Raw genomic sequence first — 143,486 nt, 5'->3', positions numbered from 1 at the left:
AGAGGGCTGTAATTATTGAGGGCCTCTCCCAACATGGGGACCGCCTCTATGTGTTGTCCAGCAAGTGTTGTTGCTCAGGTCGTTTGTAGCGATGTGGTTTTAGCTGCTCTCCAGCTGACCTGTGCAAGTTTGGTGCAAAGTTACCCCTGCTTTATAAAGGGTAACTTTCCGCTGCAAACCAGAGTTACACGCACCGGGAGTAGCCTGCGCCGGCAATTCGTAATTTGCTGAATCGGACCAACTCCCTCATTTGCATATTTAAAATAGAAAAACCAGGGCCGCGCTAGTTCAGACCAGCGTAAATGGGCGCCCACGCCGCACCGGCGTGGAAAGGTCCAAACGAAAAAAAAAAAATCTACGTTACGGCGTAATATTGTTTGCTGAATACGGCGCGGAGATACGCCGGCGCAAATTGGCATTTACGCCGCGCATCTCAGTCTACACCGGCGGAAATTGTTCCTGAATCTACCCCACTGTGTTCATTCAGAAAGGGAAGGGGCCAGTAAATTACATTATTCCTTCCCCCCCCCCCCCCCACTCATCCTGAAATATCATCTATGAGTGCCCACTGCAGTAGCCAATGGGAGAGGAGGGAAGCCAGCCGTGCTGTGGGAGAGCAGGGGGAATCTGCACTGCGGGGGGGTGATTAGGGTGTGCCTGGGCACACCTGGCACACCCTGTGCGCACACCTATGCAGCCTCTGTATTCTAATATGACATGCAGGTTTGGGTCCCAAAAGAAATGGCACAGAGATGCACACAATGCACAAGAGAGCCCTGCACAGGGCACACGTGTCTGAATGGGCCTAAACAACTCATGTACATGGAGGCTAATGCCACGTACACAGGGCCGCCATCAGGGGTGTACCCAGGGCCCCCGGATGGCAACCACCCCTTTTTTTATAATTTAAAAAATAAATAAAAATGATATATATATTTTTTTGTTTGTTTTTATTAAAGGGCCCGGAGGTTCCTAGAGCCCCGGATGGCAAACCCCCCCCCCTTTTTTTTATATATATATTTATTTATTCTTTATTAAAGGGCCCGGAGGTCCCCAGAGCCCCGGATGGCAAACCCCCCCCTTTTTTTTATATATATATTTATTTATTCTTTATTAAAGGGCCCGGAGGTCCCCAGAGCCCCGGATGGCAAACCCCCCCCCCTTTTTTTTATATATATATTTATTTATTCTTTATTAAAGGGCCCAGAGGTCCCCAGGGCCCCGGGTGGCAAACCCCCCCCCCTTTTTTTTATATATATATTTATTTATTCTTTATTAAAGGGCCCGGAGGTCCCCAGAGCCCCGGATGGCAACCCTCCCCTTTTTTATATATATATTTATTTATTCTTTATTAAAGGGCCCGGAGGTCCCCAGAGCCCCGGATGGCAACCCCCCTTTTTTTTTTTTTTTTTAATATATATATATTTATTTATTCTTTATTAAAGGGCTCGGAGGTCCCCAGAGCCCCGGATGGCTACCCCCCTTTTTTATTTATTTTTTTATATATATATATATATATTTATTTATTCTTTATTAAAGGGCCCGGAGGTCCCCAGAGCCCCAGATGGCAACCCCCCCCTTTTTTTTTCTTTTTATATATATATTTATTTATTCTTTATTAAAGGGCCCAGAGGTCCCCAGGGCCCCGGGTGGCAACCCCCCCCTTTTTTTTATATATATATTTATTTATTCTTTATTAAAGGGCCCAGAGGTCCCCAGGGCCCCGAGTGGCAACCCCCCCTTTTTTATTTATTTTTTTATATATATATTTATTTATTCTTTATTAAAGGGCCCGGAGGTCCCCAGGGCCCCGAGTGGCAACCCCTCTTTTAAAAAAAAAAATTATAAAAAAAATGTAACATTATTTCTTTTTTTGGTAAGGGGCTCAGAGGTCCCATGGGCAACTTCCCCTTTTTTTTGTTCGTCAGCCCCCTGACCTCAGGCTAAATTCCGAAACGCAATGGCCCAGATTCAGGTAGGGGCACGCACTGATACGGCGGCGCAGCGTATCGTAAATTACTGGAGCTACGCTGCATTCACGAAGCATTTGCTCCGTAATTTGCTGCGGCGTTTCGTAAAATGGGCCGGCGTAAGCGCGCGTAATTTAAATGATCCCGTAGGGGCGTGGATCATTTAAATTAGGCGCGTTCCCGCGCCGAACGTACTGCGCATGCTCCGTCGAGAAAATTTCCCGACGTGCATTGTGGTAAATGACGTCGCAAGGACGTCATTGGCTTCGACGTGAACGTAAATGGCATCCAGCGCCATTCACGAACGAGTTACGCAAACGACGCAAAATTTGAAAATCGCGACGCGGGAACGTAGTCCATACTTACCATTGGCTGCGCCTCCTAATAACAGGAGCAGCCTTACGGCGAAAACGACGTACGCAAACGACGTAAAAAACGAGCGCCCGCCGTGCGTACGTTTGTGAATCGGTGTTAGTATGCAATTTGCATACTCTACGCTGACAACTACGGGAGCGGCACCTAGCGGCCAGCGTCAGAATGCAGCCTAAGATACGACGGCATAAGAGCCTTTTGCCAGTGGTATCTTAGGCTACAGTCGGCGTATCTAGCTTTCTGAATACAGAAAGTAGATACGCCGGCGCTACTTAGCAATTACGCTGCGTATCTATGGATACGCCGGCGTAATTGCTTCCTGAATCTACCCCAGTGACGTTAAACACTACAACGAGCCGAGAAAAAATGAAGTTCTATCCTTCCGAGCATTCAGATAGAGAAACGCCGTCGTATCTCCGCCTAGCGCCGTCGTATCTATGCGACTGATTCTTAGAATCAGTTACGCATAGATATCCCTAAGATCCGACGACGTAAGTCTTTTATGTCGTCGGATCTTAACTGCAATTTTTTTTTTGCCCGCTAGGTGGCGCTTCCGTCGATTTCCCCGTCGAGTATGCAAATTAGCTAGATACACAAATTCTCAAACGTACGCGCCGACGCAGTAAAGTTACGACGTTTAAGTTTTTTTTTTTTTTTTATTTATGTTTATTGAAAGTTTTGAGCATAACAAAAAATACAGTCCTTGGCACAACACCAAGCTTACCATGTACATAGAACCGTGCCATCACAGATGGCAGACTAAAGTTGCCCCTGGGTCTATGAGGCGCAGTCAATGTTAAGTATGGCCGTCGTTCCCGCGTCGAAAATTTAAAAAGTTACGTCGTTTGCGTAAGTCGTCCGTGAATGGGGCTGGACGCCATTTACGTCAAAACCAATGACATCCTTGCGACGTCATTTAGAGCAATGCACGCCGGGATTTTTTAGGGACGGAGCATGCGCAGTTCGTTCGGCGCGGGGACGCGCTTCATTTAAATGATACACGCCCCCTACCCGCCGAATTTGAATTCCGCCGGGTGATTTACGTTACGCCGCCGCAACTTTACACGCAAGTGCTTTGTGAATAAAGCACTTGCCTGAAAAACTTGCGGTGGCGTAAAGTAAATCAGATACGTTACGCCCGCCCAAATTTACGCCCATCTACGAGAATCTGGGCCTTAGTGCTCTGATTGGCAAACTTTTGCTAAGAGACTTCCCAGACCTCCATTCTGTTCTGATACTGCTCTTCTGGACGTCCCCTAGAAACCCTTTAAAGCTTATAGACCCTCTTAGGATTTTTGTTACACCTTTGAAGCTCACGGACCCTTTGATTAATGATGTACACCTTTGAAGCTGGGCTGTTTGGTAATAGACCAGGAGGCCTGTTCAGTGAATGTGACCTTATTTTAAATGGTATATAGTGCACTCAGGACAACTCCCCCCCCCCCCATTTGCTACTCAGTTTTGGGGGTCTTCAGCCCTCATTTTCATCACAATGTGTACATCTGCACAGTTGAGTGGTGACCATTGACTTCAATGTCTTTTCTGCCAAAGTCAGACAAAAAACAATAAAATCAAGCGCTCACCAAAATGAGATGTAAAGGATAAAAATACACGCTTAAGAATGGGGGGGGGGGGGGAGGGGATTCATGTGATAGCTGAAAAATGAAAAAATGGATATAGGGAGTGGGGAAGTAGTCAATTTCAGCTGTCCATGAAAGAATTATTAAAAATGTAATGTAAAAATTAAAATTATTCTTGTGATACAAGTTCAGTCCATAGGAAGTTCATGGAGCAGTAGCACAAATTAATATGTGTATATTCTATATACTCTTGCTTGGAGGGGTGCCAGCTGCCAAGAAGAAGCAATTCTGAAACAACAACAAAAGAACAAAAAGCGGCGCCCTCTAAGCGTAGTATGGAGTTTAATAGAAAAGACAAACAACAATAATTCTTATGAGGGGTTACTCACAAGACTGCGGGGGGTACAGGTAATAAAAATACTGATGTCATCTGTGGCTGGCGTCCGGAGTACATGAACTCTGCTATGTTGGTCTTATCACAGGCTTCAGGCAATCAGCGTGATGGATTATCCACAGGGTAGGGGCCGAGTGCGGCGTCTCTGAATGTCCCTGGATGGTGACACAGCGCCAGCGCTCTAGAGCCTGACGAAGAGGCACGCATGCCTCGAACGCGTGCATCGCCCTGAGACTGAATCCGGAAGTGACGCTCTGCTGCTTGCGCTCCACGGCTGCGTTCCACCACGCCGAATGTGGCGTTCCTGCTGCTTCTCCCCTCGTACCAGCGCTGTGTCACCATCTAGGGACATTCAGAGACGCCGCACTCGGCCCCTACCCTGTGGATAATCCATCACGCTGATTGCCTGAAGCCTGTGATAAGACCAACATAGCAGAGTTCATGTACTCCGGACGCCAGCCACAGATGACATCAGTATTTGTATTACCTGTACCCCCCGCAGTCTTGTGAGTAACCCCTCATAAGAATTATTGTTGTTTGTCTTTTCTATTAAACTCCATACTACGCTTAGAGGGCGCCGCTTTTTGTTCTTTTGTTTTTTTTTTTTTTCTGCCAAAGTGGTTATGATGAGTCACGTACAGACATCTATTAAGGCCACTAGATGGAGCCAACGATCATGGGAAATAAATACTTATTTAATATGAAGGAAAGAGGGGATGAGACCCATCCTAGCCTAAAAGCATACCAGAATACCTCCATCCCTAAATATATATATATTTGACCTGGAGAGAAAAATGGGCTAAAAATTTGTTTTTGCCATTTGCCATTTTTGCCATTTGCTCAAAAAAAAAAAAGAAGGTAAACACAGTTTCACAGGATTAGCAGCTCTGCAAATATTTTATAAATGCACCCCTTTCTTTTTTAAAACATCAGTCATACCAAATCAAGGTATATATTTTCTATTTTCTTCTGTGCTTTTGTCTTACAGTATATACATAAAAACTGATCTTTGTAGGACAATCCTGACCATAGGAAGCCTTGTGTGTCCCAATAAAATTATGGACGTGTTCCATCGGTATTACAAAGTTCTTGTGGAATGTGATGAGGAAATAACAACCTCTGACCCCGGGGAAGGTTCTGGAAGTTTATTTAGGAGAGAAGAGTTACAAAGTAAAGATTAGAAAGTAGAGAGATGAAGGTGTGCGGAGATCCTTAGACATGGCAGGTGGACCAAGGACCCGACCTCTTCATCCAACGGGAGGCTTTTACCCTCCAATCCTGGACAGTTGTCATGGAGGACCGTCCCAAACATCAACATTTTACAGATGGAATCATTCACTGAAGAATTTGTACAAGCAGCACATCATTCATTACAAGAGACATTCATTTCTGTTATCTCTGAACACCTTATCAGCTTGTCCCACCTCCAGACTCCCAAATCCCTCATTGTAGAAGAAGGAGACCAACTGTCTCTATGTTCCCCAACAAGACCTTTCAAGGATCCGGAGATCAACAATTTCCTCTAATGACATCTTTCTGTGAAGTCATTCTAGACAGAGAACCTGTTATTATATAAAGAACCTCACATTAGCATATAAGCACTTAGTCATGTGATTTCATCATTAGGAAATCATATAATATTTTTTTTATAAGTAATAGTAATTTTAATGTTTATTTTTAATAATTATAATATGTTTTATAATAATTGTAATTAATAATTATTTATCTTTATCAGATGAATAGGGCCATAGAGGAAATGGAACAATTGCTCGGCTCCATAAGGATCATAGAGGTGTCTAAACAAAACCTATTGTTCTAGTTTTTGATGGAGTGGGGGAGGGTTAGAACCCCGGTCAGGTTTACTGCTATCTGGGGCTCCATTAGAGAGATTCCCCCCTCACTTCCTGTCCTGGTGACAACATTTTATCAGGCAGGAAATGAAGGAAGATCTACAACAGGGAAACAGACCGAAATAAAACTCTGACAGGGGTTCTAGCCTTCCCCTAATCTACTAAAGAAAAGGATTTTTTTGTTCTGTCCGTGTTGCTGTTAGAGAGTTCCCCTTACTTCCTGTCTAGTAAAATGTTGTCACCAGGACAGGAAGTGAGGGGGAATCTCTCTAATGGAGCCCCAGAAATCAGTAAAAACCTGTCAGGGGTACTAATCCTCCCCCACACCATGCAAAACTGAAAATAAACACATTTTATCTATAGATACACTATAAAGGTGAAGGCTCCAGAGCTGTCATCCCAATCCTCATACACTACCTAGTGTGTGACTGACCCAGAACAAGCATGCAGCCAATGATGTCTGAACACTCTGCCCTCCTGCATGCTTGTTCCTGGTCAGTGACACACTAGGAGGTGAAGTGAGGTTTAGGATGAAGATGACGGCCCCGGAACCTGCAGCTTTATAAATAAATCAGTCATGAGTATTGCACCAATCAGATTCTCCACCCTGTGATGTCACCAGTCTCTGGGCAGATTTCTCACATCTGATTTCCCCCACATATCTTTATACAGGAACCAAACCCTACCCATAATACAGCATGGAGGGGCTCAGTGAAGGTAGTGGTGAAGGTGTGGAGATATCGGATCGGGTCACACAGATCATAAAAGGAGATCCGCCCGGCCTCATAATCCAGATCTATCCCGACTCTTTTACTGGAGCCTTCACCAGGTATTGGGATCTTATTACTGTCATGTCTCACTAAGTATTGATTTTTCTCCATCTCCAATCCCCAGGACTTGGTATTATATCCAATCCGTGACTGATCTCCTTTCCTTCTTTCTATACTTCGGTAACACATCCCGACTCTCCAGTACCCTGACTCCTCAATATCAACTTCCCAGTAATGTCTCCCTGAGGAGAAACTCTGACTGCTCATCACCTGAGAACAACCAAATCTCTCTGGTGTTTCTGGGCGATTCTGGCTATGAAATCTAAAGAATACAGTTCTCCTGTTATCTGATATATATAGATTATTACCAGCTGTACTCACATCCAGTAATATGTCTGTAACCCCCGACACCCCCAATGTTTTGCAGGCATGTGTGCCTGTACATTCTTTTACATCATTTACTCCAAACATGATATCAGATAAACCTGTGTGTAATGTGTGTGAGATCCCCGCCACATCCAGATCCCCTCCATCATGGAGGAGTTTATCACGTCTCTCTCTGTCCTCCTCATCCTCAGTATAACACAAGTCACCTGTTTCTGATTCCTGGAGGACAGTCAGTGGATCAGTCATGTTACACAGCTCCTCAATGTCCCCCATCTTCCTGGACAGCTCCTCCTTCTTTATTTCCAGATCCTGGAGCAGATCATTGATTAACATGGAGATCCGCTCTGCCTGCCCGGAGATGTCCCTCAGAACTCTCTTCTCCAGGTCTTCCAGACGTCTCCGGAGGTCTCTGAACAGGACAGTGACTCTCTCTGTTTCATCATCTGCTTTTCCTTGTACTTTCCTCCTGTGCTCCTCCAGACTCTGGACTCTTTTCTCCATCTCCTCTCTCTCTGTCATCAGTTTCTGCAGAACATTCCTCAGTTTCTTCTTCTTCATCTCAGAGGCCTCATCCAGAGTCTCCACCTGGTGTCCCCGATGTTCTCCATCCAGCCTGCAGGACATACAGATACAGGTGGAGTCCTCAGTGCAGTAATACTCCAGGATCTTCTTATGGACGGAGCATTTCCTGTTCTCCGGGGAAGTGGTGGGGTCACATAAGACGTGTTCTGGTGCCTTGCTGTGGACTCTCAGGTGATTGTCACACAGAGAAGCTTCACACAGCAGACAGGATTTCACAGCAGGTACAGGAGTGTGAATACAGTAAGTACAGGAGATCCCGGTTTTGTCCCGATCACCTTGTGTAGTCTGGAGGGTCTCCAATATCTTACACAGAGTAATGTTCTTCTGAAGGACGGGACGTTTCTTGAGTTGTTCTCTACATTCAGGACAGGAATATCCTCCAGACCGATCCTGTGTATCCAACACACGACTAATACAGTCCCGGCAGAAGTTGTGTCCACATCTCAGGGTCACAGGATCCGTATAAAAGTCCAGACAGACGGAACATTCCAGATCGTCTTTCAGATGAGAAGACTCCATCGCTGAGGACAGAAGAGTAAAGTGAGAAGATTAAACTCTGTCAGATATATTTATTAGGATATAAAACAACGTACAAAGTCCAGTAATTGATAACAGTCATGTGATTATATTCAGACTTACAGCACTGTGATTGGTTGATGGGTTTACTGCAGGTTGCGTATCTTTGGTCTTTGGACTTCCTTATGGAATAATCCTGAGTGATAAGAGAGAAGAAAGGGCGTGTTCCATGTTTATCTACACAGAGATGGTGTAACCATATAATCATCAGAGACCGCAACACTTCTCTCTGCAGAAATATTTTATATTGTTATCAAATCACGTAATACGAACTGTCTGCGTTACCCCAGAGTAGGGATGAGCTGAACCCCCCCTCGCTTCGGTTCGCAGCAGAACATGCAAACAGGCAAAAGATTTGTTTGAACATGCGAACACCGTTAAGGTCTATGGGACACGAACATGAAAAAACAAAAGTGCTAATTTTAAAGGTTAATATGCAAATTATTGCCATAAAAAGGGTCTGGGGACCTGGGTCCTGCCCCAGGGGAGTGTTTGGGGACCCGGGTCCTCCCCCAGGGGACATGTATCAATGCAAAAAAAGATTTAAAAACTGAAGTTTTTTCGGGAGCAGTGATTTTAAGAATGCTTAAAGTGAAACAATAAAAGTGAAATATTCCTTTACATTTCGTACCTAGGGGGGTGTCTATAGTATGCCTGTAAAGTAGCGCATGTTTGGTATGGATTTTGATAGGGAACCTTACACCATTTTTTTTCTTAAAATTTGGCACAGGGTTTCCCATTAATCTCCATACCAGACCTGAATGGCCTGATATGGAATTTAGGGGGACCCCCACGCTTGTTTTTTTGGTTCGGGTTCCCCTTAATATTCATACCAGACCCAAAGGGCCTGGCAATGGACGGGGGGGGGGGCATGCCATTTTTTTTAATAACTTTTTTCTGTATTGCCGGGACCCGACAATTCATTATCCCTTTCATGCCTAAGCCTATTTCTGACATTTGGTGTTTACAAGTTAAAATCCATATTGTTTGCTAGAAAATTACTTAGAACACCCAAACATTATATAATCTAGAGAATAAAATGGCGATTGTTGCAATATTTTATGTCGGACGGTATTTGTGCGGCGGTGTTTTAAACGCAACTTTTTTTGAAAAATGTACTTAAAAAAAAAATGAAAAAGTAAAGTTAGCCCAATTTTTTTGCATAATGTGAAAGATGATGTTACGCCGAGTAAATAGATACCAAACATGTCAGGCTTTATAATTGCACACACTTGTGGAATGGCGACAAACTACGGTACCTAAAAATCCCCATAGGCGGCGCTTTAAACTTTTTTTACGGCTACCTGGTTATAGTTACAGAGGAGGTCTAGTACTAGAAGAATTATTGCTCTCGCTCTGACGATCGCGGCGATACCTCACATGTGTGATTTGAACTCCGTTTTCATATGCGGGCGCGACTTCCGTATGCGTTTTCTTTGTTGCGCAAGCTCGCGGGGAGGGAAGTGCTTTAAAAAAAAAAAAATCTTATTTATTTTTATAATATTAAAATTGTGTTTTTTTTTTGTTTTTTTTTACATTTTGATCACTTTTATTGCTGTCACAAGGAATCCTTTGTGACAGTTATAGGTGGTGACAGGTAATCTTTATGAAGTATTCAGATCGCCGAAAACAGTGATTCTGAATACTGTGTATTTTTTTTATTTCCGGCGCCATTGGCAGCCGAGAAACCCGGAAGCGACGTCATGCCATCGCTTCCGTGTTTACATTGCGGAGACTGGATCAAAGCCATTTACGGCTTAGTGTCAGTCTGCGACTGAACACTGGAGCTGCAGGATCGAGGATCAGGTCTCCTGGTGGGACGGGAGGCCCGGTCAGAGTGGCGAGAGGTGGCGGGAGGGGGGATATCCCCTCCTGTTCCTCCGGCATAACAACCGAGCGGCTTTTAGCCACATCGGTTGTTATGCCTGGATAGCCAATCGCCGGCTCTAAACAACGGTACCGGGATGATGCCTGCAGCTGCGGGCATCATCCCAGTATAACCCCCGGAAGCCGAGGACGCATATATGCGTACGCTCGGCGTGAAAGGGTAATAGCCGCGAGTAGTTTTAAATAACTTTTTTCCTTTAGAAATGACATTTTGTGCAGGGACTGTTCTAAACACGGGAAACATGCGCTACTTTACAGACATACTATAGACACCCCCCAGGTACGAAATTTAAGGAATATTTCATTTTCATTCTTTGACTTATTAAAACCACTGCTCCCGAAAAAACGTCAGTTTTTAAATCTTTTTTTGCATTGATACATGTCCCCTGGGGCAGGACCCGGGGCCCCAAACACTTTTGATGACAATAACTTGCATATTAACCTTTAAAATTATGATTTTTCATGTTTGTGTCCCATAGACTTTAACGGGGTTCGCATGTTTTCGAAAAAAAAATTGGCCTGTTCGCATGTTCTGCTGTGAACCGAACCGGGGGTGTTCGGCTCATCCCTAATGGGGGACAAGGTGCTTTGTCAGGTATGGGGCCCTGGTAAGGTACTCTCCCCATTAGGGAAGAGCTTAAGGTTTGGGACGAACACAAGTTCGGGGTGATCCTTGGCTCTTCAGACATTTGGAAGAACCCCCAAACAATTACCAGTTGGGCAGGAGATGAATGTCATGTATAATAATTCAGGTTTCTCATCAAGGAAACTGCCCAAAATCTCGACGAGAAAAAAAGAGAACCTGCTCTCTTCCCATCGTGATTCTCAGCAGTGTTTTCCTGCCGAGAAACCCGAGAGTGTGTATACTTACCTGTCGCCGTGGAAACCCGCGCATGCTCAAAATGACTTTGACGCATGCGCGGTAGCTCGTCAGGAAAAAACAATGTTTTTTTCCTGACGAGATTCTGGGCCCTGTGTACAGGGCTTGACTCTCTAGAATAGTCTCTGCTATCTCCCTTACATGGACATTTCCTCCTTCATAAGGTTTCTCTCTGGAGTTCTTTATCCCCGGGGGTTACACAACCTTGGAGAGATGAAGATCTCTATCAACAATATTGTAACGGCTACCCAAGTAGTGTGAGGGTCTCAGCCGTTGGAGACGTCCTTTTCCCTGGCAAGCTGCGATATGCAGGTACCGCCAGTATATCCCATCGAACGCCCTTCCAAGAAACGAGACGGGCTACGTTTGCAGAGTGAAGCAGGACTGACTTTTAATGCCACATTTTTCTTCCTTATATCTGGTTACAAACTGTACAGAAACAAATGACACTCCCCCCCACCCCAGGGGGGACTTCAATACACACACTTTGAAACAATGACATTTCCTTGAGCCAATCAGCCGCTAGACGTTTTGGCTCCTACTTAGCTCGATCAGACAATAGAATTCGATTAACCTTTAAAACAATTATCACTCACACATAATCCCCATCAGCATACACCTCACAGGGGGCTGTTACCTACACAAAAGAGAGTTCATTAGCTATGCAAAGGGTACATTAGCAATTAGCAGTGAAAGAGACCATTGTCCAATTAACCCTTTGAGCTCAGAATACAATGTGGTACATCCAATTGTGACAAGCCAAGCAGTTCCTTGTAGTCCTCCCTGCATGAAGATTATCGATGTTCCGGCAGCATGCATATGTCCGTTACAAATATGAAGGAGATGAAAGATCACCAGGGAGCGGCGCGGTCTTCTCATGGAGATAAGATAATGAGGAGCCGATACAAGGAAGGAAGATAAAATATAATAATACAAAGGTCACTGGAATATAAACCTTTCCATCCTCAGGAGGAACTTACCATTCACTTCCAATCACATTTTTTAAAATATTTTGAAATGTCCTGGTTTGTATATATTGCATTATATGTTCAGGATGACCAACTGCAAAGTGATCCCTTTCTGACCAATCCCTACTCTATTGTGCAAAATGCCAAATTCCTACATGCATACATTTATGGACACACAGGGGCAGATCCACAGAGATCTGCACCGGCGCAGCGTATGGGAGATACGCTACGCCGCTGTAACTTACTTTGCCAGACTTCGAATCCTCAAAGATTTCGCACCGTAAGTTACGGCGGCGTAGTCTATCTCTGGCGGCGTAACGGCCCATATTTCAAATCGGCGATTAGGGGGCGTGTTTTATTTAAATGAAGCGCGTCCCCGCGCCGAATGAACTGCGCATGCGCCGTCCCTAAATTTCCCGCCGTGCATTGCACTAAATGACGTCGCTAGGACGTCATTTTTTTAACATAGACGTGAATTACGTCCATCCCGATTCACGGACGACTTGCGCAAAAAAAAAAAAAATTCGAATTAAACGCGGGAACGACGGCCATACTTAACATGGCAAGTCTAACTATACGCCGCAAAAAAGCAGCTTTAACTATACGCCAGAAAAAGCCGACTAGAGACGACGTAAGAGAATGCGACGGCCGCGCGTACGTTCGTGGATCGTCGGAAATAGCTAATTTGCATACTCGACGCGTAAAACGACGAGAACTCCACCCAAGTACCACCGAAGTATTGCACCTAAGATCCGAAGGCGTACGAAGCCATACGCCTGTCGGATCTAACCCAGATGCCGTCGTATCTTGGTTTGAGGATTCAAACTAAAGATACGACGCGGGTAATTTGAAAGTACGCCGGCGTATCAGTAGATACGCCGGCGTACTCGCTCTGTGGATCTGCCCCACAATGTGCACATACGTGTGTGCATGCGCGGGCAGAGAACTGGCAGATGTGCACAGATGCGCGCGGAAAATGTTTTTGTCTTTTGATGTATAAGAAGACAGGGAAGGTGCCACCATAGTGCAGATGGAGTTCTGAGGTGCACATGTGCCGCAACAAGCTGCAGCACCAAGCCCTGTCCTGCATTTTTTCGAGTGTGCTGTGAACAAAATATATTGTCCCTGCCCATGCTTGCTGGACTACGTGTCAAAAGTAAGGTGTATTTTACGGCTGACTGCCTTGCCCAGCGATGCCAGAACATTCCCTTCCACGTGATGGTAGAGAGATGGAACGGCTCTACGTGAAAAGGAGTAGCGACTGGGAACCTGCCATTGTGGTACAGCACATTGTGCAAATTCACGGAAGGGGGCACAATCCACCAGGCTGAAAGGCAGAAGTTGGAGCGCCAACAGCTTTGACAAGCTTGTATTCGGGCGCTGGGCATTTGGGTGGCAGGGACTGTATTTTTTTTCACTGCAGCAGATGGGGCAGAGAAATTTGACGGCTGCAGTCTACAGCTGGTGGTGTGCTGCTGGCAGATGAGCTGCTAGGACCTTGGACACCCTGTGCTATACCATCATCCCTGTCAGTGGAGGCTGCTGAAAGGTAAGGACTAGTGTTGAGCAGAATACGCCATATTCGATTTCGCGATATATCTCGAATATATAGTCGAATATTCGAGATATATTCGCTAAATTCGAATATTCGTGATATTTTATCGAAATGAAATGATTGAGAATTTTCGCTATTGCGAATGCGAAAATAATTGCGAATTTTCGATAACTGCGGTAGGAGCGCTCTGATTGGCTCAGAATATTCTTGATATTTTTTCGAAATTTCGCAAAATGCGAATGCGATATTTACTGCGCAATTTCGACAAATGCTGTAGGAGCACTCTGATTGGCTCAGAATATTCGTGATATTTTACAATACAAAATAATTGCGAATATTCGGCAAATGCGGAAGGAGCACTCTGATTGGCTCAGAATATTCGTGATATTTTACAATACAAAATAATTGCGAATATTCGGCAAATGCGGAAGGAGCACTCTGATTGGCTCAGAATATTCTTGATATTTTACAATACAAAATAATTGCGAATATTCGGCAAATGCGGAAGGAGCACTCTGATTGGCTCAGAATATTCTTGATATTTTACAATAGAAAATAAAAAGTGTTTTGCATTGGTGGTGATTCTTTACTCTATCCATCTGTCACAGCCATTTGTCAATCAAACACCTTGAAGATTGAACACGTTCATGCTGCATGCTTTGGACTTTTTTTCACTTCACATATCAAAGACATTTTTATGAAAGATTATTTTTCTATTATTGGGACTATATTTCTTTATATATTTGTTTCACTGTGTATTTCACAAGTTATTTGCGCTTGCTTATTTTATAATTTGCCCACATGTCTTGTCACTAGACATATTTTTTATTCTTGTAGAGCGACTCCATTTTCTGTCTTGTATTAATTTATGTTGTATAACATTTTTGAGTTGCTGCTGTATTCTCCCCTTTTTTTAAGGTATGCGCAATTTTTTCCTTCTTACAAAAATAATAATATCAAACATACAAATATTCATAACAGAAACATACACAAAGCCCCCCCCCCCTTTTGCATCAGAGACAATCAGAGTTCTCCTACCACAGTTATCGAAAATTCGCAATCATTTTCGCATTCGCATTAGCGAAAATTCGCAATTTTTTTTTTTTCAATTCAGCAACATAAAAGGATCGCCTCAGCTTAGCTACTCGGCCCAGGGTCTCTAATCATACCAGCAATGCTTTTAGACGTCGATAGGATGTGATCTGTTTTAAAAATAAAATTGAAAAAATGCGAATATTCGGAATTGCGAATATTCATTGCGAAATTCGAAATATATCGCGAATACTCGAATATGCCATATTCGAGCCGAATATTCGCAATACGAATATTCGTGAGCAACACTAGTAAGGACTCGGTATCACAGGTCAGAATGAAGTGGGTAAGGAGGAGGGACAGATTTGTGCCCCTTTTGTGTGGCTTTTAGGTGCTCTTGCCAACAGGCTGAGTGGTTGTACATTAAATGCCTTGTTAGGCATGTGGTACCCAAATGGTTGGTGTTTTTGCCACGTTTGATGTGCCTGAGACCAGTGGCGGCTGGTGCTCAACATTTTTGGGGGGGCGCAAACAAAAAAAAATTGCACCCTTACTGTGCCCATCAAATGCAGCCACTGTGCCATCAATTGTCACCACTATGCCATGCCATCAATTCGCACCACTGTGCCATGCCATCAAACGCAGCCACGGTGGCATCAATTGTCACCACTGTGCCATGCCATCAAACGCAGCCACTGCGCCATCAATTATCACCACTGTGCCATGCCATCAAACGCAGTCACTGTGCCATCAATTATCACCACTGTGCCATGCCATCAAATGCAGTCACTATGCCATCAATTCGCACCACTGTGCCATGCCATCAAACGCAGTCACTGTGCCATGCCATCAAACGCAGCCACTGTGCCATGCCATCAAACGCAGTCACTGTGCCATGCCATCAAACACAGCCACTGTGCCATCAATTGTCACCACTGTGCCATGCCATCAAACGCAGCCACTGTGCCCCTCAATTGTCGCCACTGTGCCAATTGTCACCACTGTGCCCTTTAATTGTCACCACTGTGCCCATTGTTGCCACTGTGCATGTCACTGTGCCCTTTAATTGTTGCCACTGTGCCAATTGTCACCACTGTGCCCATTGTTGCCACTGTGCATGTCACTGTGCCCTTTAATTGATGCCACTGTGCCCTTTGTCGCCTCTGTGCCCATTGTCGCCGCTGTGCCCTGTAAAATGCACTTACCTTTCTGCTTCCATGTCCCTCGATGTCCTCTCCCGCCCTCGATGACGCTTCAGCCAATCAGGTTTCCGATAACCAGAATCGGGGAACCTGATTGGCTGAGACGGCCGTCAGTCTTATCCAAGGGACGCAGCCCCCTGTACGTTCCGAGGATAAGGCCCCGTACACACGAGGGGATTCCTCCTCCGGATTTGGATCCGATGGCTTGTACTCACCATCGGATCAAAATCCGCGCGGAATTCATCTGCGGTGACGTGTCGCGCCGTCGCCGCGATGATGACGTGGCAACGTGCGTGACGCTGGAAGGTAAGTACTTCCACGCATGCGTCAAATCATTACGACCCATGCGAGGGAGGGGAGCGGACGGATTGATCCGGTGAGTCTGTACAGACCACCGGATCAATCCGCTGGACCCGATTCAAGCGGATAGATTTCTTAGCATGCTAAGAAATTTATATCCGCTTGAAATCGATCGGCCTGAGAAATCTCCGCGGATAAATATCCGCTAGGCCGTACAGACGACCGGATTTATCCGCTGGAACTGATCCGCGGATCAATCCCAGCTGATAGATCCGGTCGTGTGTACGGGGCCTAAGACATCCGGGAGCCGAGGGGCTGTACTCGGAAAGCCTATCAGAGCCGCTGGCTCTGATAGGCACTTCCGCACAGCCAACAAGCTGCCATTATTCAGGTATCCGGCGCCCAATGTCCGACTATCTGAATAGACCAGTGGCAGCTGGCCACAATAACATACATTCGTGCAATGCAATGAATGTATGTTATTTGCGAGAGTCGGTGGCGCTGCAGAAAGACATTCTGAATGTCTTAAAGGGCCCATGTTTTTTTTTTATGACTACAGGAGGGGGGGGCAGCGCCCGGGCGCCCCCTATGGACGGGCCGCCACTGCCTGAGACACAGTTTGCAGATAGCAACGGTGCGATCCGCTGAAGATTTTCTGAAAAAGGCCCAGACAGCTGAGCTTTGGGGAGTGGGCCGGGAGATAACAGCTGCAGAATGTGATGGAATAGAGTGGCTGCTCTCTACTCTTTCTTGATGTCGGCCTCCTTGGGGTTGTGCCGCCTCACCTTCAGTTTCCTCCTCTGCTCTATCTAGCAACCAAGTCGCATCCGTGACCTCATCATCATCATCTCCATCTTCATCATTACCACTGGAGATAAACTTGGAAATACGATGCGGCTTGGGGAACATGAATGCCAATTTGTGTACCAGTGTTCCTCCTTCTCTCTAGGCTCGTGTTCCTGTCATCCTCAACCTTAGAACCAACATCTGAATCCAGTAATGGCCCGGCATCATCAAGGAGCAAGTGGCTGACACTGTGGTCAATTAACTCAGCTGACTCCTCCATGGCTGATGTTTGAGCTATGGCAGGAATAGATGTGGACAAGCAGGCAGGTTTCTCCACTCTGGCAACTGCAGAGGACAGCGCACTTGTCTCTGCTTGTGTGAGAGAGGACGAGGAGGATGAGGAAGGTTTAGTAAGCCTGTCCACCACCTTCTCTACATGCTGTGTTGAGGACTGACCACCACATCCACCTTTGCCTCTGGACACATTTGTTGTTGAGCCCCCCTACAGTGCCAAGGGAAGATCTGCCTCTCCTTGTTGTGCTCCCAGACAAAGGAGAAGTTGAAATCTGTACGTAGTCGCACTTTAATCAATGTAAAGAGGTGTTTGGTGCACTTTAATTTGAGTACTCACACTACACAGACACACTCCATGGATACACTATAATATACTGCGATTCAGTTCGCATGTGCCGCGCTATATAAGTTTTTCATTCATTCATTCATTCAATATAATGCGCCAAACGTAAAACTGGCAGTAACGCACACAAGACGATATGGCGTTAAACTGGCAGTAACGCACACAAGATGATATGGCGTTAAACTGGCAGTAACGCACACAAGACGATATGGCGTTAAACTGGCAGTAATGCACACAAGATGATATGGCGTTAAACTGGCAGTAACGCACACAAGACGATATGGCGTTAAACTGGCAGTAACAGACACAAGACGATATGGTGTTAAACTGGCAGTAACGCACACAAGACGATATGGCGTTAAACTGGCAGTAACGCACACAAGACGATATGGTGTTAAACTGGCAGTAACGCACACAAGACGATATGGCGTTAAACTGGCAGTAACACACACAAGACGATATGGCGTTAAACTGGCAGTAACGCACACAAGACGATATGGCGTTAAACTGGCAGTAACGCACACAAGACGATATGGCGTTAAACTGGCAGTAACGCACACAAGACGATATGGCGTTAAACTGGCAGTAACACACACAAGACGATATGGCGTTAAACTGGCAGTAACGCACACAAGATGATATGGTGTTAAACTGGCAGTAACGCACACAAGACGATATGGCGTTAAACTGGCAGTAACACACACAAGACGATATGGCGTTAAACTGGCAGTAACGCACACAAGATGATATGGTGTTAAACTGGCAGTAACACACACAAGACGATATGGCGTTAAACTGGCAGTAACGCACACAAGACGATATGGCGTTAAACTGGCACTAACGCACACAAGACGATATGGCGTTAAACTGGCAGTAACGCACACAAGATGATATGGCGTTAAACTGGCAGTAACAGACACAAGATGATATGGCGTTAAACTGGCAGTAACGCACACAAGACGATATGGCGTTAAACTGGCAGTAACGCACACAAGACGATATGGCGTTAAACTGGCAGTAACGCACACAAGATGATATGGCGTTAAACTGGCAGTAACGGACACAAGACGATATGGCATTAAACTGGCAGTAACTAAAAATAGTCGCCTCCTGGCGTATCTCTCCAGACCGGACTACCAGCCTTGTAGTATACCTAGGATTAAGGATTCCGGGGGAATTGTAGTAGAACAGAATAAGGAGATCATGGAGGCCTTTGTCACATTTTATTCTTCCCTTTATGCTACTAGAGCATGTCACACAATTGTGGAATTGGATGACTATCTTTCTGAAATCTCACTGCCTAGGCTTCAGGCCCAACAGGCGACACTCCTTGACGCTCCTCTGACGGCTGAGGAAATTGGGGAGGCTATCCAATCCTTTGCCAGAAACAAAACACCGGGATTGGATGGTTTCCCCATCGAGTGGTATATGCAGTACAGGGATCTGCTTGTGCCTCATCTGGGCAGGGTGTATGATTTTGCTATCAGGACGGGGCAGCTGCCGCCTTCTATGTCAGAGGCACTAATTGTCCTTATTCCTAAGCCACACAAGGATCACCTCCTCTGTGAATCTTACAGGCCGATCTCACTCATTAATTCGGATGTAAAAATTCTAGCAAAGGTACTTGCCCGGCGACTGAACACGGTCATTACTACCATTATTGGTGCAGACCAAACTGGGTTCATCCCGGGGCGATCGACCACCATCAACCTACGTAGATTATTCACTAATCTGCAGGCAACCCATGAAGAGATGGGCTCTAGGGCCGTTCTGTCCTTAGATGCACATAAGGCATTTGACTCGGTCGAATGGCCTTACCTGCTGGAGGTCCTGGCGAAGTTTGGATTCGGCAATACCTTTATCAGGTGGGTGCAACTACTGTACTCGAAGCCCACTGCTAGACTAAGAGTGAACGCAGCCATATCTGATCCCTTTCCAATAAAGAGAGGCACCAGACAGGGGTGCCCTCTGTCGCCGCTGCTCTTTGCGCTGGCAATAGAGCCTCTGGCGGCGTTGGTGAGGTCCTGTGGGGCAGTCGCGGGGCTGACGATCGGGGGTCTAGAAGAGAAGGTATCTCTCTACGCTGATGACATGTTAATATACTTGTCGGACCCCCAGTCGTCCCTCCCGGCCCTGCTGGATCTCATTGGGAGGTTTGGCCACTTTTCGGGATTCCAGGTTAATTGGGACAAGTCCATTCTGTTTATGATGGACCAGGCGACGTCGGTCCGGCTACCACCATCTTGTCCACTACAGATAGTCAGCTCCTTCCGGTACTTGGGAGTCATAATACAACATCCCATGGCCTCCTATGTCAAGACTAATTTAGACCCCCTCATAGGGCGCATGAAAACTACTTTCAAAACCTGGGCTAATCTTCCATTAACATTACTGGGTAGAATTAATATTTTTAAGATGATTTTCTTGCCACGATTTCTGTATGTTTTGGGTAATTCGCCAGTGTATGTCACAAAAAATAAATTCAAAGAGATAGATTCCATCCTCACCTCCTTTTTGTGGGGAGGGGGGGCGGTCAGGATTGCCAAGGATACCCTTCAGTTACCAGTACTGGAGGGCGGATTGGCCCTCCCCTGCCTTCAAATGTATTATATTGCCTCTCAATTGGCCCACGTACACTGGTGGTTTTACCCCGAAGCCAACAATGCAGCCACTGCATTGGAGGCAGCCATCCTCACCTCCTATGAATCCCTGCAAAATTTGATTCATCGTATGTCCCTTGGGGGGCGGGAGGGAACGAGTATTATAGCTATGACTCTACGGATTATTAAACTCACTAAATTGCAAGTCCCCTCCAGCAGTAATACATACTCACCGAACACTCCACTGTGGGGGAATCCGAACCTTCCGGAATTTTTCCGTAGATCGGATGGGGGATACTGGTCGAAAAGGGGGGTAAAAACTATTTTACATCTGTTCTCAGGCAATGTGTTTCGTACTTTTGAGGAATTTCGTAGAGACTATAATCTGCCACGCACGGCTTACTTCCTTTACCTACAGATACGCCACACTGCAGCAACGCAGTTTGGCCTTCGTAACATAGTCATCCAGCTTTCTCGGCTGGAGCGACTACTAACTGACCCCTCGCACACCAAGTTAGTCTCCACATATTATGGGTCTCTCCTGCACACTACGACTCAAAGGCTGAGCAAAGCGGCTGCTAGCTGGAGAGCCGACATCCCTGAACTGACGGAGGAGATCTGGCAGGAGGTATTGCCCCTCCAGGTCCCCTCTGTCATTTCATCCCGTGACAAGGTAATACAGACCAAACTGTTATACAGATCCTACTTCACACCATGCTTACTGTTCAAACTGAGCAGAATCCCCTCAGCGCTATGCTCCCGATGCGGCGCGGCTGATGGCACGTTCTTTCATATGATGTGGGAGTGTGCTCCGATTAGGAAGTTCTGGTCGGAGGTCACGGCCTTCATTAGCTCGCTGACTGAGATACCCAATATATGTAATCCTCTGAGGTGTTTACTGGGCCACATTGATGACGAGACTATATCTAAGAATATGCAAACCTTCCTACGGATAGTACTGTTCTATGCTAAGAAGTCTATAACCTTCCACTGGAAGTCTCCATCCTTACCTACCATTACCTTTTGGCTCACCACCATCAATCGTGCTATACCGCTGTATAAGATGACATATGAGGCCAGAGGGTGTCCAAAAAAATTCTTGAAGGTCTGGGGCTCTTGGGTTGATTCCGAGAGCACCATACCTCCTGCTCCTTGAACTTTGACTGATACCTCTGCCCGTTGAATAGAACTAAGTGAGTAAATTAACGATTCTGTTGTTTTTCTCCCACCTTTCTCTGTGCGTTTTTATGAAAATGCTCAATGTGTACCAGCTACCAAAGTTTTGTAAAATGATGTACCGGGCGATGTTCGCCTAGGATGTGTGTTTGTTGTATTGTCTGTTTTGTATGTACAAAAATTTCAAAATAAAAATGTACCTTTAAAAAAAAAAAACTGGCAGTAACGCACACAAGATGATATGGCGTTAAACTGGCAGTAACGCACACAAGACGATATGGCGTTAAACTGGCAGTAACGCAATCAAATAGACGGGGTTCAACTGTCACTACACTGGCGCTATGTGAACTGTCCCTTCTCTAGCTATACACTAATGTCAAGATTACTGACACGGTCTCACTACGCTACAGTGAAACTATCTGAGCTGTCCCTACTCTAGCTGCACACTATGCAAAGCTGAATGATGGTCCTCCTCACTACACTCACACTATCCCTAGACTGACACTAAACTAAGATTCTAATAGCACAGTGTAGCACACTAACTAACTAATAGCCCTGACCGGATCCCTGTTCTATCTCTCTCCATGCTAAAATCACACTGAAAATGGCTGCCATTGAAAGAATACTTTTATACTGTGGGACGGGAATGAGTCATGATTGGATAAAGTCATGATGACAGTGTCCAATCATGACTCTGAGGCCTCGTACAAACGACAGAGTTTCTCGGCAGAATTCAGCGAGAAACTCGGTCAGAGCCGGATTCTGCCGAGAAACTCTGTCGTGTGTACACTTTTGGCCCGATGGAGCTGCCGAGGAACTCGTCGAGAAAATAGAGAACATGTTCTCTATTTTCTCGTTGTTCTATGGGAGAAGGCGGCCCGCCGAGCTCCTCGGCGGCTTCATCCCTGAACTCGACGAGGAACTCGACGTGTTTGGCACGTCGAGTTCCTCGGCCGTGTGTACGGGGCCTCACAGTGCTCTGTGCCCTGATTGGCTAAAGCTTTCACTGCTTCAGCCAATCAGGGCTTGCAATGCACTGTTCAGCGCCGAAATGTATTGTGGTCGATTCGGGGGGCCGAACAAACGGTCGAACAAACTGTTTGTTCGGCTGTTTACCCAACAACAAAAGTTCGGCCCGAACTTATGCTCAACCGTTCGCTCATCCCTAGTGAGGTATTGTTGGGAACGTCAGAGTGAGAGCGATAATTCTATCACCAGACCTCCTGCGTGACTCTAAACTGGTAACCTGTGAAGGCGTTTAAAGCCTTGCTTATGGAGAATTTTAAGCACGGTAGTTTTTTTGCCATTCCATGGGCGTGCGCAATTTTAAAGCGTGACATGTTAGGTATCTACTTACTGGTATTATATTGTGTTTTTGTGCAATATAATAATTAAGGGTCTCTGCCAAAAATATATATTTATAAAGTTTGGGGGTTGTAAGTAATTTTCTGGCAAACAAAAGTAGATTTTGTACATTCAGGCCCAGATTCACAGAGAGCGGGCGCACATTACGCCGCCGTAGAGTAACCCATGTACGCTACGCCAACGCAGCGCGGAGAGGCAAGCATGGAATTCAGCAAGCCAGTGCTCCCAATGCTGCGCCAGCGTGGCATGGGATTCGAAGGCGTTGGCCGGCGTAGGTGGAAGTGGGCGTGACCCATGCAAATGAGGCGTGACCCCATGCAAATGATGGGCCGAGCGCCAGCCAGATACGTATCACGAACTGCGCATGCGCCGTGACGTGGACGCATCCCCCTGCGCCTGCTCACAACCACGTCGGAACAACTGCCTAAACTACGCCGGATCACTGCGTACGGCGTGAACGTAACCTACGCCCAGCCAGACACACGTCCAACGTAAAATACGCCGGCTTGTGTTCCCTGGTGCAGACCTTTGCAAGTCTGCTGCCGGGTTGTACCTCCTTTATGGGGAATAACTTTACGCCGGACGTACAACTTACATGCACCTCGCGTAGCCTGCATCGGGCGCACGTACGTTCGTGAATCGCCGTATTTCCCTCATTTGCATATTTGAATGGCTGATCAATGGGAGCGGCACCATGCGCCCAGCCCATATGTGCGCCCACTCTACGCCGGCTTAGGCAAGTTACGTCGGTGGGGTGAAGCCTGTTTGTGGGTCTTGCGCACAGCTATGACGGCGCACATTTGCACTTACGTCGGCGTATCTTATTATAAGTCGGCGTAAGTGCTTTGTGAATCCGGGCCGTGGTGTCAGAATTGGGCCTAAATATCCACAAAAAATATATAAAAACTATTTTTTTTCCTCAATTTAGGCCGATACGTATTCTTCTACATATTTTTGGTAAAAAAATCCCAATAAGCGTTTATTGATTGGTTTGCACAAAAGTTAAGCGTCTACAAAATAGGGGATAGATTTATGGAATTTTTATTATATACTGTATATATTTTTTTTACTAGTAATGAGTGAGTGAGTGAAAAACTTATATAGCGCAACGCATGCAAACTGAATCGCCTCTGGGCAGTAATGGCGGCGATCTGCGATTTTTATCCTGACTGCCACATTATGGCGGACACATCGGACACTTTTGAAGCCATTTGGACCATTGTCATTGATGCAGTGATCAGAGCTTTAAAAATGCACTGATTACTGTGTAAATGACACTTGCAGTGAAGGGGTTAACCAGTAGGGGGCACTTAAGGGGTTAAATGTGTCCTAGGGATGTGTTCTAACTGTGGTGGGTGGGCTACGTGTGATACGACACTGATCACCGCTCACGATGACAGGGAGCTGTGATCAGTGTCCTGTCACTAGGAAGAATGGGGAAATGCCTTATTTACATCGGCATCTCGCCGTTCTTCCTCTCCGTGCGACGATCGCGGGACTCCCGGCGGAAATCGAGTACGCGGGACCCGCGGTCACACTCACGGAGCTTGCGGCGTGGGCCCACAATGCCGCGTCTTAAAGGCGACGTACCTGTACGTTGATCTGCCCAGCCATGCCATTCTGCCGACGTAAATCGGCGTGACACGGTCTGTAACGGAACCCCAAATGGGACAGGGGTTAAAGCCGTTTAGGATATTCCATTCCCGAACACAGGGCAGCTACCGACACTCCACAATCCGGCAAACACGACCCCTAAGAATTCCCCCATTAACGAGACACAGCTCTGTTCTCTGGTTCAACAGGAATAGACCCTTTATTGAGAAATACAGGCTCTTATATACACTTTAGGATACTGCAGTAATCAAATGAACAATGACCCAACTGTAGTAATCTAATTTGTCCAATAAATGTAGTGATCATGTATAGTGTCCAACACAGAACCATAAGATCCAATGTACTGAAGTCAGAGAGTAAATTACGTTGTTCCGCAGCAACTCACACCAGGTTCTCCAGAGAATGCATTTAATGGATCTTCCAATAACATACAAAGTCCACAGACGATACAAGAATCCAACAGAGTATAATTCAGAATCCCATCTTCTCCTAGACCTGTGCAATGTTCATCATAGAGTGACAAGACAAGACTAGATTACTTGAATGCCAGCTTGAGTCCTTCAAATATTGGACTCACACTGGAAGGGGGGGGGGGGTCAACCAAATGTTCCCATTGAATGAATATCCCACCGAGTCTAATTAGCATCAATAAACACTTCCTTATGTAAGGAAGTACCAGGCCACACACCTAGGTCGTCTTAGATAAGATTAACACATCAAAGAGTCCTTTTGATACGTGTCGTTTGACCACCTTTATGTTTTCTAACCCCTTTGATGTGTAACCTTGAATGCCTGTATGTAAACCTATATATACTGTGCCTTTCATATACCACAATATTTTACAATACCTACATATCTATATTAATATTACAACACCAACTCCACCCACAACATTACACAATGTTTACCTAATGAGCCCCCCAATACACATCTTTCTCAATACATCTTTTAACCACGCCAAACACCCTGCAATGCACCAAGCACTGCACAGTGCATTTTGCCCCCCCCAAAGCACTTAGTTCCCATGTTGATGGGGACAAGGACCTCATCTACACAACCGTGGCAGGTGGTTGTGGGGGTCTTATCTGAATCCATAAGTTCCCTTTAACAAGGGGGCCCCTAGATCCCAGCCCCCCCCACCCCCATGTGAATGAGCATTGGTTATATCGTACCCATTCACCCAAAAAAGTGTCAAAAAGAGACAAGTTTTTGACAAATCCTTTATTAAAATATTTAAAAAAATGTTCCTCAATGTAAATCCATCATCAATCACAGCGCCCGCCGGACCCCCAGGGGCAGCTGCCTGCTGAATAGACATGTGCATTCGTTTTCGTTAGAATGCATTTTTGTCCGAAAATCTGTTTTTTTCGTTATCGTTTTAACAAACGATAACGAAAGTGCAAGAAACGAAAACCGAAAGATCCGACATAAAAAATGCTTTATTTTCGTTTTCGTTGCGGTAAAAATTCCATATAGAAAGATTCGACATTATAGGGAAAAGATTCAACATCATAGAGAAAAGATTCGACATTATAGAGAAAAGATTCAACATCATAGAGAAAAGATTCGACATTATAGAGAAAAGATTCGACATTATAGAAATAATAGATTTGACATTACAGAGAATAGATTTCGATTTATGAGAAAATAGATTCGACATTATAGAGAATAGATTTGACATTATTACTAGTCATACGTAAAGATTCGATGTTCTGTCGAATATTTTTTGCCCATTAGACAGAAACAAAGATTCGATGTTCCGGCGAATATTCTTTTGACCATTCGACAGAAACCAAGTATTATTGGATTTTCGGATGAAAGCTATTCCCCAACGAAAAACGAAATAAATCAAAACGATTTTCGGGAGTAACTAAATAAATTTATTTTCCAAACGAAAACGAAAAAACGAAACAAAATATTCCAGTCTGCACATGTCTACTGCTGAATGCCTCCTCTGCATTTTGACAGTTCTTATATAGGTAAGGGGCGGGACCACCAGACTACATCACCTTTTGTTTATTTTTTAACCACTTCTAAACCACTGCTAAATGACCGGGCCATTTTTTATAATTCGACACTGCGCCGCTCTAACTGACAATTGCACCGTCATGCGACGCTGTATCATGTGACCGATGTGACAGCCAATCACAGTGGTCACATGACTGGAATGCCCACCTCCTCCTCCCGGTGTTTGAAACCCTTAAAGGGCCAGGGGGCGGCCGGTGGGAAGGGGGCAAGGTACGAGGGAATGTGATCATACATCTGGTATTCAGTCTCTACAATCTCCATGTACATGATGTAAATGTAACCAAAGTACATAATGGAAGAAAACTCCGGGAATGTGAAGGAAAAGTAGGACGGGAGGAGAGAAGGAAGAGGAGACGGGGGGGGAGTACACATTGAATATTGATCTGTGTCAGTTGTAGCATAAAGAGATCTTCCTTCCCTTTAATAAGTTGGCAGAACGGTATCAGCCGCCTAATAAATTATTTTTTCAATATCTTCAACTGCGACGCGCCTTGCAGAGCCAATCGTCCAATCACCATCTTCTATATAATCCCTCTGCAATTCTAACTATGGCGGCCGCTAATCCTGACACCAAGTGGCCTTATAGGTGCTGATGAGGCAGCAGTGATGGACACTGATAAGGAGGCACTGACAGGCATCACTGATGGGCACAGGTGGACATCACTGCTGGGCACTGGCATGGATCACTAATGGGACTGCACTGATAATCAATGCACTGATTACCAGTGCAGAGAACCCCTCCCCCACGTCAAGAGAGACGCTTATCGGCTTTCCTCTACTCATGTCCTGTTAGCGCGAATAGAGGAATTACGATAACCAGCACTTCTTATTTACACTGTGATCAGCTCGCCACCACCTTACATCAGAGTCCCACTTTACAACCGTGTCTCCAGAGTCCCACCTTACATCAGTGTCCCCAAAGGGAGCCACCTAACATCAGAGTCCCACATTACAACTGTGTCTCCAAAGTCCCACCTTACATCAGTGTCCCCAAAGGGCCCCACGTTACGTTAGAGTCCCACCTTACATCAGAGTCCCACATTACAACTGTGTCTCCAAAGGGAGCCACCTAACATCAGAGTCCCACATTACAACTGTGTCTCCAAAGTCCCATCTTACATCAGTGTCCCCAAAGGGAGCCACCTAACATCAGAGTCCCACATTACAACTGTGTCTCCAAAGTCCCATCTTACATCAGTGTCCCCAAAGGGAGCCACCTAACATCAGAGTCCCACATTACAACTGTGTCTCCAAAGTCCCATCTTACATCAGTGTCCCCAAAGGGAGCAACCTAACATCAGAGTCCCACATTACAACTGTGTCTCCAAAGTCCCATCTTACATCAGTGTCCCCAAAGGGAGCCACCTAACATCAGAGTCCCACATTACAACTGTGTCTCCAAAGTCCCATCTTACATCAGTGTCCCCAAAGGGAGCCACCTTACATCAGAGTCCCACTTTACAACTGTGTCTACAAAGTCCCATCTTACATCAGTGTCCCCAAAGGGAGCCACCTAACATCAGAGTCCCACATTACAACTGTGTCTCCAAAGTCCCATCTTACATCAGTGTCCCCAAAGGGAGCCACCTTACATCAGAGTCCCACTTTACAACTGTGTCTACAAAGTCCCATCTTACATCAGTGTCCCCAAAGGGCCCCACGTTACGTTAGAGTCCCACCTTACATCAGAGTCCCACATTACAACTGTGTCTCCAAAGGGAGCCACCTAACATCAGAGTCCCACATTACAACTGTGTCTCCAAAGTCCCATCTTACATCAGTGTCCCCAAAGGGAGCAACCTAACATCAGAGTCCCACATTACAACTGTGTCTCCAAAGTCCCATCTTACATCAGTGTCCCCAAAGGGAGCCACCTAACATCAGAGTCCCACATTACAACTGTGTCTCCAAAGTCCCATCTTACATCAGTGTCCCCAAAGGGAGCCACCTAACATCAGAGTCCCACATTACAACTGTGTCTCCAAAGTCCCATCTTACATCAGTGTCCCCAAAGGGAGCCACCTTACATCAAAGTCCCACTTTACAACTGTGTCTACAAAGTCCCATCTTACATCAGTGTCCCCAAAGGGAGCCACCTAACATCAGAGTCCCACATTACAACTGTGTCTCCAAAGTCCCATCTTACATCAGTGTCCCCAAAGGGAGCCACCTTACATCAGAGTCCCACTTTACAACTGTGTCTACAAAGTCCCATCTTACATCAGTGTCCCCAAAGGGCCCCACGTTACGTTAGAGTCCCACCTTACATCAGTGTCCCACATTACAACTGAAACGGGAGTCACTTTTGGGCGCAGGGTGACCAAGAAAATAATGAACCCCTGAGAATATGATTGGATTACTTCAAATGGGACAGTAACATTTATTAAAAATATCTCTCAAGAATAGGGATGAGCCGAACATTCCCCCCTGTTCGGTTCGCATCAGAACCTGCGAACACACCAAATGTTCCTGTGAACTTTAGAACCCCGTTAAAGTCTATGGGACACGAACGGTTGAAATCTAAAGTGCGAATTTTAAAGGCTAATATGCAAGTTATTGTCCTAAAAAGTGTTTGGGGACCCGGGTCCTGCCCCAGGGGAGTGTTTGGGGACCCGGGTCCTGTCCCAGGGGAGTGTTTGGGGACCCGGGTCCTGTCCCAAGGGAGTGTTTGGGGACCCGGGTCCTGCCCAGGGGAGTGTTTGGGGACCCGGGTCCTGTCCCAGGGGAGTGTTTGGGGACCCGGGTCCTGTCCCAAGGGAGTGTTTGGGGACCTGGGTCCTGCCCCAGGGGGAGTGTTTGGGGACCCGGGTCCTGCCCCAGGGGAGTGTTTGGGGACCCGGGTCCTGTCCCAGGGGAGTGTTTGGGGACCCGGGTCCTGTCCCAGGGGAGTATTTGGGGACCCGGGTCCTGCCCCAGGGGAGTGTTTGGGGACCCGGGTCCTGCCCCAGGGGAGTGTTTGGGGACCCGGGTCCTGCCCCAGGGGAGTGTTTGGGGACCCGGGTCCTGCCCCAGGGGAGTGTTTGGGGACCCGGGTCCTGCCCCAGGGGGAGTGTTTGGGGACCCGGGTCCTGCCCCAGGGGAGTGTTTGGGGACCCGGGTCCTGTCCCAGGGGAGTGTTTGGGGACCCGGGTCCTGTCCCAAGGGAGTGTTTGGGGACCCGGGTCCTGCCCCAGGGGACATGAATCAATGCAAAAAAAAGTTTTTAAAACGGCCGTTTTTTCGGGAGCAGTGATTTTAATAATGCTAAAAGTGAAACAATAAAAGTGAAATATTCCTCATCCCCACAACCCTTGCCCGGTGGTTGTGGGGGTCTGCGGGTGGGGGTCTTATCGTAATCTGGAAGACCCCTTTAACAAAGGGGACCCCCCAGATCCCAGCCCCCCCCCTATGTGAATTGGTAATGGGGTACATTGTACCTCTACCATTTCACAAAGAAAGTGTAAATAATTGTAAAAAAAAACACACACACCGTTGGGAAAGTCCTTTATTAAAAAATAAAAATTCCAGCGGTGGTACTCCACCCTCGGTCTCCGCTCCAACCCTGTCGGTATCCTGCGACGGGTGATCTCCTCTCCGGGGTCCAGCGATGAGAAGATCTCCTCTTCATCCAGGTCCGGGATCCAGTGATGAGATGTCTATCCAGCACACACATCACCTGTCTCACCGGGGACAGCCCAGCGAATGACGCGGCTTCAGCAGTGACAGCTCTTATGTAGGTGAGGGCGGGGCCACCCATCACGTGACCCCGTTCCCCTCTGACGCAGGTTTGCCTTTACATCAGAGGGGGCGGGGTCACCTGTCATGTCACTGGGAAAGCCTGGGCTTTCCCTTGCGTCAGAGGGGTCACGTGATGGGTGGCCCCGCCCTCAACTACTAAGAGCTGTCACTGCTGAAGCCGCGTCATTTGCTGGGCTGTCCCCGGTGAGACAGGTGATGCGTGCGCTGGATGGACATCTCATCGCTGGATCCTGGACCTGGATGAAGAGGAGATCTTCTCATCGCTGGACCCCGGAGAGGAGATCACCCGTCGCAGGATACCGACAGCATTGGATCGGAGACCGAGAGTGGATTACCACCGCTGGAATTATTTTTATTTATTTTTTAAAAAAGGACTTTCCCATTGGTGTGTCTGTTTTTTTTTACAATTGTTACACTTTCTTTGTGAAATGGTAGAGGTACAATGTACCCCATTACCATTCCAGATTCCGATAAACCCCCCGCCCGAAGACCCCCACAACCACCGGGCAAGGGTTTTGGGGATGAGGCCCTTGTCCCCATCAACATGGGGGCATGGTGCTTTTAGGGGTCACAGACCCCCAAAGCATCCTCCCAATGTTGAGGGCATGTGGCCTGGTACAGTTCAGGAGGGGGGGTGCTCTCTTGTCCCCCCATCTTTTCCTGCGGCCGGCCAGGTTACATGCTTGGATAAGGGGTCTGGTGTGGATTTTTGGGGGAACTCCACGCCATTTTTTTTTATTTGGGGTGGAGTTCCCCTTAAAATCCACACCAGACCTGAAGGGTCTGGAATGGATATTTGGGGGGAACCCCACGTCATTTTTTTTTTAATTTGACGTGGGTTCCCCTTAATAGCCATACCAGACCTGAAGGGCCTGGTAATTGAATTTGGGGGGACCCCCACTCATTTTTTTATTTTTATGAATGACTTTTCTCTGTATTGCCAGAGCCGACAATTCATTATAGCCGCGAGTCATTTTTAAATGACTTTTCTTCCTTCAGAAATTACACTTTGTGCAGAGACAGTTCTAAGCATGGGAAACATGCGCTACTTCACAGGCATATTATAGACACCCCCCAGGTACGAAATTTAAAGGAATATTTCACTTTTATTGTTTCACTATTAGCATTATTAAATTCACTGCTCCCGAAAAAACTGCCATTTTTAAAACTTTTTTTGCATTGATACATGTCCCCTGGGGCAGGACCCGGGTCCCCAAACACTTTTTAGGACAATAACTTGCATATTAGCCTTTAAAATGAGCACTTTAGATTTCTCCCATAGACTTTACCAGGGTGTTCCGCGGCTTTTCGAATTTGCCGCGAACACCCCAAATTGTTCGCTGTTCGCCAAACAGGCAATGTTGGAGTCGAACTCAAAGCTCATCCCTACAGAGGATACATCGATGATATTTTTATGGCCAAATGGAGGTATGACTCTTTATTACAGACCCAACCACAGGAGTTTATAGTATACAGAGGCTATATCCAATATATTTGGATGGTACATGGAGTTTGGTATATATTGTATTCTGAGGCCTCGTACACACGATAGGTTAACCAGAGGACAACGGCCTGATGGACCGTTTACATTGGTCAAAACCAATCGTGTGTGGGCCCTATAGGTTATTTAACCACCGGTTAAAAAAAAGCCAACTTGCTTTAAATTTAACCGATGGATTCCTAACCAATAGGTCAAAACCGATCGTTAGTAGCCACAACCATCGGTTAAAAATCCACGCATGCTCAGAATCAAGTCGATGCATGCTTGGAAGCATTGAACTTCGTTTTTTTCAGCACGTCGTGTGTTTTACGTCACCGCGTTCTGGCGTTCTGTTATTTACCCTATGGTGTGTGGGCGCGACGGACCATCAGTCAGCTTCATCGGTTAACCTATGACAACGGTCCTTCAGACCGTTCTCATCGGATGGACTGATCGTGTGTACGAGGCTTTAGTGATTTCTGTGTGTATAGTCGGAGCGTCGGAGCGTCTAACAAACACAACATTTGTTCTTTACATATTTTGGCTATATATATAAAATAATTGAGAAAAGAAATAACCGCTCAAAAGAACCAGAGAGCCAATCTCCTTAAATCCGAACCAAGGGTGCAGGCAATGCAATGAGAATGCAAACTTGAAGAAAAAGAACTGGGACAGCCGCACTCCAAAAAAAGTTCAGTTTTTTATTAAAAATGGATCACAAAATTACATGCCACGGCCAAAAGAATCAGAACAAAAAACTGACGCGTTTCGCACTGTATCTCAGTGCTTATTCATAGCTATGATATTGGCGATTATTTCTGCTTCGGTTGGCGGCCATATTGGTTGTGAAAAGGAAGCTCTCTGAATGTGGTTTGGCCACAGATCAGCATACATGGAGCTATTCCCCTCATCTGTAGAACCATCAACATGGGAGGAGTCACACCCTGGGGGGGGTATAACATGGGAGGAGTCACACCTGGGGGGGGGTATAACATGGGAAGAGTCACACCTGGGGGGTATAGGAGGCGGAAATACCCCCAGTAAGTTAGGTGCCCCATCAGATGACATCTAAGATTTTTAGATTCGGGATCAGGGCCCTCTGATTCCTCCTGTATTGATTTGTACTGTCTGCCCTCATGTTATAAAGTGCTGAGCAAACTGCTGGCACCATTTCAATCCTGTGTAATAATAATAATAATGTAATATGAAGGGAAGATGTGGAGGCCATGTTTAATGTGGGCAGTGTGTAGGGATGAATACAGGAAGTCCCTGAGTTACGAACATCTGACTTGCGAACGACTCCTACTTACAAACGGAAAGCTGCGTGGCCACTTTTTGACGGCGGCACATTCGACTGAACATCGAAAAACAATGTATCTTCCGTTCTGCACAAGCGTGGCCACTTTTCGACGGCGAGTACATTTGACACCTCCCAGTGTTGCCATGGTGACAATGAAGCCACCTTTGAATTTTGGGGCAGTTAACCTGCAGCGGGCTCCAGGGGTCTTACACACCCGGAAAGGTGAGGAAAGTGAAGTGGCCAAAGGAGTGAAAATCAGAGGAATGGGGGAGGGGCAGGTGGGTATAAACCCTCTTTATTTTGCAGCTCCTGTTTTTTTTTTTACATGGTGACTGGTTATTATGGTGCACCATAACAAACAATGAAGGGGTTTAGGATGGAGCGCCGCAAATAAACAAGGAGAAAAGTGTGCAGTGCCCACAAAATGCACAACAGCCAGGCAGCCCAGGAAAGGGGGGGATGGGCGCGCACCCAACGGGAGCCAAACCAGGCCACATGCCTTCAACATGGGGAGCTTATCTCTATATTGATGAGGACAAGGGCCTCTTCCCCACAACCCTGGGCAGTGTATGTGGGGGTCTGTGGGTGTGGGGGATTATTGGAATCTGGAAGCCCCCTTATGATAAACTGATTGACAAAAAATGTTTTGGACTTCATTCACACAGAACGAAAGTACATCAGTTCCTCAGGAGGAAAAGCGCTGCCCATATTTTTATGAATACACCCCTTTGCTTTTTTAAAACATCAGTCATACCCAGAGGTGTATTTAGGTTTTGTGCTGCCCTAGGCCTGACTAAACTTGTGCACCCCCTAATTTAAATATGACACACCCCTTCCTGGCAAGGTCACGCCCCTTTTTGTTTAAGACCCGTCCTAAAAAAATTGAGTGGGGACACTTCTGAGGGCCGGTTGGGGGGGCAATGAATTCAATGAATTCCCTTAATTTGCATAGATTTCCTCTCACTTCCTGTTTGGCTATGGGGTAGGAAGTGAAGGGAAATCTCTGCAATGGGACGGGGATGGTAAAAAATAAACTGACAGGGACTCTTACCCCACCCCCCTTAATCTATCCACAATTAAAAATAAAGTGTAGCCTATAGTTCTACTTTTAGCACAAATTTCTGATAATTTTATGGAGAGGACTAAAAAGATATAACCATGGAAATGGTGTAGCAGAACTCCCCCACGGTTGCAGAATGCCGGCCGCCTGCATACCAGAAGCAGTGCGGCCGCTTTATGGGGGCGCTAGACTAATTTGCCTCTCAGCCCAGTCTGCCCCATAAGACTGCCGCTACACTAACAGTAGTGTTGCTCACGAATATTTGTATTGCGAATATTCGGCTCGAATATGGCATATTCGAGTATTCGCGATATATTTCGAATTTTGCGGTGAATATTCGCAATTCCGAATATTCGCATTTTTTCAATTTTATTTTTAAAACAGATCACATCCTATCGACGTCTAAAAGCATTGCTGGTATGATTAGAGACCCTGGGCCGAGTAGCTGAGGCGATCCTTTTATGTTGCCGAATATAAAAAAAAAAAAATTGCGATTTTTCGCTATTGCGAATGCGAAAATGATTGCGAATTTTCGATAACTGTGGTAGGAGAACTCTGATTGTCTCTGATGCAAAAGGGGGGGGCTTTGTGTATGTGTATGTTATGAATATTTGTATGTTTGATATTATTATTTTTGTAAGAAGGAAAAAATTGCGCATACCTTAAAAAAGGGGAGAATACAGCAGCAACTCAAAAATGTTATACAACATAAATGAATACAAGACAGAAAATGGAGTCGCTCTACAAGAATAAAAAATATGTCTAGTGACAAGACATGTGGGCAAATTATAAAATAAGCAAGCGCAAATAACTTGTGAAATACACAGTGAAACAAATATATAAAGAAATATAGTCCCAATAATAGAAAAATAATCTTTCATAAAAATGTCTTTGATATGTGAAGTGAAAAAAAGTCCAAAGCATGCAGCATGAACGTGTTCAATCTTTAAGGTGTTTGATTGACAAACGGCTGTGACAGATGGATAGAGTAAAGAATCACCACCAATGCAAAACACTTTTTATTTTCTATTGTAAAATATCACCAATATTCTGAGCCAATCAGAGTGCTCCTTCTGCATTTGCCGAATATTCGCAATTATTTTGTATTGTAAAATATCAAGAATATTCTGAGCCAATCAGAGTGCTCCTTCCGCATTTGCCGAATATTCGCAATTATTTTGTATTGTAAAATATCACGAATATTCTGAGCCAATCAGAGTGCTCCTACAGCATTTGCCGAATATTCGCAATTATTTTGTATTGTAAAATATCAAGAATATTCTGAGCCAATCAGAGTGCTCCTTCCGCATTTTCTGAATATTCGCAATTATTTTGTGTTGTAAAATATCAAGAATATTCTGAGCCAATCAGAGTGCTCCTTCCGCATTTTCTGAATATTCGCAATTATTTTGTATTGTAAAATATCACGAATATTCTGAGCCAATCAGAGTGCTCCTTCCGCATTTGCCGAATATTCGCAATTATTTTGTATTGTAAAATATCAAGAATATTCTGAGCCAATCAGAGTGCTCCTTCCGCATTTGCCGAATATTCGCAATTATTTTGTATTGTAAAATATCACGAATATTCTGAGCCAATCAGAGTGCTCCTACCGCAGTTATCGAAAATTCGCAATTATTTTCGCATTCGCAATAGCGAAAATTCGCAATCATTTCATTTCGATAAAATATCACGAATATTCGAATTTAGCGAATATATCTCGAATATTCGACTATATATTCGAGATATATCGCGAAATCGAATATGGCGTATTCTGCTCAACACTAACTAACAGTGTAGCGCAAGCCGGCGGGGACTGCCCCCCTGCAAAGTGCTGCCCTAGGCCTGGGCCTTGTTGGCCTAGGCCAGGATACAGCTCTGGTCATACCAATGTAGTGTGGGCATTTTTGCTTCTCAAATGTTATACAAAAACGTGAAATGAACTTCATTGATTTTAATTTTTCAAGAACATGGTGAGATTTAATGCAAATAACCTACCCATGAACCCTCGGGGCTGAAGTGCATGCTGGGTAGGAGATAAAAGGCCCTGTGGTGGCCATCTTGGGTCTCTTCTGGACGTGTGACCTGCCTACAGGGAGCTGTGAGGAGGTGATCCGGAGAGCGGGGCCTACAAGACTTTGGGGAAGAACATCCAGCAAACCCGTGTCACATCCCTGAGCTGAAGAGACAGAGGGACGGGATCAAGAAGGATCCAGAGACATCTGCGGGTTCCAGACATCCTGTGAAGCTAAGCGGCTTGCTTGTGCTGACTGAAAGCAGGATCCAGGGACAGCCGGAGCGGAGGTTTCCAGTTCTTCCAGGCCCAGTGTGGTGAGCAGGGCAGCAGCCCACAGTTGCTTGACACTGAGATCTCGTACACACGATAGGATCGCCAGAGGAGAACAGTGTGAAGGACCGTTTTCATCGGTCCAAACCGATCATGTGTGGGCCCCATAGGTTATTTAACCTTCGGTCAAAAAAATGAGAACTTGCTTTAAAATTGAACCGATGGACGCATAACAAGGTCAAAACCGATCGTTAGTATGCAAAAGCATTGGTTAAAAATCCACGCATGGTCAGAATCAAGTCGACGCATGCTCGGAAGCATCGAACTTCGTTTTTTTAAGCACGTCGTTGTGTTTTACGTCACCGCGTTCTGACACGATCGTTTTTTTAACTGATGGTGTGTACGCACGACGGACCATCAGTCAGCTTCATCGGTTAACTTAAGACGACAGTCCATCAGACCGTTTTCATCGGATGGACTGATCGTGTGTACGAGGCTTCAGACTCACTACCACAGTGTTGTTGGAACTTGTAGTTCCTCGGAGAAAACTTCATTAAGCTGAACGGAGTTACAAATAGGCCTTAGTTCCACACTGCTTTGGGGACCGATATTGTGAGATTAATAGACAATTATACCGGGAGAAACAATAAGTGTGTCACAGCACTAGTTCAGTTCAATACAGTTACGTGTGTATAGGCCTCAAGCCTAATTTAATTATCAAGGGCCATATTCTAATGCCGGGTACAGACGAGAGGATTGATCCGCGGATACGGTCCGCCGGACCGTATCCGCGGATAAATCCTCTCGAGGATTTCCGCGGATTTGGATCCGATGGAGTGTACTCACCATCGGATCGAAATCCGCGGCGAAATCCCATCGCGATGACGTGTCGCGCCGTCGCCGCGATGCGTCGAATCATTAGGACGCATGCAAGGGAGGAAATCGGACGGATCGATCTGGTGAGTCTGTACAGACCACCGGATCGATCCGCTGAAGCCGATTCCAGCGGATAGATTTCTTAGCATGCTAAGAAATTTTTATCTGCTGGAAATCGGTCGAGGCCGAAAAAAATCCGCGGAAAAAGATCCGCTGGGATGTACACACCAGCGGATCTATCCGCTGGAACTGATCCGCAGATCAATTCCAGCGGATAGATCCTCTCGTGTGTACGGGGCCTTAGAGATCTCCGGCGGCGTAACGTATGTCCTTTACGTTACTCCGCCGCAAGTTTAACTGGCGAGTGCCTGATTCCCAAACCACTTACCTGTAAACTTGCGGCGGCGTATCGTAAAGTCCACCCGCGCAAGCACTCCTAATTCAAATGATCCTGGTAGGGGGCGTGGATCATTTAAATTAGGCGCGCTCCCGCGCCGATCGTAATGCGCATGCTCCGTCGGGTAAATTACCCGACGTGCATTGCGCTAAATGACGTCTCACGGACGTCATTTGTTTTGACGGTAACGTAAATAACGTAAACGTCCATCGCCATTCACGGACGACTTACGCAAACAACGTTAAATTTTCAAATTTCGACGCGGGAACGACGGCCATACACAACATTGAGTACGCCACCTAGGGGGCATGTTTATCTTTACGCCGCGTATCGCTTACGGAAACGACGTAAAATCACTACACGGGCAAGCGTACGTTAGAGAATCGGCGTGACTAGTCATTTGCATATTCTACGCTGACCGCAAAGGAAACGCCACCTAGCGTTCAGCGTAGATATTGCAGCCTAAGATACAACGGCGCAGGCCGTCGTATCTTAGGCATGTTTAAGTGTATCTCAGTTTGAGAATACACTTAAACATAGGACGGCCTTAGAATCGGAGTTACGTCGGCGTATTTGCTGATACGCCGGCGTAAATTCTTTGAGAATATGGCCCCAAGTGACTGCTGCTGGAAGTATATTCCCAGGAAGGAGTGCACAGATACCAGGTGAAATTTCAGCTTGTAGCACTGCGTCGCTTTAACTGACAATTGCGCGGTCGTGCGACGTGGCTCCCAAACAAAATTGACGTCCTTTTTTCCCCACAAATAGAGCTTTCCTTTGGTGGTATTTGATCGCCTCTGCGGTTTTTATTTTTTGCGCTATAAACAAAAATAGAGCGACAATTTTGAAAAAAACTTTTTTTTCTCAGTCTAGGCGATACGTATTCTTCTACATATTTTTGCTAAAAAAAATAAAATAAACAAAATCGCAAGAAGCGTCTGATTTGCGCAAAAGTTATTGCGCTTACAAAATAGGGGACAGAATTATTATTATTTTTTATTATTTTTTTTTACTACTAATTGCGGTGATCAGCATTTTTTTCGTGACTGCGACATTATGGCGGACACATCGGACACTTTTGACACATTTTTGGCGCCATTCACATTTATACTGCGATCAGTGCTATAAATATGCACTAATTACTGTATAAATGTGACTGGCAGGGAAGGGGTTAACACTAGGGGGTGAGGAAGGGGTTAAATGTGTACCCTGAATTGTGTTCTAACTGTGGGGGAAGGGGCGGTGACTGGGGGAGGTGACTGATCTATGTCCCTATGTACAAGTGACACAGATCGGTCTCCTCCCTTCCCTTGACAGGACGTGGAGCTCTGTGTTTACACCCCATCATTACACACAGAGCTCCACGTCTTGTCCCTGTAGCCGCCGATCCCGAGTGTCTGCCGGACATCACGGCCGCCAGGCACTTGCATCGGCATTTCAGCGATGCGGCGTGCACGCGCGCGCCCGCGTAAAAACACGGCCAGTTAGAGATTCAGAACCACCCTGCGGCCGTATAAAGTCGTACGGCCGTCAGGTAGTGGTTAAAGTGCACCAATGTATCTACAATAGACTTCACCACTGAGGAACTATATCTGGAGTTATCTGGGCCAGGCCTAATTGAGATTACTGTACTTAAAGGAATTGCCCACTAGGGGGAGCTCGCAAACATAGACTACGTATAGCTACTTGCAGATTTGATAACATTAACACTTTAGTTTTGCTCTTATTGACTCTTGTAAGGGCCCTTGCAGAGTCAGCTATATAGATATATATATTTGTAAATTGCTGTTTGCTCTTTTATCTTTTTACATGCCAAGTAAAGTTACCCTTGGTTTACTATATTGATTGTGTGGAGTGTGTTTGCTCCTGAGGACTGCATGCAGAAGAAGGTAACAACATGTCATTGTGTATTTTACATGTGGTATTGTGGTCCTAGCAACACGTGGGGCTCACAATACATCTGCATTTACCTGTTGTGTCAAGGGAGGGTTCGAGCCACTTGAAGGGGTTGATAGGTCAGAGAGTAGACCCAAAACTAATCAGCAGCTCCTGCAGGAGTACCGCTACACCAAGATGAAATATATATCTTTCCAATGTCTTCTGAGTTTTTCTTGTTTATAAAAACGTATCTTTGTAGGACAATCCTGACCATAGGAAGCCTTGTGTGTCCCAATAAAATGGTGGATGTGTTCCATCGGTATTACAAAGTTCTTGTGGAATGTGATGAGGAAATAACAACCTCTGACCCCGGGGAAGGTTCTGGAAGTTTATTTAGAAGAGAAGAGTTACAAAGTAAAGATTAGAAAGTAGAGAGATGAAGGTGTGCGGAGATCCTTAGACATGGCAGGTGGACCAAGGACCCGACCTCTTCATCCAACGGGAGGCTTTTACCCCCCAATCCTGGACAGTTGTCATGGAGGATCGTCCCAAACATCAACATTTTACAGATGGAATCATTCACTGAAGAATTTGTACAAGCAGCACATCATTCATTACAAGAGACATTAATTTCTGTTATCTCTGAACACCTTATCAGCTTGTCCCACCTCCAGACCCCCAAATCCCTCATTGTAGAAGAAGGAGACCAAGGCCCGGTTTCACATACATTGGCGCATATTAATGCCGGCGTAGCGTATCTTTTTTAGGCTACGCCGGCATAGCGCCAAGCACAGTATTCACAAAGCACTCGCCCCCAAATCTACGCTGGGTTTCCTCGGCGTAAGCCGGCGTAGGTGGAAGTGGGTCGTGAGCCATGCTAATGAGGCGTGACCCCATGTAAATGATGTACTGAGCGTCATAAAGATACGAATAACATACGGCGCATGCGCCGTCCCGTGGACGCAACCCAGTACGCATGCGCAGAATCACGTCGAAACTACTCCCTAAGATACGTCGAATCACTGCCTACGACGTGAACGTAACCTACGCCCAGCCTTAAAACGTACTACAACGTAAACAACGTAAAATACGACGTCCATACCTTTGCATGAGTTGCGCCTCATAGATGGGGAATAACTATACGCAGGACGTAAGCCTTACGCAAACCGCGTATATTATGCGCCGGGCGCAACTACGTTCGTGAATCGACGTATCTCCCTCATTTGCATATTTGCAATGAGGCGGCCAGCGTAAATATGCGCCCACGATACGCCGACGTAGGAAAGTTACGTCGGTCGGAAGAAGCCTATTTTCAGGCGTATCTAGTTCTGTGGGCACGGCGCACAAATACGACGGCGCATAGTTACACTTACTGGGAGTATCTCGAGATACGTCGGCTTAAGTGCTTTGTGAATCCGGGCCTAACTGTCTCTATGTTCCCCAACAAGACCTTCCAAGGATCCGGAGAACAACAATTTCCTCTAATAACATCTTTCTGTAAAGTCATTCTAGACAGAGAACCTGTTATTATAGAAAGAACCTCACATTAGCATATAAGCACTTAGGGCCAGATCCAGAAAGAAATACATTGGCGCAGCATATCAGAGATACACTACGCCGCCGTACCTTACCTGGCGCATTTTCGAATCCTCAGCGAGTTTGCGCCGTAAGTTACGGCAGCGTAGTGTATTTCTGGCGGTGTATTTCAAACTGGGCGGGTTGGGGGCGGGTTTCATTTAAATGAAGCGCGTCCCCGCGCCGAATGAAATGCGCATGCGTCGTTCCTAAATTTCCCGCCGTGCATTGCGCTAAATGACGTAGCAACGACGTCATTTTTTGAACTTAGACGTGAGTTACGTCCATCCCTATTCACGGACGACTTGCGCAAAAAAAAAATTCAAATTTTGACGCGGGAACGACGGCCATACTTAACGTGGCAATTCTATGTATACGCCGAAAAATACCAGCTTTAACTATACGCCAGAAAAAGCCGACTACAGACGACGTTAGAAAATGCGACGGCCGTGCGTACGTTCGTGGATCGTCGTAAATCGCTAATTTGCATACCCGTCGCGGAAAACGACACCCAGCGGACGCCGAAGTATTGCATCTTAGATCCGAAGGCGTACGAAGACGTACACCTGTCGGATCTTACCCAGAAGCCGTCGTATCTTGTTTTGAGGATTCAAAACAACGATACGACGTGGGAAATTTGAAAGTACGCTGGCGTATCAGTAGATACGTCGGCGTACTTCGTCTGTGGATCTGCCCCTTAGTCATGTCATTTCATCATTAGGAAATCATATAATATTTTTTTTATAAGTAATAGTAATTTTAATGTTTATTTTTAATAATTATAATATGTTTTATAATAATTGTAATTAATAATTATTTATCTTTATCAGATGACTAGGGCCATAGAGGAAATGGAAGGATTGCCTCGGCTCCATAGGGATCATAGAGGTGTCTAAACAAAGCCTATTGTTCTAGTTTTGGATGGGGTGGGGGAGGATTAGAACCCCCGGTCAGGTTCTTACTGCTATATGGGGCTCCATTAGAGATATTTCTTCCTCACTTCCTGTCCTGGTGACAACATCTTATCAGGCAGGAAATGAAGGAAGATCTATAACAGGGACACCGACAGAAATAAAACTCTGACAGGGGTTCGAGCCTTCCCCTATGCTACTAAAGAAAAAAAAAATTCTGTCCGTGTTCTGTTGGAGAGTTCACTTCCTGTCTGTTTAAATGTTGTCATCAGGACAGGAAGTGAGAGGAAATCTCTCTAATGGAGCCCCAGAAATCAGTAAAAACATGACAGGTGTTCTAATACTTCCCCACACCATGCAAATGTGAAAATAAAACACATTTCATCTATAGACACACTATAAAGGTGAAGGCTCCAGAGCTGTCATCCCAATCCTAATATGCTACCTAGAGTGTGACTGACCCAGAACAAGCATGCAGCCAGTGAAGTCTGAACACTCTGCCCTCCTCCATGCTTGTTCCTGGTCAGTGACACATTAGGTAGTGAAGTGAGGTTTAGGATGAAGATGACGGCCCCAGAACCTACAGCTTTATACATAAATCAGTAAAAAAAAATCGTATCCATTTGCTGAGTATTACACCAATCAGATTCTTCACCCTGTGATGTCACCAGTCTCTGGGCAGATTTTTCACATTCTCCCAGATATCTTTATATCACCTCCATATACATATACCGCAGCATGGAGGGGCTCAGTGAAGGTGGTGGTGAAGGTGTGGAGATGTCGGAACGGATCACACAGATCATAAAAGGAGATCCGCCCGGCCTCATAATCCAGATCTATCCTGACTCTCTTACTGGGGACACCGACGGTTAATGGGATGTGATTACTGTCATGTTGTGCCGAGTAATAATTACCACTCCCCTCCAACACCCAGGACTTCTTATTATACCCAATCCTTATCTGATCCCCTCTCCTGTCTATACTGGGGTAACACATCCCAACTTTCCAGTACGATGACTCTCTGAAATCCACTTCCCAGTAATGTCTCCCTGAGGAGAACCTCTGAATGCTCATCACCTGATCATCAAGAAATCTCTCTGGTGTGTCTGGGTGATCCTGCATGTGTCCTGAATAGGATGCAGTTTTCCTGTCATCTGATATGTATAAACATTTACCAGCTGTCCGCTCATCCAGTAATATGTCTGTAACCCCCGATGTTTGCTGTACACCCCCAATATTTGGTCCTCCAGCCTGGCGGTGTGAGTGTTGTGTGGTGAGGGAGGGGCGAGAGTGTGGCCTGGACGGTTGTATGGTGGGGGTAAGTTGGGGACGTGGACTGGATGGTTGAATGGTGGGGGAGGGTTGGGTGTGGGGCCTGGATGGTTGAATAGTGGGGGAGGCCTGGGGTTGGGGACGTCTCCTGGATGGTTGTATGGTAGGGGTGTGTTGGGTGCATCTCCTGGATGGTTCAGCATTGGTGTGACCTTTGCCCCCTGTAGTAGAGTGTGGATAGACATGTGTGCCTGTATATTTCTCAACATTTACCCCAGACATGATATCAGATAAACCTGTGTGTAATGTGTGTGAGATCCCCGCCACATCCAGATCCCCTCCATCATGGAGGAGGTTATCACGTCTCTCTCTGTCCTCATCATCTCCATCCTCAGAATCAAACGAGTCACCTGTGTCCAATTCCTCATGATCTTCATCCTCAGTATCACACAAGTCACCTGTGTCTGATTCCTGGAGGACAGTCAGTGGATCCTTTATGTTACACAGCTCCTTAATGTAATATATCTTACTGTACAATTCATCTTTCTTTACTTCCAGCTCACGAATAATATCCAGTATGGCGATAGAGATCCGCTCTGCCTGCCCGGAGATCTCCCTCAGGACTCTCTTCTCCAGGTCTTCCAGACGTCTCCTGAGGTCTCTGAGCAGGACAGTGACTCTCTCTGTTTCATCATCTGCTTTTCCTTGTACTTTCCTCCTGCGTTCCTCCAGACTCTGGACTCTTTTCACCGTCTCCTCTCTCTCTGTCATCAGCTTCCTCAGAACCTTTTGCAGTTTCTTCTTCTTCTTCTCAGAGGCCTCATCCAGAGTCTCCACCTGGTGTCCCCGATGTTCTCCATCCAGCCTGCAGGACATACAGATACAGGAGGAGTCCTCAGTGCAGTAATACTCCAGGATCTTCTTATGGACGGAGCATTTCCTGTTCTCCAGGGAAGTGGTGGGGTCACATAAGACGTGTTCTGGTGACTTGCTGTGGACTCTCAGGTGATTGTCACACAGAGAAGCTTCACAATGCAGACAGGATATGACAGCAGGTACAGAAGTGTGAATACAGTAAGTACAGAAGACCCCGGACTCCTCCTGATCTGGATGGGAGGACTGGAAATTCTCCACTATGTTACGTAGTTTCAGATTCCTCTGAAGGACGGGACGGTTCTTGAAGCTTTGTTTACATTCAGGACAGGAATAACCCCCAGACCCCATCTGTGTATCCAACGCACGACCAATACAGTCCCGGCAGAAGTTGTGTCCACATTTCAGGGTCACAGGATTCCTATAAAAGTCCAGACAGACGGAACATTCCAGCTCCTTCCTCAGATCAGCAGACGCCATCGCTGAGAGCAGAAGAGGGAAATGAAAGTAACGTTTCTGACACTCCGTAACCAGTGTAAACAGTTCTCTACATTCTTACACAGGGTGGGGCTGAGACACGTAGTCATAGCAATTCTATTTTGTATGTTATGCTTCTGTATTGCGCTCATTGTGCACACGGCCAGATCTGTTGTTAGATGTCACACCCCCCCGAAAACATATCAAAATTAGATTTTGCGGTAAAAATAAACTAAAATTATTATTAATGAACACAAAACGTACAAAACTCCTGCTAAATCTAAGGCCTAGTACACACGAGAGGATTTATCCACGGATACGGTCCAGCGGATGAGGATTTCAGCGGATTTGGATCCGATGGAGTGTACTCACCATAGGATCGAAATCCGCGCCGAAATCCCATCGCGATGACGTGGCGACGTGCACGACGCGGTCATATAAGGAATTCCATGCATGCGTCGAATCATTACGACACATGCGGGGGATCCATTCGGACGGATTGATCCGGTGAGTCTGTACAGACCAGCGGATCAATCCGTTGGGATGGATTCAAGCGGATAGATTTGAAAGCATGTCTTCAAATTTTTATCCGCTTGAAATCCATCCCAGGGGATAAAAATCCGCGGAAACAGATCCGCTGGATTGTACACACCAGGGGATCTATCTGCTGGAGCCGCTCCGCGGATCAATTCCAGCGGATGGATCCTCTCGTGTGTACGGGGCCTAAGGCCTCGTACACACGACCGAGAATCTCGTCGTAAAAGAAACGTTGTTTTCCTCGATGTAACGGCTACCCGGGCTAGTGAGAGGGTCTCAGCCGTTGGAGACGTCCTTTTCCCTGGCAAGCTGCGATATGCAGGTACCGCCGGTATATCCCATCGAACGCCCTTTCAAGAAACGAGACGGGCTACGTTTGCAGAGTCAAACAGGACTGACTTTTTAATGGTTCACTCTGAGATTTTATACAGTATTCAAGGCACATGAACAATCAAACTGTCCCCACCCACACATCACACCGTGGGGAAGCTTCAATCACCTTCTTTGAGCTAATTATAAACATTTCTTCATTACCAGAACTCAAACACAATGATCTCCTTGAATCAATCAGTCTCTAGACGTTCCGGCACCGAGATCTACTTAACATGACCTGGCCGGGCACATTCCTTTCTCAATAGAATTCAATTAACCTTTAGAACAATATACACTCACCGATCATCACGTTAGCATACACCTGGCACCTACACAAAGGAGAGTCCATTAGCTATGCAAAGAGAATATTAGCATTCAGCAGTGAAAAAAGTCACTCTACAATTAACCCTTTGAGCTCAGAATAGTTCATAGGTCCGTTACACTCGACGAGGTTCTTGTCAGGCTTGTCGAGAATCTTGACAGGCTTTCTTTGCATACACACCGTCAAGACAAAACCTCGTCGTTCTCAAACGCGGTGACTCACAACACGTACGACGGCACCATAAAGGGGAAGTTCCATTCCACTGGCGCCACCCTTGGGGCTGCTTTTGCTAATCTCGTGTTACCGCGTGTTAAGAAAAAGTTTGGTGAGAGACGATTCGCGCTTTTCAGTCTGTTACAGCGCAACGAATGTGCTATCTCCATTACGAACGCTAATTTTACGAAGGTGCGCTCCCGTCTCATACTTTATTCTGAGCATGCGCGGGTTTCTAAGCATACACACGAACGTATTTTTCATCGTAAACCAGCCCGACGAGAAATCCGCCGAGAAAATTGAGACTCCCGACGAGAAAAAAGAGAGCTGGTTCTCTTTTCTCTCGTTGAGATCCATGACAGTTTTCTCGACGAAAAACATACAAACGACCGTTTTTATCGGCAAAAAAGCTCTCCCGTCAGTTTTCTTGATGGTTTTTGCCGAGAAAAAACGGTCGTGTGTACGAGGCTTAAGAGATAAAACGGTATTGAGTGAATACATAAAGCTCTGCGTGCAAATGAGGTATTGGGGCTCAATTACGTGGGTGCTGTGGCCTGTACAGTGTGAATAGGTGGGTTGTTTATGTAGCTGGAGCCACCTGGAGATGTGTGTAGGCAGCCCATGTTATGGGAACACAGCCATAGGTTAGGGTGACCAGACATTCCCGGTTTCCGAGGACAGTCCTCAGACTGAGGACCCCAGACTAATAGGTAGATTCAGTAAGAGTTAGGCCGGCGTATCAGTAGATAAGCCGACCTAACTCAGAATCTACGCCGACTTATGTTTACGTGTATTCTCAAACAGAGATAGGCCTCGTACACACGGACGGACTGTCCGATGAAAACGGTCCGCCGGACCGTTTTCACCGGACATGTCCGCTGCCGGATTTCTGTCTGATGGTTGTACACACGATCAAACAGAAATCCACGCGGACACGATACGCGGCGTCGTCGCCGCGATGATGACGCGGCGACGTGCGCGGCCCTGGAAGGTCAATGCTTCCACGCATGCGTTGAATCACTTCGATGCATGCGAGGGCTTTCGGCCGAGTGGACATGTCCGGTGAGTCGTGCAGACGACCGAACATGTCCGACGGACAGGCTTCCAGCGGACATGTTTCTTAGCATGCTAAGAAACATTCGTCCGCTGGAAACCTGTCCCATCCACCGGAAAATTGTCCGGTCGGCCGTACAGACGACCGAACATGTCCGCGGTAACTGGTCTGCGGACCAGCTTCAGCGGACATGTTCGGTCGCGTGTACGGGGCCTTACACTTAAACATATCTAAGATAGGACGGCTTGCGCCGTCCTATCTTAGATTGCAATATTTCGGATGGCCGCTAGGTGGCGCTTCCATTGCGGTCGGCATAGAATATGTAAATTAGTAGATACGCCGATTCACGAAACGTACGCCCGGCCGCCGCAGTACATTTACGCCGTTTCCGTAAGCCATTATCAGGCCTAAAGTTATTCCATCTATTAGATGGAATAGCAATGTTTAAGTATGGCCGCCGTCCCCGCTTCGAGATTCTAAATGTTTACGTCGTTTGCGTAAGTCGTCCGCGAATAGCGATTTACGTCGTTTACATCCACGTCTAAATCAATAGGCCCGTACGGCGTACTTAGCCGCAATGCACACTGGGAAATGTAGGCGCCCGGCGCATGCGCAGTACCAAGAAAAACTTCAAAAACGTAAGATCAAGCCTGATTAACATAAAACACGCCCCCCTTACACACATTTGAATTCGGCGCCCTTACGCCTGCCCGCTTTAGGCTACGCCGCCGTAACTTAGCAGGCAAGTACATTGTGAATCATGTACTTGCCTATCTAACTTACGGCGGCGTAGCCTAAACACGCTAAGCTACGCCGCCGTAACTTTGCACCATTCTACCTGAATCTACCTATAAGTCTGCCCCCTGATTGGATTTGAACAGGGACGGGGGCAATTTCAAAGACAGTCAGTGCAGAATAAAATAAAAATCCAAATTACACCCCCCCTCCCTGCTCCGCCGCTCCTACTAGCTTAGGGGGGTAATTTTTTTCCATTATCTGTGCCCCTTTCTGATGATCATGTGCTGGTGGCATGTTCTTCTGTCTTGGCTCAAGTCCCGGCCAGCCGCCTGACTGTTTATCTCCTTGTCTTCCCTGGCTGATTGATCTTCCTCCGCACCCCACCCAGTAGGACCGGAGAGTAATGCCGCGTACACACGACCAGTTTTCCCGTCGGGGAAAATTGCCTTGACAGCTTTTGGCCAGGAAAACTGGCCGTGTGTACGCTCCATCGCAGTTTTCCCGACAGGATACTGCCACGAATCGCGGCGGGAAAAATGAGAACATGTTCTCTATTTTCCTGCCGTGATTCCCGGCGGTCTTTTTAACCACTTAACCCCTTCCCGACCGCCGCATGTACATATACGTCGGCAGAATGGCACGGACAGGCACATTGGCATACCTGTACGTCCCTGCCTAGACGTGGGTCGGGGGTCCGATCGGGACCCCCCCCGCTACATGCGGCGGTCGGATACCCTTGGGGAGCGATCCGGGACGACGGCGCGGCTATTTGTTTATAGCCGCACCGTCGCAATCGCTCCCCGGAGCTGAAGAACGGGGAGAGTCGTATGTAAACACAGCTTCCCCGTGCTTCACTTATATAGGGAGACTCGATCGATGATGTCATTCCTACAGCCACACCCCCCTACAGTTGTAAACACACACTAGGTGATCCCTAAATGTTACAGCGCCCCCTTGTGGTTAACTCCCAAACTGCAGCTGTCATTTTCACAATAAACAATGCAATTTAAATGCATTTTTTGCTGTGAAAATGACAATGGTACCAAAAATGTGTCAAAATTGTCCGAAGTGTCCGCCATAATGTCGCAGTCACGAAAAAAAATCGCTGATCGCCGCCATTAGTAGTAAAAAAAAAAAAAATTTATAAAAATGCAATAAAACTATCCCCTATTTTGTAAACGCTATGAATTTTGCGCAAACCAATCGATAAACACTTTTTGCGATTTTTTTTACCAAAAATAGGTAGAAGAATACGTATCGCCCTAAACTGAGGGGAAAAAAATTGTATATATATTTTTGGGGGATATTTATTATAGCAAAAAGTAAAAAATATTGAATTTTTTTCAAAATTGTCGCTCTATTTTTGTTTATAGCGCAAAAAAAATAAAAACCGCAGAGGTGATCAAATACCACCAAAAGAAAGCTCTATTTGTGGGGAAAAAAGGACGCCAATTTTGTTTGGGAGCCACGTCGCACGACCGCGCAATTGTCTGTTAAAGCGACGCGGTCCCAAACTGTAAAAACACCTTGGGTCTTTAGGCAGCAATATGGTCCGGGGCTTAAGTGGTTAAGGACTGCCTAACGCCGATATACGTCGTACAGGTACGTTGCCCTTTAAGTGCCCAGCCATGGGTCGCACTCGCGACCCGATCCGAAGCTTTGGGACCGCGCCTGCGGGACCCGCAGACCCGATCGCCGCCGGTGTCCCGCGATCGGGTCACAGGAGCTGAAGAACGGGGAGAGGTGAGTGTAAACACAACTTCCCCGTTCTTCTGTGTGGCAGTGACACTGATCGTCTGTTCCCTGTTATAGGGAACGACGATCAGTGACGTCACATGCACAGCCACGCCCCCCAACAGTAAGAATCACTCCCTTAGAACACACTTAACCCCTTAAGCGCCCCCTAGTGGTTAACCCCTTCACTGCCAGTGTCATTTTCACAGTAATCAGTGCATTTTTATAGCACTGATCGCTGTATAAATGACACTGGTCCCAAAAATGTGTCAAAATTGTCCGATGTGTCCACCGTAATGTCGCAGTCATGAAAAAAATCGCTGATCGCCGCCATTAGTAGTAAAAACAAAAAAATATTAATAAAAATGCAATAAAACTACAGTATCCCCTATTTTGTAAACGCTATAACTTTTGCGCAAACCAATCAATAAATGCTTATGTAGCGCCCCCTTACTTTCAGTATGGGCACTACGCTAAAGTTAGTGGGGAATGGGAGAGTTATTTTGCTCCCATTCACAATTTGACAAATTGGGGCTGGTGTCCTTTCAGAACTGTCCTGTGGGTCAGTCTGCGTTCCAGGGGTGCGATCCCACCCCTGGGCGACAGTTGGCGCTAGAGGGGTTCTGATAGAGCCGCTTTTCCCCAGCAGCCAATTAGAGGAGTTTTTCCCTCGCTGGGCATGCTGGGAGGGGTATATCTGTGACAGACGCCATTGATTTGTGTTCTTCTTAGTGGCGTCCCGGGTTCCAGGTGCGGCATCCACCTTCAGGGTGCGTGCATCCATGGACCCCGCCGGTGCGGCCCACCTGGCCAAATTTGCAGGCTACACAGAACCTCATCCAGAGGTAAAAGGGTACCCCAGTGACTTACTGGGTTCCCAGTTCTATTGAGAGGATCCCAGGCTGGGTGCCGTTGGATTGGGGGGGTCGGCTTGAGGGGAACCCGGAGGCAGGTGGTCCAACATGGCTTGAGCGAACCAATCGGGGATCTGGTGACCGGAATGCTGACAGGTACTCTTTGCTGTCATCCGGTGACCTATTCTAATACCTACTGGGAGGATTCCCTCCAATCATCCATCTAGTTCACCTAAAGTGATCGGCCTGTGGCAGAGGCCCTAGAGCCGGGTCTGTGAGAGAGATCTGTTCCTCCCAGCAAAGCCTAAGTGACACTTTGGCTGCCAGGCTTGTGAGAGGGGTCTGTCCGGGGGCACTTTACCCACTCTGTCCGGGGGCACTTCACCCACTCTGTCCGGGGGCACTTTACCCACTCTGTCCGGGGGCACTTCACCCGCTCTGTCCGGGGGCACTTCACCCGCTCTGTCCGGGGGCACTTCACCCACTCTGTCCGGGGGCACTTCACCCACTCTGTCCGGGGGCACTTTACCCACTCTGTCCGGGGGCACTTCACCCGCTCTGTCCGGGGGCACTTCACCCGCTCTGTCCGGGGGCACTTCACCCGCTCTGTCCGGGGGCACTTCACCCGCTGTGTCCGGGGGCACTTCACCCGCTCTGTCCCGGGGGCACTTCACCCGCTCTGTCCGGGGGCACTTCACCCGCTGTGTCCGGGGGCACTTCACCCTCTCTGTCCGGGGGCACTTCACCCGCTCTGGCTAGAGTGGCGACAAATCACAATCTGATACTACTGAGAGCAGGACTGCTGTGTTCATATCCAGGCCTGACACTGCAAGTTTCCTCTTTTCTTCCTATTTGTTATTGGCCTGGAAATAAAGCATTGGAAACCCTTTATTCACTGTCTGGACCTTCGCTCACTATCCTGCTTCTCCAATTGCACCCCTAGACCATATCAAGGTAACTTAATACGCCCATCCCAACAACAAATCAGCGGCTCCTGCGGGGGTAGCGCTACAATTGTTTTTACCCCCCTAGTGTGGTCATCAATTACCTGGGCACTGTAAACCTGCATATACCTGTGCTGGGATGATGTGCCTCTGGTTGTGACCAGCTGACTACCCTCTGCTGCTTACTAACACCAGAGCTCCACCCGCGCCTTCCGCAACTATCACACCTGCCCCACTCTATTGCTGTTATCAGCATTGGTCAGATAGTGGATTATTTTACCCCCCCCCCCCCACACACAACCCCCCTCCCTTCCTTCTTCCCCTCCTTCCCCCACTCTCCCTTCCCCCTCCCCCTCTTTCCCCCCCGTCCCCCTCTTCTCATCTCCCCTCCCTTCCCCCCTCCCTTCCCTTTTACCCCCCCCCAACTCCTTCCCTCCCCCTCCCCCTTCCCTCACTGTGTCCCTTCCTCTCCCTATCACCCCCCCAGCCTTCTCCCATTCCTCCCCCTTTTCCCCCTCCGTCCCCCTCTTCTCATCTCCCCTCCCTTCCCTATTACCCCCCCCCACTCCTTTCCTTTCCTCCCCTCCCCCTCCCCATCCCTCACCCTACCCCCCCACCCACACACAACCCCCCCTCCCTTCTTCCCCTCCTTCCCCCACTCTCCCTCCCCCTCTTTCCCCCCGTCCCCCTCTTCTCATCTCCCCTCCCTTGCCTTTTACCCCCCGACTCCTTCCCCCCTCTCCTTTCCTCCCCCCTTCCCCTTCCCTCCCGGTGTCCCTTCCTCTCCCTAACCCCCCCCCCCCCCAGCCTTCTCCCATTCCTCCCCCTTTTCCCCCCTCCGTCCCCCTCTTCTCATCTCCCCTCCCTTCCCTTTTACCCCCCCCCCACTCCTTTCCTTTCCTTCCCTCCCCTTTCCCATCCCTCACCCTACCCCCCCACCCACACACAACCCCCCCTCCCTTCTTCCCCTCCTTCCTCCACTCTCCCTTCCCCCTCCCCCTCTTTCCCCCCCATCCCCCTCTTCTCATCTCCCCTCCCTTCCCTTTTACCCCCCCCCCACTCCTTCCCCCCTCTCCTTTCCTCCCCCTTCCCATCCCTCACTGTGTCCCTTCCTCTCCCTATCACCCCCCCAGCCTTCTCCCATTCCCCCCTTTCCCTCCCTGCATTCTTCCCCTCCTTCCTCCACTCTCCCTTCCCCCTCTGTTCTCATCTCCCCTCCTTTCCCTTTTACCCCCCCCCACTCCTTTACTCCCATCCCCTCCTCCCCCTCCCCTTTAACATCCCTCACCCTACCCCCTCCCCCCCCCCCCACACACAACCCACTCCCTCACTACCCTCTCCCCTCTCTAACCCCCCCCCCCCTATTCCTCCTCCCTGTTTGTCTCCATTCACGCGGTGTCCCGTCTTCTATAAAGTAACATGAATTATTGTGCTTTTTCTAAAAAAAAAAATACCATTATTATTATTCTACCAGAAAACAAACTTTTTTTCCCCCGCTTTCGCCGTGGGGGGGTTATTTGGCGAGCCCCATGGTGGTCCTCGGCCCCCTAGTGGTAAGCAGGCCTGTACTAACCCACACAATTGATCTCTTGCAATTTATCAACGTTGTTTTTTTTATTATTCTGACCTTGTTTTTACCTGTCATGATATGATCTTATTCATTATACAGATTACCTCCTGAAGAAGCCGTCTCTCCACGAAACCCGTAGAGGTCTCCTCTGATCTTTCCTCACAACAACAGATGCTATACGGTTCTCCGGTAATGATATACTGCTGTAATCAGCGTGAGGTTGATTTATATGGTCTTGTTTTTAAAACTTTGTATTATTTTATGTATAATAAATGAATTTTTTACTGTATCTATCTGTTGTCATCAGTGCCGAGAAAGTCCATATAAAAAACGTATTTAGTCCCGGCGGGTAGGCACTGCTGTCTGGAGCGACTCAATAACGGTGACAACGGTTTGATGACCTGTAGACACCGGTAGCATCTGCAATGATGAGCAGGTAGGGGAGGCTTCCTGAAGAGAGGTGGACGTGGTCCTTGCACTGTCCCTACTGCTCTGGAGCCTTTCCCGACCTCTAAGCACTGTCCCTGTCAGACAGGGATCCTGTCGCTACACAAGCCACTCCCATCAAGCACGCCAATTACTTAAATAGACCCTGCCTGACCCAAAATGGCCACTGAAGTCACATGGGGTGCCAGCGTCCAATCAGACAGATTTTCTCCCTGTGACTGCAGGAAGTCACAGAGAAACCAAGTTCCTCATAACTACCTTCCAATGCTGCATTGATACTTCAAGTGGGAACCACAACAGATATATATATACTGATATCACACATCATACGATATTTGGGGGTTTATCTTCAGGCATAAAATCATTTATGTGTTGTGTTTTGCTCTTTACAAAAAAAAAAGTAATAAAGTTGATTTAAAACAAAAACAAAACAATAAATCTTCATTCGCAGCCATTGTTTGTATGTTACAATAAAGTTGAATAAAAAAAAAAACTTGGAGTGGAGGCCACGTGTTTCCTTTCAAAATTGGAGCTTCAGTTGCAGCCACACCCCCTCTAATACAAGGAGGAAACTCCGCCCGCCTTGGTACTGAGGCCCCGCCCTCCTCACGTACCACGCGTCGCTGTGCCCACACCACGCAGTCTTTTCACGCCGCTCCTCCTCTTCTAAACTGACGCCCACTTCTCCGCCCCTCACTACAGAAAGCCCCGCCTCTTCACCTGACACGGAAGATGTAGATGAGAAGTTCTCGTTGTGCTGGCTCCGCCCATTCCGGTTCTGGTTGCTGTGGAGACGATGAGGGGTACATATAGCGGAGATGACGGGCGGAGAAGGGTGAGTGTTCCCTGAGTCACGTGATCACCGGAGAGAGAGAATTCTGTACAGGAGGGGATGATTTCTTCTTCCCACAGGAGGGCGCCATTCCTCCTCATCCTCCTCATCCTATATATAGTGATAGGTCTTCATTATGTACAAAACTTCCCACCCACAGGAATCAGATCCCCCCCAGATACCAGATCCCCCCCAGATCCCCCTCACCGTCCCCTCAGATCCCCCTCACCGTCCCCTCAGATCCCCCTCACCGTCCCCTCAGATCCCCCTCACCGTCCCCTCAGATCCCCCCTCACCGTCCCCTCAGATCCCTCCTCACCGTCCCCTCAGATCCCCCTCACCGTCCCCTCAGATCCCTCCTCACCGTCCCCTCAGATCCCTCCTCACCGTCCCCTCAGATCCCCCCTCACCGTCCCCTCAGATCCCTCCTCACCGTCCCCTCAGATCCCCCTCACCGTCCCCTCAGATCACCGTCCCCTCAGATCCCTCCTCACCGTCCCCTCAGATCCCCCTCACCGTCCCCTCAGATCACCGTCCCCTCAGATCCCCCTCACCGTCCCCTCAGATCCCCCTCACCGTCCCCTCAGATCCCCCCTCACCGTCCCCTCAGATCCCCCCTCACCGTCCCCTCAGATCACCGTCCCCTCAGATCCCCCCTCACCGTCCCCTCAGATCCCCCCTCACCGTCCCCTCAGATCACCGTCCCCCCAGATCACCGTCCCCCCAGATCCCTCCTCACCGTCCCCTCAGATCTCCCTCACCGTCCCCTCAGATCCCTCTCACCGTCCCCTCAGATCACCGTCCCCTCAGATCCCCCTCACCGTCCCCCCAGATCCCCCTCACCGTCCCCCCAGATCACCGTCCCCCCAGATCCCCCTCACCGTCCCCTCAGATCCCTCCTCACCGTCCCCTCAGATCCCCCTCACCGTCCCCTCAGATCCCTCTCACCGTCCCCTCAGATCCCTCCTCACCGTCCCCTCAGATCCCCCTCACCGTCCCCTCAGATCACCGTCCCCTCAGATCCCCCTCACCGTCCCCTCAGATCCCCCTCACCGTCCCCTCAGATCCCCCCTCACCGTCCCCTCAGATCCCCCCTCACCGTCCCCTCAGATCACCGTCCCCTCAGATCCCCCCTCACCGTCCCCTCAGATCCCCCCTCACCGTCCCCTCAGATCACCGTCCCCTCAGATCCCCCCTCACCGTCCCCTCAGATCACCGTCCCCCCAGATCACCGTCCCCCCAGATCCCTCCTCACCGTCCCCTCAGATCTCCCTCACCGTCCCCTCAGATCCCTCTCACCGTCCCCTCAGATCACCGTCCCCTCAGATCCCCCTCACCGTCCCCCCAGATCCCCCTCACCGTCCCCCCAGATCACCGTCCCCCCAGATCCCCCTCACCGTCCCCTCAGATCTCCCTCACCGTCCCCTCAGATCCCTCCTCACCGTCCCCCCAGATCACAGACCCCCCAGATCACCGTCCCCTCAGATCCCTCTCACCGTCCCCTCAGATCACCGTCCCCTCAGATCCCCCTCACCGTCCCCCCAGATCACCGTCCCCCCAGATCACCGTCCCCTCAGATCCCTCCTCACCGTCCCCCCAGATCCCCCTCACCGCCCCCCAGATCACCGTCCCCTCAGATCCTCCTCACCGTCCCCTCAGATCTCCCTCACCGTCCCCTCAGATCACCGTCCCCCCAGATCCCTCCTCACCGTCCCCCCAGATCCCTCCTCACCGTCCCCTCAGATCTCCCTCACCGTCCCCTCAGATCCCTCTCACCGTCCCCTCAGATCCCTCCTCACCGTCCCCTCAGATCCCTCTCACCGTCCCCTCAGATCCACCTCACCGTCCCCTCAGATCCCTCTCACCGTCCCCTCAGATCCCCCTCACCGTCCCCTCAGATCCCTCTCACCGTCCCCTCAGATCCCTCTCACCGTCCCCTCAGATCCCTCCTCACCGTCCCCTCAGATCCCTCCTCACCGTCCCCCCAGATCCCTCCTCACCGTCCCCTCAGATCTCCCTCACCGTCCCCTCAGATCCCTCTCACCGTCCCCTCAGATCCCTCCTCACCGTCCCCTCAGATCCCCCTCACCGTCCCCCCAGATCCCTCCTCACCGTCCCCTCAGATCTCCCTCACCGTCCCCTCAGATCTCCCTCACCGTCCCCTCAGATCCCTCTCACCGTCCCCTCAGATCCCTCCTCACCGTCCCCTCAGATCCCTCTCACCGTCCCCTCAGATCCACCTCACCGTCCCCTCAGATCCCTCTCACCGTCCCCTCAGATCCCCCTCACCGTCCCCTCAGATCTCCCTCACCGTCCCCTCAGATCCCTCTCACCGTCCCCTCAGATCACCGTCCCCTCACCGTCCCCCCAGATCACCGTCCCCTCAGATCCCCCCTCACCGTCCCCTCAGATCACCGTCCCCTCAGATCCCCCCTCACCGTCCCCTCAGATCACCGTCCCCCCAGATCACCGTCCCCCCAGATCCCTCCTCACCGTCCCCTCAGATCTCCCTCACCGTCCCCTCAGATCCCCCTCACCGTCCCCTCAGATCACCGTCCCCTCAGATCCCCCTCACCGTCCCCCCAGATCACCGTCCCCCCAGATCCCCCTCACCGTCCCCCCAGATCCCCCTCACCGTCCCCCCAGATCACCGTCCCCCCAGATCCCCCTCACCGTCCCCTCAGATCTCCCTCACCGTCCCCTCAGATCCCTCCTCACCGTCCCCCCAGATCACAGACCCCCCAGATCACCGTCCCCTCAGATCCCTCTCACCGTCCCCTCAGATCACCGTCCCCTCAGATCCCCCTCACCGTCCCCCCAGATCACCGTCCCCCCAGATCACCGTCCCCTCAGATCCCTCCTCACCGTCCCCCCAGATCCCCCTCACCGCCCCCTCAGATCCTCCTCACCGTCCCCTCAGATCTCCCTCACCGTCCCCTCAGATCACCGTCCCCCCAGATCCCTCCTCACCGTCCCCTCAGATCCCTCTCACCGTCCCCTCAGATCCCTCTCACCGTCCCCTCAGATCCCTCCTCACTGTCCCCTCAGATCCCTCCTCACCGTCCCCCCAGATCCCTCCTCACCGTCCCCTCAGATCTCCCTCACCGTCCCCTCAGATCCCTCTCACCATCCCCTCAGATCCCTCCTCACCGTCCCCTCAGATCCCCCTCACCGTCCCCCCAGATCCCTCCTCACCGTCCCCTCAGATCTCCCTCACCGTCCCCTCAGATCCCTCTCACCGTCCCCTCAGATCCCTCTCACCGTCCCCTCAGATCCCTCCTCACCGTCCCCTCAGATCCCTCCTCACCGTCCCCTCAGATCCCTCTCACCGTCCCCTCAGATCCCCCTCACCGTCCCCTCAGATCTCCCTCACCGTCCCCTCAGATCCCTCTCACCGTCCCCTCAGATCACCGTCCCCTCAGATCCCCCTCACCGTCCCCCCAGATCACCGTCCCCCTCACCGTCCCCCCAGATCCCCCTCACCGTCCCCCCAGATCACCGTCCCCCCAGATCCCCCTCACCGTCCCCTCAGATCTCCCTCACCGTCCCCTCAGATCCCTCCTCACCGTCCCCCCAGATCACAGACCCCCCAGATCACCGTCCCCTCAGATCCCTCTCACCGTCCCCTCAGATCACCGTCCCCTCAGATCCCCCTCACCGTCCCCCCAGATCACCGTCCCCCCAGATCACCGTCCCCTCAGATCCCTCCTCACCGTCCCCCCAGATCCCCCTCACCGCCCCCCAGATCACCGTCCCCTCAGATCCCTCCTCACCGTCCCCCCAGATCCCTCCTCACCGTCCCCTCAGATCTCCCTCACCGTCCCCTCAGATCCCTCTCACCGTCCCCTCAGATCCCTCTCACCGTCCCCTCAGATCCCTCCTCACCGTCCCCTCAGATCCCTCCTCACCGTCCCCTCAGATCCCTCTCACCGTCCCCTCAGATCCCCCTCACCGTCCCCTCAGATCCCCCTCACCGTCCCCTCAGATCCCTCTCACCGTCCCCTCAGATCCCTCCTCACCGTCCCCCCAGATCCCCCTCACCGCCCCCCAGATCACCGTCCCCTCAGATCCTCCTCACCGTCCCCTCAGATCCCCCTCACCGTCCCCCCAGATCCCTCCTCACCGTCCCCTCAGATCCCTCCTCACCGTCCCCTCAGATCCCTCCTCACCGTCCCCTCAGATCCCTCCTCACCGTCCCCCAGATCCCCCTCACCGTCCCCTCAGATCCCCCTCACCGTCCCCTCAGATCTCCCTCACCGTCCCCTCAGATCTCCCTCACCGTCCCCTCAGATCCCTCCTCACCGTCCCCTCAGATCCCTCTCACCGTCCCCTCAGATCCCTCCTCCTCACCGTCCCCTCAGATCCTCCTCACCGTCCCCTCAGATCCCTCCTCACCGTCCCCTCAGATCCCTCCTCACCGTCCCCCCAGATCCCCCTCACCGTCCCCTCAGATCCCCCTCACCGTCCCCTCAGATCTCCCTCACCGTCCCCTCAGATCCCTCCTCACCGTCCCCTCAGATCCCTCCTCACCGTCCCCCCAGATCCCCCTCACCGCCCCCCAGATCACCGTCCCCTCAGATCCCTCCTCACCGTCCCCTCAGATCCCTCCTCACCGTCCCCCCAGATCCCTCCTCACCGTCCCCTCAGATCCCCCTCACCGTCCCCTCAGATCCCCCTCACCGTCCCCCCAGATCCCCCTCACCGCCCCCCAGATCACCGTCCCCTCAGATCCCCCTCACCGTCCCCCCAGATCCCCCTCACCGTCCCCCCAGATCACCGTCCCCCCAGATCCCCCTCACCGTCCCCTCAGATCCCCCTCACCGTCCCCCCAGATCCCCCTCACCGTCCCCCCAGATCACCGTCCCCCCAGATCCCCCTCACCGTCCCCCCAGATCACCGTCCCCCCAGATCTCCCTCACCGTCCCCTCAGATCTCCCTCACCGTCCCCTCAGATCCCTCCTCACCGTCCCCCCAGATCACAGACCCCCCAGATCACCGTCCCCTCAGATCCCTCATCAACGTCCCCCCAGATCCCCCTCACCGTCCCCTCAGATCCCTCCTCACCGTCCCCTCAGATCCCCCTCACCGTCCCCTCAGATCTTCCCCCTCACCGTCCCCTCAGATCCCCCTCACCGTCCCCCCAGATCCCCCTCACCGTCCCCTCAGATCCCTCCTCACCGTCCCCTCAGATCCCTCCTCACCGTCCCCCCAGATCCCCCTCACCGTCCCCTCAGATCCCCCTCACCGTCCCCTCAGATCTCCCTCACCGTCCCCTCAGATCTCCCTCACCGTCCCCTCAGATCCCTCCTCACCGTCCCCTCAGATCCCTCTCACCGTCCCCTCAGATCCCTCCTCACCGTCCCCTCAGATCTTCCCCCTCACCGTCCCCTCAGATCCCCCTCACCGTCCCCTCAGATCCTCCTCACCGTCCCCTCAGATCCCTCCTCACCGTCCCCTCAGATCCCTCCTCACCGTCCCCCCAGATCCCCCTCACCGCCCCCCAGATCATCGTCCCCTCAGATCCTCCTCACCGTCCCCTCAGATCCCTCCTCACCGTCCCCTCAGATCCCTCCTCACCGTCCCCCCAGATCCCCCTCACCGCCCCCCAGATCACCGTCCCCTCAGATCCTCCTCACCGTCCCCTCAGATCCCCCTCACCGTCCCCCCAGATCACCGTCCCCCCAGATCCCCCTCACCGTTCCCCCAGATCCCTCTCACCGTCCCCCCAGATCCTCCTCACCGTCCCCTCAGATCCCCCTCACCGTCCCCTCAGATCCCTCCTCACCGTCCCCTCAGATCCCTCCTCACCGTCCCCTCAGATCCCTCCTCACCGTCCCCCCCAGATCCCTCCTCACCGTCCCCCCAGATCCCCCGCACCGTCCCCCCAGATCCCCCTCACCGTCCCCCCAGATCCCTCCTCACCGTCCCCCCAGATCCCCCTCACCGTCCCCCCAGATCCCTCCTCACCGTCCCCCCAGATCCCTCCTCACCGTCCCCTCAGATCCCTCCTCACCGTCCCCTCAGATCCCTCCTCACCGTCCCCTCAGATCCCTCCTCACCGTCCCCCCAGATCCCCCTCACCGTCCCCCCAGATCACCGTCCCCTCAGATCCCCCTCACCGTCCCCTCAGATCCCCCTCACCGTCCCCCCAGATCCCCCTCACCGTCCCCCCAGATCACCGTCCCCCCAGATCCCCCTCACCGTCCCCCCAGATCACCGTCCCCCCAGATCCCCCTCACCGTTCCCCCAGATCCTCCTCACCGTCCCCTCAGATCCCTCCTCACCGTCCCCTCAGATCCCCCTCACCGTCCCCCCAGATCCCTCCTCACCGTCCCCTCAGATCTTCCCCCTCACCGTCCCCTCAGATCCCCCTCACCGTCCCCTCAGATCCTCCTCACCGTTCCCTCAGATCCCTCCTCACCGTCCCCTCAGATCCCTCCTCACCGTCCCCCCAGATCCCCCTCACCGTCCCCCCAGATCCCTCCTCACCGTCCCCCCAGATCCCTCCTCACCGTCCCCTCAGATCCCCCTCACCGTCCCCTCAGATCCCTCCTCACCGTCCCCTCAGATCCCTCCTCACCGTCCCCCCAGATCCCCCTCACCGTCCCCCCAGATCACCGTCCCCTCAGATCCCCCTCACCGTCCCCTCAGATCCCCCTCACCGTCCCCCCAGATCCCCCTCACCGTCCCCCCAGATCACCGTCCCCCCAGATCCCCCTCACCGTCCCCCCAGATCACCGTCCCCCCAGATCCCCCTCACCGTTCCCCCAGATCCCCCTCACCGTCCCCCCAGATCCCCCTCACCGTCCCCCCAGATCACCGTCCCCTCAGATCCCCCTCACCGTCCCCTCAGATCCCCCTCACCGTCCCCTCAGATCCCCCTCACCGTCCCCTCAGATCCCTCCTCACCGTCCCCCCAGATCCCCCTCACCGCCCCCCAGATCACCGTCCCCTCAGATCCTCCTCACCGTCCCCTCAGATCCCCCTCACCGTCCCCCCCAGATCCCCCTCACCGTCCCCCCAGATCACCGTCCCCCCAGATCCCCCTCACCGTTCCCCCAGATCCCTCTCACCGTCCCCCCAGATCCCCCTCACCGTCCCCTCAGATCCTCCTCACCGTCCCCTCAGATCCTCCTCACCGTCCCCTCAGATCCTCCTCACCGTCCCCTCAGATCCCTCCTCACCGTCCCCTCAGATTCTCCTCACCGTCCCCTCAGATCCCTCCTCACCGTCCCCCCAGATCCCCCTCACCGCCCCCCAGATCACCGTCCCCTCAGATCCCCCTCACCGTCCCCTCAGATCCCCCTCACCGTCCCCCCAGATCCCCCTCACCGTCCCCCCAGATCACCGTCCCCCCAGATCCCCCTCACCGTTCCCCCAGATCCCCCTCACCGTCCCCCCAGATCCCCCTCACCGTCCCCCCAGATCACCGTCCCCTCAGATCCCCCTCACCGTCCCCTCAGATCCCCCTCACCGTCCCCTCAGATCCCCCTCACCGTCCCCTCAGATCCCCCTCACCGTCCCCCCAGATCCCTCCTCACCATCCCCCCAGATCCCTCCTCACCGTCCCCTCAGATCCCTCCTCACCGTCCCCTCAGATCCCCCTCACCGTCCCCCCAGATCACCGTCCCCCCAGATCACCGTCCCCCCAGATCACCGTCCCCCCAGATCCCTCCTCACCGTCCCCCCAGATCCCTCCTCACCGTCCCCCCAGATCCCCCTCACCGTCCCCCCAGATCCCCCTCACTGCCCCCCCAGATCCCTCCCACCGTCCCCTCAGATCCCTCCTCACCGTCCCCTCAGATCCTCCTCACCGTCCCCTCAGATCCCCCTCACCGTCCCCTCAGATCCCTCCTCACCGTCCCCTCAGATCACCGTCCCCCCAGATCCCCCTCACTGCCCCCCCAGATCCCTCCTCACCGTCCCCCCAGATCCCCCTCACCGACCCCCCAGATCCCCCTCACCGTCCCCTCAGATCCCTCCTCACCGTCCCCCCAGATCCCCCTCACCGTCCCCTCAGATCCCTCCTCACCGTCCCCTCAGATCCCCCTCACCGTCCCCTCAGATCCCTCCTCACCGTCCCCTCAGATCCCTCCTCACCGTCCCCTCAGATCCTCCTCACCGTCCCCCCCAGATCCTCCTCACCGTCCCCTCAGATCCCTCCTCACCGTCCCCTCAGATCCCTCCTCACCGTCCCCTCAGATCCCTCCTCACCGTCCCCTCAGATCCCTCCTCACCGTCCCCTCAGATCCCTCCTCACCGTCCCCTCAGATCCCCCTCACCGACCCCCCAGATCCCTCTCACCGTCCCTTCAGATCCCCCTCACCGTCCCCTCAGATCCCTCCTCACCGTCCCCCCAGATCCCCCTCACCGTCCCCTCAGATCCCTCCTCACCGTCCCTCCAGATCCCCCTCACCGTCCCCTCAGATCCCTCCTCACCGTCCCCTCAGATCCCCCCCCCCCCCCCCCCCAGATCCCTCCTCACCGTCCCCCCAGATCCCTCCTCACCGTCCCCCCAGATCCTCCTCACCGTCCCCTCAGATCCCCCTCACCGTCCCCCCAGATCCCTCCTCACCGTCCCCTCAGATCCCTCCTCACCGTCCCCTCAGATCCCTCCTCACCGTCCCCTCAGATCCCTCCTCACCGTCCCCTCAGATCCCTCCTCACCGTCCCCTCAGATCCCTCCTCACCTTCCCCTCAGATCCCTCCTCACCGTCCCCCCCAGATCCCTCCTCACCGTCCCCCCAGATCCCCCTCACCGTCCCCCCAGATCCCTCCTCACCGTCCCCCCAGATCCCTCCTCACCGTCCCCCCAGATCCCCCTCACCGTCCCCCCAGATCCCCCTCACCGTCCCCCCCAGATCCCTCCTCACCGTCCCCTCAGATCCCTCCTCACCGTTGTAACGGATTATGGACTATTCTGCCTGGACATTGATAATAATTGCAGGATCTTGAGAGACTACAAGATGTTGGTTAATTGTGACCCCAACCAGTCAATATTCTATGACTCAGTCTAGTGACATGCTAATTGCGTCAGGGCCTGGGAGGCAGTCCATTGTCCTTGTATAAAGGTGTTGTAATGGACAGGTGTTAATCCCAGGTCTGCTCTCAGAACTATAATTATGCATGCTAAAAACTGTTTATGTGTGATAACACTGTCTCTGTATGCGGAGACGAAACGTCTGCCTAGGAGACGGAGTGGGTGAAGGTTTTGTTGTTATTAATTAAAGAATGTTTAGTAATTAGCCTTAGTGTGTGATGAGGGGGGGAGTGTCATTTGTTTCTGTACAGTTGTAAGCAGATATAAGGAGGAAAAATGTGGAAAATAAAGTCAGTCTGCTTCACTCTGCAAACGTAGCACGTCTCGTTTCTTGGAAGGGAGTTCGATGGGATATACCGGCGGTACCTGCATATCGCATTTTGCCAGGGAAAAGGACGTCTCCAGCGGCTGAGACCCTCACACCACTTGGGTAGCCGTTACAACCGTCCCCTCAGATCCCCCTCACCGTCCCCTCAGATCCTCCTCACCGTCCCCCCAGATCCCCCTCACTGCCCCCCCAGATCCCCCTCACTGCCCCCCCAGATCCCTCCTCACCGTCCCCTCAGATCCCTCCTCACCGTCCCCCCAGATCCCCCTCACCGTCCCCTCAGATCCCCCTCACCGTCCCCCCAGATCACAGTCCCCCCCCAGATCCCCCTCACCGTCCCCCCAGATCACCGACCCCCCCAGATCCCCCCTCACCGTCCCCTCAGATCCCCCTCACCGTCCCCCCAGATCACAGTCCCCCCCAGATCACCGACCCCCCCAGATCCCTCTCACGGTACCCCCAGATCCCCCTCACTGCCCCCCCAGATCCCCCTAAGATGATCACCGTCCCCTCAGATCCCTCCTCACCGTCCCCTCAGATCCCTCTTCACCGTCCCCCCAGATCCCTCCTCACCGTCCCCTCAGATCCCTCCTCACCGTCCCCTCAGATCCCTCCTCACCGTCCCCCCTGATCCCCCTCACCGTCCCCCCAGATCCCCCTCACCGTCCTCCCAGATCACCGACCCCCCAGATCACAGTCCCCCCCCAGATCACCGTCCCACCAGATCCCCCTCACCGACCCCCCAGATCACAGTCCCCCCCAGATCACCGTCCCCCCAGATCCCTCTCACCGACCCCCCAGATCCCTCCTCACCGTCCCCCCAGATCCTCCTCACCGTCCCCTCAGATTCCTCCTAACCGTCCCCCCAGATCACCGTCCCCTCAGATCCCCCTCACCGTCCCCTCAGATCCCTCTCACCGTCCCCTCAGATCACCGTCCCCTCAGATCACCGTCCCCCCCCAGATCACCGCCCCCCCCCAGATTCCCCTCACCGTCCCCTCAGATCCCTCCTCACCGTCCCCCTCAGATCCCTCCTCACCGTCCCCCCAGATCCCTCCTCACCGTCCCCCCAGATCCCCCTCACCGTCCCCCCAGATCCCCCTCACCGTCCCCCCCAGATCACCCTCACCGTCCCCTCAGATCCCCCTCACCGCCCCCCCCCCCAGATCCCTCCTCACCGCCCCCTCAGATCCCTCCTCACCGTCCCCTCAGATCCCTCCTCACCGTCCCCCCAGATCCCTTCTCACCGTCCCCTCAGATCCCTCTCACCGTCTACCCAGATCACCGTCCCCTCAGATCCCTCCTCACCGTCCCCCCAGATCCTCCTCACCGTCCCCTCAGATCCCTCCTCACCGTCCCCTCAGATCCCCCTCACCGTCCCCCCAGATCCCTCCTCACCGTCCCCCCAGATCCCTCCTCACCGTCCCCTCAGATCCTCCTCACCCCCCCCCCAGATCCCTCCTCCTCACCGTCCCCTCAGATACCCCTCACCATCCCCTCTGATCCCCCCTCCTCACCGTCCCCTCAGATCCCTCCTCACCGTCCCCTCAGATCCCTCCTCACCGTCCCCCCAGATCCCTCCTCCTCACCGTCCCCTCAGATACCCCTCACCATCCCCTCTGATCCCCCCTCCTCACCGTCCCCTCAGATCCCTCCTCACCGTCCCCTCAGATCCCCCTCACCGTCCCCCCAGATCCCCCTCACCATCCCCCCAGATCCCCCTCACCGTCCCCTCAGATCCCTCCTCACCGTCCCCTCAGATCCCTCCTCACCGTCCCCTCAGATCCCTCCTCACCGTCCCCTCAGATCCCTCCTCACCGTCCCCTCAGATCCCCCTCACCGTCCCCTCAGATCCCTCCTCACCGTCCCCTCAGATCCCTCCTCACCGTCCCCTCAGATCCCTCCTCACCGTCCCCCCAGATCCCTCCTCACCGTCCCCTCAGATCCCCCTCACCGTCCCCTCAGATCCCCCTCACCGTCCCCCCAGATCCCCCTCACCGTCCCCTCAGATCCCCCCTCACCGTCCCCCCAGATCCCCCTCAGATCCCCCTCACCGTCCCCTCAGATCCCTCTCACCGTCCCCTCAGATCCTCCTCCTCACCGATCCCTCCTCACCGTCCCCTCTGATCCCCCCCTCCTCACCGTCCCCTCAGATCCCTCCTCACCGTCCCCTCAGATCCCTCCTCACCGTCCCCTCAGATCCCCCTCACCGTCCCCTCAGATCCCTCCTCACCGTCCCCTCAGATCCCTCCTCACCGTCCCCTCAGATCCCTCCTCACCGTCCCCTCAGATCCCTCCTCACCGTCCCCTCAGATCCCTCCTCACCGTCCCCTCAGATCCCTCCTCACCGTCCCCTCAGATCCCTCCTCACCGTCCCCTCAGATCCTCCTCCTCACCGTCCCCTCAGATCCCTCCTCACCGTCCCCTCAGATCCTCCTCCTCACCGTCCCCTCAGATCCCTCCCCCTCACCGTCCCCTCAGATCCCTCCCCCTCACCGTCCCCTCAGATCCTCCTCCTCACCGTCCCCTCAGATCCTCCTCCTCACCGTCCCCTCAGATCCCTCCCCCTCACCGTCCCCTCAGATCCCTCCCCCTCACCGTCCCCTCAGATCCCCCTCACCGTCCCCTCAGATCCCCCTCACCATCCCCCCAGATCCCCCTCACCGTCCCCTCTGGTCCCCCTCACCGTCCCCCCAGATCCCCCTCACCGTCCCCTCTGGTCCCCCTCACCGTCCCCTCTGGTCCCCCTCACCGTCCCCTCTGATCCCCCTCACCGTCCCCTCTGGTCCCCCTCACCGTCCCCTCAGATCCTCCTCCTCACCGTCCCCTCTGGTCCCCCCTCCTGGTCCCTCCCCTCTTGTCCCTCCCCACTTGTCCCTCCCCTCAGTCTCCCCTCCTGTGATCTGTAATGTAATGCGGTGACATTTCTCTCTGCAGAGCTCCGGTCTCTAGAATGTTCTGTGGTGCCTCTTCCTGGGTTCCAGCCTCAGCCCCGGACTCCTCACTCCTCCCTATGAGGTCAGTTCACCATTCACCCCCCATACACACCCACAGTGACAGATCTACCCCAACAATGGGGGTGTGGGGGAGGTCCGTGTCCCCTATGCCCCACCCAGTGGGAGTGTCTGGGGTGTATTATCGGGACTGATCTGTAGTGTTGGGGGTGCCCCTCCCAGTGGGAGTGTCTGGGGTGTATTATCGGGACTGATCTGTAGTGTTGGGGGTGCCCCTCCCAGTGGGAGTGTCTGGGGTGTATTATTGGGACTGATCTGTAGTGTTGGGGGTTTCTACTGATAGACGCTGAATAATTCTAACCAATCAATGTCTTGTGTCCTTACAGATGAAGAATGAGGTGGATCGCTCCGCTCCACAGGCCCCACCCCTCTTCTCTCTCCTCCAATAGACATGTCACACCCCAGTGACATCAAATGTAAGAGGAAAGCCTTTAATGGTATTGTATGGCTCCTCCCACTTCATTATGATTTGCCTTTTCTCCTGTCACCTGACTACATCCGCTGTGCTGACTCCTCCCACCATCACAGGACTCTTCCTTCCACTGCTTCTCATTTCATGTGGTTACATCCTCTGTGCTGACTCCTCCCACCATCATGTGACTCCTCCCACCGCATCACAATTTCTGCTTCTCATTTCATGCAGTTACATCCTCTGTGCTGACTCCTCCCACCATCACGTGACTCCTCCTTCCACTGCTTCTCCTTTCATGCGGGTTACATCTGGTGTTCTGACTCCTCCCACCGTCATGTGACTCCTCCCACCGCATCACAATTTCTGCTTCTCCTTTCATGCAGTTACATCCTCTGTGCTGACTCCTCCCACCATCACATGACCCCTCCCACTGCATCACAATTTCTGCTTCTCATTTCATGCGGTTACATCTGCTGTGCTGACTCCTCCCACCATCACATGACTCCTCCTTCCACTGCTTCTCCTTTCATGCGGTTACATCTGCTGTGCTGACTCCTCCCACCATCACATGACTCCTCCTTCCACTGCTTCTCCTTTCATGCGGTTACATCCGCTGTGCTGACTCCTCCCACCATCACGTGACTCCTTCCACTGCTTCTCCTTTCATGCGGGTTACATCTGGTGTTTTGACTCCTCCCACCATCATGTGACTCCTCCCACTGCATCACAATTTCTGCTTCTCCTTTCATGCGGTAAATCTGCTGTGCTGACTCCTCCCCCCTGTTGTGTGATTCCTCCCCCCTGTCGTGTGATTCCTCCCCCCTGTCGTGTGATTCCTCCCCCCTGTCGTGTGATTCCTCCCCCCTGTCGTGTGATTCCTCCCCCTGTCATGTGACTTCTCCCCCTGTATTGTTACCTCCTCCCCCTGTCATGTGACTCCTCCCCCTGTAGTGTTACCTCCTCCCCCTGTCATGTGATTTCTCTATCGCTAATCACTGTTGTCTCTTCTCCTCTCAGGGCCCGGCGGGTCTCCTCCGCGTTCTCCTGTTTTGTTGCAGAGGGCGGAGTCTCAGTATGATGTCATCGGTGCAGCCCTGCCCCAGCCATCAGGTGGCGCCCAGGCTCTCCTCGATGGGATGTACACAGAGTTATCACGCAGACACGGCGGCAGTCAGCAGCTGGTTCTCCTAACCCGCCGGCGCCATCTTCTGACCCTGACCCGCCAGTTTGTTGTCCTTCAGATGAGCCTCATGAATTACATGAATATCATGTGTGAGCTGATAGAGCAGAGCCCCCCGATACCCTCCCGCCTGTCCGCCATGTGTCTGAGGCTGCGGGAAGTCACCTCTCAATGTGCGTCACTGCACAGGAGACTTCGGGGGGACCCCTGCCTGTACCCCATCCCATCCCCCTCCATGCAGGACGCCATCAGGAACGTCCCCGGTGTCCTGCTCCTCATGGCGGTCAAAGCCGCCCTCCTTACAGAGCAGTTCATACTCCGCCTACTGCGCAGGGTGGCCCAAGTCCCAGCCGAGGTGACCCCAGACCTCTGTCGGTCTCTGACGTTGTACAACCAGGTGGTGGACGACTTAGCCAAGCGAGGAAGACCTTTGGCAGAACTGCGGCCATTTTGTCTGAGCCGGACTTTGGAGATATTGGCAGAAGAGAGAGGCGGAGTCTTGATGGGAGAGATGTGCCGGATGTGGTCTCGGTGTGGTCTGGGAGACGTGTTGAGGCGAGAGATGGAGACCTACATGAAGCAAGCTACTGATCCCGACCCGACGCCATCCAGTACCCTGCAGAAGAAGAGTCAGGTGGTCCCAGGTCAGAGGTCGCCTAGCAATCTGGGGATCCTTGTCCAAGAGGACGGGAGTCAGGTGACCCTGGTTCTACAGAAAAGTCAGGTGGTTCCAGGTCAGAGGTCACTGGGGGTTCTGGTCCAGGAGGACAGGAGAGAGATGAAGTCCCACATGGACCAAGCTACAGATCCTGCGCTTAGGACATCCAATGGTCAGGTGGTCCCAGGTCAGAGGTCATCCAGCAATCTGGGGGTCCTCATCCAGGGGGACAGGTGTCAGGTGACCCCAGTTCTACAGATCCTGGTGGGCTTGGATCAGAAGATGTGGAATCAAGTCCTGAGTAGCTCAGAATCGGCTATGTATAGTCAGTACTGTGCCCGTCTGTGGCCAGCCCTCCATTCCCAAGTCTTCCATGCCCTCTGTCTGGGGATGAGGGGACCGAGGGCACTGCCAGCTCTGCCGTCACTTCCGGAGGGTGTGTGTGCGTCCGCTGTCCACGTACTGCGGGAAACCTTCAATTCAGGTATGGAATGTGCAGAACACGCCTCGTATATGTACAGGCGTGGGTGGGCGGGTCTGTCTGGTCTTTACTAATGATGGAGGTGGGCGGGTCTGTCTGGTCATTACTAATGGTGGAGGTGGGCGGGTCTGTCTGGTCATTACTAATGGTGGAGGTGGGAGGGTCTGTCTGGTCATTACTAATGGTGGAGGTGGGCGGGTCTGTCTGGTCATTACTAATGGTGGAGGTGGGCGGGTCTGTCTGGTCATTACTAATGGTGGAGGTGGGAGGGTCTGTCTGGTCATTACTAATGATGGAGGTGGGCGGGTCTGTCTGGTCATTACTAATGGTGGAGGTGGGCGGGTCTGTCTGGTCATAGACGGGGAACAGTTGGGAATATTGATGTTCTCCATGGATGGGGAGGAGTTGGGAATATTGATCTTCTCCATGGATGGGGAGGAGTTGGGAATATTGATCTTTTCCATGGATGGGGAGGAGTTGGGAATATTGATCTTCTCCATGGATGGGGAGGAGTTGGGAATATTGATCTTCTCCATGAATGGGGAGGAGTTGGGAATATTGATCTTCTCCATGGATGGGGAGGAGTTGGGAATATTGATCTTCTCCATGGATGGGGAGGAGTTGGGAATATTGATCTTCTGCATGGAATGGGGGGGAGTTGGGAATATTGATCTTCTCCATGGATGGGGAGGAGTTGGGAATATTGTTGGCTTCTCCATGGATGGGGAGGAGTTGGGAATATTGATCTTCTCCATGGATGGGGAGGAGTTGGGAATATTGATCTTCTCCATGGATGTGGAGGAGTTGGGAATATTGATCTTCTCCATGGATAGGGAGGAGTTGGGAATATTGATCTTCTCCATGGATGGGGAGGAGTTGGGAATATTGATCTTCTCCATGGATGGGGAGGAGTTGGGAATATTGATCTTCTCCATGGATGGGGAGGAGTTGGGGATATTGATCTTCTCCATGGATGGGGAGGAGTTGGGGATATTGATCTTCTCCATGGATGGGGAGGAGTTGGGAATATTGATCTTCTCCATGGATGGGGAGGAGTTGGGAATATTGATCTTCTCCATGGATGGGGAGGAGTTGGGAATATTGATCTTCTCCATGGATGGGGAGGAGTTGGGAATATTGATCTTCTCCATGGATGGGGAGGAGTTGGGAATATTGATCTTCTCCATGGATGGGGAGGAGTTGGGAATATTGATCTTCTCCATGGATGGGGAGGAGTTGGGAATATTGATCTTCTCCATGGATGGGGAGGAGTTGGGAATATTGATCTTCTCCTCCATGGATGGGGAGGAGTTGGGAATATTGATCTTCTCCATGGACGGGGAGGAGTTGGGAATATTGATCTTCTCCATGGATGGGGAGGAGTTGGGAATATTGATCTTCTCCATGGATGGGGAGGAGTTGGGAATATTGATCTTCTCCATGGATGGGGAGGAGTTGGGAATATTGATCTTCTCCATGGATAGGGAGGAGTTGGGAATATTGATCTTCTCCATGGATGTGGAGGAGTTGGGAATATTGATCTTCTCCATGGATGGGGAGGAGTTGGGGATATTGATCTTCTCCATGGATGGGGAGGCGTTGGGAATATTGATCTTCTCCATGGATGTGGAGGAGTTGGGAATATTGATCTTCTCCATGGATGTGGAGGAGTTGGGGATATTGATCTTCTCCATGGATGGGGAGGAGTTGGGAATATTGATCTTCTCCATGGATGGGGAGGAGTTGGGAATATTGATCTTCTCCATGGATGGGGAGGAGTTGGGAATATTGTTGGCTTCTCCATGGATGGGGAGGAGTTGGAAATGTTGTTGGCTTCTCCATGGATGGGGAGGAGTTGGGAATATTGATCTTCTCCATGGATGGGGAGGAGTTGGGGATATTGATCTTCTCCATGGATGGGGAGGAGTTGGGAACATTGTTGGCTTCTCCATGGATGGGGAGGAGTTGGGAATATTGATCTTCTCCATGGATGGGGAGGAGTTGGGAATATTGATCTTCTCCATGGATGGGGAGGAGTTGGGAATATTGATCTTCTCCATAGATGGGGAGGAGTTGGGAATATTGATCTTCTCCATGGATGGGGAGGAGTTGGGAATATTGATCTCCTCCATGGATGGGGAGGAGTTGGGAATATTGATCTTCTCCATGGATGGGGAGGAGTTGGGAATATTGATCTTCTCCATGGATGGGGAGGAGTTGGGAATATTGATCTTCTCCATGGATGGGGAGGAGTTGGGAATATTGATCTTCTCCATGGATGGGGAGGAGTTGGGGATATTGATCTTCTCCATGGATGGGGAGGAGTTGGGAATATTGTTGGCTTCTCCATGGATGGGGAGGAGTTGGGAATATTGTTGGCTTCTCCATGGATGGGGAGGAGTTGAGAATATTGATCTCCATGGATGGGGAGGAGTTGGGAATATTGATCTCCATGGATGGGGAGGAGTTGGGAATATTGTTGGCTCCTCCATGGACGGGGAGGAGTTGGGAATATCGGGTGGGGGGGGGCGGATTTGTGTATTTTCCTGTGGTCTCATTTCTAATGTCCTCTCTCAGAAGATCTCCCGGAGTCGTGTGTCTCGTTGGGTCGCAGTCTCTCTCAAAACCTTCTCCGCGTGCGAAGTCTCATCGCCTGGGACAACGGTAAGTAAAGACTCCGCCCCTGAGTGTCATACGATCCCTAGATCTCAGAATATGAATGATCCCTAGATCTCAGAATATGAATGATCCCTAGATCTCAGAATATGAATGATCCCTAGATCTCAGAATATGAATGATCCCTAGATCTCAGAATATGAATGATCCCTAGATATCTCAGTGAGAGAGCGCCCCCCTGTGGACCAGTCGTAGTGACACATCTCTTCTTCTTCCTCCGTACAGCGTTGTGCCAGGCGCTAAGCTCCGCCCTAACAGATAAGTGCGGCGCCTCCACGTTGGGTAGAGGAGATCCGGTCTCTGGGAATCCTCACAGCAGAACCTCCAGGATTCTGGTGACTTTGTGCCAACACCTATCGGCTTTACTGGTCACACCGAACTCCTCCTCCAACCACCCATCACCTTCTCGGGAACCCTGGAATCTGGGTGACCGCCTCACCTCTCTTCCTCCTCCAGAGCCGTGTGCCGTCATCTGCCAGCAGGGGGCGCTGAGCCGCTGCGCCGTCACCCTGCACCTGTGTGACGTGTGGTTACGAAGCCGCGCCCAGATCTTCGTGTCTTCTGGGTCACTCGGTCAGCTGGTGCTGATCACGCATGGCGATCTACCGGTAAGAAGAAGCTCCTCCTCCGGGCCGCTTCATTACAGAGATCAGAACTAATTCCCCATTTATGTCCGGGGATATTGATCACCTCGTCTCCAATATCGATAAAATGAAAAGTAATATATAAAATGTATGTTTTTTTTTTATATTATATTTATACTATCTTTTTTTTTTTTATGTAATTTTTATTTAATTTTATATATTCTTCCATTTTTTGTTTTATTTGATGGTGTTGTGTTTTTTTTTTTTTTTTTTTATTATTATTTATTATTATTATTATTATTATTATATATATATATTTTTATGTTGTGTTTTTTTGTGTTGCTTTTGTTATTTTTTATGTATGATATTTTATTTTTTTTTTTTTTTTTTTTTTATGTTGTGAATATATATATATATATATATATATATATATATATATAATTTTTATGTTTTGTTTTTTGTTATATATATTTTTTTTATATATATTTTATGTTGTGTCTGGGAATGATGTCGATCTCCGCAGGTGATAAAGGCGGAGTGTCGCTCTCTGGTGGCGGTAGCAGAGAATGGAGATTGGGGTCCTTCCGCCCAAAGCTCATGTTTGAAGATAATGAGGGGCCGGGATGTCCTGGAGGTGAGTCTGGGCGGAGTGCCCCTTCCCTGTATACCCCTCCTATTATATCACCCCCTGCTGGGTATGTGGGGAGTGCCCCTTCCCTGTATACTCCTACTCCTCCTCCTCCTCCGACATCTGAACTTCATCCCCCCCCCCCGCCCCCTGAGGGATCCCCGCCTCCAGAGGTAACCTGTTGTCTCCTCCTCCCCTGCAGGGCCTGGTGGTCTCTCTGCCGCATGTTCTGGGCTCGGTGTGTTCCCGGAGGGCCCAGGACGTCTTCCAGCACATGATGCCAGCGGGGCGGCACTGGAGAGGGAAGCTGGTGACAGGTAAGGGGCGGAGCCTTGCTCTGTGTGTGTGTGTGTATACACAGTGGGAACTTCCTCCTCCTGTCATGTGATACCCTGAAATCTGTCTCCTCACAGGCCCCGATCTGGCAGCCAGCGAGTACGCCCAGGCTGCGGTCAGCGCGGTGGTGGTCCCGGTCCTGGATGGGGTGACCCCGCTGTGTTTGGAGGAACAGGTGTCGGCAGTGTGTGTGGCGGTCCGTGTGTTCATGGAAGCCTGGATGGGACATATCCTGCGGGAGAAGATCAAATTCAGGTGAGATATGGACTGGGGGGTGGAGGTGGGGGAGGGGGGCGCAGACAGGAAATGAGGGACAATCTGCACCAGGGACAGGCGGAAAAATCTTTTAAATTAGCAAATTGAGGGGCACAGGGAGTCTTCAACCTTCGGTTATACTGCCACCTACAGCAAATAAAGGACACTGACAAACAAAAAAGAATAACCCCTCCCACTCCCAGCATGCCTCAGTTTTTTGCTAGTGTCCTATGAGGATGAATATCATTTCTTCGTCTGTTTGGTTGCACCCCTCTGGGCTGGAAGTTGTCAGGGGGAGGGGGGGTGGCTGAAAGGGATCCTTTGGGCTCCACATGGGGCACTTTACAGATTTTCTGGTAACGAGACCTGAACGGTTCAACCATGTGAAATGGCCCTAAGGCGCAGTGGCCTGTTTCAGGGCGAATGTATGAGGTGAGAGGCTATATGGAGGGACCTCGATCTTGTGAGGTAAGTGTCTGGACCGGCGACCATTCCTTCAAGGAACCCCTTCTGATCTTTCATTAGGACAAGGTGGTGGCCCCTTCAGGCCCTGGACTTCCTTCTGTCCCTCTCCCATCCACTGAAAGGAAATTCCCTTCCTTATTTCTGGGTGTGGTTTGGGCTGTGGGAATCTCTCTTGGGTGCTTCTTCCTTCAGAACTTGGATGGTTTCCCCATAAGGTTGCTCCGGCTTTTTGCATCCACCATCTTTAAGTGATTCAAGCATCCGAGCTTATGGTCTCAAGACCAAGGTTCAAGGTTCAGTCTACTGGATCTGTGAGCACTTGGCCCTTTCAGCATCAAGCTTCTGTTCCCCAGATATACAAGGCTGTCTCCTGTACTTCTGTTCCCCAGATATACAGGGCTGTCTCCTGTTCCCCAGATATACAGGGCTGTCTCGTGTTCCCCAGATATACAGGGCTGTCTCCTGTTCCCCAGATATACAGGGCTGTCTTCTGTTCCCCAGATATACAAGGCTGTCTCCTGTACTTCTGTTCCCCAGATATTCAAGGCTGTCTCCTGTACTTCTGTTCCCCAGATATACAAGGCTGTCTCCTGTTCCCCAAATATACAGGGCTGTCTCCTGTACTTCTGTTCCCCAGATATTCAAGGCTGTCTCCTGTACTTCTGTTCCCCAGATATACAAGGCTGTCTTCTGTTCCCCAGATATACAGGGCTGTCTCCTGGTCTTCTGTTCCCCAGATATATAAGGCTGTCTCCTGGTCTTCTGTTCCCCAGATATACAGGGCTGTCTCCTGGTCTTCTGTTCCCCAGATATACAGGGCTGTCTCCTGGTCTTCTGTTCCCCAGATATACAGGGCTGTCTCCTGTACTTCTGTTCCCCAGATATTCAAGGCTGTCTCCTGTACTTCTGTTTCCCAGATATTCAAGGCTGTCTCCTGTACTTCTGTTCCCCAGATATACAGGGCTGTCTCCTGGTCTTCTGTTCCCCAGATATACAGGGCTGTCTCCTGGTCTTCTGTTCCCCAGATATACAGGGCTGTCTCCTGGTCTTCTGTTCCCCAGATATACAGGGCTGTCTCCTGGTCTTCTGTTCCCCAGATATACAGGGCTGTCTCCTGGTCTTCTGTTCCCCAGATATACAGGGCTGTCTCCTGGTCTCCTGTTCCCCAGATATACAGGGCTGTCTCCTGGTCTTCTGTTCCCCAGATATACAGGGCTGTCTTCTGTTCCCCAGATATACAGGGCTGTCTCCTGGTCTTCTGTTCCCCAGATATACAGGGCTGTCTCCTGTACTTCTGTTCCCCAGATATTTGAGGCTGTCTCCTGTACTTCTGTTCCCCAGATATTTGAGGCTGTCTCCTGTACTTCTGTTCCCCAGATATACAAGGCTGTCTCCTGGGCTTCTGTTCCCCAGATATAAAAGGTTGTCTCCTGGTCTTCTGTTCCCCAGATATACAAGGCTGTCTTCTGTTCCCCAGATATACAGGGCTGCCTCCTGGTCTTCTGTTCCCCAGATATACAGGGCTGTCTTCTGTTCCCCAGATATACAGGGCTGTCTCCTGGTCTTCTGTTCCCCAGATATACAGGGCTGTCTCCTGTACTTCTGTTCCCCAGATATTTGAGGCTGTCTCCTGGGCTTCTGTTCCCCAGATATACAAGGCTGTCTCCTGGGCTTCTGTTCCCCAGATATACAAGGCTGTCTCCTGGTCTTCTGTTCCCCAGATATACAGGGCTGTCTCCTGGTCTTCTGTTCCCCAGATATACAGGGCTGTCTCCTGGTCTTCTGTTCCCCAGATATACAGGGCTGTCTCCTGGTCTTCTGTTCTCCAGATATACAGGGCTGTCTTCTGTTCCCCAGATATACAGGGTTGTCTCCTGGTCTTCTGTTCCCCAGATATACAGGGTTGTCTCCTTGTCTTCTGTTCCCCCAGATATACAAGGCTGTCTCCTGGGCTTCTGTTCCCCAGATATACAAGGCTGTCTCCTGGGCTTCTGTTCCCCAGATATACAAGGGCTGTCTTCTGTTCCCCAGATATACAGGGTTGTCTCCTGTTCTTCTGTTCCCCAGATATACAGGGCTGTCTCCTGGTCTTCTGTTCATACTTTCTCCAGGTTTTTTTTTTTTTTCATCCAAAGTGCAGTCCTCCTGTAGGTGGCAGTATAACCTGAAGGTTGAAGACTGAAGTGGTCTTGGTGTCTCTCTCACGCTGTCCTCTGTATCTGGTGTGATCTCTGTGTTTTTTTTCTCAGTTTGCAGGGGACTCTCCAGCTCAGACGTGACTTTGAGAGTGTGCGGGATATATTGCGTTCTCAGGACTCCAGGTTGTCTCCAGAGGTGGTCCAGGCGGCTCTGGCTCTCCCGGTTTTTGCTCAGGCCGACAACGCCATCGTGTGTCTCTTGCAGCAGCCGTCTCGCAAGGCGTACCTTCAGTCTGGAAGCTGTGTGCTCTTCCCATGCTGTGAGTTCTGTTCATGTATTCCTCTCCTGCTCCTCGTATGTCTGTCCTCTAGTCTCCCCTCCCCCTCTTGATGTTCTCATGCTATGAGTGTTCATGTATTCCTCTCCTGCTCCTCGTATGTCTGTCCTCTAGGCTCCCCTCCCCCTCTCGATGTTCTCATGCTATGAGTGTTCATGTATTCTTCTCCTGGTGTCTCTGCCATCTAATCTTCCCTTCCCTCCCCCCCTGTCCTGCTGTCTCCGCCCTCTAATCTTCCTGCCCCTCCCACACTCTCTTGGTGTCTCAGCCCCCACCCTTTTATCTTGCCTCCTCGTCCCCACCCTCTAATCTTTCCCCACTCTTCTGGTGTCTCCATCCTCTAATCTTCCTCCCCTCCTTCACACTCTTCTGGTGTCTCCGCCCCCACCCTTTTATCCTGCCTCCTTGTCCCCACCCTCTAATCTTCATGCCCCTCCCACACTCTCCTAGTGTCTCCGCCCTCTCATCTTCCTTCCCCTTTCCTTCACTCTTCTGGTGTCTCTGCCCTCTAATCTTCACCCTCCCACACTTTCCTGGTGTCTCTACCCTCCCTCTCCCCGTCTTCTCATGCTGTGCTGACTGTTCATGTATTCTTCTCCTGATGTCTCCACCCTCTAATCTCTTCCCCCCCCCCCCCCCCCCGCTCAGGTCCTCCTCTGTGCCGGGTGGCCGTGGACAGCATGTCAGACAGTCTGCAGAGTTTGGACAGCCTGGAGAGGAGAGTGTGGGATGGGGACACCTCCAGACGCGTACCGCGACACAGTCACGATTCTTACCTGCCGCACAATCAGCGCCAGTGGCTTTCACTTCGTGTCCACAAAGCCTGGAATGGACTGAGCCTGCCCTGGGAAGGCCGAGAAGTATCTGAAGGATGAGGGGGGGGGGGCCCCCTCGGGTGGTTCCTACAAGATGTGGAATGGACTGAGCGCACCTTGGAAGGGCCGAGAAGTATCCGAAGGATGAGGAACTCCTCAGGTGGTTCCTACAAAATCTGGAATAGATTAAGCCCATCTTGGGAGAGCCAAGTAGTGTCATGAGGGGCCCCTCGGGTGAGGTCCAACCTTAGGGCAAGATGGAGGATGAGACTTCCAGGCAATATTCTCAGAGTTGCCCTGGGCCCAGCTTTAAGTGCCAAGAGGTATTTACCCCTTTTCTGGGTCCGGGAGACTGGTATACCCCCCCAGCTGACCACCTCCCAGGCATAAGGACTAACCCAGACATCGCTTACCACACTCCTCCCCCATGTGCAGGCACTGGCTCCTCCCAGTCTTCCCCCCCCCCCCTGATATTCTGACAAGAATATATATATAATTTAATATATTTGATATTTATTTCATACAGAGATTTATTTTAATAAAGATTTTTAATATTAAACTTGTCGCCTCTTTCTTTTTTTCATGGTGGTGATTTTTATCCCTCCTCCGGGAGGTGGTGTGCTTGGAGTTTCTAAATGAATCATCACCCACAATGAGATTCTCCTCTCCTAGCAATAGGGCAGGTCAAAGGGGCGGTGCCAGCAGTAAATTTGGCGGTGCCATACACACCGGTCCTCAGAGGATCCATTAGACCAGAGAGTCCAGAACCATCATCAGACAGATCCGTACACACTGGACCTTGGAGGATCCATTTCCCTGGAGAGTCCAGAACCATCATCAGACAGATCCGTACACACTGGACCTCAGAGGATCCATTAGACTAGAGCATGGGTGCTCAACCTGTGGCTCTCCAGCTGTTGCAAAACTACAATTCCCATAATGCCTCAGCCTTTGGGAGACATGCTTGTACCTGTCAGCGGCTTGCAATGCCTCATGGGAATTGTAGTTCCGCAACAGCTGGAGAGCCACAGGTTGAGCACCCATGGACTAGAGAGTCCAGAACCATCATCAGAGAGATCCGTACACACCCGACCTCTGAGGATCCATTACACTAGAGAGACCAGAATACTAATCGTACAGATCCGTATTCCAAGGATCCATTACACCAGAGAGTTCGGAATCCTCATCAGAGAGATCCAGACCTCCTAGGATCCATTACACCGGAGAGTCCGGAACCATCAGAGAGATCCGTACACATCGGACCTCAGAGGATCCATTACACCAGAGAGACCAGAATCCTCATCAAAGAGATCTGTACACACCGGACCTCAGAGCATTCATTACACTGGAGAGTCCGGAACCCTCATCAGACAGATCTGTACACACTAGACCTCAGAGGATCCATTACACCGGAGAGTCCGGAACCCTCATCAGAGAGATCGATGCACACTGGACTTCGGAGGATCCATTACACCGGAGAGTCCAGAACCATCATCAGAGAGATCGATGCACACTGGACTTCGGATGATCCATTACACCGGAGAATCCAGAACCATCATCAGAGAGATCCGTACACACCAGACTTCGGAGGATCCATTACACCGGAAAGTCTTGAACCCTCATCAGAGAGATCCGTACACACCAGACTTCGGAGGAACCATTAAACCAGAGAGACCATAACCATCATTGGACAGATCTGTACACACTGGACCTCGGAGGATCCATTACACCGGGGAGTCCAGAATCCTCAGCAGTAGGGATGGGCCAAACACCCCGCCTCCGGTTCAGTTTGCACCAGAACACCTCGATCAGGCAAAAAGTTCTAGCGAACCCGATTAAAGTCTACGGGATACGAACATGAAAAATCAAAAGTGCCCATTTTAAAGGCTAGTATGCAAGTTATTTCTTTAAAAAGTGTTTGGGGACCCGGGTAGAGGTCGACCGATATATCGGTCGGCCGATATATCGGCCGATATTTGGCCGTTTTTAAGATATCGGCATCGGCCGATTATTGTGAAAATTCGGCCGATTTTCGGGTGCTAAACTCTGCTGACCAGTGCCCCGCTCCACCTACAGCTACAGCAGCACGAGAAATCATTCACCCGCGCCGCTGATAGCCTGCGCCGGCCCCTATAGGAGAAGAGAAACAAGTTTCAGTAGAGCCGCCCAGCCCCGCCCCCCGACTTTGGCGGGCTATAGCAGAGGAAGAAAGCATCAGCAAGCATGTCACTAGCCCGAGCCGCTGCTGCCTGTGACTAGTAACTCCCCCCTCCTCAGCAGGTGATCGTGGCCAGCACTACCTTCTCTTCCTTCCTGCATGGATGGAGGGTAAGTGAAAAAAGTAATGTGTTAGAAGAACACAGTGGACGAGTTTCTGCTAAGAGAACTGGTACAAACGGCTTCTGTCTGCAACATTCTTCTTTGAGGCATCCAAAAACCTCCCCCCCTCTGCTTATCTCCAGAAAAATAAGGGGAGATGTTTAGTTGAGAAGAGGAGAATTTAGGAAAAGCTGATTTTAGCACAGTGAAGGCAGAGTACTCATAATGTAATGGGCTCACTGGAAGGATCAACAGATATTTTTTCTGTCCTTGTAGATTTTTTTACATTGAAAAAACATAATGAAATGTGCGTGTATTGCAGAAATGTACAACATATATGGGTTCTTCTTTGCCCAGACATCGCTTTAGTGCAATACCTTGGTGCCTGCCACACTTTTACCTGAAATTGTCTTTATACTGAATTGCCAAATGTGCCCCCTGTAGACTTTAATCTGCTTTGATGGGACACCTGGCTAAGACTGACAAGCTGCCATTGAGTTGCATTGTGAAAATGGATGAGGATGACTCTGGGTGGATATGAGCCTCTTCACAATGTAACTCATCCTCATCCATTTTCACAATGCAACTCAATCATCTTCATCCCCCGCCACAATGTATCCCCCCACCCATGGCCAGCTCTATCCATCCATCCCCCCTCCACAACGCAATCCCCCACCCACGGCCAGCACCATCCATCCATCCCACACTCAGCTCCATCCATCCCCCTCCACAACGCATCCCTCACCCATGGCCAGCTCCATCCATCCCCCTCCACAACGCACCCCCCACCCATGGCCAGCTCCATCCATCCCCCCTCCAACACACCCCCCACCCACGCCCAGCACCATCCATCCCCCCCTCCACAACGCACCCCCCACCCATGGCCAGCTCCATCCATCCCCCTCCACAACGCACCCCCCACCCATGGCCAGCTCCATCCATCCCCCCTCCAACACACCCCCCACCCACGCCCAGCACCATCCATCCCCCTCCACAACGCACCCCCCACCCATGGCCAGCTCCATCCATCCCCCTCCACAACGCACCCCCCACCCATGGCCAGCTCCATCCATCCCCCCTCCAACACACCCCCCACCCACGCCCAGCACCATCCATCCCCCCCTCCACAACGCACCCCCCACCCATGGCCAGCTCCATCCATCCCCCCTCCAACACATCCCCCACCCACGCCCAGCACCATCCATCCCCCCCTCCACAATGCATCCCAATCCAAAAATCGGCCCAAAATATCGGCCGCAAAAATCGGCATCACATATCGGCCATCGGCCGCCCCGATTTCTAAATATCGGCATCGGCATCGGCCAGAGAAAAATCCATATCGGTCTACCTCTAGACCCGGGTCCTGCCCCAGGGGACATCTATCAATGCAAAAGAAGGTTTTAAAAACTGAAGTTTTTTCGGGAGCAGTGATTTTAATTATATTTAAAGTGAAACAATAAAAGTGAACTATTCCTTTTAAATATTTTTTAAATATCGTGCCTGGGGAGGTCCCCTTAGTCTGTCTGTAAAGTAGCGCATCTTTGCCATGTTTATAACATTTCTAAAGGAAAACATTTAACTTAAACTTGCTGGACCATGGCAATATAGATGGGTTTAAATTCTCCCTGCTTGGTTAATGCTGTGTTAGAAGGTGATTTCAGGTGGGACTCACTCCTCTAACAGACTATTGATATGTTAATGACCCTTCCTCAGCCAGCTCCCTATTTCAAAGGGTTAATTGATCTATTGTGTGTGTGAAGAAGCCCTGTGGTTACTGTTTACTGTGATTAGATAAGTGGCTCATGTTAATTATTCTGATTGCTTCATTGTGGTAATTATCCCTTCTATCCACGGGGCCAAGCTGTCTAGATAATGTATTCTGTTTGAACTAGTAATTAACGTCACTGATGTAATTATCTAAAGAAATGTCGTGAGGGTCGGCTCCGTCGTGTCTGCCTAATCATCTGTATGGGAGCCCCCACTGTGTGAGGGGGCGGAGATTTGTCATTGTAACAGTTGTAAATTACATATAAGCTCTGTGTTATACCATTAAAATCTGTCTTGTTCCAGCAGTAAGCTTGGCATGTGTGGCTTATTGGGTGACTCCAGGAATATTCCCCCTTGTGGAATATTGGGGTGATTATCTTTATGGGAAGAAGGGAACGTTGACGGGGATATCATTGTAATACCGTCACAATTGGTTGGCAGCAGCGGGATTTTCCCTTCTATTCCCCTTTACACCCGGATTCCAAGCAGACACTGGAAGAACTACGTGGAAGGATTGCTAGCAACAAAACCAAGCGGGTCATCATAGCAGAATCAATGGAGATAGACCAGGAGGACGGGATTGCAGCAACGCCAGCAGTACAAGAGATGGAGACACCAGTGATTCAGGAGGAGGAATCGCCAGCCAACAAAGTAATGAGAGAGAAGCTAGCATGGTTTGGTCCGAACCCAACGGCAGATGTGGTGCTGAGAGTGATGGAGCTACAGGAGGCTAAACAAATAAGAGACGCAGAACTACAGGAGGATAAACAAATAAGAGACGCAGAACTACAGGAGGATAAACAAATAAGAGACGCAGAACTACAGGAGGATAAACAAATAAGAGACGCAGAACTACAGGAGGCTAAACAAATAAGAGACGCAGAACTACAGGAGGATAAACAAATAAGAGACGCAGAACTACAGGAGGATAAACAAATAAGAGACGCAGAACTACAGGAGGATAAACAAATAAGAGACGCAGAACTACAGGAGGATAAACAAATAAGAGACGCAGAACTACAGGAGGATAAACAAATAAGAGACGCAGAACTACAGGAGGATAAACAAATAAGAGACGCAGAACTACAGAAGGATAAACAAATAAGGGACGCAGAACTACAGAAGGATAAACAAATAAGGGACGCAGAACTACAGGTAAAACTGGCAGCAGTCCAACAAGCAGCCGCACATTCTCCAAACAGTGAGTACAGCACAGCAGACACAAGGAAGATTCCGTTTAGCGCTTTTAAAGCTTTTGATGAAAAGGACTGTAAGATTGTCGCTCAAAATCTGCCAGGTAGTTATCAATGTAACCTGCACCGAATAGCTAGAGGAGAGTGGGTTGCAATATTGTCAGGCAAACTGTCAGGCAAAGCTTCTGATGCTTTCCGGACCGTGCCAGATCAGGATATCCATAGCTACGCCCGGGTTAAAGAAGCGCTCCTGGCTCGTTATGCAGTAACCCCAGAGTCCCACCGACAGAAGTTCAGGGACTCACGCAAAACCACGGAAGATTCTTACGCGGAATGGGCATGCCAGTTGTCCCTGTCGGCCTCTAACTGGGTTAACAGCAGCCAGGCCACCACCGCAGAGGACATTTTGCCAGTAATGCTCCTGGAGCAATTTTACAATCACATCCAGACGGACGTCAAAGACTGGGTGGGAGATCGCAGGCCCATGACTCTACCAGAGGCCGCGAAGTTGGCGGATGAATATGCGGATACTCGCAAGACAAACCAGGTCACACCACGGGTACAACCTCCATGACCAACGGTGCCCTCACACCCACCAGGCGCTAGATACCAACCTCCTAACAGACCAGTGACATCTAGCCCTCGCTATCCACGCCAGGAGGACAATGAACAACGCTGCTTCTGGTGCAAACAGCTGGGTCACTTCAAGCAGAATTGCCCCATGAACGACAACACCAGGTTAAATTGGTCTCAACCTGGGTACCGCCCACCAGCAGCAGCCCATTGTGTAGACTCGGCTTGGAATCTCCAGGAGCTGGGTCAGGAAGAACCATTGGGCCCCCTTACGAAGCCCTCATGGTACAATCTGTTATTACAGACAACAGGGAACACCATTGTCAGCTGGTCATGGGTAACGGAACAACCGCCCGGGATTAAGAGACAGCCAGGTGGGCGCCAGCCATGAGCCGGAGGGGCCCTGGAGGGAGCTGGGCAGAAAGAGGCACCGCCGGCTACCCTCCAAGAAGAAGAGGTCCTGGAAGCCGTATAACAAGCTGACCTGGGAGGAGAAGAAGCGACTGGAGGAGAGGGAGTCGCAGCGGGCGTCCCACTCCCAGATGCGGGCCGAGATGTTCGCCAAGGGCCCACCGGTGGCCCCTTACACCACCACCCAGTTCCTGATGATGAAGGACCACGTGGAGAGCCTGCAGGACATGAGCAAGCAGGAGCTGATCCGTGAGTACATGGAGCTGGAGGAGTGCATAAGCCGCATGGAGGAGGGGAACAACCACCTGAGGTCACAGCAGGCTGACCCCCCCAGGCTCCATGAACTGGAGATGGAGCTGGGGAAGCTCAAAGAGGAGAACTGGCGGCTGCGGAGGGAGCAGAGGGTGGCTGACCCTATGGGGCACTGATTCCCCCCCCCCCCCCCCCCCGAACTCTGAGCACCAGTGCTACAGCATTTCAACTAATATCAATTTTTCTTTTTTTTTATGAATCTCCTGTGATTGTCACTTCAGAGCCATAACCTGCCCCCTCCCATAGCGGGACACCTAGACGGCGGCGCACAGACCCATTCGCCGTCTTCACACTGACTTCTGGTGACTCTGCAGATCACACAAAGACTTGGGGACTGACCGGCGTGTGATCTGACGACCCGGTGGCATACCTGAGTCTGAAGCAGTTGCCAAGGGAGGTCAGTCACGCCAAACGGAGTTAACCTCGGACTAAAAGCTCTGAACCCGTCAACCCTACTGGACCAGGGAAGGTCCAACCGGGTTGCCGGAGCAGGGAGAAAAAGGGGGGCCATTGTGAAGGATGCTTCAGTTTAAATTCTCCCTGCTTGGTTAATGCTGTGTTAGAAGGTGATTTCAGGTGGGACTTACTCCTCTAACAGACTATTGATATGTTAATGACCCTTCCTCAGCCAGCTCCCTATTTCAAAGGGTTAATTGATCTATTGTGTGTGTGAAGAAGCCCTGTGGTTACTGTTTACTGTGATTAGATAAGTGGCTCATGTTAATTATTCTGATTGCTTCATTGTGGTAATTATTTCTTCTATCCACGGGGCCAAGCTGTCTAGACAATGTATTCTGTTTGAACTAGTAATTAACGTCACTGATGTCATTATCTAAAGAAATGTCGTCAGGGTCGGCTCCGTCGTGTCTGCCTAATCATCTGTATGGGAGCCCCCACTGTGTGAGGGGGCGGAGATTGTCATTGTAACAGTTTTGTAAATTACATATAAGCTCTGTGTTATACCATTAAAGTCTCTCTTGTTCCAGCAGTAAGCTTGGCATGTGTGGCTTATTGGGCGACTCCAGGAATATTCCCCCTTGTGGAATATTGGGGTGATTATCTTTATGGGAAGAAGGGAAGACTTTGACGGGCATATCATTCTAATACCGTCACAGTCCCCCCCCAGTCCATACCGTGGGAGGGGCGCTCGCCCCCTTCCGTTCCTGGCCTGCCAGACTGCTTGATATAGGGTAAGCGTCTAGTATGGATTTTAGGGGTGGGGGGGGAACCACACTATTTTTAAAAAAACAAATGGCGTGGAGTTCCCCTTAAAATGTATGCCAGACCCAAAGGGCCTCGAATGGACTGGGGGGGCACGCATTTTTTTGTTCTGTCTTAGGGTTCCCCTTTACCACTTCAATACACTATATTATACACTACACTGTATTATATACACTACGTGCCTGATCTCCATTCATTCACTATATACGGCCGCCATGTAAGCAGCAGTCTTATATAATGTGGGTGTGGCCCCTGAGCCATGTCTTTGGCCAATCAGGGGTCTCACAGCACATTACGCTGTAATTGGCCAAAGCATACGGGTCAGGTGCATGCTTTGGCCAATCGGCAGCTGTTAATGCAGTGCGATCTCGTGGTGGGCGAACATCCTGCGGGCGCCCCAAATTTTCGATTGTGCCATGAACACCCGCTGTTCGAGACGAAAAATCTGGACCATCCCTAGTCATCACAAAGATGGCAGACTGACTAAATGACTACAGAAATATGGCGGACTGCATGAATGACTGCAGAAAGATAGTGGACTGAAAGACTACAGCAAGATGGCGGACTGAGTGACTACAGAAAGATGGCAGACTGACTGAAAGACTACAGAAAAATGGTGGCTCTGACTAAAAGACTACAAAAATATGGCGGACTGGCTAACTACAGAAAGATGGCGAACTGAGTGACTACAGAAAGATGGCAGACTGACTGAAAGACTACAGAAAGATGGCGAACTGAGTGACTATAGAAAGATGGCGGACTGAATGAATGACTACAGAAAGATGGCGGACTGACTGACTACAGAAGAATGAAGGACTGACTGACTACAGAAAGATGGTGCACTGACTGACAGACTACAGAAAGATGGCGGACTGAATGAATTACTACAGAAAGATGGCGGACTGACTGATTACAGAAGAATGGAGGGCTGAATGACTACAGAAAGATGGCGGACTGACTGACTACAGAAGAATGGCGGACTGACTGACTACAGAAAGATGGCTAAAGGACTGACTGACTACAGAAAGATGGCGGACTGAATGAATGACTACAGAAAGATGGCGGACTGACTGATTACAGAAGAATGGAGGGCTAAATTACTACAGAAAGATGGCGGACTGACTGACCACAGAAGAATGGAGGACTGACTGACTACAGAAAGATGGCGGACTGACTGACTACAGAAAGATGGCGGACTGAATAAATGACTACAGAAAGATGGCGGACTGACTGATTACAGAAGAATGGAGGGCTAAATTACTACAGAAAGATGGCGGACTGACTGACCACAGAAGAATGGAGGACTGACTGACTACAGAAAGATGGCGGACTGACTGACTACAGAAAGATGGCGGACTGAATAAATGACTACAGAAAGATGGCGGACTGACTGACTACAGAAAGATGGCGGACTGACTGACTACAGAAAGATGGCGGACTGAATAAATGACTACAGAAAGATGGTGGACTGCCTGATAGTGCACCATCTTTCTGTAGTCATTCAGACCTTCATATTTCTGTAGTCAGTCAGTCTGCCATCTTTCTGTAGTCAGTCCTTCATATTTCTGTAGTCGGTCCGCCATCTTTCTGTAGTCAGTCAGTCCACCATCTTTCTGTAGTCGGTCCCCCATCTTTCTGTAGTCAGTCAGTCTACAGAAAGATGGTGCACTGACTGACTGTCTACAGAAAGATGGCGGACTGAATAAATGACTACAGAAAGATGGCGGACTGACAGACTACAGAAATATGAAGGACTGACTGACTACAGAAAGATGGCGGACTGAATGAATGACTACAGAAAGATGGCGGACTGACAGACTACAGAAATATGAAGGACTGACTGACTACAGAAAGATGGCGGACTGAATAAATGACTACAGAAAGATGGCGGACTGACAGACTACAGAAATATGAAGGACTGACTGACTACAGAAAGATGGCGGACTGAATAAATGACTACAGAAAGATGGCGGACTGACAGACTACAGAAATATGAAGGACTGACTGACTACAGAAAGATGGTGGACTGAATGAATGACTACAGAAAGATGGCGGAACTGACTGACTAGAGAAATATGAAGGGCTGACTGACTTCAGAAAGATGGTGGACTGACTACAGAAAGATGGCGGACTGAATGAATGACTACAGAAAGATGGTGGACTGACTACGGAAAGATGGCGGACTGACTACAGAAAGATGGCGGACTGACTACGGAAAGATGGCGGACTGACTACAGAAATATGGCGGACTGAATGAATGACTACAGAAAGATGGCGGACTGACTGACTACAGAAAGATGGAGGACTGAGTGACTACAGAAAGATGGCGGACTAAATGAATGACTACAGAAAGATGGCGGACTGACTGACTACAGAAAGATGGAGGACTGAGTGACTACAGAAAGATGGCGGACTGAATGAATGACTACAGAAAGATGGCGGACTGACTGACTACAGAAAGATGGAGGACTGAGTGACTACAGAAAGATGGAGGACTGACAAAAGAAAGATATCTCAGTGAGTATAGGAGTGCAGGTAGAAGTCACATTTGGCGACCCGTCAGAATTGGTAACGGAAGTGACGTTCCGTCGCCACCGCCATCTTGGTACACCCTGCACTCCTCCATAAGGATACACTGAGAAGGAGGAAAGCGGACATCTTGGTGCACCCACCGGAGTTTTTGCATTTTACAGGTTTTTTCTAACAGTAAAGTGACTTTATATAGAGATATTCAGGACTTACAACTCTGTCTCAATGTTTAAATGTTGAATTTTAGCCCTGAATATCACCATATAAACTCACTTTACTGTTAGAAAAAACGTGAAAAATTAAAAAAACTCCGGTGGGTGTAGCAAGATATCCGCTTTCCCCTTCTCGGTGTATCCTTATACTATAGACGAGTGCGGGGTGTACCAAAATGGCGGCAACGGAACATCACGTACGTTACACTTTCCGACGGGTCGCCATATCTGATGAAACAACGGCGGTGCTGAGTGAGAGAATATCGGACTACACAATGATGGCGGAGTGAGAGAATATCGGACTACACAATGATGGCGGAGTGAGAGAATATCAATCGCGGGGGAAAGAATAATCCTCCGGAAATATGGCGGATGAGGGTGACGGGTACTTCCGGTCGGTGACGGGTACTTCCGGTGTAGATAAGATACCGGAAGTGGTGTGGGTGGAGTAAGATGGCGGCTGTACAGTGACCGGAGCCATATGGAGGAGGTGAGAGGGGGGAGGGTGTAGAGATTATATCTCCTCCATATACCGTCACCTCGTACAATGATCCTTTCTCTCTCCTCTGTAGGATGATCGGTGGAGATCTGTGACCCGAGCCTGAGGATGGGTGAGTGGCTGTCACCCCACAGTGGGCGGGGTCAGTGTCTGGACATTTCCATCCCACTCTGCAATGTGTTAGTGTAGCCAAATCTGCTAATACCCCTCCCCCAGACTGATATCCCTGTGCTCCTTCCTCCAGAGTGGGGGGGGGAGGGGGTAATTACTGATCACTGACATTACTGTGCCTCCTGTGCTCCTTCCTCCAGAGTGGTGGTGGGGAGTAGGTCCCTCATACGACCGCTAGAGGACAGACCATTCATTATGGGGGAGGAGGTCCCTCATACGACCACTAGAGGACAGACCATTCATGATGGGGGAGGAGGTCCCTCATACGACCACTAGAGGACAGACCATTCATGATGGGGAGGAGGTCCCTCATACGACCACTAGAGGACAGACCATTCATTATGGGGGAGGAGGTCCCTCATACGACCACTAGAGGACAGACCATTCATGATGGGGGAGGAGGTCCCTCATACGACCACTAGAGGACAGACCATTCATGATGGGGGAGGAGGTCCCTCATACGACCACTAGAGGACAGACCATTCATGATGGGGGAGGAGGTCCCTCATACGACCACTAGAGGACAGACCATTCATGATGGGGAGGAGGTCCCTCATACGACCACTAGAGGACAGACCATTCATTATGGGGGAGGAGGTCCCTCATACGACCACTAGAGGACAGACCATTCATGATGGGGGAGGAGGTCCCTCATACGACCACTAGAGGACAGACCATTCATGATGGGGGAGGAGGTCCCTCATACGACCACTAGAGGACAGACCATTCATGATGGGGGAGGAGGTCCCTCATACGACCACTAGAGGACAGACCATTCATGATGGGGAGGAGGTCCCTCATACGACCACTAGAGGACAGACCATTCATTATGGGGGAGGAGGTCCCTCATACGACCACTAGAGGACAGACCATTCATGATGGGGGAGGAGGTCCCTCATACGACCACTAGAGGACAGACCATTCATGATGGGGGTGGAGGTCCCTCATACGACCACTAGAGGACAGACCATTCATGATGGGGGAGGAGGTCCCTCATACGACCACTAGAGGACAGACCATTCATGATGGGGGAGGAGGTCCCTCATACGACCACTAGAGGACAGACCATTCATGATGGGGGGAGGAGGTCCCTCATACGACCACTAGAGGGCAGACCATTCATGATGGGGGTGGAGGTTCCTCATACGACCACTAGAGGACAGACCATTCATGATGGGGAGGAGGTCCCTCATACGACCACTAGAGGACAGACCATTCATGATGGGGGGAGGAGGTCCCTCATACGACCACTAGAGGACAGACCATTCATGATGGGGGAGGAGGTCCCTCATACGACCACTAGAGGACAGACCATTCATGATGGGGGAGGAGGTCCCTCATACGACCACTAGAGGACAGACCATTCATGATGGGAGAGGAGGTCCCTCATACGACCATTAGAGGACAGACCATTCATGATGGGGGTGGAGGTCCCTCATACGACCACTAGAGGACAGACCATTCATGATGGGGAGGAGGTCCCTCATACGACCACTAGAGGACAGACCATTCATGATGGGGGAGGAGGTCCCTCATACGACCACTAGAGGACAGACCATTCATGAGGAGGTCCCTCATACGACCACTAGAGGACAGACCATTCATGATGGGGGAGGAGGACCCTCATACAACCACTAGAGGACAGACCATTCATGAGGAGGTCCCTCATATGACAACTAGAGGACAGACCATTCATGATGGGGGAGGAGGTCCCTCATACGACCACTAGAGGACAGACCATTCATGATGGGGGAGGAGGTCCCTCATACGACCACTAGAGGACAGACCATTCATGATGGGGGTGGAGGTCCCTCATACGACCACTAGAGGACAGACCATTCATGATGGGGGGAGGAGGTCCCTCATACGACCACTAGAGGGCAGACCATTCATGATGGGGGTGGAGGTTCCTCATACGACCACTAGAGGACAGACCATTCATGATGGGGGGAGGAGGTCCCTCATACGACCACTAGAGGACAGACCATTCATGATGGGGGAGGAGGTCCCTCATACGACCACTAGAGGACAGACCATTCATGATGGGGGAGGAGGTCCCTCATACGACCACTAGAGGACAGACCATTCATGATGGGAGAGGAGGTCCCTCATACGACCACTAGAGGACAGACCATTCATGATGGGGGTGGAGGTCCCTCATACGACCACTAGAGGACAGACCATTCATGATGGGGAGGAGGTCCCTCATACGACCACTAGAGGACAGACCATTCATGATGGGGGAGGAGGTCCCTCATACGACCACTAGAGGACAGACCATTCATGAGGAGGTCCCTCATACGACCACTAGAGGACAGACCATTCATGATGGGGGAGGAGGACCCTCATACGACCACTAGAGGACAGACCATTCATGATGGGGGAGGAGGTCCCTCATACGACCACTAGAGGACAGACCATTCATGATGGGGGAGGAGGTCCCTCATACGACCACTAGAGGACAGACCATTCATGATGGGGGAGGAGGTCCCTCATATGACCACTAGAGGACAGACCATGCATGATGGGGGAGGAGGTCCCTCATACGACCACTAGAGGACAGACCATTCATGAGGAGGTCCCTCATATGACAACTAGAGGACAGACCATTCATGATGGGGGAGGAGGTCCCTCATACGACCACTAGAGGACAGACCATTCATGATGGGGGAGGAGGTCCCTCATACGACCACTAGAGGACAGACCATTCATGATGGGGGAGGAGGTCCCTCATACGACCACTAGAGGACAGACCATTCATGATGGGGGAGGAGGTCCCTCATACGACCACTAGAGGACAGACCATTCATGATGGGGGAGGAGGTCCCTCATACGACCACTAGAGGACAGACCATTCATGAGGAGGTCCCTCATACGACCACTAGAGGACTGACCATTCATGATGGGGGAGGAGGTCCCTCATACGACCACTAGAGGACAGACCATTCATGATGGGGGAGGAGGTCCCTCATATGACCACTAGAGGACAGACCATGCATGATGGGGGAGGAGGACCCTCATACGACCACTAGAGGACAGGCCATTCATGAGGAGGTCCCTCATATGACAACTAGAGGACAGACCATTCATGATGGGGGAGGAGGTCCCTCATACGACCACTAGAGGACAGACCATTCATGATGGGGGAGGAGGTCCCTCATACGACCACTAGAGGACAGACCATTCATGATGGGGGAGGAGGTCCCTCATACGACCACTAGAGGACAGACCATTCATGATGGGGAGGAGGTCCCTCATACGACCACTAGAGGACAGACCATTCATGATGGGGGAGGAGGTCCCTCATACGACCACTAGAGGACAGACCATTCATGATGGGGGAGGAGGTCCCTCATACGACCACTAGAGGACAGACCATTCATGAGGAGGTCCCTCATACGACCACTAGAGGACTGACCATTCATGATGGGGGAGGAGGTCCCTCATACGACCACTAGAGGACAGACCATTCATGATGGGGGAGGAGGTCCCTCATACGACCACTAGAGGACAGACCATTCATGAGGAGGTCCCTCATACGACCACTAGAGGACAGACCATTCATGATGGGGGGAGGAGGTCCCTCATACGACCACTAGAGGACAGACCATTCATGATGGGGGTGGAGGTCCCTCATACGACCACTAGAGGACAGACCATTCATGAGGAGGTCCCTCATACGACCACTAGAGGACAGACCATTCATGATGGGTGAGGAGGTCCCTCATACGACCACTAGAGGACAGACCATTCATGATGGGGGGAGGAGGTCCCTCATACGACCACTAGAGGACAGACCATTCATGATGGGGGGGAGGTCCCTCATACGACCACTAGAGGACAGACCATTCATGATGGGGGAGGAGGTCCCTCATACGACCACTAGAGGACAGACCATTCATGATGGGGGGAGGAGGTCCCTCATACGACCACTAGAGGACAGACCATTCATGATGGGGGGAGGAGGTCCCTCATACGACCACTAGAGGACAGACCATTCATGATGGGGGAGGAGGTCCCTCATACGACCACTAGAAGACAGACCATTCATGAGGAGGTCCCTCATACGACCACTAGAGGACAGACCATTCATGATGGGGGAGGAGGTCCCTCATACGACCACTAGAGGACAGACCATTCATGATGGGGGGAGGAGGTCCCTCATACGACCACTAGAGGACAGACCATTCATGATGGGGGGGAGGTCCCTCATACGACCACTAGAGGACAGACCATTCATGATGGGGGAGGAGGTCCCTCATACGACCACTAGAGGACAGACCATTCATGATGGGGGGAGGAGGTCCCTCATACGACCACTAGAGGACAGACCATTCATGATGGGGGAGGAGGTCCCTCATACGACCACTAGAGGACAGACCATTCATGATGAGGGAGGAGGTCCCTCATACGACCACTAGAGGACAGACCATTCATGATGGGGGAGGAGGTCCCTCATACGACCACTAGAGGGCAGACCATTCATGATGGGGGAGGAGGTCCCTCATATGACCACTAGAGGACAGACCCTTCATATGGTGGATGTGGGGTTCCGCGATGGGGGCCGGGTTGAGACCCTTCATATGGTGGATGTGGAGTCCTGTGATCGGGGCCGAGCTGAGACCCTTCATATGGTGGATGTGGGGTCCCGTGATGGGGGGCCGAGCTGAGACCCTTCATATGGTGGATGTGGGGTCCCGCGATGGGGGCCGAGCTGAGACCCTTCATATGGTGGATCCCGCGATGGGGGGCCGAGCGGAGACCCTTCATATGGTGGATCCCGCGATGGGGGCTGAGCTGAGACCCTTCATATGGTGGATCCCGCGATGGGGGCCAAACTGAGACCCTTCATATGGTGGATGTGGGGTCCTGCGATGGGGGCCGAGCTGAGACCCTTCATATCGTGTATGTGGGGTCCCGCGATGGGGGCCCGAGCTGAGACCCTTCATATGGTGTCCCGCGATGGGGGCCGAACTGAGACCCTTCATATGGTGGATCCCGCAATGGGGGCCGAGCTAAGACCCTTCATATGGTGGATGTGGGGTCCTGCGATGGGCTGCCACCCTTCATTTGGTGGATGTGGGCTGAGCTGAGACCCTTCATATGGTGGATGTGGGGTCCCGTGATGGGGGCCAAGCTGAGACCCTTCATATGGTGGATGTGGGGCTAAGCGCCTTCATATGGTGGATGTGGGGTCCCGCGATGGGGGCTAAGCTCCTTCATATGGTGGATGTGGAGTCGTGCGATTGGGGGCTGAGTTGGACCCTTCATATGGTGGATGTGGGGTCCCGCGATGGGGGCTGATCTGAGACCCTTCATATGGTGGATGTGGGGTCCCGCGATGGGGGCTGATCTGAGACCCTTCATATGGTGGATGTGGGGTCCCGCGATGGGGGCTGATCTGAGACCCTTCATATGGTGGATGTGGGGTCCCGCGATGGGGGCCGAGCTGAGACCCTTCATATGGTGGATGTGGGGTCCCGCGATGGGGGCCGAGCTGAGACCCTTCATATGGTGGATGTGGGGTCTTGCGATGGGGGCCGGGTTGGACCCTTCATATGGTGGATGTGGGGTCTTGCGATGGGGGCTGAGTTGGACCCTTTATATGGTGGATGTGGGGTCCCGCGATGGGGGCCGAGCTGAAACCCTTCATATGGTGGATGTGGAGTCCCGCGATGGGGGCCGAGCTGAAACCCTTCATATGATGGATGTGGGGGTCCCACGATGGGGGCTGAGTTGGACCCTTCATATGGTGGAAGTGGGGTCCCGCGATGGGGGCTGAGTTGGACCCTTCATATGGTGGATGTGGAGTCCCGCGATGGGGACCGAGCTGAGACCCTTCATACGATGGATGTGGGGTCCCGCGATGGGGGCTGAGTTGGACCCTTCATATGGTGGATGTGGGGTCCCACGATGGGGGCTGAGTTGGACCCTTCATATGGTGGATGTGGAGTCCCGCGATGGGGGCTGAGTTGGACCCTTCATATGATGGATGTTGGGTCCTGCGATGGGGGGCTGAGTTGGACCCTTTATATGGTGGATGTGGGGTCCCGCGATGGGGGCCGAGCTGAAACCCTTCATATGGTGGATGTGGAGTCCCGCGATGGGGGCCGAGCTGAAACCCTTCATATGATGGATGTGGGGGTCCCACGATGGGGGCTGAGTTGGACCCTTCATATGGTGGAAGTGGGGTCCCGCGATGGGGGCTGAGTTGGACCCTTCATATGGTGGATGTGGGGTCCCGCGATGGGGGCTGAGTTGGACCCTTCATATGGTGGATGTGGGGTCCCGCGATGGGGGCTGAGTTGGACCCTTCATATGGTGGATGTGGAGTCCCGCGATGGGGGCTGAGTTGGACCCTTCATATGATGGATGTTGGGTCCTGCGATGGGGGCCGGGTTGAAGCCACGTCCTCTTTGTCTGACACGTTCTCTTATTTTTCTCTCCAGCGGATTCGGATGACGGATATTTAGATGAATATGGATATTATAATGACGATGATGATGGAGAGGATGATGATGATGATATCAGAATCTGGGACAACAACCCCTATCTGAACACCTACTGCGGCCTCCGTCCCTCTTTTCTCCTCCCCCAGAATTATAGATTACCCCAACCTAGATATATAACCCAAGAGGTAAGTACCACACCACAGGGGGAGGGAGAGAAGAGGAAAGGTCTTGTGGTCTGCTGGGGAGAGTAGAAAGGTGGGGGGGGAGATACAGGAGGGAAGTAGAAAGGGTAGATGGGACAGGAGTTGAATAGTTCAGTAGTAAGTGGTAGAGAAGGGTACAGGGTTGGTGGTAGGTGGGCGAGAAGATGACAGGATTGGTGGTAGGTAGGTTGGATAGGACATGGTGAAGGAGGAGAAATGATTGGTGGTAGGTAGGTGGGATAGAAGGACATTACATGATTGGTGGTAGAGAATGGGATCTGATTGGTGGAAGGTAGGTTGGATAGGACATGGTGGTAGGTGGGCGAGTAGAGGATGGGATAGGTGGTAGAGGATAGGAAATGGATTGGTTGGTTGGATAGGAAATGGATTGGTTGGTTTGATAGGACGTGGTCGTAGGTTGGATAGGACGTGGTGGTAGGAAGGTGGGATAAGACATGGTGGTAGGTAGTTTTGATAGGACATGGTGCTAGGTGGGCGAGTAGAGGATGGAAATTGATTGGTGGAAGGTAGGTGGGATAGGAGGACATTACAGGATTCGTGGTGGAGGATGGGAAATGATTTATAGTAGGTAGGTTGGATAGGACATGGTGGTAGGTAGGTGAGTAGAGGATGGGATTGGTGGTAGATGAGGAGAAATGATTGGTGGTCGGTTTGATAGGACGTGGTGGTAGGTAGGTGGCATAGGATGTGGTGGTAGGTGGGTGGGATAGGACGTGGTGGGTGGTAGGTTGGTCGGTGGCATAGGACGTGGTGGGTAGTAGGTTGGTCGGTGGGATAGGACGTGGTGGGTGGTAGGTAGGTAGGTTGGATAGGACGTGGTAGGTTGGTCGGTGGGATAGGACGTGGTGGTAGGTTGGTCGGTGGGATAGGACGTGGTGGTAGGTTGGTCGGTGGGATAGGATGTGGTGGGTGGTAGGTTGGTCAGTGGGATAGGACGTGGTGGTAGGTTGGTCAGTGGGATAGGACGTGGTGGGTGGTAGGTTGGTCGGTGGGATAGGACGTGGTGGGTGGTAGGTTGGTCGGTGGGATAGGACGTGGTGGGTGGTTGGTCGGTGGGATAGGACGTGGTGGGTGGTAGGTTGGTCGGTGGGATAGGACGTGGTGGGTGGTTGGTCGGTGGGATAGGACGTGGTGGGTGGTAGGTTGGTCGGTGGGATAGAACGTGGTGGGTGGTAGGTTGGTCAGTGGGATAGGACGTGGTGGGTGGTAGGTCGGTGGGATAGGACGTTGTGGTAGGTTGGATAGGACGTGGTGGGTGGTAGGTTGGTCGGTGGGATAGGACGTGGTGGTAGGTTGGATAGGACGTGGTGGGTGGTAGGTTGGTCGGTGGGATAGGACGTGGTGGTAGGTTGGATAGGATGTGGTGGTAGGTTGGTCGGTGGGATAGGACATGGTGGGTGGTAGGTAGGTAGGTTGGATAGGACGTGGTGGTAGGTTGGATAGGACGTGGTGGTAGGTTGGTCGGTGGGATAGGACATGGTGAGTGGTAGGTAGGTAGGTAGGATAGGACGTGGTGGTAGGTTGGTCGGTGGTATAGGACATGGTGGGTGGTAGGTAGGTTGGATAGGACATGGTGGGTGGTAGGTAGGTTGGATAGGATGTGGTGGTAGGTTGGTCGGTGGGATAGGACGTGGTGGTAGGTTGGATAGGATGTGGTGGTAGGTTGGTCGGTGGGATAGGACATGGTGGGTGGTAGGTAGGTTGGATAGGATGTGGTGATAGGTTGGTCGGTGGGATAGGACATGGTGGGTGGTAGGTATGTAGGTTGGATAGGACGTGGTGGTAGGTTGGATAGGACGTGGTGGTAGGTTGGTCGGTGGGATAGGACATGGTGGGTGGTAGGTAGGTTGGATAGGACATGGTGGGTGGTAGGTAGGTTGGATAGGATGTGGTGGTAGGTTGGTCAGTTGGATAGGATGTGGTGATAGGTTGGTCGGTGGGATAGGACATGGTGGGTGGTAGGTAGGTAGGTTGGATAGGACGTGGTGGTAGGTTGGATAGGACGTGGTGGCTGGTAGGTTGGTCAGTGGAATAGGACGTGGTAGGTTGGTCGGTGGGATAGGACGTGGTGGGTGGTAGGTTGGTCGGTGGGATAGGACGTGGTGGTCGGTGGTATAGGACCTGGTGGTAGGTAGGTTGGATAGGACGTGGTGGGTGGTAGGTTGGTCGGTGGGATAGGACGTGGTGGGTGGTAGGTTGGTCGGTGGGATAGGACGTGGTGGGTGGTAGGTTGGTCGGTGGGATAGGACGTGGTGGGTGGTAGGTTGGTCGGTGGGATAGGACGTTGTGGTAGGTTGGATAGGACGTGGTGGGTGGTAGGTTGGTCGGTGGGATAGGACGTGGTGGTAGGTTGGATAGGACGTGGTGGGTGGTAGGTTGGTCGGTGGGATAGGACGTGGTGGTAGGTTGGATAGGATGTGGTGGTAGGTTGGTCGGTGGGATAGGACATGGTGGGTGGTAGGTAGGTTGGATAGGATGTGGTGGTAGGTTGGTCAGTTGGATAGGATGTGGTGATAGGTTGGTCGGTGGGATAGGTCGTGGTGGGTGGTAGGTTGGTCGGTGGGATAGGACGTGGTGGGTGGTAGGTCGGTGGGATAGGACGTTGTGGTAGGTTGGATAGGACGTGGTGGGTGGTAGGTTGGTCGGTGGGATAGGACGTGGTGGTAGGTTGGATAGGACTTGGTGGGTGGTAGGTTGGTCGGTGGGATAGGATGTGGTGGTAGGTTGGATAGGACGTGGTGGGTGGTAGGTTGGTCGGTGGGATAGGACGTGGTGGTAGGTTGGTCGGTGGGATAGGACATGGTGGGTGGTAGGTAGGTTGGATAGGATGTGGTGGTAGGTTGGTCAGTTGGATAGGATGTGGTGATAGGTTGGTCGGTGGGATAGGACGTGGTGGGTGGTAGGTTGGTCGGTGGGATAGGACGTGGTGGGTGGTAGGTCGGTGGGATAGGACGTTGTGGTAGGTTGGATAGGACGTGGTGGGTGGTAGGTCGGTGGGATAGGACGTGGTGGTAGGTTGGATAGGACTTGGTGGGTGGTAGGTTGGTCGGTGGGATAGGACGTGGTGGTAGGTTGGATAGGATGTGGTGGTAGGTTGGTCGGTGGGATAGGACATGGTGGGTGGTAGGTAGGTTGGATAGGATGTGGTGGTAGGTTGGTCAGTTGGATAGGATGTGGTGATAGGTTGGTCGGTGGGATAGGACGTGGTGGGTGGTAGGTTGGTCGGTGGGATAGGACGTGGTGGGTGGTAGGTCGGTGGGATAGGACGTTGTGGTAGGTTGGATAGGACGTGGTGGTAGGTTGGATAGGATGTGGTGGTAGGTTGGTCGGTGGGATAGGACATGGTGGGTGGTAGGTAGGTTGGATAGGATGTGGTGGTAGGTTGGTCAGTTGGATAGGATGTGGTGATAGGTTGGTCGGTGGGATAGGACGTGGTGGGTGGTAGGTTGGTCGGTGGGATAGGACGTGGTGGGTGGTAGGTTGGTCGGTGGGATAGGACGTGGTGGTAGGTTGGATAGGACTTGGTGGGTGGTAGGTTGGTCGGTGGGATAGGACGTGGTGGTAGGTTGGATAGGACGTGGTGGGTGGTAGGTTGGTCGGTGGGATAGGACGTGGTGGTAGGTTGGATAGGATGTGGTGGTAGGTTGGTCAGTTGGATAGGATGTGGTGGGTGGTAGGTAGGTTGGATAGGACATGGTGGGTGGTAGGTAGGTTGGATAGGATGTGGTGGTAGGTTGGTCAGTTGGATAGGATGTGGTGATAGGTTGGTCGGTGGGATAGGACATGGTGGGTGGTAGGTAGGTAGGTTGGATAGGACGTGGTGGTAGGTTGGATAGGACGTGGTGGCTGGTAGGTTGGTCAGTGGAATAGGACGTGGTAGGTTAGTCGGTGGGATAGGACGTGGTGGGTGGTAGGTTGGTCGGTGGGATAGGACGTGGTGGTCGGTGGTATAGGACCTGGTGGTAGGTAGGTTGGATAGGACGTGGTGGGTGGTAGGTTCATCGGTGGGATAGGACGTGGTGGTAGGTTGGTTGGTGGGATAGGACCTGGTGGTAGGTAGGTTGGTCGGTGGGATAGGACGTGGTGGGTGGTAGGTTGGTCGGTGGGATAGGACGTGGTGGGTGGTAGGTAGGTTGGATAGGACTTGGTGGGTGGTAGGTTGGTCGGTGGGATAGGACGTGGTGGGTGGTAGGTTGGTCGGTGGGATAGGACGTGGTGGGTGGTAGGTTGGTCGGTGGGATAGGACGTGGTGGGTGGTAGGTTGGTCGGTGGGATAGGACGTGGTGGGTGGTAGGTTGGTCGGTTGGATAGGACGTGGTGGGTGGTAGGTTGGTCGGTGGGATAGGACGTGGTGGGTGGTAGGTTGGTCGGTGGGATAGGACGTGGTGGGTGGTAGGTTGGTCGGTGGGATAGGACGTGGTGGGTGGTAGGTTGGTCGGTTGGATAGGACGTGGTGGTAGGTAGGTTGGATAGGACGTGGTAGGTTGATCGGTGGGATAGGATGTGGTAGGTTGGTCGGTGGGATAGGACGTGGTGGTAGGTAGGTTGGATAGGACGTGGTAGGTTGATCGGTGGGATAGGACGTGGTAGGTTGATCGGTGGGATAGGACGTGGTAGGTTGATCGGTGGGATAGGACGTGGTAGGTTGATCGGTGGGATAGGACGTGGTGGTCGGTTGGACAGATGTGTCACGTGACGTGTCTTTGCCATGAAGGAGGCGGACCGGAACGCCAAGGAACTATTGGAAGAGGAGAAGAGGGAGAAGGATAAAGCCGATAAGAAGAGACTGAAGAAGAAGGTATGCTATTGGCTGTCTGCTGACTCCGCCCCCTTGTATATGGAAAGTAACGATTTGCCTCGTTCCTCCTCCTCCTTCTAGAGGCAGAAAGATCGGAAGCGCCAGCAGAAGCTGCAGGAGGCGGAGGATGGGAAGACCCCATTGGAGGAGAAGACGGTTAGTGAGGGATTCTGGGTACAAAGTGTCCCTGTCGTGTGCTCATGAAAAGGGGCCCCGGACCCCCGGGGGGGTGTGACCTTCTCTCATATGACATTGCTTTGGTCTAGCAGCCAATCATCGCGACTGAACACACCGTCACATGACTGAGTGGCTAGTCTTTTCAATGTGTTCAGATGCACAGAAAATGAGGTAGGCTTAGGGCCACTGGGTTGAGGTCAAGGCCATTGGGCTAGAGATAGGGCCACTGGGTTGGGGTCAAGGCCATTGGGCTAGAGATAGGGCCACACGGTTAGGGTCAAGCTCACTGGGTGGGGGAGGGTCAATGGGTTAAGGTCAGGGTCACACGGTTAGGGTCAAGCTCACTGGGTGGGGGAGGGTCACTGGGTTGAGGACAGGGCCACACGGTTAGGCTCACTGGAGGGGTAGGGGAAGGTCAATGGGATCGGGGTCACTGGGCAGAAGGAACACTGAGCCACCTCATTGAACTACAAGTCCCATGATGCTTTGGGACATCGGCAGTGGGCGGAGTGTTCCTATCAAACTACATTTACTGTGCTAACTCCACCCACATAGCTGTACACCACTGAGCGGGGGTGGGACTCCTCAAGGAGAGTGGAGCTCTGATTGGACGGCACACTGTTTTGTCTTGCAGGTAACGGTCACAAAGACGATGGATAATAATAGTGCGATACGGAAGGGGAAGGCGAATAATGAGGACGCGGCCCGGCAAGACTCCAGCACTTCCGCTAGTGATGTGAGTAAAGAGGACCTGTCTCTTATGTTCTACATTACCCCCGAGTGGAGGTCTGTCTGAGCGGAGGTTGTTGTGGTGGCCCCCCATACGGCAGAGGTTCCTGTGTGTTACGGGCCCCTCAGTGTATCTGGCCTGAGTGTCACCTGTCCTCTCCTTCCAGGATGACCTGGATCTGGGAAGTACGTTTGTTCGTCAGGCTCAGAAGAGGATGGAGAACAAGCCCAAGCCGGAGCGCCGGGAGCGAACCAAGGAGCCTTCACGGGAGGGGCCACGGGGGCCCTCTAAGGAGAGAGCAGAGGAACGGTCCCGAGAGAGAGTGCTGGAGGGGTCTCAGGAGAGAACATGTGACCCACTGCCGGCTCCACCCCAACCCGAGAATAATGTGAGGACAACCCGACCAGATTCAGGCCCTTACTTCATTTTCTTATCCTTCCTTTCTCTTCCTTCCTTTCTCCACCCGGTCTCACCTTCTCTTCCTTCTGTGTCCTTCCTCCCTCCTCTTCCTTCCTTCCTTTCTCCACCCAGTCTCACCTTCTCTTATCTTCCTTCTGTGTCCGGACTCCCTCCTCCTCTTCCTTCCTTCCTTCCTTCCTTCCTTCCTTCCTTCCTTCCTTCCTTCCTTCCTTTCTCCACCCAGTCTCACCTTCTCTTCTCTTCTCTTCCTTCCTTCCTTCCTTCCTTCCTTCCTTCCTTCCTTCCTTCCTTCCTCCCTCCTCTTCCTTCCTCCCTCCTCTTCCTTCCTCCCTCCCTCCCTCTCTCCTCTTCCTTCCTTCCTTCCTTCCTTCCTTCCTTCCTTCCTTCCTCCCTCTCTCCTCTTCCTTCCTCCCTCCCTCTCTCCTCTTCCTTCCTTCCTTCCTTCCTTCCTTCCTTCCTTCCTCCCTCCTCTTCCTTCCTTCCTTCCTCCCTCCTCTTCCTTCCTTCCTTCCTTCCTTCCTCCCTCCTCTTCCTTCCACCTCATTATCCTCCTCCCTTCTTTTCCTACCACTTTCCTCTTCTTCTTTCGCCCTCCTCCTCCTTCCTTGTCTCCTTCCATTTCTTCTCCCTTTATTTTCTTTTTTCTTCTTCCGCCTCTTTCTTCTTTCCCTTCCTCCCCTTCGTCTTCTTTCCCTTCATCCCCCTTCGTCTTCTTTCCCTTCATCCCCCTTCGTCTTCTTTCCCTTCATCCCCCTTCGTCTTCTTTCCCTTCATCCCCCTTCGTCTTCTTTCTCCTCTTCCTTTCTCTTCTTTCTCTATCACCATCCTCCTATTCCCCACCACTGTCATTTGTGTTTTTTTTCTCTCTATTGTGTATGTTGGTGATCATTCTCCCTTTCTCTAGTTTCTTCAGGTGTCTCTCTCTCTGGGTTCTTAGGGTCTCTTCCTCTCTCTCTGGGTTCTTAGGGTCTCTTCCTCTCTCTCTGGGTTCTTAGGGTCTCTTCCTCTCTCTCTGGGTTCTTAGGGTCTCTTCCTCTCTCTCTTGTGGTTCTTAGGGTCTCTTCCTCTCTCTTGTGGTTCTTGGGGTCTCTTCCTCTCTCTCGGGGTTCTTAGGGTCTCTTCCTCTCTCTTGTGGTTCTTGGGGTCTCTTCCTCTCTCTTGGGGTTCTTAGGGTCTCTTCCTCTCTCTTGTGGTTCTTAGGGTCTCTTCCTCTCTCTTGTGGTTCTTGGGGTCTCTTCCTCTCTCTTGGGGTTCTTAGGGTCTCTTCCTCTCTCTTGGGGTCTCTTCCTCTCTCTTGGGGTTCTTAGGGTCTCTTCCTCTCTCTTGGGGTCTCTTCCTCTCTCTTGGGGTTCTTAGGGTCTCTTCCTCTCTCTTGGGGTTCTTAGGGTCTCTTCCTCTATCTCTGTGTTCTTAGGGTCTCTTCCTCGCTCTCTGTGTTCTTAGGGTCTCTTCCTCTCTCTCTTGGGGTTCTTAGGGTCTCTTCCTCTCTCTCTTGGGGTTCTTAGGGTCTCTTCCTCTCTCTCTTGGGGTTCTTAGGGTCTCTTCCTCTCTCTCGGGGTTCTTAGGGTCTCTTCCTCTCTCTCTGGGTTCTTAGGGTCTCTTCCTCTCTCTCGGGGTTCTTAGGGTCTCTTCCTCTCTCTTGGGGTTCTTAGGGTCTCTTCCTCTCTCTTGGGGTCTCTTCCTCTCTCTTGGGGTTCTTAGGGTCTCTTCCTCTCTCTTGGGGTCTCTTCCTCTCTCTTGGGGTTCTTAGGGTCTCTTCCTCTCTCTTGGGGTCTCTTCCTCTCTCTTGGGGTTCTTAGGGTCTCTTCTCTCTCTTGGGGTTCTTAGGGTCTCTTCTCTCTCTTGGGGTTCTTAGGGTCTCTTCCTCTCTCTCTTGGGGTTCTTAGGGTCTCTTCCTCTCTCTCTGGGTTCTTAGGGTCTCTTCCTCTCTCTCGGGGTTCTTAGGGTCTCTTCCTCTCTCTTGGGGTTCTTAGGGTCTCTTCCTCTCTCTCTGGGTTCTTAGGGTCTCTTCCTCTCTCTTGGGGTTCTTAGGGTCTCTTCCTCTCTCTTGGGGTTCTTAGGGTCTCTTCCTCTCTCTTGGGGTTCTTAGGGTCTCTTCCTCTCTCTTGGGGTCTCTTCCTCTCTCTTGGGGTTCTTAGGGTCTCTTCCTCTCTCTTGGGGTTCTTAGGGTCTCTTCCTCTCTCTCTGTGTTCTTAGGGTCTCTTCCTCGCTCTCTGTGTTCTTAGGGTCTCTTCCTCTCTCTCTTGGGGTTCTTAGGGTCTCTTCCTCTCTCTCTTGGGGTTCTTAGGGTCTCTTCCTCTCTCTCGGGGTTCTTAGGGTCTCTTCCTCTCTCTCGGGGTTCTTAGGGTCTCTTCCTCTCTCTCTTGGGGTTCTTAGGGTCTCTTCCTCTCTCTTGGGGTTCTTAGGGTCTCTTCCTCTCTCTCGGGGTTCTTAGGGTCTCTTCCTCTCTCTCTGGGTTCTTAGGGTCTCTTCCTCTCTCTTGGGGTTCTTAGGGTCTCTTCCTCTCTCTCTCTGGGTTCTTAGGGTCTCTTCCTCTCTCTCTGGGTTCTTAGGGTCTCTTCCTCTCTCTCGGGGTTCTTAGGGTCTCTTCCTCTCTCTTGGGGTTCTTAGGGTCTCTTCCTCTCTCTTGGGGTTCTTAGGGTCTCTTCCTCTCTCTCGGGGTTCTTAGGGTCTCTTCCTCTCTCTCGGGGTTCTTAGGGTCTCTTCCTCTCTCTCGGGGTTCTTAGGGTCTCTTCCTCTCTCTCGGGGTTCTTAGGGTCTCTTCCTCTCTCTTGGGGTTCTTAGGGTCTCTTCCTCTCTCTTGGGGTTCTTAGGGTCTCTTCCTCTCTCTTGGGGTTCTTAGGGTCTCTTCCTCTCTCTTGGGGTCTCTTCCTCTCTCTTGGGGTTCTTAGGGTCTCTTCCTCTCTCTTGGGGTTCTTAGGGTCTCTTCCTCTCTCTTGGGGTCTCTTCCTCTCTCTTGGGGTTCTTAGGGTCTCTTCCTCTCTCTTGGGGTTCTTAGGGTCTCTTCCTCTCTCTTGGGGTCTCTTCCTCTCTCTTGGGGTTCTTAGGGTCTCTTCCTCTCTCTCTTGGGGTCTCTTCCTCTCTCTCGGGGTTCTTAGGGTCTCTTCCTCTCTCTCTCTCTCTCGGGGTTCTTAGGGTCTCTTTCTCTCTTTCAGATGAATATTTTGGAACGGTTTAGGATACAGGAGAGTATGGATTTAGCAAGTAAGTGTAGATCTAGAATGAAAGTCTTGCCTGCTGTATTATTCTATAAGTGCTCAAACCCCCCCCCCCCCCCCCCCACCCCCCGCTCCCCCCCCCCCCAGCCCACACCCTTCACTGTAACAGTCTGAATGGCCCACAATTCTACTTCCCAGTGTGGGCGCCACCTCCTGCCGCTATGTACACTTTTTCCTGTGGCCATGTCTTTTGCCCTCTCTGTCTGCCCCCCCCCCCCCTCTCCATCCTGCCCCCATCTATCCTGCCCCCCCCCCTCTCTATCCTGCCCCCCCCCTCTCTATCCTGCCCCCCCCATCTATCCTGCCCCCATCTATCCTGCCCCCATCTATCCTGCCCCCATCTATCCTGCCCCCCTCTCCATCCTGCCTGTCTTCCCTTCCTAATATTGGTTGTTTCTTTGCAGATATTGGTAATAATATGGCGAGCAAGGAGAGGTTTCCGGAGGCTTTACATTATTATACAGAAGCTATAAAGTTAAACCCCTCGGAGTTCAGGTGAGATATCCGTCCCCCGAGGATCAGACCGCACTCTGGGGGATGGGAGAACACTCACTGAGGGTGTAAGGGAGATCTGGGGGGGGGGGGGGGTCTGTGGTGATATTCCGTTTATCTGGAGATCTCTTAGTGTTGGGGTTTGTGTTCTGTGCAGGTTTCTGGGGAATCGATCGTACGTATATGACCGCCTCGGCCAGTATAAGGAGGCGCTGGTGGATGCGCAGAACGCTCTGATGCTTCAGCCAAATTTTCTGAAGGGCCATTTCCGGAAAGGGAAAGCTCTGAAGGGGCTGAAGGTAAAACCGAAACGCGTCAGTTGGTGCTTCGTCAGCCGTAAAATCAGACGATCCCTCAATTGTCTTCTCTCTCCTGAAGGCCCTCTTCTCCGTCTATCCCACCATTCTCCTCTTCTCCGTCTATCCCACCATTCTCCTCTTCTCTCTCCTCATCTATCCCACCATTCTCCTCTTCTCTCTCCATCTATCCCACCATTCTCCTCTTCTCTCTCCGTCTATCCCACCATTCTCCTCTTCTCTCTCCGTCTATCCCACCATTCTCCTCTTCTCTCTCCGTCTATCCCACCATTCTCCTCTTCTCTCTCCTCATCTATCCCACCATTCTCCTCTTCTCTCTCCATCTATCCCACCATTCTCCTCTTCTCTCTCCTCATCTATCCCACCATTCTCCTCTTCTCTCTCCTCATCTATCCCACCATTCTCCTCTTCTCTCTCCTCATCTATCCCACCATTCTCCTCTTCTCTCTCCATCTATCCCACCATTCTCCTCTTCTCTCTCCTCATCTATCCCACCATTCTCCTCTTCTCTCTCCTCATCTATCCCACCATTCTCCTCTTCTCTCTCCTCATCTATCCCACCATTCTCCTCTTCTCTCTCCTCATCTATCCCACCATTCTCCTCTTCTCTCTCCATCTATCCCACCATTCTCCTCTTCTCTCTCCTCATCTATCCCACCATTCTCCTCTTCTCTCTCCTCATCTATCCCACCATTCTCCTCTTCTCCCTCCATCTATCCCACCATTCTCCTCTTCTCTCTCCATCTATCCCACCATTCTCCTCTTCTCTCTCCTCATCTATCCCACCATTCTCCTCTTCTCTCTCCTCATCTATCCCACCATTCTCCTCTTCTCTCTCCTCATCTATCCCACCATTCTCCTCTTCTCTCTCCATCTATCCCACCGTTCTCCTCTTCTCTCTCCTCATCTATCCCACCATTCTCCTCTTCTCTCTCCTCATCTATCCCACCATTCTCCTCTTCTCTCTCCATCTATCCCACCATTCTCCTCTTCTCTCTCCTCATCTATCCCACCATTCTCCTCTTCTCTCTCCTCATCTATCCCTCCATTCTCCTCTTCTCTCTCCTCATCTATCCCACCATTCTCCTCTTCTCTCTCCTCATCTATCCCACCATTCTCCTCTTCTCTCTCCATCTATCCCACCATTCTCCTCTTCTCTCTCCTCATCTATCCCACCATTCTCCTCTTCTCTCTCCTCATCTATCCCACCATTCTCCTCTTCTCTCCTCCATCTATCCCACCATTCTCCTCTTCTCTCTCATCTATCCCACCATTCTCCTCTTCTCTCTCTCCATCTATCCCACCATTCTCCTCTTCTCTCTCCATCTATCCCACCATTCTCCTCTTCTCTCTCTCCATCTATCCCACCATTCTCCTCTTCTCTCTCTCCATCTATCCCACCATTCTCCTCTTCTCTCTCCATCTATCCCACCATTCTCCTCTTCTCTCTCCTCATCTATCCCACCATTCTCCTCTTCTCTCTCCTCATCTATCCCTCCATTCTCCTCTTCTCTCTCCTCATCTATCCCACCATTCTCCTCTTCTCTCCTCATCTATCCCACCATTCTCCTCTTCTCTCTCCTCATCTATCCCACCATTCTCCTCTTCTCTCTCTCCATCTATCCCACCATTCTCCTCTTCTCTCTCCTCATCTATCCCACCATTCTCCTCTTCTCTCTCTCCATCTATCCCACCATTCTCCTCTTCTCTCTCTCATCTATCCCACCATTCTCCTCTTCTCTCTCTCCATCTATCCCACCATTCTCCTCTTCTCTCTCCATCTATCCCACCATTCTCCTCTTCTCTCTCTCCATCTATCCCACCATTCTCCTCTTCTCTCCTCATCTATCCCACCATTCTCCTCTTCTCTCTCCATCTATCCCACCATTCTCCTCTTCTCTCTCCTCATCTATCCCACCATTCTCCTCTTCTCTCTCCATCTATCCCACCATTCTCCTCTTCTCTCCTCATCTATCCCACCATTCTCCTCTTCTCTCTCCTCATCTATCCCACCATTCTCCTCTTCTCTCTCCATCTATCCCACCATTCTCCTCTTCTCTCTCCTCATCTATCCCACCATTCTCCTCTTCTCTCTCTCCATCTATCCCACCATTCTCCTCTTCTCTCTCTCCATCTATCCCACCATTCTCCTCTTCTCTCCTCATCTATCCCACCATTCTCCTCTTCTCTCTCTCATCTATCCCACCATTCTCCTCTTCTCTCTCCTCATCTATCCCACCATTCTCCTCTTCTCTCTCCTCATCTATCCCTCCATTCTCCTCTTCTCTCTCCATCTATCCCACCATTCTCCTCTTCTCTCTCCATCTATCCCACCATTCTCCTCTTCTCTCTCCTCATCTATCCCACCATTCTCCTCTTCTCTCTCCATCTATCCCACCATTCTCCTCTTCTCTCTCTCCATCTATCCCACCATTCTCCTCTTCTCTCTCCTCATCTATCCCACCATTCTCCTCTTCTCTCTCCATCTATCCCACCATTCTCCTCTTCTCTCTCCTCATCTATCCCACCATTCTCCTCTTCTCTCTCCTCATCTATCCCACCATTCTCCTCTTCTCTCTCCTCATCTATCCCACCATTCTCCTCTTCTCTCTCCTCATCTATCCCACCATTCTCCTCTTCTCTCTCCATCTATCCCACCATTCTCCTCTTCTCTCTCCTCATCTATCCCACCATTCTCCTCTTCTCTCTCCTCATCTATCCCACCATTCTCCTCTTCTCTCTCTCCATCTATCCCACCATTCTCCTCTTCTCTCTCCTCATCTATCCCACCATTCTCCTCTTCTCTCTCTCTATCTATCCCACCATTCTCCTCTTCTCTCTCCTCATCTATCCCACCATTCTCCTCTTCTCTCTCCATCTATCCCACCATTCTCCTCTTCTCTCTCCATCTATCCCACCATTCTCCTCTTCTCTCTCCATCTATCCCACCATTCTCCTCTTCTCTCTCCTCATCTATCCCACCATTCTCCTCTTCTCTCTCCTCATCTATCCCACCATTCTCCTCTTCTCTCTCCATCTATCCCACCATTCTCCTCTTCTCTCTCCTCATCTATCCCACCATTCTCCTCTTCTCTCTCTCCATCTATCCCACCATTCTCCTCTTCTCTCTCCATCTATCCCACCATTCTCCTCTTCTCTCTCCATCTATCCCTCCATTCTCCTCTTCTCTCTCCATCTATCCCTCCATTCTCCTCTTCTCTCTCCATCTATCCCACCATTCTCCTCTTCTCTCTCCATCTATCCCACCATTCTCCTCTCTCTCTCCATCTATCCCACCATTCTCCTCTTCTCTCTCCTCATCTATCCCACCATTCTCCTCTTCTCCCTCTCATCTATCCCACCATTCTCCTCTTCTCTCTCCATCTATCCCACCATTCTCCTCTTCTCTCTCCTCATCTATCCCACCATTCTCCTCTTCTCTCTCCTCATCTATCCCACCATTCTCCTCTTCTCTCTCCATCTATCCCACCATTCTCCTCTTCTCTCTCCTCATCTATCCCACCATTCTCCTCTTCTCTCTCTCCCTCTATCCCACCATTCTCCTCTTCTCTCTCCTCATCTATCCCACCATTCTCCTCTTCTCTCTCCATCTATCCCACCATTCTCCTCTTCTCTCTCTCCATCTATCCCACCATTCTCCTCTTCTCTCTCCATCTATCCCACCATTCTCCTCTTCTCTCTCCTCATCTATCCCACCATTCTCCTCTTCTCTCTCCATCTATCCCACCATTCTCCTCTTCTCTCTCTCCATCTATCCCACCATTCTCCTCTTCTCTCTCCTCATCTATCCCACCATTCTCCTCTTCTCTCTCCATCTATCCCACCATTCTCCTCTTCTCTCTCCTCATCTATCCCACCATTCTCCTCTTCTCTCTCCATCTATCCCACCATTCTCCTCTTCTCTCTCCTCATCTATCCCACCATTCTCCTCTTCTCTCTCCTCATCTATCCCACCATTCTCCTCTTCTCTCTCCTCATCTATCCCACCATTCTCCTCTTCTCTCTCTCCTCTATCCCACCATTCTCCTCTTCTCTCTCCTCATCTATCCCACCATTCTCCTCTTCTCTCTCCATCTATCCCACCATTCTCCTCTTCTCTCTCCATCTATCCCACCATTCTCCTCTTCTCTCTCCTCATCTATCCCACCATTCTCCTCTTCTCTCTCCATCTATCCCACCATTCTCCTCTTCTCTCTCCATCTATCCCACCATTCTCCTCTTCTCTCTCCTCATCTATCCCACCATTCTCCTCTTCTCTCTCCATCTATCCCACCATTCTCCTCTTCTCTCTCTCATCTATCCCACCATTCTCCTCTTCTCTCTCCATCTATCCCACCATTCTCCTCTTCTCTCTCTCCATCTATCCCACCATTCTCCTCTTCTCTCTCCATCTATCCCACCATTCTCCTCTTCTCTCTCCATCTATCCCACCATTCTCCTCTTCTCTCTCCATCTATCCCACCATTCTCCTCTTCTCTCTCCTCATCTATCCCACCATTCTCCTCTTCTCTCTCTCCATCTATCCCACCATTCTCCTCTTCTCTCTCCTCATCTATCCCACCATTCTCCTCTTCTCTCCTCATCTATCCCACCATTCTCCTCTTCTCTCTCCTCATCTATCCCACCATTCTCCTCTTCTCTCTCCTCATCTATCCCACCATTCTCCTCTTCTCTCTCCATCTATCCCTCCATTCTCCTCTTCTCTCTCCTCATCTATCCCACCATTCTCCTCTTCTCTCTCCTCATCTATCCCACCATTCTCCTCTTCTCTCTCCATCTATCCCACCATTCTCCTCTTCTCTCTCTCTCTATCCCACCATTCTCCTCTTCTCTCTCTCATCTATCCCACCATTCTCCTCTTCTCTCTCCTCATCTATCCCACCATTCTCCTCTTCTCTCTCCTCATCTATCCCACCATTCTCCTCTTCTCTCTCCATCTATCCCTCCATTCTCCTCTTCTCTCTCCTCATCTATCCCACCATTCTCCTCTTCTCTCTCTCCATCTATCCCACCATTCTCCTCTTCTCTCTCCATCTATCCCACCATTCTCCTCTTCTCTCTCCATCTATCCCACCATTCTCCTCTTCTCTCTCCTCATCTATCCCACCATTCTCCTCTTCTCTCTCCATCTATCCCACCATTCTCCTCTTCTCTCTCCTCATCTATCCCTCCATTCTCCTCTTCTCTCTCTCCATCTATCCCACCATTCTCCTCTTCTCTCTCCATCTATCCCTCCATTCTCCTCTTCTCTCTCCATCTATCCCTCCATTCTCCTCTTCTCTCTCCTCATCTATCCCACCATTCTCCTCTTCTCTCTCCTCATCTATCCCACCATTCTCCTCTTCTCTCTCCTCATCTATCCCACCATTCTCCTCTCTCTCCTCATCTATCCCACCATTCTCCTCTTCTCTCTCCTCATCTATCCCACCATTCTCCTCTTCTCTCTCCATCTATCCCACCATTCTCCTCTTCTCTCTCCATCTATCCCACCATTCTCCTCTTCTCTCTCCTCATCTATCCCTCCATTCTCCTCTTCTCTCTCCATCTATCCCACCATTCTCCTCTTCTCTCTCCATCTATCCCTCCATTCTCCTCTTCTCTCTCCTCATCTATCCCACCATTCTCCTCTTCTCTCTCCATCTATCCCACCGTTCTCCTCTTCTCTCTCCTCATCTATCCCACCATTCTCCTCTTCTCTCTCCATCTATCCCACCATTCTCCTCTTCTCTCTCCATCTATCCCACCATTCTCCTCTTCTCTCTCCTCATCTATCCCACCATTCTCCTCTTCTCTCTCCATCTATCCCACCATTCTCCTCTTCTCTCTCCTCATCTATCCCACCATTCTCCTCTTCTCTCTCCATCTATCCCACCATTCTCCTCTTCTCTCTCCTCATCTATCCCTCCATTCTCCTCTTCTCTCTCCCTCTATCCCTCCATTCTCCTCTTCTCTCTCCATCTATCCCTCCATTCTCCTCTTCTCTCTCCTCATCTATCCCACCATTCTCCTCTTCTCTCTCCATCTATCCCACCGTTCTCCTCTTCTCTCTCCTCATCTATCCCACCGTTCTCCTCTTCTCTCTCCATCTATCCCACCATTCTCCTCTTCTCTCTCCTCATCTATCCCACCATTCTCCTCTTCTCTCTCCTCATCTATCCCACCATTCTCCTCTTCTCTCTCCATCTATCCACCATTCTCCTCTTCTCTCTCCATCTATCCCACCATTCTCCTCTTCTCTCTCCTCATCTATCCCACCATTCTCCTCTTCTCTCTCCTCATCTATCCCACCATTCTCCTCTCTCTCTCCATCTATCCCACCATTCTCCTCTTCTCTCTCCTCATCTATCCCACCATTCTCCTCTTCTCTCTCCTCATCTATCCCACCATTCTCCTCTTCTCTCTCCATCTATCCCACCATTCTCCTCTTCTCTCTCCATCTATCCCACCATTCTCCTCTTCTCTCTCTCCATCTATCCCTCCATTCTCCTCTTCTCTCTCCATCTATCCCACCATTCTCCTCTTCTCTCTCCATCTATCCCACCATTCTCCTCTTCTCTCTCCTCATCTATCCCACCATTCTCCTCTTCTCTCTCCATCTATCCCACCATTCTCCTCTTCTCTCTCCTCATCTATCCCACCATTCTCCTCTTCTCTCTCCTCATCTATCCCACCATTCTCCTCTTCTCTCTCCTCATCTATCCCACCATTCTCCTCTTCTCTCTCCATCTATCCCACCATTCTCCTCTTCTCTCTCCATCTATCCCACCATTCTCCTCTTCTCTCTCCATCTATCCCACCATTCTCCTCTTCTCTCTCCTCATCTATCCCTCCATTCTCCTCTTCTCTCTCCATCTATCCCACCATTCTCCTCTTCTCTCTCCATCTATCCCACCATTCTCCTCTTCTCTCTCCTCATCTATCCCACCATTCTCCTCTTCTCTCTCCTCATCTATCCCTCCATTCTCCTCTTCTCTCTCCTCATCTATCCCACCATTCTCCTCTTCTCTCTCCTCCATCTATCCCACCATTCTCCTCTTCTCTCTCCTCATCTATCCCACCATTCTCCTCTTCTCTCTCCTCATCTATCCCACCATTCTCCTCTTCTCTCTCCATCTATCCCACCATTCTCCTCTTCTCTCTCCATCTATCCCACCATTCTCCTCTTCTCTCTCTCCATCTATCCCACCATTCTCCTCTTCTCTCTCCTCATCTATCCCTCCATTCTCCTCTTCTCTCTCCTCATCTATCCCACCATTCTCCTCTTCTCTCTCCATCTATCCCACCATTCTCCTCTTCTCTCTCCCCATCTATCCCACCATTCTCCTCTTCTCTCTCCTCATCTATCCCACCATTCTCCTCTTCTCTCTCCATCTATCCCACCATTCTCCTCTTCTCTCTCCTCATCTATCCCACCATTCTCCTCTTCTCTCTCCTCCATCTATCCCACCATTCTCCTCTTCTCTCTCCTCATCTATCCCACCATTCTCCTCTTCTCTCTCCATCTATCCCACCATTCTCCTCTTCTCTCTCCTCATCTATCCCACCATTCTCCTCTTCTCTCTCCTCATCTATCCCACCATTCTCCTCTTCTCTCTCTCCATCTATCCCACCATTCTCCTCTTCTCTCTCCTCCATCTATCCCACCATTCTCCTCTTCTCTCTCCTCATCTATCCCACCATTCTCCTCTTCTCTCTCCATCTATCCCACCATTCTCCTCTTCTCTCTCCCTCTATCCCACCATTCTCCTCTTCTCTCTCCTCATCTATCCCACCATTCTCCTCTTCTCTCTCCTCATCTATCCCACCATTCTCCTCTTCTCTCTCTCCATCTATCCCACCATTCTCCTCTTCTCTCTCCATCTATCCCACCATTCTCCTCTTCTCTCTCCATCTATCCCACCATTCTCCTCTTCTCTCTCCATCTATCCCACCATTCTCCTCTTCTCTCTCCATCTATCCCACCATTCTCCTCTTCTCTCTCCATCTATCCCTCCATTCTCCTCTTCTCTCTCCATCTATCCCACCATTCTCCTCTTCTCTCTCCATCTATCCCACCCTTCTCCTCTTCTCTCTCCCTCTATCCCACCATTCTCCTCTTCTCTCTCCTCCATCTATCCCACCATTCTCCTCTTCTCTCTCTCTCCATCTATCCCACCATTCTCCTCTTCTCTCTCCATCTATCCCACCATTCTCCTCTTCTCTCTCCATCTATCCCTCCATTCTCCTCTTCTCTCTCCATCTATCCCACCATTCTCCTCTTCTCTCTCTCCATCTATCCCACCATTCTCCTCTTCTCTCTCCTCATCTATCCCACCATTCTCCTCTTCTCTCTCCATCTATCCCACCATTCTCCTCTTCTCTCTCCATCTATCCCACCATTCTCCTCTTCTCTCCTCATCTATCCCACCATTCTCCTCTTCTCTCTCCTCATCTATCCCACCATTCTCCTCTTCTCTCTCCATCTATCCCACCATTCTCCTCTTCTCTCTCCATCTATCCCTCCATTCTCCTCTTCTCTCTCCATCTATCCCACCATTCTCCTCTTCTCTCTCCATCTATCCCACCATTCTCCTCTTCTCTCTCCTCATCTATCCCACCATTCTCCTCTTCTCTCTCCTCATCTATCCCACCATTCTCCTCTTCTCTCTCCTCCATCTATCCCTCCATTCTCCTCTTCTCTCTCCTCCATCTATCCCACCATTCTCCTCTTCTCTCTCCCCATCTATCCCACCATTCTCCTCTTCTCTCTCTCCATCTATCCCACCATTCTCCTCTTCTCTCTCCTCATCTATCCCACCATTCTCCTCTTCTCTCTCCATCTATCCCACCATTCTCCTCTTCTCTCTCTCCATCTATCCCACCATTCTCCTCTTCTCTCTCCTCCATCTATCCCACCATTCTCCTCTTCTCTCTCTCCATCTATCCCACCATTCTCCTCTTCTCTCTCCTCATCTATCCCACCATTCTCCTCTTCTCTCTCCTCATCTATCCCACCATTCTCCTCTTCTCTCTCCTCATCTATCCCACCATTCTCCTCTTCTCTCTCCTCATCTATCCCACCATTCTCCTCTTCTCTCTCTCTCCATCTATCCCACCATTCTCCTCTTCTCTCTCCCCATCTATCCCACCATTCTCCTCTTCTCTCTCCTCCATCTATCCCACCATTCTCCTCTTCTCTCTCCATCTATCCCACCATTCTCCTCTTCTCTCTCCATCTATCCCACCATTCTCCTCTTCTCTCTCCATCTATCCCACCATTCTCCTCTTCTCTCTCCATCTATCCCACCATTCTCCTCTTCTCTCTCCTCATCTATCCCTCCATTCTCCTCTTCTCTCTCCTCCATCTATCCCACCATTCTCCTCTTCTCTCTCTCCATCTATCCCACCATTCTCCTCTTCTCTCTCCATCTATCCCACCATTCTCCTCTTCTCCATCTATCCCACCATTCTCCTCTTCTCCATCTATCCCACCATTCTCCTCTTCTCCATCTATCCCACCATTCTCCTCTTCTCTCTCCTCATCTATCCCACCATTCTCCTCTCTGTAGTTTTGTTTTCTCTCCCCCGATGTCCTCTTCTCTTTTTTTTATCTAATCCGCTCTTCTCCTCCTCTCTCCAGCGATATCCGGAGGCCATTTTGGCGTTCCAGCAGGTGTTATTATTTGATATAAATCATGTAGAAGCGGCTGGAGAAATCCTGAACTGTCAGCAGAAACTGCAGGTGAGGTGTCTGTGTCCTCCTCGCCCCCCTCTGTGTGCCTTCCTGTCCCCCCTCTGTGTGCCTTCCTGTCCCCCCTCTGTGTGCCTTCCTGTCCCCCCTCTGTGTGTCCTCCTCGTCCCCCTCTGTGTGTCGTCCTCATCCCCTCTCTGTGTGTCCTCCTCGCCCCCCTCTGTGTGTCCTCCTCGCCCCCCTCTGTGTGTCCTCCTCGCCCCCCTCTGTGTGTCGTCCTCGTCCCCCCTCTGTGTGTCCTCCTCGCCCCCCTCTGTGTGTCCTCCTCGCCCCCCTCTGTGTGTCCTCCTCGCCCCCCTCTGTGTGTCCTCCTCGTCCCCCTCTGTGTGTCGTCCTCATCCCCTCTGTGTGCCTTCCTCGCCCCCCTCTGTGTGCCTTCCTCGTCCCCCTCTGTTTGCCTTCCTCGTCCCCCTCTGTGTGCCTTCCTCGTCCCCCTCTGTGTGCCTTCCTCGTCCCCCTCTGTGTGCCTTCCTCGTCCCCCTCTGTGTGCCTTCCTCGTCCCCCTCTGTGTCCCTTCTGTCCCCCTCTGTGTGTCTTCCGTCCCCCTCTGTGTGCCTTCCTGTCCCCCCTCTGTGTGCCTTCCTGTCCCCCCTCTGTGTGCCTTCCTGTCCCCCCTCTGTGTGCCTTCCTGTCCCCCCTCTGTGTGCCTTCCTGTCCCCCCTCTGTGTGCCTTCCTGTCCCCCCTCTGTGTGCCTTCCTGTCCCCCCTCTGTGTGCCTTCCTGTCCCCCCTCTGTGTGCCTTCCTGTCCCCGCTCTGTGTGCCTTCCTGTCCCCCCTCTGTGTGCCTTCCTGTCCCCCCTCTGTGTGCCTTCCTCCGCCCCCCCTCTGTGTGCCTTCCTCCGCCCCCCTCTGTGTGCCTTCCTGTCCCCCCTCTGTGTGCCTTCCTGTCCCCCCTCTGTGTGCCTTCCTGTCCCCCCTCTGTGTGCCTTCCTGTCCCCCCTCTGTGTGCCTTCCTGTCCCCCCTCTGTGTGCCTTCCTCGCACCCCTCTGTGTGCCTTCCTGTCCCCCCTCTGTGTGCCTTCCTCGCACCCCTCTGTGTGCCTTCTTCGCACCCCTCTGTGTGCCTTCCTCGCACCCCTCTGTGTGCCTTCCTCGCACCCCTCTGTGTGCCTTCCTCGCACCCCTCTGTGTGCCTTCCTCCGCCCCCCTCTGTGTGCCTTCCTCGCACCCCTCTGTGTGCCTTCCTCGCACCCCTCTGTGTGCCTTCCTCGCACCCCTCTGTGTGCCTTCCTCCGCCCCCCTCTGTGTGCCTTCCTCCGCCCCCCTCTGTGTGCCTTCCTGTCCCCCCTCTGTGTGCCTTCCTCCGCCCCCCTCTGTGTGCCTTCCTCCGCCCCCCTCTGTGTGCCTTCCTCCGCCCCCTCTGTGTGCCTTCCTCCGCCCCCCTCTGTGTGCCTTCCTCCGCCCCCCTCTGTGTGCCTTCCTCCGCCCCCTCTGTGTGCCTTCCTCCGCCCCCCTCTGTGTGCCTTCCTCCGCCCCCCTCTGTGTGCCTTCCTCGCCCCCCTCTGTGTGCCTTCCTGTCCCCCCTCTGTGTGCCTTCCTCCGCCCCCCTCTGTGTGCCTTCCTGTCCCCCCTCTGTGTGCCTTCCTTCGCCCCCCTCTGTGTGCCTTCCTCCGCCCCCCTCTGTGTGCCTTCCTCCGCCCCCCCTCTGTGTGCCTTCCTGTCCCCCCTCTGTGTGCCTTCCTGTCCCCCCTCTGTGTGCCTTCCTGTCCCCCCTCTGTGTGCCTTCCTCGCCCCCCCTCTGTGTGCCTTCCTCGCCCCCCCTCTGTGTGCCTTCCTCGCCCCCCCTCTGTGTGCCGTCCTCGCCCCCCCTCTGTGTGCCGTCCTCGCCCCCCCTCTGTGTGCCGTCCTCGCCCCCCCTCTGTGTGCCGTCCTCGCCCCCCCTCTGTGTGCCGTCCTCGCCCCCCCTCTGTGTGCCGTCCTCGCCCCCCCTCTGTGTGCCGTCCTCGCCCCCCCTCTGTGTGCCGTCCTCGCCCCCCCTCTGTGTGCCGTCCTCGCCCCCCCTCTGTGTGCCGTCCTCGCCCCCCCTCTGTGTGCCGTCCTCGCCCCCCCTCTGTGTGCCGTCCTCGCCCCCCCTCTGTGTGCCGTCCTCGCCCCCCCTCTGTGTGCCGTCCTCGCTCCCCTCTGTGTGCCGTCCTCGCTCCCCCTCTGTGTGCCGTCCTCGCCCCCCTCTGTGTGCCGTCCTCGCTCCCCTCTGTGTGCCGTCCTCGCTCCCCCTCTGTGTGCCGTCCTCGCTCCCCCTCTGTGTGCCGTCCTCGCCCCCCTCTGTGTGCCGTCCTCGCCCCCCTCTGTGTGCCGTCCTCTCCCCCCTCTGTGTGCCTTCCTGTCCCCCCCTCTGTGTGACTTCCTCGCCCCCCTCTGTGTGACTTCCTCGCCCCTCTGTGCGCCGTCCTCGCCCCCCTCTGTGCGCCGTCCTCGCCCCCCTCTGTGTGCCGTCCTCGCCCCCCTCTGTGTGTCTTCCGTCCCCCCCGGAGACCCCACACACATCTACCAATCAGATTTCCCTCATATCCGTCCTGGCCTCATGGCCTTCCCCTTTCTTCTAAGCCCACCAATGATATGAGGTCTCTGATTGACTGGTAGAATCCCTCATTGATTTTTCTTTCTTGTCCATTGAGAGAGATGGGAATTCAGAGACTGTTGGGTTATATTTCCACCTACAGGAGTATACAGGAACTGTCAAACAAAATAAACAATTGAGGCAGCTTGGACATCTAGTATATCGCGCGTGTGCGCATGCGGGACGTGGTTTCCATCGACCGCAAGCTAAAATTTCGCTCCTGGCTCCCTTATTGGTTCATTACTTCCAAGCTGCTTTACAAAGGGAAAAAAAACATAGTGCTCTCTGCAAAAAAAGGTTTATTACGGAGAGCACTAGGTGTCTTTTTCTTTGTATGGAGATGATGTATCTCTTTAAGCCACAATTAAACCTTTTATTGTGGCATAAAGACTTACCACTCATGGGATGGTCTCAAGAGGGCAGTGCTGTACATCATCTCCTTACAAAGAAAAAGATACATAGTGCTCTCCGTAATACACCTTTTATTGTGGCATAAGAGATACACGCATGGGATGTCCTCAAGAGGGCAGTGCTGTATATCAGCTCCTTATTCCTGCTGCACCATTCACCAATCTCCTGGCTAAAACGGCACAACCAACAGACTCCTCCCTCTCCACACAATCCCTAAACTCCATCCAACTGGTTTCGTCGGCAATGACGTCATTAGGTGTTCGAAATCGTTTTATCAAGTCACGTTTTTCTCAAACATTTTCATTGAAGGAAATCGCTTCACTAAATCACGAATGGGTTTGAGGCCGCCACCTTCAGGAGTAGAATGTCAGGGTCAACTTAAAGCTAAGGCACGCCTAAGGGGCGGTCCTCTGCAGTACAGGATTCGGTTATTGTACAGCATCTGATGGCGTTACGACGGGGAGGTCTATGGCCCCTTAGGTTTTTTCCCTATATTTTTTGCCCAATTCCCAGCAGCCACTTTCATTTTGGTGACTCAACGTTCGGCCTATCTTCTTCAAATTGTTGATCGTGGTTCTGGCCCCTGTGTCGGCCTTGCCGAGGCATTCCCGTTGTGGAATATCTGGATGACCTCCTGTTGAGGGAACAGTTTGCGCAGCTTTGACCGCCCATGTAGCTCGAACCACCCAGAGCTTGCAAAGGGGCCTGAACCTTCACCAAGTTCTACCGGAAGGACACGGCCTCGCCAAGTTCTACCGGAAGGACACGGCCTCGCCAAGTTCTACCAGAAGGACACGGCCTCGCCAAGTTCTACCAGAAGGACACGGCCTCGCCAAGTTCTACCAGAAGGACACGGCCTCGCCAAGTTCTACCAGAAGGACACGGCCTCGCCATGTTCTACCAGAAGGACGCGGCCTCGCCAAGTTCTACCAGAAGGACGCGGCCTCGCCAAAGTTCTACCGGAAGGACACGGCCTCACCAAGTTCTACCGGAAGGACGCGCGCTCGCCAAGTTCTACCAGAAAGACGCGGCCTCGCCAAGTTCTACCAGAAGGACGCGGCCTCGCCAAGCTCTACCAGAAAGACGCGGCCTCGCCGAGTTCTACCAGAAGGAGACGGCCTCGCACGCTCGCCAAGTTCTAGCAGGAGAGCGCACGCTCGCCAAGTTCTGCCAGGAGAGCGCACGCCCGCCCAGTTCTGCCAGGAGAGCGCACGCCCGCCAAGTTCTGCCAGGAGAGCGCACGCCCGCCAAGTTCTGCCAGGAGAGCGCACGCCCACCAAGTTCTGCCAGGAGAACGCACGCCCGCCAAGTTCTACCTGTTTTTGGGAGCTTGTTAGGGTTTTGTTTGCTGTTGCCCACCCCTCTGTTGAACTGTTTTTTCTTTAGACATCCCAACAGTCAGGACTTCCCGTGTCCCTCAATGGATGAAAAAGGGACTTACTGGAGTCCACTGAGGGACACACCCCCCCCCCCCCACCCTCAGCTTTGTGATCATGCTTTTGATACTGCCTTGCCACACAACTGAGCCATGCTGGGATTAGAAGTGGTTATAATGGGCCGTCTAGGCGTCCTCCTCTAGGTGGCAGTATAACCCGACATGACACAACTTCCTGTGTCCCTCAATGGACTCCTCGATTTCCGGCACATTTTATAACAAGTTCTTCTTCTCACCTTTCTTCATACAGGAGTTGGTAACTTCCACCAGAGTGAAGGTTCTCAGTACCGCCCCCCTCAGCCCCCCGGCCACCCTCCTCAGTAAGTATGGTCAAGGTTCTCAGTACCGCCCCCCTCAGCCCCCCAGCCACCCTCCTCAGTAAATATGATGAAGGTTCTCGGTACCGCCCCCCAGTCACCCTCCTCAGTAAGTATGGTGAAGGTTCTCAGTACCGCCCCCCCGGTCACCCTCCTCAGTAAGTATGGTGAAGGTTCTCGGTACCGCCCCCCAGTCACCCTCCTCAGTAAGTATGGTGAAGGTTCTCAGTACCGCCCCCCTCAGCCCCCCGGTCACCCTCCTCAGTAAGTATGGTGAAGGTTCTCAGTACCGCCCCCCTCAGCCCCCCAGCCACCCTCCTCAGTAAGTATGGTGAAGGTTCTCAGTACCGCCCCCCTCAGCCCCCCGGCCACCCTCCTCAGTAAGTATGGTGAAGGTTCTCAGTACCGCCCCCCGGCCACCCTCCTCAGTAAGTATGGTGAAGGTCTCTGGGCGCCGGGTCACCCAATTCTGCCCATCCTCCATCTCTCTCTCGTTGTCTTTTCAGCCTCTGTGCCTGGAGAGAATAATAAAGTCTTTGTGCCTCGCAACATCTATAATACAAAATACGATCCCAGTAAATCGGCGGTAGAAGCTGCTGCCCGAGGTCCGCCCCTCAATATCACGTCCAATGCCGTGGTCCACAGGTACTTGGGGGCGGGGTCTGGGAAGGCCGAGGTTGTCGGTGGTAGTCGCTGGTACGGGTCACTCAGTGCTTCCTTCTCTTTCCAGTAAACTTTATCCCATCTGGGTTGGGAACGTCTCCAATAAAATAACGGAGGACGTCCTACGATCCAAGTTTGAGCCGTAAGTTGTTCTCGTACTTTATCTCTGACCTCTTCTCATACTCTGCGATCTCTGACCTCTTCTCATACTCCGTGATCTCTGACCTCTTCTCATACTCCGTGATCTCTGACCTCTTCTCGTACTCCGTGATCTCTGACCTCTTCTCATACTCCGTGATCTCTGACCTCTTCTCATACTCCGTGATCTCTGACCTCTTCTCATACTCCGTGATCTCTGACCTCTTCTCGTACTCTACGATCTCTGACCTCTTCTCTCGTACTCTGTTATCTCTGACCTCTTCTCATACTCTGCGATCTCTGACCTCTTCTCATACTCTGCGATCTCTGACCTCTTCTCATACTCTGCGATCTCTGACCTCTTCTCATACTCTGCGATCTCTGACCTCTTCTCATACTCTGCGATCTCTGACCTCTTCTCATACTCCGTGATCTCTGACCTCTTCTCATACTCTGCGATCTCTGACCTCTTCTCATACTCTGCGATCTCTGACCTCTTCTCATACTCCGTGATCTCTGACCTCTTCTCATACTCTGCGATCTCTGACCTCTTCTCATACTCTGCGATCTCTGACCTCTTCTCATACTCTGCGATCTCTGACCTCTTCTCATACTCCGTGATCTCTGACCTCTTCTCATACTCTGCGATCTCTGACCTCTTCTCATACTCCGTGATCTCTGACCTCTTCTCTCGTACTCTGTTATCTCTGACCTCTTCTCGTACTCTGCGATCTCTGACCTCTTCTCTCGTACTCTGTTATCTCTGACCTCTTCTCTCATACTCTGCGATCTCTGACCTCTTCTCGTACTCTGTGATCTCTGACCTCTTCTCATACTCTGCGATCTCTGACCTCTTCTCTCATACTCTGCGATCTCTGACCTCTTCTCTCGTACTCTGACCTCTTCTCTCGTACTCTGACCTCTTCTCATACTCTGTGATCTCTGACCTCTTCTCTCGTACTCTGCGATCTCTGACCTCTTCTCTCGTACTCTGCGATCTCTGACCTCTTCTCTCATTCTCTGTCCTTCCAGGTTTGGCCTCATCCACTCGATCCGCATACTCTATGGCAGAACGTGCGCTTTTATAAACTACACCAGTAAGGAGTCGGCTGAAGCTGCGTTCTTCTCTCTGCAGGTACCGAGTCTTCCTCTGTGTCTAATAACCGATCTTTCCTAATAACTGTTCCCCTCCCCCTCCCGTCATCGGCCACTCGGATCGCTCCTGCTCTGCCACGCCACTGGCCACTCAGTCCACTGCCACTGACCGTCCAGTCTTCTGCTCCCCTGCCGCCTAGTCCACTGCTCCCCTGCCGCCAGCCGCCTAGTCCCCTGCCGCTAGTCGCCTAGTCCACTGCTCCCCTGCCGCCAGCCGCCTAGTCCACTGCTCCCCTGCCGCCAGCCGCCTAGTCCACTGCTCCCCTGCCACCTAGTCCACTGCTCCCCTGCCGCCTAGTCCCCTGCTCCCCTGCCGCCTAGTCCACTGCTCCCCTGCCGCCTAGTCCCCTGCTCCCCAGCCGCCTAGTCCACTGCTCCCCAGCCGCCTAGTCCACTGCTCCCCTGCCGCCTAGTCCCCTGCCGCCTAGTCCCCTGCTCCCCTGCCGCCTAGTCCCCTGCTCCCCTGCCGCCTAGTCCCCTGCTCCCCTGCCGCCTAGTCCACTGCTCCCCTGCCGCCTAGTCCCCTGCTCCCCTGCCGCCTAGTCCCCTGCTCGCCAGCCGCCTAGTCCACTGCTCCCCTGCCGCCTAGTCCCCTGCTCGCCAGCCGCCTAGTCCCCTGCTCGCCAGCCGCCTAGCCCACTGCTCCCCTGCCGCCTAGCCCACTGCTCCCCTGCCGCCTAGCCCACTGCTCCCCTGCCGCCAGCCGCCTAGTCCACTGCTCCCCTGCCGCCTAGTCCACTGCTCGCCAGCCGCCTAGCCCACTGCTCCCCTGCCGCCTAGCCCACTGCTCCCCTGCCGCCAGCCGCCTAGCCCACTGCTCCCCTGCCGCCAGCCGCCTAGCCCACTGCTCGCCAGCCGCCTAGTCCACTGCTCGCCAGCCGCCTAGTCCACTGCTCGCCAGCCGCCTAGTCCACTGCTCGCCAGCCGCCTAGTCCACTGCTCGCCAGCCGCCTAGTCCACTGCTCGCCAGCCGCCTAGCCCACTGCTCGCCAGCCGCCTAGCCCACTGCTCGCCAGCCGCCTAGCCCACTGCTCCACTGCTCGCCAGCCGCCTAGTCCACTGCTCGCCAGCCGCCTAGTCCACTGCTCGCCAGCCGCCTAGTCCACTGCTCGCCAGCCGCCTAGTCCACTGCTCGCCAGCCGCCTAGTCCACTGCTCGCCAGCCGCCTAGTCCACTGCGCGCCAGCCGCCTAGTCCACTGCTCGCCAGCCGCCTAGTCCACTGCTCGCCAGCCGCCTAGTCCACTGCTCGCCAGCCGCCTAGTCCACTGCTCGCCAGCCGCCTAGTCCACTGCTCCCCTGCCGCCAGCCGCCTAGCCCACTGCTCCCCTGCCGCCTAGCCCACTGCTCCCCTGCCGCCTAGCCCACTGCTCGCCAGCCGCCTAGTCCACTGCTCGCCAGCCGCCTAGTCCACTGCTCGCCAGCCGCCTAGTCCACTGCTCGCCAGCCGCCTAGTCCACTGCTCGCCAGCCGCCTAGTCCACTGCTCGCCAGCCGCCTAGTCCACTGCTCGCCAGCCGCCTAGTCCACTGCTCGCCAGCCGCCTAGTCCACTGCTCGCCAGCCGCCTAGTCCACTGCTCGCCAGCCGCCTAGTCCACTGCTCGCCAGCCGCCTAGTCCACTGCTCGCCAGCCGCCTAGTCCACTGCTCGCCAGCCGCCTAGTCTTCTGCTGCCCTGTCACCTAGCCCACTCCTACCCTGCCCCTGGCCGCCCAGTCCTCCCGGCTTCCCAGGCCTCTGCTCCCCTGCCGCCCAACCCGCTGCTGCCAACTGCCCAGCCCGCTGCTCCCCTCCCGCCAGTCTACCATTCCCCTCTCACCTAGCCTGGTGCTACCCAGCTGCCCAGTCCTCCCCTGCCACCATTCGCCCAGCCCGCTGCTCCCCTGCTGCCAGCCACCCAGTCTGCTCCTGTCGCTGGCCTTCTGTCTTCAAGCATCATGCTTGTATTACCCACCATCTCCTCTATTCTCATGTCTCCTCCCGCCTTCTCGCGTCTCCTTCTCCTTCTCGCGTCTCCTTCTCCTTCTCGCGTCTCCTCCCCGCCTTCTCGCGTCTCCTCCCCGCCTTCTCGCGTCTCCTCCCCGCCTTCTCGCGTCTCCTCCCCGCCTTCTCGCGTCTCCTCCCCGCCTTCTCGCGTCTCCTCCCCGCCTTCTCGCGTCTCCTTCTCGCGTCTCCTCCCCGCCTTCTCGCGTCTCCTTCTCGCCTTCTCACGTATGTCTCCTCCCCGCCTTCTCACGTATGTCTCCTCCCCCGCCTTCTCACGTCTCCTCCCCCGCCTTCTCACGTCTCCTCCCCCGCCTTCTCACGTCTCCTCCCCCGCCTTCTCACGTCTCCTCCCCCGCCTTCTCACGTCTCCTCCCCCGCCTTCTCACGTCTCCTCCCCCGCCTTCTCACGTCTCCTCCCCCGCCTTCTCACGTCTCCTTCCCCGCCTTCTCACGTCTCCTTCCCCGCCTTCTCACGTCTCCTTCCCCGCCTTCTCACGTCTCCTTCCCCGCCTTCTCACGTCTCCTTCCCCGCCTTCTCACGTCTCCTTCCCCGCCTTCTCACGTCTCCTTCCCCGCCTTCTCACGTCTCCTTCCCCGCCTTCTCACGTCTCCTTCCCCGCCTTCTCACGTCTCCTTCCCCGCCTTCTCACGTCTCCTTCCCCGCCTTCTCACGTCTCCTTCCCCGCCTTCTCACGTCTCCTTCCCCGCCTTCTCACGTCTCCTTCCCCGCCTTCTCACGTCTCCTTCCCCGCCTTCTCACGTCTCCTCCCGCCTTCTCACGTCTCCGCAGGGGCTGAATGTGGAGGGAACCTCGCTTGTTCTACAGTTGAGGAATCCGGAACATAATGGGGCCGCAGCTCCCGCAGCCAGAAAGATTGGGAAGTGACGGACTTTGCGGAACTCCGAGATGCCAATTAATCGATCGTTGCCATTAAAGTGCTGAATTCCTGTTGCCATTGGCTGAGCTCCTCTTTGTTGTTTTGAACATGCCGGTTGTCAGGCTGATCCTCTGACTACATGGAGTCATTAAACCTTCATATTCTTATGATCCGCCCCTCCAGGTCCGCTGTGATTGGAGGGGTGGGTGGATTTGGTGCCGGGGGGCGCACCGAAGGCCTTCGGCTGCCATCTTTCTCTGCTGGGCCTCCGGTGTGTCCCTGTGCCTTTAAGGAGGAATGGGCTCCATGTAGACCCCGGAATGTTGGCATGGCCGTTAGGCGACTGGCATTTTCAGCAGCGGCGGCCTCCGCCATATTTGTTCCTAAAAAATTGCCTTAAATTGGGATGTTTGTTATGACTGCTATGCAGGAAGTGGCCCCGCCCATTTATCAGGAGACGGCGCAATTCATCAATCGAATGTAATAATAAAGGAAAGTTCTTCTAAATAACGGTTCCTGTGTGCGGGGGAGAGGTACCGGGGTGATATGTCAGTGACCCGCAACTGCAGGAGATGGGCGGCTACATCTCCGACTTACGTCACGTCTGACCACCACTGTGCTTCACTACTACACTTCTACTACTACCGTGTCCTGCAGTATTCACTACTACCAACCACACACCACAACCCTGCACTACTACCGTGTCCTGACACACCACAACCCTGCACTACTCCTACTACCAACACAACCCTGCGCTACTACCGTGTCCTGACACACCGCTACCCACTACTTCCCTGCGCTACTCCTACTACCAACCACAACCCTGCACTACTACTACCAACCACAACCCTGCACTACTACCGTGTCCTGACACACCACAACCCTGCACTACTCCTACTACCAACACAACCCTGCACTACTACCGTGTCCTGACACACCACAACCCTGCACTACTACCGTGTCCTGACACACCACAACCCTGCGCTACTACCGTGTCCTGACACACCACAACCCTGCGCTACTACCGTGTCCTGCAGTATTCACTACTACCAACCACAACCCTGCGCTACTACCGTGTCCTGACACACCGCTACCCACTACAACCCTGCGCTACTACCGTGTCCTGACACACCACAACCCTGCACTACTACCGTGTCCTGACACACCACTACCTCCACCACAACCCTGCGCTACTTCCGTGTCCTGACACACCACTACCTCCACCACAACCCTGCGCTACTTCCGTGTCCTGACACACCACTACCTCCACCACAACCCTGCGCTACTCCTACTACCAACCACAACCCTGCGCATCTACCATGTCCTGACACCCCACTACCCACTACTACCCTGCGCTACTCCTACTACCAACCACACACCACAACCCTGCGCTACTACCGTGTCCTGACACACCACAACCCTGCGCTACTACCGTGTCCTGCAGTATTCACTACTACCAACCACAACCCTGCGCTACTACCGTGTCCTGACACACCGCTACCCACTACAACCCTGCGCTACTCCTACTACCAACCACAACCCTGCGCTACTACCGTGTCCTGACACACCACAACCCTGCACTACTACCGTGTCCTGACACACCACTACCTCCACCACAACCCTGCGCTACTTCCGTGTCCTGACACACCACTACCTCCACCACAACCCTGCGCTACTTCCGTGTCCTGACACACCACTACCTCCACCACAACCCTGCGCTACTCCTACTACCAACCACAACCCTGCGCATCTACCATGTCCTGACACCCCACTACCCACTACTACCCTGCGCTACTCCTACTACCAACCACACACCACAACCCTGCGCTACTACCGTGTCCTGACACACCACTACCTCCACCACAACCCTGCGCTACTCCTACTACCAACAACCGCCACATCCCTGCATTACCATAAACAACGACCCCAACTTACCAGCAATTACCAACCAATCATGTCCCTACATTAATCCTACTACCAACAACCACCACAACCCTGCACCACCTTCCCTACCACCACCACCATGACCCTGCAATGTTCTTCTTCTATCCACCAGCACTGCCATGTTCTCGCTCTCCACTATCCAACCACCACCCCCCTGTAGTGCTCTTCTACTACTCACCACCATCATGTCCTTGGCACCACCCCTACTTCCAACACCCCCTGACCCTGAACTATTGCCAAACACCACAACTCTGCATTGCTCTTCTTCGACCCGCCACCATTTACCTGCCAGCTCTCCTCCATCCAACCACAACGCTGCTCTTCTGCTACCCATCAGCATCACGATGTTCCTTCTCCACTCATCCAACCACCACAACGGTTCCTCCTTCACTCCGCTCTTCTATCTGGAGCTCCAATCATCTTTATAGATGTGGTGATGTGTCCGGGTTCTTCTGGACCTCTCAAGTATTTCATGGGTAGTGGAGCTTTACCAGTCAGTACTTCACCCCAAGGTGTAACCCAGGACCTTGGCACTGAAGATCCTCCATGGGCCCATCCCCCCCCCCCCCCCGAGGACGATTGTTTTATATCTTTTGTTTGGCATTTTAAAAATTTTGTTTTGTATATTAAAATAATTCAACTCCTGATGTAGACGCGTCTGTGAGGTTCTCATTCATCCCGGTCCTTGGAGTCGGTCCCGATGTTCTGTAATGTAGAAGACGTTTCGCGGTTCCGGTGAGAATGGCTTTGTCTGCGCAGCAAAATGGCGGACGTGAAATATAAGCTGCTGATCTGCGAAAGCAATCTGACGCTTCGTATTTTCATCAGCAAAGAGTTAAACATCGCGGACCTACAGGATATACACTATATTACCAAAAGTATTGGGACGCCGGCCTTTACACACAAATGAACTTTAATGACCTCCCAATCTTAGTCCGGAGGCGGAGGGTTCAACATTGAGTTGGCCCCGCCCCTTTGCAGCGATAACACCTTCATCTCTTCTGGGAAGATCGTCCACAAGGTTTAGGGGTGTGTCTATGGGAAGGCCGTCCACAAGGTTTAGGGGTGTGTCTATGGGAAGGCCGTCCACAAGGTTTAGGGGTGTGTCTATGGGAAGGCCGTCCACAAGGTTTAGGGGTGTGTCTATGGGAAGGCCGTCCACAAGGTTTAGGGGTGTGTCTATGGGAAGGCCGTCCACAAGGTTTAGGGGTGTGTCTATGGGAAGGTCATCCACAAGGTTTAGGGGTGTGTCTATGGGAAGGCCGTCCACAAGGTTTAGGGGTGTGTCTATGGGAAGGCCATCCACAAGGTTTAGGGGTGTGTCTATGGGAAGGCCGTCCACAAGGTTTAGGGGTGTGTCTATGGGAATGTTTGACCGTTCTTCCAGAAGAACATTTACGCTCTAATTCATCCCAAAGGTGTTCTATGGGGTTGAGGCCAATCAAGTTCCTCCACCCCAAACTCCCTCTTCCATGTCTTTATGGACCTTGCTTGTCAACTGGTCCAAATCATTTGGTGGAGGGGGGTTATGATGTGGGGGGAGGGGGGTTATGATGTGGGGGGAGGGTTATGATGTGGGGGGTGGGGGGAGTTATGATGTGTGGGGTTGTTTTTCAGGGGTTGTGTTTGGCCCCTTAGTTCCAGTGAAGGGAAGTCTTAAGGTGTCCACATACCAAGACATTTTAAACAATTTCAGGTTCCCAACTTTTTGGGGATTGGCCCCTTCCTGTTCCAACATGACTTCACACCAGTGCACAAAGCAAGGTCCATGAAGACAAGGATGAGCGAGTTTGGGGTGGAGGAACTTGACTAAGGTCCATGAAGACATGGATGAGCGAGTTTGGGGTGGAGGAACTTGACTAAGGTCCATGAAGACATGGATGAGTGAGTGTGGGGTGAAGGAACTTAACTAATGAGCCTTCCCTCCCCACCTCCATCAATGAGTCTTCCCTCCCCACCTCCATCAATGATCCTTCCCTCCCCACCTAAATGAATGAGCCTTTCCTCCCCACCTCCATCAATGAGCCTTCCCTCCCCACCTCCATCAGGTTTATTGATGGAGGTGGGGAGGGAAGGATCATTGATGGAGGTGGGGAGGGAAGACTCATTGATGGAGGTGGGGAGGGAAGGCTCATTGATGGAGGTGGGAAGGATCATTGATGGAGGAGGGGAGGGAAGGATCATTGATGGAGGTGGGGAGGGAAGGCTCATTGATGGAGGTGGGGAGGGAAGGCTCATTGATGGAGGTGGGGAGGAAAGGCTCATTGATGGAGGTGGGGAGGGAAGGCTCATTGATGGAGGTGGGGAGGGAAGTATCATTAATGGAGGAGGGGGAGGGAAGGTTTATTGATGGAGGGAAGGCTCATTGATGGAGGTGGAGGAGGGAAGGCTCATTGATGGAGGTGGAGGAGGGAAGGCTCATTGATGGAGGTGGGGAGGGAAGGCTCGTTGATGGAGGTGGGGAAGAAAGGCTCGTTGATGTAGGTGGGGAAGGAAGGCTCATTGATGGAGGTGGGGAAGGAAGGCTCATTGATGGAGGTGGGGAGGGAAGGCTCATTGATGGAGGTGGAGGAGGGAAGGCTCATTGATGGAGGTGGGGAGGGAAGGCTCATTGATGGAGGTGGGGAGGGAAGGCTCATTGATGGAGTTGGGGAGGGAAGGCTCATTGATGGAGGTGAGGAGGTAAGGCTCATTGATGGAGGTGGGGAGGGAAGGCTCATTGATGGAGGTGGGGAGGGAAGGCTCATTAATGGAGGTGGGAAGGCTCATTAATGGAGGTGGGAAGGCTCATTGATGGAGGTGGGGAGGGAAGGATCATTGATGGAGGTGGGGAGGGAAGGATCATTGATGGAGGTGGGGAGGGAAGACTCATTGATGGAGGTGGGGAGGGAAGGCTCATTGATGGAGGTGGGGAGGGAAGGCTCATTGATGGAGGTGGGGAGGAAAGGCTCATTGATGGAGGTGGGGAGGGAAGGCTCATTGATGGAGGTGGGGAGGGAAGTATCATTAATGGAGGAGGGGAAGGAAGGCTCGTTATTGGAGGTGGGGAGGGAAGGATCATTGATGGAGGTGGGGAGGGAAGGCTTGTTGATGGAGGTGGGGAAGGAAGGCTTGTTATTGGAGGTGGGGAAGGAAGGCTCATTGATGGAGGTGGGGAGGGAAGGCTCATTGATGGAGGTGGGGAGGGAAGGCTCATTGATGGAGGTGGAGGAGGGAAGGCTCATTGATGGAGGTGGGGAGGGAAGGCTCATTGATGGAGGTGGGGAGGGAAGGATCATTGATGGAGGTGGGGAGGGAAGGCTCATTGATGGAGGTGAGGAGGTAAGGCTCATTGATGGAGGTGGGGAGGGAAGGCTCATTGATGGAGGTGGGGAGGGAAGGCTCATTGATGGAGGTGGGGAGGGAAGGCTCATTGATGGAGGTGGGAAGGCTCATTGATGGAGGTGGGGAGGGAAGGCTCATTGATGGAGGTGGGGAGGGAAGGCTCATTAATTTAGGTGGGGAGGGAAGGATCATTGATGGAGGTGGGGAGGGAAGACTCATTGATGGAGGTGGGGAGGGAAGGCTCATTGATGGAGGTGGGGAGGGAAGGCTCATTGATGGAGGTGGGGAGGGAAGGCTCATTGATGGAGGTGGGGGAGGGAAGGCTCATTGATGGAGGTGGGGGAGGGAAGGCTCATTGATGGAGGTGGGGGAGGGAAGGCTCATTGATGGAGGTGGGGAGGGAAGGCTCATTGATGGAGGTGGGGAGGGAAGGCTCATTGATGGAGGTGGGGAGGGAAGGCTCATTGATGGAGGTGGGGAGGGAAGTATCATTAATGGAGGAGGGGGAGGGAAGGTTTATTGATGGAGGTGGGGAGGGAAGGCTCATTGATGGAGGTGGGGAGGGAAGGCTCATTGATGGAGGTGGAGGAGGGAAGGCTCATTGATGGAGGTGGAGGAGGGAAGGCTCATTGATGGAGGTGGGGAGGGAAGGCTCATTGATGGAGGTGGGGAGGGAAGGCTCATTGATGGAGGTGGGGAGGGAAGGCTCATTGATGGAGGTGAGGAGGTAAGGCTCATTGATGGAGGTGGGGGGGGAAGGCTCATTGATGGAGGTGGGGAGGGAAGGCTCATTGATGGAGGTGGGAAGGCTCATTGATGGAGGTGGGAAGGATCATAGATGGAGGTGGGGAGGGAAGGCTCATTGATGGAGGTGGGGAGGGAAGGCTCATTAATTTAGGTGGGGAGGGAAGGATCATTAATGGAGGTGGGGAGGGAAGACTCATTGATGGAGGTGGGGAGGGAAGGCTCATTGATGGAGGTGGGGAGGGAAGGCTCATTGATGGAGGTGGGGAGGAAAGGCTCATTGATGGAGGTGGGGGAGGGAAGGCTCATTGATGGAGGTGGGGAGGGAAGTATCATTAATGGAGGAGGGGGAGGGAAGGTTTATTGATGGAGGTGGGGAGGGAAGGCTTGTTGATGGAGGTGGGGAAGGAAGGCTCGTTATTGGAGGTGGGGAGGGAAGGCTCATTGATGGAGGTGGGGAGGGGGAAGGCTCATTGATGGAGGTGGGGAGGGAAGGCTCAATGATGGAGGTGGGGAGGGAAGGCTCATTGATGGAGGTGGGGAGGGGGAAGGCTCATTGATGGAGGTGGGGAGGGAAGGCTCATTGATGGAGGTGGGGAGGGAATGGTCATTGATGGAGGTGGGGAGGGAAGGCTCATTGATGGAGGTGGGGAGGGAAGGCTCATTGATGGAGGTGGGGAGGGGAAGCTCATTGATGGAGGTGGGGAGGGAAGGCTCATTGATGGAGGTGGGGGAGGAAAGGCTCATTGGTGGAGGTGGGGAGGAAAGGCTCATTGATGGAGGTGGGGAGGGAAGGATCATTGATGGAGGTGGGGGAGGGAAGGATCATTGATGGAGGGAGCTGGATCATTGGTGGAGGTGGGGAGGGAAGGCTCACTGATGTAGGTGGGGAGGGAAGTATCATTAATGGAGGAGGGGGAGGGAAGGCTCATTGATGGAGGTGGGGAAGGAAGGCTCGTTATTGGAGGTGGGGAAGGAAGGCTCATTGATGGAGGTGGGGAGGGAAGGATCATTGATGGGGTGGGGGAGGGAAGGATCATTGATGGGGGTGGGGGAGGGAAGGATCATTGGTGGAGGTGGGGAGGGAAGGCTCATTGGTGGAGGTGGGGAGGGAAGGATCATTGATGGGGGTGGGGAGGGAAGGCTCATTGGTGGAGGTGGGGAGGGAAGGATCATTGATGGAGGTGAGGAGAGAAGGCTCATTGATGGAGGTGGGGAGGGAATGATCATTGATGGAGGTGGGGAGGGAAAGCTCATTGGTGGAGGTGGGGGAGGGAAGGCCCATTGATGGAGGTGGGGAGGGAAGGCTCATTGATGGAGGTGAGGAGGGAAGGCTCATTGATGGGGGAGGGAAGGATCATTGATGGAGGTGGGGAGGGAAGGCTCATTGATGGAGGTGAGGAGGGAAGGATCATTGATGGGGGTGGGGAGGGAAGGATCATTGATGGAGGTGGGGAGGGAAGGCTCATTGATGGAGGTGGGGAGGGAAGGCTCATTGATGGAGGTGGGGGAGGGAAGGATCATTGATGGAGGTGGGGAGGGAAGGCTCATTGATGGAGGGGGGGGAGGGAAGGCACATTGATGGAGGTGGGGAGGGAAGGCTCATTGATGGAGGTGGAGAGGGAAGGCTCATTGATGGAGGTGGGGAGGGAAGGCTCATTGATGGAGGTGGGGAGGGAAGGCTCATTGATGGAGGTGAGGAGGTAAGGCTCATTGATGGAGGTGGGGAGGGAAGGCTCATTGATGGAGGTGGGGAGGGAAGGCTCATTGATGGAGGTGGGAAGGCTCATTGATGGAGGTGGGAAGGCTCATAGATGGAGGTGGGGAGGGAAGGCTCATTGATGGAGGTGGGGAGGGAAGGCTCATTAATTTAGGTGGGGAGGGAAGGATCATTAATGGAGGTGGGGAGGGAAGACTCATTGATGGAGGTGGGGAGGGAAGGCTCATTGATGGAGGTGGGGAGGGAAGGCTCATTGATGGAGGTGGGGAGGAAAGGCTCATTGATGGAGGTGGGGGAGGGAAGGCTCATTGATGGAGGTGGGGAGGGAAGTATCATTAATGGAGGAGGGGGAGGGAAGGTTTATTGATGGAGGTGGGGAGGGAAGGCTTGTTGATGGAGGTGGGGACGGAAGGCTCGTTATTGGAGGTGGGGAGGGAAGGCTCATTGATGGAGGTGGGGAGGGGGAAGGCTCATTGATGGAGGTGGGGAGGGAAGGCTCAATGATGGAGGTGGGGAGGGAAGGCTCATTGATGGAGGTGGGGAGGGGGAAGGCTCATTGATGGAGGTGGGGAGGGAAGGCTCATTGATGGAGGTGGGGAGGGAATGGTCAATGATGGAGGTGGGGAGGGAAGGCTCATTGATGGAGGTGGGGAGGGAAGGCTCATTGATGGAGGTGGGGAGGGGAAGCTCATTGATGGAGGTGGGGAGGGAAGGCTCATTGGTGGAGGTGGGGAGGAAAGGCTCATTGATGGAGGTGGGGAGGGAAGGATCATTGATGGAGGGAGCTGGATCATTGATGGAGGTGGGGAGGGAAGGCTCACTGATGTAGGTGGGGAGGGAAGTATCATTAATGGAGGAGGGGGAGGGAAGGCTCATTGATGGAGGTGGGGAAGGAAGGCTTGTTATTGGAGGTGGGGAAGGAAGGCTCATTGATGTAGGTGGGGAGGGAAGGATCATTGATGGGGTGGGGGAGGGAAGGATCATTGATGGGGGTGGGGGAGGGAAGGATCATTGGTGGAGGTGGGGAGGGAAGGCTCATTGGTGGAGGTGGGGAGGGAAGGATCATTGATGGGGGTGGGGAGGGAAGGCTCATTGGTGGAGGTGGGGAGGGAAGGATCATTGATGGAGGTGAGGAGAGAAGGCTCATTGATGGAGGTGGGGAGGGAATGATCATTGATGGAGGTGGGGAGGGAAAGCTCATTGGTGGAGGTGGGGGAGGGAAGGCCCATTGATGGAGGTGGCGAGGGAAGGCTCATTGATGGGGGTGGGGAGGGAAGGATCATTGATGGGGGAGGGAAGGATCATTGATGGAGGTGGGGAGGGAAGGCTCATTGATGGAGGTGAGGAGGGAAGGCTCATTGATAGAGGTGGGGAGGGAAGGCTCATTGATGGGGGTGGGGAGGGAAGGATCCTTGATGGAGGTGGGGAGGGAAGGCTCATTGATGGAGGTGGGGAGGGAAGGCTCATTGATGGAGGTGGGGAGGGAAGGCACATTGATGGAGGTGGGGAGGGAAGGCTCATTGATGGAGGTGGAGAGGGAAGGCTCATTGATGGAGGTGGGGAGGGAAGGCTCATTGATGGAGGTGAGGAGGGAAGGCTCATTGATGGGGGAGGGAAGGATCATTGATGGAGGTGGGGAGGGAAGGCTCATTGATGGAGGTGAGGAGGGAAGGCTCATTGATAGATGTGGGGAGGGAAGGCTCATTGATGGGGGTGGGGAGGGAAGGATCATTGATGGAGGTGGGGAGGGAAGGCTCATTGATGGAGGTGGGGAGGGAAGGCTCATTGATGGAGGTGGGGAGGGAAGGCAGATTGATGGAGGTGGGGAGGGAAGGCTCATTGATGGAGGTGGAGAGGGAAGGCTCATTGATGGAGGTGGGGAGGGAAGGCTCATTGATGGAGGTGGGGAGGGAAGGCTCATTGATGGAGGTGAGGAGGTAAGGCTCATTGATGGAGGTGGGGAGGGAAGGCTCATTGATGGAGGTGGGGAGGGAAGGCTCATTGATGGAGGTGGGAAGGCTCATTGATGGAGGTGGGAAGGCTCATAGATGGAGGTGGGGAGGGAAGGCTCATTGATGGAGGTGGGGAGGGAAGGCTCATTAATTTAGGTGGGGAGGGAAGGATCTGTTATACCTGAAGGGTTCCACATGTACTGGCACTTTAAGGCTGGCTCCACCCAGCAGTGATGACAAGGGTCAAGGGGCATAGTAGCCATCTTAGGGAGACCACATGTAGAAAGCAGAGATATGTAATGTCCTGAGATGCATGTTCCAGTGTACCTCCTGTACTGAATAAACATCCATTGTACCAGACCAGAGTCTTGTGTCCCTCACAACACAGAGGATATAACAGTGGCGACGAGGATGGGATTTACAAAGTGTCTATCAGTCTGAGAGAGAGACAAAGACATTGTGGATTGTCACCTGGATTAAAGCAATCACAGATCCCAGCAGGAAAATGGCATTAATCGGGACATTAAGTGAGTTTGGAGAACAGACATCCTGGAGTTCCTGGGTTGAGAGACTGGAACAGTATTTCAGTGCAAATGCCATCCCAGACAACAGGCAAGTAGCAGTGTTTCTGACAGTGGTTGGGGCCAAGACATATGACACTCTGAGGGATCTGCTTTCCCCTGTAAAACCAGCAGCTAAGACATTGGCAGAGCTGCTGACACTGCTAGAGGATCACTTCCAGCCTAAACCACTAGAGATTGCAGAAAGATTTCGCTTCTATCAGAGGCAGCAGCAGACAGGTGAAGAGATTAAAGTTTATGTGCTCGCCCTTCGCAGACTAGCCTCTACCTGTTCTTTTGGGGACTACCTACCTACTGCACTGAGAGATAAGTTTGTCATGGGACTGAATTGTGAGTCAACACAAAAGAGACTGTTAACAGAGAAAGACCTTACTCTTACAAAGGCAATTGAGATAGCTTCAGTGATGGAAATGGCTGTGAAAGATACAGAGGAATTGAACCCCCAGAGCAGAAGGGAAGAGGTGAAGCAGGAAGTTTTCAGAACAGCAGTCAAACCAACTGCTGCAAACTGGAAATACAGACCCCCACCAAGCCGGGGGTCAGCTTGCTACCGTTGTGGGAATACAGACCCCCACCAAGCCGGGAGTCAGCTTGCCACCATTGTGGGAATACAGACCATGATCACAAAGTCTGCCGGTTTAAGGATCAGACCTGTCATAATTGCGGTAGGATCGGCCATCTGAAACGAGTTTGCCGTAGCAAGAAGGTGCGAGATAAACAACCTCTGAACCCCAAGACAAAGTCATATATGGTGGGAAGATATACATCATCATCTGAGTCAGAGGATGAGGAAGTGCTCCACAGGTTAGACATACATCATATGCATTCAGCACCCTCCGCAATGACTGTAGATGTAACCATTGAGGGAAAGAATCTCAGGATGGATGTAGACACAGGAGCAGCAGTTTCAGTTATCACCCAGAAACAATGGAGACAACTTCAGACCCGAAAAACTGTCCGCCCAACACCAATCAAACTGCAGACATACTCAAAGCAGATACTCCACCCACTGGGTTACGCAAAAGTAAAAGTATTGTACAAGGGTCAGACAAAGAGACTGCCATTATATATCCTAGAAAATGGGGGACCCCCTCTATTCGGGAGAGACTGGATTGCTCACTTTGGGATGCCAGACATCGCCATAAGTCCCTGTAACACCGTTACCATTCCATTAGGAGATAATGAGGGATGGGTGGTGTCCCTGAAGCAGCGGTTCCCAAAGATTTCTGATGACCAGTTGGGAAAAATAAAGCATGACTGTGTGAGACTCAAGCTGAAACCCAACGCTCAGCCTAAGTTCTTCAAAGCTCGGACAGTACCTTTTGCACTCCGAGCAGGTGTGGAAGCAGAACTAAGTCGGCTGGAGGAACAAGGTGTCATCTCAAAGGTAGAGCACAGCGAGTGGGCATCACCAGTTGTACCGGTAAAGAAAGCGAATGGGGACTTGCGCATTTGTGGCGATTTCCGCATGGCACTGAACTCTCAACTGGAAATAGACCAGTATCCCCTACCCAGAGTAGATGACATTTTTGCCTCTCTTGCAGGAGGTCAAAAGTTCACCAAGCATGATCTCAAACAAGCATATTTACAGTTTGAGGTCCATCCTTCTTCCCGCAAGTTTCTGACCATCAACACCCACAAGGGACTGTATCAATATAATCGGATGGTGTTTGGGGTAGCCTCTGCCCCAGCCATTTGGCAACGAAAAATGGACGAGATTTTGGCGGACATTCCTTTCACTCAGTGCCTGCTAGATGACATGCTCATTACAGGACGGACCGACCAGGAACACAAGCAGAATGTGGAGCTTGTGTTGGCGAGACTCCAAGAACAGGGTCTGAAAGTGAACTTAGCAAAATGCCAATTCATGGTGCCTAAATTGGAGTTTTGTGGCCACCTTGTGGATGCAGAAGGTATACACACCACAGAAGCCAAGGTTGATGCTTTAGTCAAAGCTCCAGCCCCAACCAACGTCCAGCAGCTGCGATCATACCTTGGCTTGCTGAACTATTACCACAAATTCCTGCCAGATCTGGCACACACCTTGTTTCCGTTGAACAAGCTTTTGGAGAAACACTCCAGATGGGACTGGTCGGCTGCATGCCAACGTGCTTTTGAAGTTTCTAAGCGGAAGCTGTTGGCGTCACGCATGCTCGTGCACTATGACCTCCAGAAGCCTCTCACCTTGGCTTGTGATGCCTCACCCTATGGTCTGGGGGCGGTACTATCTCACATCTTACCAGATGGGTCAGAAAAACCAGTGGCATTTGCCTCCAGGTCTTTGACAAAAGCAGAAAGCAATTACTCACACATTGACAAAGAGGCTCTTGCGCTGATATGGGCAATTAAGAAGTTTCATCTTTACCTGTATGGTAGGGAATTCACCATACTGACGGACCATAAACCACTCCTTCAGATCTTTAGCCCTGACAAAGGCATCTCCCAGACTACTGCGGCCCGCCTCCAACGCTATGCCCTATTCTTGGGGGCATACAGCTACAAAATTCAGTATCGTGGTCATGATGCCAATGCTAATGCGGACGCTATGTCCCGATTGACAGGGAGGTCCATGGACTCTTCTCCACCGGTCAAGAGTTGTCGTTACACCAGCCTGTCCTTCTTGTCTTCTGGGGAGATAGCAGCCCATACAAACAAGGATACCTTTCTGAAAACAATACTCTCCTGGGTACGGTCCGGTTGGCCTGCAACTGTCACACAGGAGTATGAACCTTATTTCCGTAGGCGTATGGAATTAACTGTGGCTGGCAACTGTGTTTTATGGGGAGACCGAGTGATCATTCCACAGACCCTCCGGAGACACATTCTGGACTTGCTACATACTGGTCATCCCGGGAGCACACGTATGAAACAAAAGGCCAGAGGCTATGTGTGGTGGCCAAACCTAGACTCAGATATCACAACATATGTGAATGCTTGTGCTGGATGTGCACAAACGGCAAGAGACCGTCCTCGAGGGTGCGTCCAGCCCTGGACTTGGCCCACGGTTCCTTGGTTTCGCCTACACTTGGACTTTGCAGGCCCGATCAGAGGACACACCATCTTGATCATAGTGGACGCCCATTCAAAGTGGCCTGAGGTCATTCCTGTTACTCAGCCAACGACTAAGACAACGGTTTCCATACTGTTACATCTCGCTGCTACGTTTGGATACCCCAGAGAAATCGTCACAGACAACGGTGCACAATTCACCAGTCAGGAGTTTCAGCGTTTCCTGACTGCCCACAACATCAAGCACAAGTTGACCGCACCTTACCACCCGGCTACAAATGGTCAAGCAGAGCGCTTTGTGCAGACTTTCAAACGCTATTTCAAAGCTACAGTGGCTGCAAGTAAACAACAGTCCCTGTCACCCCAGCAGCTGGACTCCTTCCTTTCTGCTTACAGAAACACACCACATGCAACCACTGGGAAAACTCCAGCAGAACTCCTTCTGGGGCGGCAGCCATGGACTGTTTTGGATATGCTCCGCCCTCAAACAGTCCAGGAACATGTACTACAGTCCCAAGACAAGATGGTCCAACAGAATGAGCTCCCCCGATTCACAGCCCAACAAAAGGTATGGGCCCGATCTTATGGAGCTTCCAACACCCGTTGGCTTCCTGCTGTCATTGCAGAGACTTTGGGACCCAAGATGTACAAGGTCCGCCTGGAAGATGGTTCCATTTGCAGACGTCATGCGGACCAACTGCGTCCTCGTTCTCAACTGCCCGAATCCCTGATGCCGGCTGAACCACCAGTGTCTCAAGGATCTGCTCCCAGCGAATCAGGATGCACAGAGACTGATGATTGCGGGGACTCTGAACTTTTGAACTCAGCTCCAACAGAGCCCTCCAGCTCTGGTCCGGAGGTCTGTTTACCCTCTGAGCTGGGGGATCCCTTCTTAGCCCTGCCGGTACCCATTCCGGCCAGCCCTGTTTCCTCCGGTCCCGAATCGCTGGATGCCCGGCCTCAACGACACTGTCGCCCTCCTGACCGGTTTCAGTTGCAAGAGCGGTTACGAGACTTTCGACGGGGCCGACGGAAGTGATCAGATGGCATATTAACCCCGCAACGGTTCCTGGAAGCTTGAAGTCCCATAATTCTCCTGTGTTTGGAGGACTGTTATTGGACAGTTAGCAGTTAATGTTTTGTGCCTGTTATTGTTTTGTTGTGGTTTTTTTTTTGTTTTTTTTAGGGATGGATGGAAGGTGTTATACCTGAAGGGTTCCACATGTACTGGCACTTTAAGGCTGGCTCCACCCAGCAGTGATGACAAGGGTCAAGGGGCATAGTAGCCATCTTAGAGAGACCACATGTAGGAAGCAGAGAGATATGTAATGTCCTGAGATGCATGTTCCAGTGTACCTCCTGTACTGAATAAACATCCATTGTTCCAGCCCAGAGTCTTGTGTCCCTCACAACACAGAGGATATAACAGGATCATTGATGGAGGTGGGGAGGGAAGGCTCATTGATGGAGGTGGGGAGGGAAGGCTCATTGATGGAGGTGGGGAGGGAAGGCTCATTGATGGAGGTGGGGAGGGAAGACTCATTGATGGAGGTGGGAGGAGGGAAGGCTCATTGATGGAGGTGGGAGGAGGGAAGGCTCATTGATGGAGGTGGGGAGGGAAGGCTCATTGATGGAGGTGGGGAGGAAAGGCTCATTGATGGAGGTGGGGGAGGGAAGGCTCATTGATGGAGGTGGGGAGGGAAGTATCATTAATGGAGGAGGGGGAGGGAAGGTTTATTGATGGAGGTGGGGAGGGAAGGCTTGTTGATGGAGGTGGGGAAGGAAGGCTCGTTATTGGAGGTGGGGAGGGAAGGCTCATTGATGGAGGTGGGGAGGGGGAAGGCTCATTGATGGAGGTGGGGAGGGAAGGCTCAATGATGGAGGTGGGGAGGGAAGGCTCATTGATGGAGGTGGGGAGGGGGAAGGCTCATTGATGGAGGTGGGGAGGGAAGGCTCATTGATGGAGGTGGGGAGGGAATGGTCATTGATGGAGGTGGGGAGGGAAGGCTTATTGATGGAGGTGGGGAGGGAAGGCTCATTGATGGAGGTGGGGAGGGGAAGCTCATTGATGGAGGTGGGGAGGGAAGGCTCATTGATGGAGGTGGGGGAGGAAAGGCTCATTGGTGGAGGTGGGGAGGAAAGGCTCATTGATGGAGGTGGGGAGGGAAGGATCATTGATGGAGGTGGGGGAGGGAAGGATCATTGATGGAGGGAGCTGGATCATTGATGGAGGTGGGGAGGGAAGGCTCACTGATGTAGGTGGGGAGGGAAGTATCATTAATGGAGGAGGGGGAGGGAAGGCTCATTGATGGAGGTGGGGAAGGAAGGCTCGTTATTGGAGGTGGGGAAGGAAGGCTCATTGATGGAGGTGGGGAGGGAAGGATCATTGATGGGGTGGGGGAGGGAAGGATCATTGATGGGGGTGGGGGTGGGGGAGGGAAGGATCATTGGTGGAGGTGGGGAGGGAAGGCTCATTGGTGGAGGGGGGGAGGGAAGGATCATTGATGGGGGTGGGGAGGGAAGGCTCATTGGTGGAGGTGGGGAGGGAAGGATCATTGATGGAGGTGAGGAGAGAAGGCTCATTGATGGAGGTGGGGAGGGAATGATCATTGATGGAGGTGGGGAGGGAAAGCTCATTGGTGGAGGTGGGGGAGGGAAGGCCCATTGATGGAGGTGGGGAGGGAAGGCTCATTGATGGAGTTGAGGAGGGAAGGCTCATTGATGGGGGAGGGAAGGATCATTGATGGAGGTGGGGAGGGAAGGCTCATTGATGGAGGTGAGGAGGGAAGGCTCATTGATAGAGGTGGGGAGGGAAGGCTCATTGATGGGGGTGGGGAGGGAAGGATCATTGATGGAGGTGGGGAGGGAAGGCTCATTGATGGAGGTGGGGAGGGAAGGCTCATTGATGGAGGTGGGGGAGGGAAGGATCATTGATGGAGGTGGGGAGGGAAGGCTCATTGATGGAGGTGGGGGAGGGAAGGCACATTGATGGAGGTGGGGAGGGAAGGCTCATTGATGGAGGTGGAGAGGGAAGGCTCATTGAAGGTGGTGGGGGGGAAGGCTCATTGATGGAATGGGGGAAGGAAGGCTCATTGTTGGGGGAGGCGGGGTAGCTGCAGACCAATCAGGGTGTCCATGCTGACCCATCTCCACAGCCAAAGGCACCTACATTGGGCACGTGAGCCTCAGAACTGGACCACGGAGCTATGGAAGAAGGTGGCCCGGTCTGATGAGTTCAAGAATGGTTTGAGGAACATAACAATGATTTGGTGGTGTTGACTTGGCCTCCAAATTCTCCAGATCTTCATCCAATCAAATATCTGTGAAATTTGCTGAAAAAAAATACAATTCCAATCCATGGAGGCCACACCTCCCAAGTTACAGGATCTGGTAGTGTCGGCTCGGTGGCAGATACCACAACATACCAGAGGTCACGGTACATGGGGGGGGTACCGGCATAGTCAGTGGGTACCGGCAGATATTTGTCGCCCGCTATGGGGAGCTTACCTTAGCGTGAGGCTCCAATACATCAACCAATATTCACCAACCCCAGTATATCGGCTCAACTCCTTATCAGTGGAAATTCGGGAGGAAAATTGGAGTTTAAAGTACAAAAAAAAGAAAATACTTTTAAAAATCTTTATTTCGTTAATAAATAATAAATGTATCTCATCGTGAAATTCGATCGTTTTCCTCTCTTGTGATTGGATCCGGCGGCAGCGGAGAGATGCGAGTCCATCGTGGAAAGGATTTTGTGTCACTTCTGAGGTTCGGCCACCAGGTGTCGCTCTCTGACCACCGAACGAGTCCGAGGATCGGATGTGGAGCGCAGGCAGCAAAGGGTTCCATGGAGGGGGATTGGTTGTGTACGATGCTGTGAATGTGCTGATTGGGTGAATGTGCTGATTGGGTGAATGTTAGACGAGTATTTGACAAATAAAGAATGATTTTTAAAAGGTGAATATTTGTAACACGGAAGGATAATTCTCATTCGTGGGTCATTTAAATTAGGCGCGTTCCCGCGCCGAACGTAATGCGCATGCTCCGTCGGGAAACTTTTTCCGACGTGCATCGCGGCAAATGGCGTCGCAAGGACGTCATTTGCTTCAACGTGAACGTAAATGGCGTCCAGCGCCATTCACGATTCACTTACACAAACAACGTAATTTTTTTAAATCGCGACGCGGCAACGACGGGTATACTTAGCATTGGCTGCCCCTGCTAATAGCAGGAGCAGCCTTACGCGGAACCCGACGAACGTAAACGACGTAAACTGCGTACGCAGGGCGCGCGTACGGTTGTGAATCGGCGTGAGTATGCAATTTGCATACTATACGCTGACCACTACGGGAACGCCACCTAGCGGCCAGTGTAAGAATGCAGCCTACGATATTACGGCATAAGAGCCTTATGCCACGCATATCTTAGGCTGCAGTCGGCGTATCGAGGTTCCTGAATCAGGAGCATTCGATACACCGGCGCAACTAAGCAATTGCGCTGCGTAACTATGGTTACGCAGACGCAATTGCTTTCTGAATCTACCCCACTGTGTAGAAGAATCATACACTAAATAAGGCAACAAAGGTGTAACAAGATGGCCGACCTCCAGTTTAGACAGGAAATGACATCACCCAGCTTCCACTGCCCCGCGTTTCGTCATGTATCACGTGACTTCCTCAGGGATGGAGACCTCATTGCACACAATGGGAGTGGTTTGGGGCGGATTCAGCTTTTACTCGGATGAGAACCTCTTTCCCTCAGACAGAACACTGAAGATGGGTCATGGACGGGTCTTCCAGCATGACAATGACCCAAAACACACGGCCAAGGCAACAAAGGAGGGGCTAAAGAAGAAACACAGGAAGGTCCTGGAGTGGCCTAGCCGGTCTCCAGACCTTAATCCCATAGAAAATATGTGGAGGGAGCTGAAGGTTCGAGTGACCAAACGTCAGCCTGGAAACCTTCATGACTTGGAGAGGAGAAAATCCCTCCTGAGATGTGAGAACCTGGAGGCCAACTCCAAGAAACGTCCGACCTCTGTGACCCCCGACAAGGAACCTCCCCCAACTACTAAGGAACCTCCCCCAACTCCAAGAAACGTCCGACCTCTGTGACCCCCAACAAGGGATTCTCCACCAATCACAAGTCATGTTCTGTGAGGGGTGCACATACTTATTCCTCTCATTAAAATGCAAATCAATTTATTACTTTTATGAAATTTGTTTTTCTGGATATTTTTGTTGTTATTTTGTCTCTCACTGTTATAATAAAACCGACCAATAAAATTAT

The 143,486-nt window shown here is 51.8% G+C and overlaps 4 protein-coding genes across 8 annotated transcripts; 2 read left to right on the top strand and 2 right to left on the bottom strand.

The window, feature by feature from the left end:
• Positions 1-5,877: 5,877 nt before the first annotated feature.
• LOC120919470 (E3 ubiquitin-protein ligase TRIM39-like) lies at positions 5,878-8,458 on the bottom strand. The gene has a single exon (XM_040331691.1). The coding sequence runs from the start codon at positions 8,422-8,424 to the stop codon at positions 6,805-6,807; it is 1,620 nt and encodes a 539-aa protein (XP_040187625.1). The 5' UTR covers positions 8,425-8,458; the 3' UTR covers positions 5,878-6,804.
• Positions 8,459-42,325: 33,867 nt separating this feature from the next.
• LOC120919318 (E3 ubiquitin-protein ligase TRIM11-like) lies at positions 42,326-44,659 on the bottom strand. The gene has a single exon (XM_040331457.1). It carries the CDS (start codon positions 44,636-44,638, stop codon positions 42,701-42,703), a length of 1,938 nt encoding a protein of 645 aa, XP_040187391.1. The 5' UTR covers positions 44,639-44,659; the 3' UTR covers positions 42,326-42,700.
• A 9,452-nt stretch (positions 44,660-54,111) lies between these two features.
• CCDC142 (coiled-coil domain containing 142) lies at positions 54,112-78,116 on the top strand. 4 transcript variants are annotated; one of them, XM_040331347.1, is made up of 12 exons: positions 54,112-54,255; positions 66,558-66,638; positions 66,961-67,071; positions 68,064-68,860; positions 69,062-69,368; positions 71,943-72,029; positions 72,267-72,649; positions 73,149-73,259; positions 73,456-73,570; positions 73,667-73,844; positions 76,559-76,767; positions 77,434-78,115. In XM_040331347.1, the coding sequence occupies exons 3-12, from the start codon at positions 67,026-67,028 to the stop codon at positions 77,658-77,660; spliced, it is 2,460 nt and encodes an 819-aa protein (XP_040187281.1). In that variant the 5' UTR covers positions 54,112-54,255; positions 66,558-66,638; positions 66,961-67,025; the 3' UTR covers positions 77,661-78,115. The 4 variants fall into 4 exon arrangements, with proteins under 4 accessions (XP_040187281.1, XP_040187063.1, XP_040187135.1 ...); XM_040331129.1 differs by having other exon boundaries at positions 68,064-69,368; positions 77,434-78,116; XM_040331271.1 differs by having other exon boundaries at positions 54,113-54,255; positions 66,961-67,050; positions 68,064-69,368.
• A 10,403-nt stretch (positions 78,117-88,519) lies between these two features.
• TTC31 (tetratricopeptide repeat domain 31) lies at positions 88,520-124,998 on the top strand. Of its 2 annotated transcripts, none has more exons than XM_040331005.1 (16): positions 88,520-88,627; positions 88,710-88,748; positions 95,257-95,444; positions 100,198-100,281; positions 100,363-100,437; positions 101,093-101,194; positions 101,355-101,576; positions 104,764-104,812; positions 105,231-105,321; positions 105,476-105,617; positions 115,276-115,377; positions 120,040-120,109; positions 120,613-120,751; positions 120,837-120,911; positions 121,940-122,042; positions 124,836-124,998. In XM_040331005.1, exons 2-16 carry the CDS (start codon positions 88,745-88,747, stop codon positions 124,929-124,931), a joined length of 1,542 nt encoding a protein of 513 aa, XP_040186939.1. In that variant the 5' UTR covers positions 88,520-88,627; positions 88,710-88,744; the 3' UTR covers positions 124,932-124,998. The 2 variants fall into 2 exon arrangements, with proteins under 2 accessions (XP_040186939.1, XP_040186865.1); XM_040330931.1 differs by having other exon boundaries at positions 88,710-88,778.
• Positions 124,999-143,486: the final 18,488 nt, after the last annotated feature.

Source organism: Rana temporaria, chromosome 1 (genome assembly GCF_905171775.1).
Source record: "Rana temporaria chromosome 1, aRanTem1.1, whole genome shotgun sequence".
Lineage (NCBI taxonomy): Eukaryota > Metazoa > Chordata > Amphibia > Anura > Ranidae > Rana > Rana temporaria.
Note: the sequence above shows the minus strand (reverse complement) of the source record. Positions and strands in the feature narration are given on the sequence as shown.

What these genes read in the sequence shown, in the direction of transcription:
- CCDC142 (XM_040331201.1), top strand. Translation starts at nt 67,026, where the DNA reads ATGTCACACCCCAGTGACATCAAATGTAAGAGGAAAGCCTTTAATG. An exon ending in GGGGCCGGGATGTCCTGGAG is followed by an intron (nt 73,260 to 73,455) that starts GTGAGTCTGGGC and finishes CCTCCCCTGCAG; the next exon opens with GGCCTGGTGGTCTCTCTGCC. An exon ending in GAGAGGGAAGCTGGTGACAG is followed by an intron (nt 73,571 to 73,666) that starts GTAAGGGGCGGA and finishes GTCTCCTCACAG; the next exon opens with GCCCCGATCTGGCAGCCAGC.
- LOC120919318 (XM_040331457.1), bottom strand. Translation starts at nt 44,638, where the DNA reads ATGGCGTCTGCTGATCTGAGGAAGGAGCTGGAATGTTCCGTCTGTCTG.
- LOC120919470 (XM_040331691.1), bottom strand. Translation starts at nt 8,424, where the DNA reads ATGGAGTCTTCTCATCTGAAAGACGATCTGGAATGTTCCGTCTGTCTG.
- TTC31 (XM_040330931.1), top strand. Translation starts at nt 88,745, where the DNA reads ATGGGTGAGTGGCTGTCACCCCACAGTGGGCGGG. An exon ending in CTAGATATATAACCCAAGAG is followed by an intron (nt 95,445 to 100,197) that starts GTAAGTACCACA and finishes TTTGCCATGAAG; the next exon opens with GAGGCGGACCGGAACGCCAA. An exon ending in CACCCCAACCCGAGAATAAT is followed by an intron (nt 101,577 to 104,763) that starts GTGAGGACAACC and finishes TCTCTCTTTCAG; the next exon opens with ATGAATATTTTGGAACGGTT.